General features: G+C 35.6%; 7 protein-coding genes, 1 long non-coding RNA gene and 2 pseudogenes across 9 annotated transcripts; 2 read left to right on the forward strand and 8 right to left on the reverse strand.

The window, feature by feature from the left end:
- Window positions 1-6,215: 6,215 nt before the first annotated feature.
- LOC110668779 (uncharacterized) lies at window positions 6,216-8,926 on the reverse strand. The gene is made up of 2 exons (XM_021830151.2): window positions 8,601-8,926; window positions 6,216-7,527 (listed from the first exon to the last, which is right to left on the reverse strand). The coding sequence occupies exon 2, from the start codon at window positions 7,398-7,400 to the stop codon at window positions 6,900-6,902; it is 501 nt and encodes a 166-aa protein (XP_021685843.2). The 5' UTR covers window positions 7,401-7,527; window positions 8,601-8,926; the 3' UTR covers window positions 6,216-6,899.
- Window positions 8,927-10,046: 1,120 nt separating this feature from the next.
- Window positions 10,047-25,895, forward strand: LOC110668797 (microtubule-associated protein TORTIFOLIA1). Of its 2 annotated transcripts, none has more exons than XM_021830165.2 (7): window positions 10,047-11,150; window positions 20,589-20,783; window positions 21,541-21,646; window positions 21,719-22,347; window positions 22,426-23,304; window positions 24,091-24,284; window positions 24,846-25,895. In XM_021830165.2, the coding sequence occupies exons 1-7, from the start codon at window positions 10,389-10,391 to the stop codon at window positions 24,973-24,975; spliced, it is 2,895 nt and encodes a 964-aa protein (XP_021685857.1). In that variant the 5' UTR covers window positions 10,047-10,388; the 3' UTR covers window positions 24,976-25,895. The 2 variants fall into 2 exon arrangements, with proteins under 2 accessions (XP_021685857.1, XP_021685858.1); XM_021830166.2 differs by lacking the exon at window positions 24,846-25,895 and adding an exon at window positions 24,578-24,824.
- Window positions 25,896-40,225: 14,330 nt separating this feature from the next.
- Window positions 40,226-41,648, forward strand: LOC131173777 (uncharacterized). Its single transcript, XR_009144099.1, has 3 exons — window positions 40,226-40,315; window positions 40,757-40,815; window positions 41,383-41,648. It is a non-coding gene; the product is annotated as an uncharacterized LOC131173777 (long non-coding RNA).
- A 235-nt stretch (window positions 41,649-41,883) lies between these two features.
- On the reverse strand, window positions 41,884-44,532 carry LOC110668788 (probable serine/threonine-protein kinase PBL23; annotated as a pseudogene).
- A 735-nt stretch (window positions 44,533-45,267) lies between these two features.
- On the reverse strand, window positions 45,268-47,076 carry LOC110668798 (uncharacterized). Its single transcript, XM_021830167.2, has one exon. The coding sequence runs from the start codon at window positions 47,074-47,076 to the stop codon at window positions 45,268-45,270; it is 1,809 nt and encodes a 602-aa protein (XP_021685859.2).
- Window positions 47,077-51,669: 4,593 nt separating this feature from the next.
- LOC110668781 (MDIS1-interacting receptor like kinase 2-like) lies at window positions 51,670-52,775 on the reverse strand. The gene is made up of 2 exons (XM_058136664.1): window positions 52,444-52,775; window positions 51,670-52,178 (listed from the first exon to the last, which is right to left on the reverse strand). The coding sequence occupies exons 1-2, from the start codon at window positions 52,613-52,615 to the stop codon at window positions 51,805-51,807; spliced, it is 546 nt and encodes a 181-aa protein (XP_057992647.1). The 5' UTR covers window positions 52,616-52,775; the 3' UTR covers window positions 51,670-51,804.
- A 12,578-nt stretch (window positions 52,776-65,353) lies between these two features.
- On the reverse strand, window positions 65,354-66,404 carry LOC131174103 (transcription factor BEE 1-like). The gene is made up of 3 exons (XM_058137167.1): window positions 66,004-66,404; window positions 65,775-65,919; window positions 65,354-65,515 (listed from the first exon to the last, which is right to left on the reverse strand). Exons 1-3 carry the CDS (start codon window positions 66,402-66,404, stop codon window positions 65,354-65,356), a joined length of 708 nt encoding a protein of 235 aa, XP_057993150.1.
- Window positions 66,405-68,374: 1,970 nt separating this feature from the next.
- On the reverse strand, window positions 68,375-71,599 carry LOC110668780 (MDIS1-interacting receptor like kinase 2-like). The gene is made up of 2 exons (XM_058136641.1): window positions 69,049-71,599; window positions 68,375-68,854 (listed from the first exon to the last, which is right to left on the reverse strand). Exons 1-2 carry the CDS (start codon window positions 71,597-71,599, stop codon window positions 68,481-68,483), a joined length of 2,925 nt encoding a protein of 974 aa, XP_057992624.1. The 3' UTR covers window positions 68,375-68,480.
- Window positions 71,600-85,196: 13,597 nt separating this feature from the next.
- LOC131174104 (MDIS1-interacting receptor like kinase 2-like) lies at window positions 85,197-88,269 on the reverse strand (annotated as a pseudogene).
- A 3,756-nt stretch (window positions 88,270-92,025) lies between these two features.
- LOC110668784 (MDIS1-interacting receptor like kinase 2) lies at window positions 92,026-95,800 on the reverse strand. Its single transcript, XM_058136642.1, has 2 exons — window positions 92,752-95,800; window positions 92,026-92,611 (listed from the first exon to the last, which is right to left on the reverse strand). Exons 1-2 carry the CDS (start codon window positions 95,732-95,734, stop codon window positions 92,307-92,309), a joined length of 3,288 nt encoding a protein of 1,095 aa, XP_057992625.1. The 5' UTR covers window positions 95,735-95,800; the 3' UTR covers window positions 92,026-92,306.
- Between the last annotated feature and the right edge of the window lie 6,166 nt (window positions 95,801-101,966).

Raw genomic sequence — 101,966 nt, forward strand, 5'->3', positions numbered from 1 at the left:
TGATCAATTAGATAGGGGTAAGTATTATTTGGTTCAGACTGAAATAACTAATTGATCGAACATAATTAATTTGAAAATTCGGTTTAGTTTTTGTAAAAATTTAGTTCGATTCAGTTTTTATTTTTGAATTTTTTTGTTTATACGGTTTGATTTTAGAGATAACATAATATTTTTTATTTTTTCCTCCCTCTTGTGAAAATCGAACCACCTAATTAATTAGATCATAAATCAAGTAACTATGATAAAGTTGATCATAATTAATTATATCAATTAATCAAGTAATTATTAACAATTAGATTAATTAATCAAGTAACTATTAGTCAAATAAATTATAAATCAAGCAACTATTATTAAGTACATCATAATTAATCAATTAGATAAAGGCAGCATTATTCAGTTCAGACTGAAATAATCAGCCGGACCGATTTAATTCATAAATTCAATTTAATTTTGCAGAAATTTGGTTCTATTCAATTTTTATTTTTTTATTTTTCAAATTATTTACTTTGATTTTGGAGACAATATAATATTTTCTTCTTTTTTTTCCTCTCTTCTGAAAATCGAATAATCTCCCATTATTGTAAAACTTGAAGGCTGTATGTGTAACACCCCATTTGCATAGCCTGGTATATTTCACTATTCCGGTGACCGGTATCGGTCCGGACAATTAAGGGGATTAGAACCATACTTAAAATAACTTGAGAAGCCATAAACACAAATAATTAGTAATATTTAATTAGTTAACTATAAATAAGAAAAACAGAACATAAGAGGTTAAACGAGCCGAGAGTCACAGCGATGAGTGACCTCCTCGGGAACGACTGCGAAGTCATTTTAAACTCAAATTTCGAACCGTAAAAAGTGACGCTGCGGTCCTTAAGACCCTTATGAACACAGTGGAAAAGAGAAAATCACGAAAAAGAACTGTTAAGCCAGTCAAATAATTAGGTCAGAGAGTCGGAAGAAATATGAAATTATTTGCAAACCGGGATGAACCGGCGAGGGGCAATTTGGTCAATTGACCCCGAGAGCTGACTCCTGACCTAACTGTCAAATAAAAATGGAGAAAAGAAAATTTCAGAATCGAGAATTAAATTAAAGAACTAATAGAAAAAAAAAAGAAAAGGGAGGAAAATCAAAAAGCAAAAAGGTGATGACATCATGCATGACATCATGCATGATGCCATAAAAGGAATTAATTAAATATTTATTAAATTAAGTTTTTGTGGTCTTCCATAAGGATAAAAACAAAGAAAAGAAAAGAAAAAAAAATTAAAACCATCTCATTTCTTCTTCTTGGACGTCTCATACCTCTCCCTCCCTCACCACCATGTGCAACCACCATTGATGAGTGCATCAAGCTTCCATAACTTGATTTTAGCCTTTCAAAATAAACCCTAAACCCTAAAAAGCTTCCAATCTACACTAAAAAAGAAGATTGAGGGAGAAGAAGTGTAATAGCTCGGCCCACTAGTGATATTGTCCGTCCGCTAAAAAAAAACCTGTGGCCCACCCACACCCATGAGTGATATGTGAGCCGAAGAAGCCCTCACGGTTTTAAAAAAAAGTCATAATAGGGTTAGGAACCTCCATCTTATGAACCCAGCATCTCTCCCGTGTTTTGTCGATATGGGATTTGCCTAGGGTGTTACAAGAAGAAAGAAGAAAGTGAAAGGATTGGTGGATTGTAAATAAAAAAAAAAATAAGGTTAGTGTTCTTCCTCATTTTCTCTTTGAGTCTATGTTTAAATAGTTAAGTTATACTTGAACAGATGCTTGAATGAAGAGAAATCAATTATTGAAGGACCAAACTGAATTTTGGCCTGTTGAAGGGAGTATGAATTGCATGAATTTAATGGGTTTGAATGAGTTTAGAAACCTTCCTTAGTTGAATGATTAGCATTAAAACCATTAAGTGTGATTAATTACAATAATTAAGTGAATTAGGGTTTGGAGGCCTAGGGTTTGAGGCAAATTTTGGAGAAATGCATAAATGATATCTTTGACCAATTGTGGACTGAAAAATAGTCAATAATGACCAAAGGAAATGTGTGGAAATTATGAGAATGAAAACCAAATTCGTAGGTCCAATGGTCATGCTGCTGGCAGCATGACCAAACCCACTTTGAAGGACCAAAACTCAAATTTTACAAGTCCAATTGATATGCCACCAATTGGAGATGAAAATAGACATAAAAGAGCACAATTTTCATTAAGGAACCATGCCCAAAAACTGACCAAAACTGGATGAACAAATTGACCAAAGTGAAATGAGAGCAGGCTGCCACTAACTCGAGTTATGACCAAATGAACAGTAACTGTTCATTTGGTCATAACTCGAGTTAGGAAGTTCAAATTGACCTGAAATTTTACCAGCAATTAGATGAGACATAGATCTAAAACTTTCATGAAGACCACCAACCCAAATTATGCCATTAACCCATTCAAATCATTGAACAAAGTTAAGTTAATGAACCTGCGATTCTGCAGAATTGCCATTGAGCAGTAAAGTTCCAATGGCTATAACTCTCTCTAGAAAACTCGGATTTAGGTGATTCTTGAACCGATGGAAACATAAGACGTAGTAGAACATTTCATATGAAGAAAGTTAGACCAAATTATGGACTTAACTTGATCAAATCACTGAACAAAATTGGATCAAAATCTGCCAAAACTCAAAATCTCAGCATGAACAGTGCACGTGAACAGTAATCTTATTTTGGCTATAACTTGAGCTACAAAACTCCAATTGGGGTGATCCAAAAATGAGAATACACTTAAGACAATAAGGAACATTTTCTATGAAGGAAGTTTTGCCAAATTCCAACAATAGACTGACCAATGAAATAGTGCAACTTAGAACTCCAAAATCGAAAATTGGCAATTTTGCCTAAACGACCTAAACTTTGAGTAAACGACCAAAACCAACAAGTTTAGTGATCAAAATGTGGTATGTGGATGAAGTTAGAGTTCCCATACCTATTAAGCCTTAGAAAGTCAACTATTTGACTTGAATAGTGCAGTGAATAGTAACCCGAAACACAAAATTTCAAGAACGTCGAAATTAACACGTTAGAGCTAGATATAAGTGAAGTTAAATTTATTTTTGGATCTATGTTAAATTATGGTTCTGAAACACTATAAAATTTTGTGTTTCAGTGGAAAAGAATACCGGGACAGAACCCGAGGAGTCGAGTCAAGGCAAATAGGCGACTCATTTGAGGTTTGTGCACAACGTGTAATTTTTGTAAATTATTTGCTGCATATTGTTTTGAATGATTTGAAAAAGTGAATTGAGACATTATTTATGATGCTTTGATCGAAATTGTTGAAAGTTAGTTGTGTATATTTGAAATGACAATGTTTAGCAAAGTGTTAAGATAAGTTTTGAAACCACAGTGTCATGCCCATATATTTGAACACCTCACTAGCACGACTAGTGGGGGTAATTAGTTTCGAATTTTGATTCCTTCTCTGGAGAAGTGTTGAGGTGTGCCAGTAGAAGAGGATGTGAATGGATATCCATATATTTGAGCTAGCTAGCCTTGTGATGTGATTTCTCTTTAGCCTCTGGCTATCGAGATTCTATTTATTTCGAATGGCATGATCTATCTGTGGGTTTTATGAAATGTGTTTTGATACTTTGAAATGAACTTGGTTTGCATTAAAATTTCATAATTCATGTTTTTGTGTTTAATGCGTATGTTTAGTCAAATTTTTGAATAAATGTGATTTATATTTTGAATAAAGATTATTTTAGTATGTTGTGCACCACTGAGTCCTAGTACTCAGCGATAGCTTCTATTGCTGTCGCAGATACAGAGACTAGAAGAGCAGCAGACTGAGCTGCTGAGGTGTGAGGAGCATCAGCTTAAAATTTTCGGGTATAATTTATACCCCAATTGTAAATATTTCTTTTGATGTATATATTGCACATAAATGTATGGACATGTAAAAATGGGTCTTGAGCAGCTTGTACAAAAATTTGTATGAAATTTGTAATAAAGTTTAGTTGTATTTCTTTTGATGTAAATTTTGTAAGAATGTATATAAATTGTATTATCACTAATGAAATGTATTGCTAGTATGTTGAGAAATTTATTGAGTTTGATTGTGAAATTTGAAGTAGTGGTTGAAAAAATTTTTAGAAGTGCTTTTTACAGGTATTTGAAGAACGGTTTTCTCAAAATACAGAGGAAACTCTGTCAAAATTTTTATAGAATTTGCGGAAAACTAAAATGGACCAAAATATTAACTAGTTTTAATTTCAACTAAATGTTTTAAGTACTTACTAGAAAATGCTCACCACTTGTCAAAAATAAGAAAATTATTTTAAAATCCCTTGTCGGGTACTTAATGAGTTATCGGTAGGTGAAGTTCGGTAGTTCATTAGGTATTCTACGGGATCATGTTATGCCTTACAGAAGAGTAAGGTGTGACAGTATGAGATAGAAAATATAAATTTAGTTCGGAAAAAAATCGAAAATGGATACATGAAGAAGATACTTCATATGAGTATGAAGTCTTTTATTTGAGAATAAGTTATGGAATTAGAAGTTGAAATATGCCATTATTGGTTAGAGTAATGATGGACTCTAATAGATTAAAAGAATGGTGGGTTCTGATAGATTAAATAAAGAGTGGGATGGTCTCTTATTGGTTGAATAATTGGTGGAACATAATAGGTTAGAGAGTTTGTGATATTTAATTAGATGACCAATAATAGAAAAGAGATAAATCGAAAATTTTGAAATTCAAACAATAAAGGACTAAATAGACATCACACATCAGAAAACTGTTATGAATTTATTGAATTACCTCTCATTTGTACATATTTGTAAGGGTGAGTAGATTTTGATTCAAACTGAAAAATCAAACTGAACTGAATTAATTCGGTTCAATTGGTTCGGTTTTAAAATTCAATTGATTCGGTTCGATTTTATATTATAAAAATTTCGGTTATTTCGGTTCGGTTTAGTTTTGAAGAGAAAAAATTAGTTAAATCGAACCGAATCGAATAGTAATTTTATATATTCAAATCAAATCAAGCCGAATCGATTTTTGAATTAATTTATTTTTATGAGGAATTTATGAAATATATTTAATTATATATATATATGAACCTAATAACCATTAATCAATGAAATTAAATAATATATATATATATATTATATATATATATATTATTTAATTTCATTGATTAATGGTTATTAGGTTCAAATCAAAGTCAAAATTAAATCAAATAACTTGAAAATTAATTATAAATTAAAAAATCAATTAAAAATCAAAACCAATCGATTTGAACCAAAACGAATCAAAACAGAGTGATTATATTCGATTCTATTTTTTTATCCATTTTGGTTCAGTTCGATTTCTAAAATATATAATTTAATTTTTATAATTTAATTCGATTCAGTTTGATTTGAATTGAATGCTCACCCTTACATATTTGTACATAAATTTTTGTACATTTAGTTAAGTTCAAGAAGTAAATGTTAACTTCAATAGAACAATTACGGGCTGCGTTCTTCAATAATGACATGCAAATTGATTGGTTGTCTAAAACATTGTTTGACTAATGCATTGATGTGATGGAGAACTATAATATTTTTTTTTAAAATTTTCTTCATTTCTTTTAATGGAAGAAATTGAGTGAGTGCAGTGCACTTTTAACTCCTAAATCTAGCAAATCTTTGTGGGTACAACAATGGGTTTTAATGGGTCCTGCACAATTCAACTTCTTGTAGCAAAAACTCATCAAAACAGTCACCTTTAACACAGTTTTGATGGCTTACCCAATTGCGGTGGCTTCTTTACTTCCATTTACTCATTTCTTGCCAAGCTAGTGAACACAACTAATTGCTAAACAATGTCAAATCATATCTTTCCTGTGAACCTTTCACAATGACAGAAAAATAGCAAGGGAAAGATGAAGAATATGAATCAACTGTTCCCATGCCTGAAAAGCACTCAAAGTTGATGCACCAAACTACCATTCCCTTGCTATTCAAGACATGAAGGGAATAACAGCTTACCAACAATAGACAAGACAGAAGTTGTCCCTCTTTTTGAGCCTCACATCATCATTTGACGCTAACTGGGAAGAGGTGGAATGTTATGGTCAAAACCCTTAATGACTGTATTACGCAGATATTTCACATAATTCACCTTCTAAGGCCAATCATAATCATGATCCAAATATGCACCGATTAACATGTGAATCAGAACCATCATGTTAAAAGAGGAAACAGTATAGTGGTTAGCAAATTAAATGGATAGACAGCAAGCACATGAATACAATGAACATGTCACTATCTAATCTTTTAAATAGGGGAAATCTAATGCTCTTCACTTCAGATAGAGAACATGAGGTAAAGAATTCATATCAAAACACTGGGTGGAGGCTATAGGGCCAATCACCATATGCCCCAGAGAAGCATTTCCCCCTCCCAGATCAAGATTCAAGATCCCAACCCATTTCTCTTCGTCTGCAAGCCTACTTCACCTGAACAAACAAAACAAGCATAAATCTAGCACCATAACCACAAAAGTCCTGAAGACATGGCAGCACAGAATCCTGTAGACATAGGCACTCGAGGAACCATTGGGTCCCTCGTAATGCAAGAAATCAGGTATTTCAGCCAACTAGAATTAGCCTGTCCAGAAAGCTCACAGAAGCCCAAGTCCCATACTACTTCTGGAATAGCCTCAACTAGTAGTATTCAATCCAAATCCACCCTTGGATCTGTGATAACAACCCCAAAAAAGAAAAAGAAAGGAAGCAGCAGGCTTCTACCAAGCATGTGTTCTATGGTGGAAGTTTCAAACAACAACCGGCCAATCGGGACTTCAGGGTTCAGTTACAGGAACCTGAAATCTGATGTCAAGAACTTGCAAGTTTAGACAATGCTCTCAGATAGCTTTGAGAAACCAAGCTTCTTGAGTTTGCTGGTTACCGGGCTAATCCATGCCTTATCTGGCTGACCACATTTTATGTCCACAACTTCAACAATGTTAGTCCCTTTCTTTTTGGTTTTCTCCCTACTAGTAGTTCTCTCCAGTGTTACATTCTCAGAACGGAGCATTGGCATTCGATGGGCACTTTTAGTGTAGCTTTTCATCTTCCGAGCTGTTTCAGGGCTTCTACATTTAGTACTGCTGCTACTACCACTGCTGCTTGCTTCATCCAATGATTTTCTTGCTCGTAGTCTTCTAGGAGTAGTTGCACTACAGGGAACTGAGATAGGAACAGTCTTAGGCTTATCTTGATGAGATACTGATGCCTGTGATGCAGATTTAATGGATTCCAGTTCCCTTGTCATCAGTGCACTGATTGTTCCAGTGGTCCCCACCTTGATGGAACCTCCACTGCCCTTGATAGCTTCTAGGTTCTGAACCATGTCAACTATCTATACAGTTTCAACCAAAAGTCTGAAGTATTCTTTTAACAGAGTAGCTCTTAATCTTCAAAGCTTGTAAAAAAGTATTGTGACCAAATGAGTTCTTAAGCCTGTTATGCACTAGCACCTGCATCCAGGAATATACGGCATCTTTAAACCAAAATATAAATCATATTCTTCACATCAGAGCTTATCATTGAACAAATATTAAAAAAATGAAATAAAAAAACTCACATTTGAGAGCATGAGCATGCTCAAATGAACACAAGAAACAAAATTTTCAAGAAAGTAAATGATAGATTTTACATGAGAATGCATAATACTGGTCAGTTCAACATAATACGGTCCCAAGGCCGGAAATTAGTCATGATTGCCTCAATGAATAGCCCAGAACTCAGAAAAAGGAATAAAACAAAGTGTTCTTCATCACAATAAATGGTTAAACAAGGAATTAGCCACAGGAGGTAACAAATCCAGAGTGGAAAAATATCTTTCCATAACAGTTATTGATAATAACAAGAGTGAAGGATGTTCACAAGGAAAAGGTTCAATGTCAGATCCAGATAATACAAGAGGTCCAATGTAGCAATTAGTTCCTTGCACTCTCATCTAGTATTAGTCGACTCAGAGTCAGAAGTGTATACAGATTCCAGAAACTTGAACTGGAGATTATCAGTTCATCAAAATATCCATTTTAAAGCAACAATAATCCACAAAGTATACCCAAAACCAGGTCAACAGCTTTGTTCCAAAAACAAAAGAACAGAAATTCAACAATGGATCTTGAGACCGCAGGCATATGAATAGCAGAATCAAAATGTTGCATGAAATCCCTTCATTTAAAAAGAAGGAATATTATCGACACTTAAAACACAAGGGAAATCACTTAAAATCAGAGCCTTCAATCCAAGGCGTCAAGTTGACTGGAATCCAGCGAAAATAACAAGAATTCAGAAACCAAATCACTAAAATAACATCAAGAAATTTGTAATAGACATCTAAAGCAAGGTATTAAGGCACCGAAAACATCATATAAACACACCTAGCAACCAATAATCACTGTATCTAAAATAGGACCGTAAATTTCGTGTTCTTTTAACATCAAGAATCCAGGAACTGCCTTGAATAACACAAAAGAACCCACAACTAATCTACAAAGAACCAAATGCAGATAATAGGAATAGAGATTCAAAAACATACCCACAAGCATGACATCAAATTCTATGGTTTTTGAAGATGACAAGAACGAATCTGAGGCAAACAGGAAAATGAAACAAAACCCAAAAACACTTTTTGGAATCTTTCGCAGTTACTAAAAGATCCTTAAAAAGAATTTTGAGGATTAACCAGCACGTGTAGTAATCGATACTGTCACCTCATAAAGAGCAATCTAATCAAATTTGTAATGAAAATCTCACTCTTCGCAAAGTGTTCTGTCTTTATTTAGCAATGTTGGAGAGAGGGATCGAGTGGTACCAATAATGGAGCAAGCAGCGAATGTGTTTCTCCATGGATTATTAGTTAACTTCCGTATACAAGATTTTAGCGTACTGTATTTTACATTTACAGTGAGTTTCTTCAAAATAAATCTCATATATGCATAAATAAAGAAGAATTACGTTTACCATAAGTAATAATTTTCTGTGATTTTTTGGTTAAAAAATTCAAAAGTAACAGCCTTTTCCAATTTGACAAAAAGAAAAAAAAAAGCCTTTTCCTAGATTTTGCCAGTGTTTCACTTTTTTAATTTTAATTTATTATTTAAAAAAATTTAAATTTAAATTTTATTTTTATAAAAATTTCTTTGACATGTTATAACATATTTTCATATTAAAAAAAATAAAATTTCTTTTTACTTTATTTACTAAAAAAAATTCTTTTAATTACTATTCGAATTTATTATAAATATATTAATATTATCATAATGACCTAATTTTTAAAAAGAAAAAAAAATTATTTTTATTAAAAAAGTATTAAAATTAAATTTATAAATATTATATTATAATTTAGAAAATTTTTTATTCTGCTGTTAGAATGATTTACTCCGTGAAATGAAGAAAATTATTTTTTATTAAAAAATATTAAAATTGTATTAATTTAGAAGAATTTTTTAATTTAAAAATTTATTATTGCATGTTGAAGTAATTTTTTATAGATAAAATTAAAATTTATGAATTTTTTTATTAACAAAATAAAGTAAAAAAAAATATGGATTAAAAATGGGAACAAACTATATAAAAATTATGTAGTACTTGGTTCTTGTGTATTTACGTTCACAGTGAATTCTTTAAAAGGTCAATCTCATAATTATATATAAAAAAATTATATTTATTATATTTAAATACGCGGTTTTTTTAACCAACCTCTTCATCAATTTTTTACTCTGCCTGATTTTAATTGGATTTCATAAGATATTCAAAATATGCAAGCTGAAATTTGATTTAATTGAATTATTATTACAATTTTTAATAAATCTTTTATTTATTTGATTTTTATTAAAATTCAAAGTCAAATAATTTTAAATTAAAATTTATCGATAAATTTAAATATTTTTAATAATTATTTTGATATTATATGATACGAAAAATATATAAAAAATGTAAATATTTAATTGTAAACATGCTTCAGTTTCATTTGATTTTCAAATAAAACAACCTTTTCGTGGTTTCCCTCACTCTCGCTTGTGCTCTCAGATCTCACCTTACAGAGTCTTACACCATAACCATTCACATCCAAAGCACAATCAATTAGCTTTTCTTTGGCTTAGCTCTCACTTCTTTTTCACCTCCCTCTCTCTCTCTCTCTCTCTCTCTCTCTCTCAATTGTAAAAATTCTTCCTCTCTGAAGCTGCATTTCAGTCTCTTTCTTTTCTCAAGTTCCATCCTGTAATTTAACATACTAATATCTTTCATGTCCTTGAAATCCCACTAAAATTTCCCTCTCTGTGCAAAAAATCCATATCTCTCTCTCCCTCCATAACCATTAACAATGAGTACACAAGCACCCAAATCGGCAAAAACCACAAAACCCCCTAACCAAAACCAGCCCACCTCAAGATCGCCCTCTCTCTCCACTCACTTAGCCATGGTAGAACTCAAGCAACGAATCCTTATCTCTCTCTCTAAGCTGGCCGACCGCGACACCCATCAGATCGCCCTCGAAGACCTTCATTCTATTACCCAATCTATCTCACCTGAAGCGCTCCCTTTGCTCCTCAACTCCCTCTATGACTCCCTTTCTGACTCATCCAACGCCAAACCATCCGTCAAGAAAGAATCTCTGCATTTGCTCTCTCTGACTTGCCAATCTCATCGGGATTTGACGTTGCCCCACTTGACGAAAATCATTGCCTACGTTGTTAAGAGACTGAAGGATCCTGATTCAAGTGTTAAGGATGCGTGTAGAGATGCTATTGGGGTTTTGTCACGGTTGTATTTAAAGAGTGGTAGTGGTGGAGAGGGAAGTGGAGATGGTAATGGAATGGGATCCATGATGGGATTGTTTGTTAGGCCGCTGTTTGAGGCCATGGGAGAGCAGAACAAAGGTGTTCAATCAGGTGCTGCAATGTGTATGGCGAAAATGGTGGAGTGCGCCGCTATAGACGCGAATGATGCTGGCGGAAATGCTGTTGATGGAAATGTCCCGACTGCGGCGTTCCAGAAGTTGTGTCCAAGGATTTGTAAATTGTTGAATGGCCAAAATTTCCTGGCGAAAGCTGCTTTATTAGGGGTTGTGACGAGTTTGGCTCAGGTTTGAATAACGTAGTTGTCAGGTTTAATTTATTTGTCAATGTGCATAAACTATATTCTTGAAATAATGCCGTTGATGCGAATTGTTTTGTCTCTGACTAATGATAAGTTGAGGCTCTAATGCTGTTGCATTTGGTGAATTGATTTATTTATTGGTTGCTTAGAATTGCTAGAGAAAGAGATGGGAATTTGGATTGTTAGCATATATTTTGATGATGCATAACTGAATTTTAAGATTTATGTGGTGAAGTGATGAATTTTAGGTGATGAGTCATATGAGTTTGTGGCAGGATTAGTAATGTGGTTCTTTCTTGATTGGTTTAGTGTGTGGCTTGTATTGGTTTTGCCTCTGTGGCTTATATTGGTTTTTTAATCTGCATGATATTATATAAGGGGACATAATTGATATTTGACTTGGATAAATGAAAAGAAAAGAGATATGAATTTGAGATTTTGAATGTTTTGTTCTGTTTGATGAAGCAATTTTCGCAATCTGTGCTGAGTTAGATTTATGCTAACTATAGTTGATATCCATGGTTTATTTGGTTGATGAAGTTTAGGAACAGAAAATAACATTATTGCATTGTGGTTGAAATATGGTGGCGTTGATCTCCTTGAAGCTCTTGTTGATTATTGATAAAATGAAGGACATAGAGAGATGATTTGGAATATTTCACAGTTGTTTCATATTTCTCTCGAGAAAATGATCCTCTAAGATGATCCATTTCTCTTAGATCTCATTTTCTTCTCTTCTGTAAAACTCTCTTTCCCATTTCTTGCAATCTTGATCTCTCCGATTACCATTTGCTTCTAAAAGTCCACCTCTGTGCCTCTATATACAATACAACATGAGCACACAACACAAGCACCTAGATCTCCAAAACCCACAGAATTTGCAAACTAATCTTCAATCATGTCTTCATCTATATCCTCTTCCCTTTCCACTCACTTTCCTAATGTTGCACTCAAGCAACAAATTATGCCTCTCTCTATAGTTTCTCATATGAACCCACCAAAAAGTTGTTAGGTAGAAACCCTAACAACAGTTATTTCAGAGTTGAAATTAAAAGAACAGAAAATTAGAAGAAAAGAGAGAGAGAGAGAGAATTGTAATGAAGAAGATAATATTTCATTGAGAATTTGAATGAATCTTTACAATATCTCACAGCCCTGTTTATTGCCACTTTCCCTCCAAAAACAACTGCCTAACCCTTGCTACAATTTCACCAACAACCTCTAATAGAAAGGTACAACAATTTCAACTACCATCACAACTAATTAATCAATTCACTTATTCTTATACTTCTTTCTTCTGTACGTGACAATACCCCCATATCGAGAACATTCTTGTCCCCAAGAATGTATGAAAGTGGGAAATTGGGCTTGGATGAATGACTGATCCTCCCAAGTAGCATCCTCTAATGGAAGATTAAACCATTTGACCAGTCCTTGAATTACAGCTTGACCATTCCTTGTAATGGTTCTGGTTTGCAAAATCTTCTCAGGGGCCACTATTATTTCATTCTCCAACATTTCAAGTAACTGTAATTATGGCACGACATTGTCTCCAAGTTTTCTCTTGAGAAGCGAGACATGGAAGACAGGGTGAATAGCAGCATTAGGAGGAAGCTGTAACTTGTATGCCACGTTGCCAATCTTCTGTAGAATTTGAAATGGTCCATAATACCTAGCAGCTAGCTTTAAATTCCTTCTTAAGGCAACAGATGTTTGTCTATAAGGTTGAAGCTTTAGATATACCACATCCCCTACCTCAAATTCTTTCTCAACTCTACCCTTATCAGCTTGGTGTTTCATCCTGTTCCTAGCTTGCTCCAAATTATTCTTGAGAGCATCATTCAACTGCTGCCTCTCCTGAAAAAATTGGTCAACAGCCTGAACTGGTGATGCAAAAGAAGGAATAACAGGTAATGATGGAGGGTAATAGCCATATAAGGCTTCAAATGGAGTTATTTTTATAGCAGAATGGTATGAGGAATTGTACCACCACTCTGCAATTGGCAACCACTGAAACCAGGCTTTGGGATGCTGATGAGTCATGCATCTCAAGTAGGTTTCCAAACACTGATTCAAACGTTCTGTTTGGCCATCACTTTGAGGGTGGTAAGCATTACTATAAGAAAGAGTAGTGCCCAGCTGCTTGAAAAATTCTTTCCAAAACACACTTGTAAATGCTTTATCTCGATCTGAAACAATTGTGACAGGGGCACCATGAAGCTTATAAATGTGTTCTATAAAGACCTTTGCTACAGAAGATGCAGTAAAGGGATGAGCCAATCCAATGAAATGACCATATTTTGTATACCTATCAACCACCACTAGGACAGTATCCTTACCTCCAGACTTAGGAAGCTGCTCAATAAAATCCATAGTGATGTGCTGCCATGCCTGAGAAGGTATTGGTAAAGGCTGCAATAACCCAGGGGTAGCGGAAGTCATTCCCTTGCATTTAGCACATTTTGCACATTGTTGCACCCATTGCAAGACTTCAGTATACATGCTAGGCTAATAAAAATATCTCTGCAGCCTACTATAAGAATTGTGAATGCCGGAGTGCCCTCCCATAGCACTGTCATGATACAATGCTATTAATTGCTTCCTCAAATTACCATGACAACCCACATACAATCTATTGTTGTAATACAGCAGCCCTTGCTTCAAATGAAACTTGAAATGAGCCTTACTATCCAAAGAAAGTTGAGTAATTAAATTCGCAGCCTTAAAATCATTAACATAGCTATTAAGGACATTAGCCATCCAAGTAGGAATGATTTCAGAATGAGCAGCAGATAATTGATTCACAGCAGAATGTGGCCTTCTAGATAAAGCATCAGACACTCTATTCTCCACCCCTCTTTTATACAAAATTTTATAATCTAAACCCAAGAGTTTAGAAATACCTTTCTGTTGTAGGTTAGTGTGAAGTCTTTGCTCTAAAAGGTGCTTGATACTTTCATGATCAGTTTTGATGAAGAAAGGACCTTGCTCAAGTTAATGCCTACATTTAGTGACAGTAAAAGTGAATGCCAGCAATTCTTTGTCGTATACGGAAAGGCTTTGATTCCTAACACAAAAGCCTTAGAAATATAGGCAATAGGGTGTCCATTTTGCTGTAATACAGCTCCCATACCATAGCTGCTAGCATCAATTTCAATGATAAATTGCTGAGTAAAATTTGGTAATGCCAGAATAGGAGCAGAAGACATAGCTACTTTTAATGAGTCAAATGCTTGTCTAGTAACTTCAGTCCATTGAAAGTTGTCCCTCTTTAATAAATCTGTAAGAGGCTTACTAATCACCCCATAATTTCTACCAAACTTCTTGTAATACCCTGTCAATCCCAAGAAACTCCTCAATTCCTTGACAGAAGTTGGATAAGGCTAAGCTACCATAGCCTCAATTTTGTCTGGATCTGTAGATACTCCTTTTTCTAAAATAATATGCCCTAAATAATCAACAGAATTCTGACCAAAAGAGCACTTAGACATTTTAGCAAAAAGCTGCTGCTCCTCCAACACCTTAAAAACAGATTCCAAAAGCTGTAAATGGGATTCTAAATCAGGGCTGTAAATGAGTATGTCATAAAAAAAAAACAAGAACAAACTTCCTTAAAAATGGTTGGAAAATTTGGTTCGTGAGGGCTTGAAAGGTGGCAGGGCCATTAGTCAATCTAAAAGGCATGACTGTGAATTCAAAATGTCCATGATGGGTTTTAAATGCAGTTTTGGGAATATCAGGAGGATCCATTGGAATTTGGTGATATCCAGCTTTTAAATCCATCTTAGAAAACATTTTTGCTCTATGTAATTCATCCAATAGATCATCTATGATAGGAATAGGAAATTTATTCTTAATGGTGTGGTCATTCAACTTTCTGTAATCAACGCAAAATCTCCAAGTGCCATCCTTCTTCTTAACCAATAAAACAAGGGAAGAAAATGGACTAGTGCTAGGCTGAATAACTTTGGAATTCAACATTTCAGTCACCAACTTTTCAATCTCATTTTTCTGATAACGGGGATATCTATAAGGTCTCACATTTATAGGTTTAGTATCAGGTTGTAATGGAATATTGTGGTTATGACTTCTAAAAGGGGGTAAGGAAGTAAGTTCAGCAAAAACTTGAGGGTATTTATGAATAACTTTCTGAATATCAGGGTGAATATTACCTCATTAGTGCAAGCGAGTAGTAGCGACAACAAAATGAATTCCAATAGCTGCTCTATCAAATTAACACGAATAATGGAGACTGAAATCATTTCCCTTCCTATGCAACAAGCTCTGCAGGAATTACATTCTTGAAGGCTACCAGGTTCCATCCCCTCTTTAATCCCTTGCAAAGTAACTAAAGTATCCCCCTTTTGAAATGAGATTTGCAATCCCTTGAAATCAAATAAAATTGGACTCGCACTTGTCATCCAATCTACTCCCAATATAACATCAAATCCACCCAACTCCAAAAGTCTCATAGGAAAAGAGAAACATTGGTTCTGAGTGTGCCATTGAAATGAAGGACACATTGTAGAACTTAGTAATTTCCTTCCATCAGCTACAATAACCATTGACATAGGTGCTTGCACCACTAGAAGTTTTAAATTTTTGGCCACTTTTACATCCAAGAAACTGTTAGTGCTCCCACTATCCACCAATATAACTAATTGTCTATCCTTATGTCTCCCCATCACCTTAATTGTGTCTACACCTTGACTGCCTTCCATAGCATGGACTGATAGAGTCATTTCTAATTGTCCTTCCCCAATTTCCTCACCTTCTACCACTTCTTGATACTCTTCCTCCAATTTTTCCACTCCTTGTTCCTCCAACTGAATGGCCATAGCAGTCTTAGATTTACACTGATTACCAGGGAAGAACTTTTCCCCACATCTATAACAGGGTTTGGACTGTCTACTTGCTGCTGGAGTTGGAAGCAAACCTGGTTTAGACGAAGGTTGAGGTAGTGAATTACTACTGGTAGCAGAAGAGGACTTAGCAGTGGTTGTAGAAGGTTTTTGGTTGTGGTTGTTATCATTTGGAGGTTTTGGTGGATAAGAAAGTGGTTGAGAAATTTTGTAGGATTGGTTTGAAGAAGAAGATGCAAAATTAGGCTTATAAGCACTATTGTAACTAGATCTTGGTGGAGAAAAGGCTTTACTATTACATAGCATCCACTGCTCTTGTAGTCTAGCTACTTCAAAAGCATGAGCTAGGGTTGTAGGCCTAACCATTCTCACCATTGGCCTAATTTCATCCTTTAATCCTCCAATGAATCCAAACAAAAAATAATCTTCCCCTAAATCAGGCATAAACCTCTCCATTCTCACCCTAAGATCCTCAAACCTATCTTGATATCCCCCAACACTACCCTCTTGCCTTAGTCTCATAAACTCCTCAACTACATCCCCAAAACCCTGTTCTCCAAATCTATTGCATACTGCTATCTCAAATTCTTTCCAAGATCCACTAATTTTAGACTTATTCCAATTTTGAAACCAAGAGTCAGCTCTTCCTACCATATACAAGCTTGCTATTCCCACCATCTTATCTTTAGGAACCCTAAAAACTTCAAAGTACTTGAAACACTTTCTAACCCAAGCCCTTGGCTCACTCCCATCAAAAGTTACTAATTCAATCTTAGGCAAAATCTTTTTCTGACCCCACTGATTCCATAACAAAATTAGAACTACCCTGATCTCTAGAATGAAAATTCAGAGTTTCCTTTGGAGTTGTTAAAGAATTCTTACCTGTCACTCCATTAAAATTCCTTTTATCAGAGTTGATGATTTCCTTCCCTTTTTCCCCAAAAAACCCTAGCATTAGGGTTTCCAATCTTCCCACAGCACTCTTAATTGCAATTTTATTCTCGGCAGCGTCTTTCTTGATTCCTTCTTGTAACTTCTTGAAGTCCTGCTTCAGAATTTCCATTTCCTTACTGGTCTCCCGAGATTCCCCTTGCAACAGATCCAACCTTTCTTCCATTTGTGCCATCTTAACAGCATCTTGATCCACCACTACTGATTTAGTCGTGGTTTGCGATTCCAAAGAACCAAATTGCAGATGAACCTACCCAATTTTCAAGCTATGATACCAAATGTTAGGTAGAAACCCTAACAACAGTTATTTCAAAGTTGAAATTAAAAGAACAGAAAATTAGAAGAAAAGAGAGAGAGAGAGAGAGAGAGAGAGAGAGAGAGTGAGAGTGTGTCAAGAATTGTAAGGAAGAAGATAATATTTCATTGAGGATTTGAATGAATCTTTACAATATCTCATAGCCCTATTTATTGCTACTTTCCTTCCAAAAACAACTGCCTAACCCTTGCTACAATTTCTCCAACAACCTCTAATAGAAAGCTCCAACAATTTCAACTATCATCACAACTAATTAATCAATTCACTTATTCTTATACTTCCTTCTTCTGTACGTGACAAAAGCCACTGTTAAAAAGGATTCTATCCATTTACGGTCTCTTTGCTGTCAAATTCATCCTAAAATTACCACATTTGTCCAAAATCATTGCCCAAATTATTAAAGTGTTGAAAGATTTTGATCCAAGACCAAGTATTCGGAACGCATGTTGTGATGTGGTTGGCATTTTGTTTAGGTTATATTTAAAGGAAGTAGGAGTATAGTTATTAAAGGCACAAGGCGTAGGCGGTCCCTGAATGAGATGAGGCACACAAAAAAAAAAAAAAGATATTGCTTTATTTAACCAAACTTATCGAAATTACTATTCTACAAAGCATTAATAAGCATGGAAATATCTTTAAAATATTTTTGCAATCCAAAAAACTAAGCTATTATAGATACTAATGTCTATAATAAAACTAAACAATCTAAGTAAGTGTTTATGATTTATTTACTTAGATTGTTAAAGTTGCAAAAAAAAAAAAAAATGGAGAGTAAAATCTAAGTTATTAATTAAATCTTATTTCAGCCACTAATGAGATTGGTTTTGTTTTGGGTTTGGTTAATATGCTTTTGTCCATGATTGATATGCATAATGTGGGCTGCGACCAATGGACTTAATGCCAAAGAAGCAACAAATAGCAGACAAGAAAGCATGAAGGTGGAGAAAGATTATTCATAGGTCCACTTGAGACACATTTAAAAAAAAAAAAAGCCAGGATGCAGCACCCCAAGTGGATGGTGTAGAGAGAGAGAGAGAGAGAGAGAGAGAGAGAGAGAGAGAGAGAGAGAGAGGGAGAGGGAAATTTTTTATTTGAGAAAAATCTAAGTGGGTGGATGGAGAAAGAGAGAGAGAAGGAAAGAAAAGAAAGAGAGAGTATCTAGTTCTAAAAAAAAGGGACATACTTGGAACATTGCTTTGGCATGCCTTGGTGCAAAAAAGGGGACATACTTGGAACATTACTTTGATATGCCTTGGTGCGCCCAAGGTAATTAAAAGCATAAGGCATACTCAAAGCAATACATCACCCCATCGCTTAATTGGAGGCACAAAATTATTAAAAAATTTACCAATAATATAATATGCAAAGAAAATAAATCCTATCTATAAAATTTAAACCCTTAAGAGATCATCAAACATCTGAAAGTTTTAGCATTCAAATTCATGTCATAACCTAGAGATTTCAATCAAAGTTCTTAAAACTTTCATCGTCTCCAAAATAAAATCCATTTCCATAAAATCTTCATCTAAATTAGTTTCAACATCTTCCAATGTTGGCCTTGAAGTTGAGGCTCTTTACACTTTAGGCATAAAAAGTCATCGCTTCACTAAATGTGCTCCGCTTAGCATATGTAAAGGTGCTTTCCTATTTGTTGTTGCGCTTCAATCCTTTTGACTATACTCGGTGTGCTTGGGCTGTGGTGCATGCCTTAGAGATGTCGCCCTGCCTTTTGCATTCAGAGGCGCGGTGCCTCAAGCACATCTCAGGAGCACCTTTAATAACACTGAGTAGGAGGGGAGCATAGAGTATTGTTGTCCGCTAGGCCATTGTTTGAGGCCATGCGGAAGCAGAACAAAGGGGTGCAACTAGGTGCAACTATGTGTAACGGTCAGGCTCTAACTACTAGAGGAATTGTCCGCTTTGGCCATAAGCCTCACGGTTTTGTCTCATAGGTGAAATGGAGAACTTCCTAGGAGGTCACCCATCTTAGGATTTCTCTCAAGCGAGCATGCTTAACGCTGGAATTCTTCTAACTCTCCAGGCCATTTCACCAAAAGGCCCCCTCTAGTGATTAGTTTCCTCATTTTATATATCATTACTTTCTGTTCCCATTCCGATATGGGACGTGTTTCCTATCTTTCAGGGAGCTTTTCGCCGCGTCCAACGGAATAAGGCCTTGTGGCCCACCAGCTCCCGCAACAAGAGTCCTCACTTGTCGCACCGTACTGAGGGAGCTTTCGGCTCTGATACCAATTGTAACGGTCAGGCTCCAACAACTAGAGGAATTGTCCGCTTTGGCCGTAAGCCTCACGGTTTTGTCCCATAGGTGGAGTGGAGAACTTCTCAGGAGGTCACCAATCCTAGGATTTCTCTCAAGCGAGCACGATTAACCCTGGAGTTCTCTCCAGGGTTAAGCGTGCTCGCTTGAGAGAAATCTTAGGATGGGTTATCTCTAGGGTTAAGCGTGCTCGCTTGAGAGAAATCCTAGGATGGGTGACCTCCTGGGAAGTTCTCCACTCCACCTATGGGACAAAACCGTGAGACTTACGGCCAAAGCGGACAATTCCTCTAGTGGTTGGAGCCTGACTGTTACACTATGTGTGCTGCAAAGATGGTAAAAGTGTGTGCTATCTCCAGGGTTAAGCGTGCTCGCTTGAGAGAAATCCTAGGATAGGTGACTTCTTGAAAAGTTCTCCTCTCCACCAATGGGACAAAACCGTGAGGCTTACGGCCAAAGCGGACAATTCCTCTAGTGGTTGGAGCCTGACCGTTACACTATGTGTGCGGCAAAGATGGTAAAAGTGTGTGCTATGGCTGAAAACCTGCCTGTGGGGGCATTTCAGCGGTTTTTTCCTTGAGTTTGTAAATTGTTGAACAGGCGGAATGTCCATGCCAAAGCTGCAACGTTGGATGTTGTGGCAAGTTTGTTGCTGGTTTGGGCCATATATTTCTGTTATATTTGTTTTGGAACTATGATTGCATATGAGTAGTAATGATTTTATGTTTATTTGCTATTGAATGGCACAAAATAGGTTGGATTCTTGGCAAGTTAGCATAAGTTCCAAAGAGTTGCTTTGATAAAGCTTGCTTCCTTTTATTTGTGATTAATTGGATATTCATTCTCTTAGACGGTTACTAATTACTCAGTTACTTTTTTTAGTGTGTTTAACCAATTGGCTGTTGACGTACTCAAGTTGTGAGCATATGAACTGATGACTGATAATATATTTGTATAAATCTTTGCCATAACAGAAACAAAATTCTGGAATTCTAAGGAAATATGAAATTGTTTTAGGTGGGAGCAATTGCACAGCAAGGGTTGGAACCATTGCTGGAAAGTATTCATGACTGCCTTGGGAGTACAGACTGGGCAACACGTAAGGCTGCAGCTGATGCTCTAAGTGCGTTAGCATTGCATTCAAGCAGCTTAATTGCGGATGGAGCTGTTAATTCCACAATGACAGTGCTTGAGGCTTCCCATTTTGACAAGGTAGCTTTTTTCATTTTTCCTCTACTTGCATAATATTTTGGTGGTTCTATTGACATCATATAGTCTGTATAGTTATTGCATTTCAATAGCCCAATCGCCAAAGTTTTCACGTTGAATGTCACTGCATTTACCCATGAGCCTTTTCTGTAACTTCTCTCAGGTTTTGTGTGAGTTGTTCAATTTCTATTGAAGGCTAAGATGCTGAATGCTGTATTGCAGATTCCAATGCTTAATATTTTTAGCAGTCCCCAACAAGCAAAAATTACACCTTGTTCCACGGAATATCTGATACAGTGGGTTAAATTGCACTCTATTAGAAAACCAAGCAAAACCTGTCACATGTAGGTCGCACAAACTATTCAGTTTCATCTTTTTCAATTAAATGGAATGTTAGTGTGACTGTTAAATGTTAGCTTAAATTCACAACCCAAAAATCCAAATGAAAAATGTCATGAATTATCTTGAATATCATTATTGATATATTGAAGAGTGCACTTTAAACTGGGTGACTTCTCTAAACTGTTCTGTGTGCCATCAATGACACCTACATTTTATTCTTGTGATTCTAATAAGGTGTTTGCATGTAAATGTTGTGTGGTTCTGAAGAACTAATCAAGTCCATTGTTCAAGGACAGGAACTCGTGCTCTGGTTGAAATATATTGCTTTAGAAGATCAGTGTATATCGCTTTATATAGCCTTTTTTTGCCTTCGGGACCATCATCATAGCAAAATGATCATTATTTATTAGTTGAACAGATAAAGCCTGTCAGAGATAGTGTGACAGAGGCATTGCAGTTATGGAAGAAGATTGCAGGAAAAGCAGAAGATGGTGTTTTGGATGATCAAAAGGCTTCGTCTCGTGGTGAGCATTTCAGTAAGACTATATTGTCTAACACTTGTTTTTTTGACCATTTTCTTTCTGATCAATGTTCAGATGGTCAACATCCTGAACAAGCAGAGTTGTTAAATAAGGATTTAAATCCCAGAGACCAGAAAACAGAATCATTGGCGAGGGATTCATCCAGTGGTTCTTCCCTGACTATGGATTCTGTTTCTAAAGGTGGAAGCATTCCTGACAAAGTGGTTGTAATACTGAAGAGGAAAGCACCTGCTTTGACAGACAAAAACTTAAACCCAGAATTCTTCCAGAAACTTGAAAGAAGGGAGTCTGGTGATCTGCCTGTAGAAGTTGTTGTTCCTCGTAGATGTATCAATTCCTCAAAATTGAACAATGAGGAAGAACCAGAGCCAAATGATTCTGAATCAAGGGGAAGGTCTAGCCGCATTGGAAATAGTCAATCAGATGACATCCATGGATCTTTCAATAATAAGTACCAAAACCTTGAGAGAGAAATTGCTGGGAAAGATTCAAGAACTAGAGCATTTGATAATGACAGGCTTGATGTAAATCATGGGGAATCATCTGGTAGTCGTGCCGGTTTCTCTAAATCTGATGGCCAATCTGAAGGAACCTTCATGAATAGCAAAGGAAATTGGTTGGCTATCCAGAGGCAGCTATTGCAGTTGGAGAGACAACAAGCTCATCTCATGAATATGGTGCAGGTATGTATGAACCTTCACATTAAGGAAATTGATCTCATGCATGCTTTTGTTTTTACTGATAAATGCTGCATATCATAGGATTTTATGGGTGGGTCTCACGATAGCATGGTAACTTTGGAATATAGAGTTAAGGGTCTTGAGAGAATAGTTGAAGACATGGCACGTGATTTGTCAATATCATCAGGCCGAAGGGGTAATAATTTTCCTATGGGTTTTGAGGGATCTTCTAATAGACCTTTAGGAAAGTACAGTGGCTTCTCTGACTACTCCAGTGGCAAGTATAATGGACGTGTTCGTTTTGGGGAAAGATTTACCCAATCTGATGTTACTGCTTCAGGCATGAGAGGAAGGGGCCCTCATTCGAGATCTGATGTGTCTGATGATTGGAATATTCCAACTTATGGTGCTTCCAGAAATGGGCACATTAACTCGAGGAGAGCTCCTGGTAGCGGTTCTCTGGATGTTAGATCACCTAAATCAGAACCTGAAAGTGATCAGGTTGGCAGCCGGAGAGCCTGGGATAAAGGTGCTGGGCCTGTTAGGCTTGGTGAGGGGCCTTCTGCTCGGAGCGTCTGGCAAGCCTCTAAGGATGAAGCTACCTTAGAAGCCATTCGGGTTGCTGGGGAGGACAATGGATTATCTCGGACTGCAAGAGTAGCCATCCCTGAAATGACAGCAGAAGCCTTGGAAGATGATTGTGGTGGCATGCAAGAGCGAGATCCTATTTGGACTTCTTGGAGTAATGCAATGGATGCCTTTAAAATGGGTGATATGGATACAGCTTATGCTGAAGTTGTATCTACAGGAGATGATTTCCTGCTTGTGAAGCTTATGGACAGATCAGGTCCTGTGATTGACCAACTTTCAAATGAGACAGCACGTGAGGTCTTGCATGCTATTACACAGTTTCTACTGGAGCACAACTTGTTTGACATCTGTTTGTCTTGGATTCAGCAGGTATTCCTCAAGTGAACACAAGATGCAAATGATTTGTTAAAAGGTTTTTTCTTATCATGCACATATCCTTGGCTTGTGAAGCAATCACTCACTCCCTAGAATAGCTAATGTACAACCTCTTTGTAGTGAATTAAATGAGAGAGAGACTGTTGTCATTCTTTAAGCCAGAGCATAGCTTTGGATTGGGAAGGGTAGGGACTGGGCAGAGTAATCTGTACTTCCTCAGGCCCTGTGGCTAGGAATTATATGCCCGAGTACAGAATGCCCTTGGCATGATATCGTAAATGCATGTGGGATCTGCTGTGATGTTATGGAAAAATAGGCAGAACTCTATGGTTAGAGCTGCTGTGGCAGCATGGTGGAGATGATATGTATATATATTATAAAATATTTTACAATGATATATTATCTATGCGTTGTTTTACTTAAAAAGTAGTAGAGATCAGTCTCAGCCTTTTAGGTGGTAATAAATTGATTTTGATGGAGGTGGGATTCTGGACTTGTTGGAGGTGGCGAATGGTTAAATTTTAGTTGAGGTAGATCTACTGATCTAGGGCCTTAATTTTCAATATAAGCTGAAGAGGAATAGAGCTTATGTTACTATAAGTGTTTGCTTTCTGGAATGTGATGGTTTGGTCCTTAGTTCTTCCAGTTACCTTTTGTGGTTCATTATTGAATTACATTCCATAGATTATCACATCCTCAGTTTTGTCTGTGCAAGGAGCTATGCATCTAATATTGATGAGAGTTGTAATATATTTCATTTGATTGCTTCATGTTCTTCAGTTGGTAGAAATAGTGTTGGAAAATGGACCTGATACCCTGGGCATTCCCAAGGAATTGAAGAAGGAGCTTCTACTGAATTTACATGAAGCTTCTACAGAAATTGATCCACCAGAAGATTGGGAAGGGGTAACACCTGATCAACTCTTGATGCAGTTGGCATCAGCCTGGCGAATTGAACTGCAACAGTTTGACAGGTAGTCACTCAACTGCCTGTCTTGGTTATTATAAATTTTGTACAAACCTTTTTGACTGGGTGATTAGTAAAATATACGTATCAATTTTACAATTAAAATGTAAATGAACTTACAAAAGCTTTCAAACAAATTTGCAGTCTGGAATTGTGCATTGATACTAGTATTTAGTGAAGATGGGATTTAAATTTTCTGCTAGAAACAGGTCTACTCCTTTTGGAGATGGTGATGCAAGCTGTTTGGTTATTCTTTATTTAGCGCCTTCAATTTCATTTGCACCTGTTATGATCTACCAGGTAAAATAATGCACAACATTCTGAGTGAAAGAACAGCTAATACAATTGGAAAGAAAGCAGTAACCTGTGCTCTCTTCTTCTCACAAATTGTGAATCCCACACAGATGGGTAGGCATACACTAGTGGCCAAAAGCTAAATGAATTTATAGACAAATTCTGAGTCTCATGTGCGTCGTTCATCGAAACTCGTTACAATTGTGCATGGACCTAAGCTATCAACAGAAATTTACTGGAAATGAATGTAATCTTTAATCGTCATCTTCCTCAGAATGTCCCTGTTACGACTCACAAGATGCCGCTATTCACAAGATGCATCTTGCATCCCTAATGTTGGCCAAAACTGTGCTGCTGCACCAACCACCTTGAGAATTGCACTCTTCTGTAATATTAGGAAATGATTCGAGTGGCAAAATCCTCTCAAGAATGGCATTGTAACCTTTGTATGGAAATGGAGACACTATAGAAGTACTCCATTCTCAAGGTTATGAGAAACATCACTACAGGATTTCAATAAAAATTGAGCCCCAATTGCAGCTACGAAATCACGATCTTACTTGGCAGCAGAGTACAAGTTTTGAGCACACTTTGCATCAACAGATAGGTCAACTTTACGAATGTTCTTTCCATCAAAGTGTTTGGACGTGCACTCAACTAGTAACTACAATGGCCTTGGCAGGCTCAGCAGACTCTATTGGTCCTTCCAAGAATACTTCATCATAAATCTGCTTTTCAAATGAAGTTAATTTCCAGAGAAATTGTTGAAAGCTACTAAGATAACTTTTACGTAACATTCAATTCATTATTGGTTGAAAATGCATGTAATTATGTACAGGTCTACAAAGTCATGTGGGAGCAGTATCTATAGTCTGTTTAATTATAATATACGAAGGAACATGTACATTTAGTCCACAAAGTTAGGATCTTCTGACGGTGGACTATTTGAGATGAAAGGCAAGTGGGTCTGTGAAAGCAGCAGGAGCACAGCAGAGCCCTGTGGCTGTGGCCATTAGAAAAAAGAAAGCATAATGGAGGAGAAACAAGCTAAAACCCCTTTATGGTTTTCTCTGAAAATTGAATCTCACACTGCAGACGATCTTTTTTTTTCCGCTGAAATAAGGAGAGGGTGGGTAACTCCAACTTGTCACTTGTGTACCTGTCCGTTGTCCAAGGACATATGTTGGCAAAATTATAATCTGCATCAGTGGTGTGTACGACTCTTGATTATGGTGGTTTCATCTAAGTCCCACTATAATCAATACTCATAGTAAGTTTGTTGAATATGTTGTATATGCAATGAATAAAATTAAATAATTTTGAATTTGATTTCAAATATAATTTAGTTAAAATTTATTAACGTAAATATTGCCTTGACTGACTTTTTTTATCAAGAAAAGGAGAACTAATCTAACCAAGCATGTTTATAAGAAAAAGAAGCATGTATGTTTAACTTGGTCTTGTTCAGTGTCAATGGCTTATTTGTTGAAGAATGAGTCATTGGCTTGAACAAAATATTTTTTCAAAGAAATTATACGAAAATTGTGATTGGAATCTCTCTCCATCAAACTGCTAGGATACATAGTCATTTGCAACAGAGGTACAAGCTAGACACTCGCGTCATCAATGGCAGTTCTTACCAAACCTGTAACACCCCTGATTTTTTATATATTATTATTGGGCTTCGTGTAGGTATTCTCATTTCGCGGAAATTCGACAGTTGACCGGGTCTGCGAAATTCGCCGCATGCACTGCATCGAAAAGTCTCCGAATTGGGCGAGATTTTGCCTACCCCCATTGTCGACGCCCCGAAAGGCCCTCAAGTCGGAATCGGCAAAGGTAAACCCGAACCTTGTTTTTTCATAATTTTCTAGTGCTTAAATAGGATTAAAAATCCGTAAAATATTCGTGGTAGCTTAGAAAATTACGATTCTTTTTGCAATAGCTTAGTAATATTGCTAAGGACCGCGGGGCAAAGTTTTAGAATTTTTAGAGTTGATTTGGGCAGTTTTTGCAAAAATGGTCAATTATAGGGACTAAATTGAAATTTTACATATTGTGATGAATGATTGGTTTGGTGGGCCCAGGAGGGGCTGTGTGATATGACTAAGTTGTGGATATATGGATTGTGAGTATAGAAGTGTGTTTTGAACCCTTTTTCAGGTTGGTTAGGTCCTAGGTATAGGGGACTCACGGATTTTCTACACGACTTAGGACGATTTGGGTCTTTTCTTGATTTGTATTGAGTCATTTGTATTAAATGATTGTAATATGATTGTCGTGTGAGCCGATGCCTTCTTCCTCCGCCCACCACCACGTGATTTGTCGTCTCGTCTGTGAGTAAAATATTAAATTTAATTATAATTTCGATATTATTATATGTTCAAAGATGCCCATGCATCACTTATATGCATATATTTATGTAGTTAAACTCTAGGCACGATTTATGTTGCATTCATAACTGTTAAAGTGCCATGAATGGTGTTGCGGTAATTTGGAGCAGTGTGCGTGCGTTGGCGTGCGTGTGATAGGGTGTGGACTATGGATAGGACGGGTAGACACGGCTTGAGTTCTTCGGGACCCGGTCCTTCGGGTAGACACGGCTTGAGTTCTTCTGGGACCCCGATTTGGTATTTAAGTGGAAGTCCGAAATGAGTTCTTCACGGCACAGATTGGATTTAAGAGAGTCAGATAGGGATCGGCTCCCATATACTATGAATGATGTTACAGGTGTGTGAGTGCTCCAAATTACCTTTTGATGCTATGATGTGAATATGATGTTGATGTTGCATTTCACGCTACAGGGTGCATTAGTTACAGATAGTTATAGAGATTATGGTTAAAATTGATATTTTACTCTCTGAGTCGAACGCTCACTCCTGTTCAAAAATTTTTACAGGCCACAGGAGGATATTTTTTTGAGGTTAACCTGCTTTCTCCCTCGCAGGTCGATTACTACTGTTTGTATAAACTTGTTAAATCTTAGAATTTCCGCATGTGTTAGAAATGTTTATTTGATTTGGGTCTGTAAACTAAATTATTATTTTTGGACCTAGACACTTAAATGTGCTATGCATGTTTGATGGATTGGATGAGGGAGCTGAGCTCCCATTTATTTTATGTTGATGAGTATGTGGAGGGTGAGCTGAGCTCCCCAATTGACTATATATTGTGTTTACAGGTCGGGTGAGTCGAAAACTCCCCGTTGGAAAGTCCATTTTATGGCCGGACTCTGTCCGTTTGGTTTCTTGAATTTGGGCCCAATGGGCCTTAGAATTGGGTAAATGAACAGTTAAGGCTTACTACGCCCTGGGGCTTTAGGTGGCCTGTGTCCTAGTGCCGGTCCCGCCCATAGGTTGGGTCGTGACAAATGTGGTATCGAGCTTAGGCTCCAGATTCTTAGGGAATGTTTATCTAAGTGTTGGGAAGAGTCTACTAGGAGTCACATGCGGAGTATAAGATTCTGTTTCGTCTTTTCCTGTAATTCTTTGTTTCTAGATTCTACGTTATACCTTGGGAAATATAAGATTACCTCAGTTAGTGTCTTGATTTTCGTGGAGTACACAGAAATGTGAAATAGAGTTAGTAGACATGTGAGGTCTATCATGAGGATACGTACTCCAGGAAATGATATGTTTCATTTATATGGGTTTAAATGGTGTGCCCATTTCGTGCAAGGCACGAGTACATAAAAGTGAGTCTTAAAAGTACGCTGTTGCCTAGATAAGGATGAGGATACCATCACCGCGCAACATCGTAGATGACCCAAATGTAATAAGTTTGTGATAATAGAAGATTCGGAGAGATAAGAAATTAGGAGACCTAGTCTGTCAGACGTATCGTAGTAACTATACAATGTTCTCGATGTCCGCTCCGTAAGTCGCAGACATTCTGATCGACATGAGATTATTGTGTAGAGTGCGTGCATCCCGTGGTGCTCCATAATGAGGGTGTTTGAGATGGCTTCGCTTTGGTAGCTTATGCCGTAACGCAGTTCTATATTTGCAGAGGAGTTGGGAACTCTGGTTAAGAGTCTAGAGTTAGAATATTGAAAGGTCATTGGGTGATAACTAGAGTCGGTGACTCGATTACTGAAAGATGAGCTAGAGTTACATCAAGAGTTGCCGTGGACTGCAGGTTTTGACTAGTTGCAAAGTAAATGTGACACTTATAGAGTGAGAATAGTATACCTTGTGTGTATCAGTATGGAATAAAGTACAACTCTACTACTTAGAGAAGGTCGAAACTATGAATTGATGATTTATAGAGCTATGATATGATAAAAGAGTCATTAACTTGACATGGTTCTGGCAAGGTGGTAGATGTAGTACATTTGTTGCAGCAAGTTAGGATATAGTCCTATCTTTCGTAATGGATCAAGGTTATTACTGATAATGATGACTTATGGAATAGTGTCCCAGATGGGACTGTAGAGTGTGGTAGAGAGTAGTTGGCTCGGGTATCCTGGAGAGGATACAAGTTCCATTATAGGAATCATATATAATCAGATCACGATGGATGTAAATCCTTTGAATTGGATGACGGGTTTGGGTGCCCGAAATCTTAAGTTTTGGAATTGAGTAAACATGGAAAATAATAATAATAATAATAGTGTTAAGAGTAATAAATTAGCGAAGATAAATCACAGAAGGCCAATGGATAAAGAAAGTGCAGAATGAAAGTTTGGGCAATTGATTGCAGATGCAATATAATCTAAGTGCCAGTGGGAGTACTAGCTAGAGTGGTCAAAGGACCAAATCTGAGTAGCACAGACATATGATAACGCGATAGAGACTCTGAAAGATATAGTTAGCAAGTACAGCTGTTATGTTAGGAAGAAGAATGGAACCAGGGATAGAATAGTCAAGTTCTATTTTGGGTAAGACAAAGGAAATAAATGAAAGGACAACCTAAAGAGCGCATAATAAAAGGAACAAAGTTAAGATATAGGATAGGCTAAGTGTTATTCTTGGCAAGGAGAATGACAATGATGGAAAACCCAAAATGGGACCACATTAGTGAGAACAGTGATGGAGGTATGGAATATAATAATAATGAGTAAATGTTAGAAGGTGTGCGATGGTATTGCGGACTACCTAAATAGGTAGAGAAAGAGAAGTTAGTAAGCAGTAAGTTGAATAAAAGTCAGTCTAAGGGATCAAATAGGTATGATGAGAGGAAAAGAATGATAGATAATGACACATAGGTTTTAGGTTAGACTTTTGAGATAGTGAGAAGGTATTTAGAGGTTCGTTATGAATGTCAGGCAAACATTTTTAGTGTGATCAACAGAATCACTTTGTAGTGAAGCAATAAAGACAGAACAATAGTAGGGGTAGAACGAAAAGTGACAAGTCTGGATGGTTATAAATCACTAGAAAGTTCAAGGATCAAATTAATGACCCTAGATAAGGGTGGAATTAGTGTTGGAAGAATTTATTAGTGAGAGAAATCTTTCAGGAATCAACAAAAGTTAAGGGCACAATAAAAACGATGATAGATATGAATCATAGGTCGAGTATAAGTAAAGTTAATAAATTATAAAATATCATGTCAAGAAGGAAAATGGTACGGTAAAGGGTTCGTGCAGATGATGTCTTATAGGTAGAGCACAATTGTGCTAAAAGATGATGAAATTTGAAGAGAAAGACCAAGAAAAATAGGTTAAACGTTATTATATGGACAATTGGCATAGTTGAATATAAGAAGATATTTTTCTTTCTTTTCAAGTTTAGCTTGTGCTTTTGATTCTAGAAGGTTATATAAGGAATAGAAACTGAGTCAAGGAGACCTAGTTATTGAGAGTTTGGTAGGCACAAATTCATACATAATTTCCTGATATGAGAATGACAGTAAGTGCATACCTAGTATTAAGTATGAAAGGACGAACAGAGTAATGACAGGAGTTAAATTGAGTTAGCTACTAAGGCTTGCATTGTTTTAAACTATGAGCTGGAGGAAATACTAATTGTGGATGAGTTTCAATAGATGAAATTATTGCTAATGGGTAATTTGAGGTTGAAGTTTGGAAAGTTGTGGGCAGTATATGTGATTATATTAAGGAGAATAAACACGTGAAGTATCTTATTTAGAATTAAGGCATGACACACATTTCCCACAGCCGTGTTAGTTCAGATGGAACTTATAGTTTCTGGAGCTCCTATCCATCCAGGATGAGCAATTTCCTACTAAGGCTGGTAGGGAATGATAATGTTCTGATAGTTAAGTTGAGATAGGGGTTACAAAAACGAATTTTCTATGTTTAATTATAAGTGTTACAAAAGGTGAAGAATGTGCTGGCAGGAGTAAGCCGTAAGGTTAGAATTTTCGAAGTAATGGAACTAGTAATCAAGATAAGACTAAGAAATAAAAAGAAAGTTAAAGTTGATGATGGGATAGACGTCTTTGAAGGAAAAGGTGAAAGGATGAGATAGGACTAAAATTAAGGAATAAGTACAGCAGGTTGAAAAGATACCAACAATACCAAAAATAGGAAAAGGGAAGTGGATAAGATGCAAAGGACAGGAAGAGAGCTCGATAGAGTCAGTTATAATGACGAGGATAAGGAGTGTCTAACCACCGCCTGTGTTAACACTACCTATGAGCGGTGAAGGATACACCGTGTACTGTGACGCCTCCAGAGTTGGCCTAGGGTGTGTTTTGATGCGGAATGGAAAAGTAGTGGCTTATGCTTCAAGGCAGCTGAAGAGGCATGAGCAGAACTATCCCACCCATGATTTGGAAATGGCGGTTGTAGTCTTTGCACTAAAAATCTGGAGACACTACCTGTATAGTGAAGTGTGCGAGATATACACCGACCATAAGAGTTTGAAGTACATCTTCCAACAGAGGGATTTAAACTTGAGACAGAGGAGATGGATGGAGCTTCTGGAAGACTATGATTGCACCATCCAGTACCACCCTGGGAAGGCCAATGTAGTAGCAGATGCTTTAAGCAGAAAATCTTCTGGCAGTTTGGCGCACATTTCAGCAGAGAAGAGACCGTTGATTCAGGAAGTACATGAGTTGATGGATCAAGGTTTAATCCTAGATCTTTCAGATGAGGGGGTCTTGTTGGCTCATTTTTCAGTGAGGCCAGACTTGAGGGACAGAGTTAGAGTTTTCCAGCACAGAGACCAACAATTGATGAAAATTATAGAAAGAGTACAGCAAGGTGAAGGTGGTGAGTTTGGATTTGCCAATGATGGCGCCCTAGTGCAAGGTTCTAGGATATGTGTGCCCGATGTGGACAACCTCAGGAATGAAATCATGCGAGGCACACTATACATCATACAAGATTCACCTGAGTTCCACCAAGATGTACCATGATGTGAAAGATAGCTATTGGTGGAATGGCATGAAGAGAGACATAGCCGACTTTGTGTCCAAGTGCTTGACTTGTCAGAAGGTGAAGTTTGAACACCAGAGACCGTCAAGGAAGCTGCAAGAGCTCCCTATCCCAGAATGGAAGTGGGAAATGAGTACTATGGATTTTGTGGTAGGTTGCCTCGTACCACGCGAGGATATGATTCGATATGGGTAATTGTAGACCGCTTGACCAAATCACCACTTCTTACTGTAAAGACTACATACTGCGTGGCACAAGACGCCCGGCTCTACATTAGAGAAATAGTCAGATTGCATGGAGTTTCGGCTTACATCAAATCTGACAGAGGGACCCATTTCACTTATCGGTTTTTGAGAAAGTTAAAGGAGGCACTTGGCACACGCTTGAACTTCATGACGGCTTTCCACCCTCGCAGACGGACGGTCCGATAGGACAATCCAAACATCGGAAGACATGCTTTGCATGAGTGTTTTGGATTTTGGAGGTCAATGGGATGAGCCTAGCTTTAGTGGAGTTTGCCTACAACAACGATTATCACTCCAAAGATAGGGTTGGCACCCTATGAGGCACTATATGGAAGAAAGTGTAGGTCTCCTCTGTGTTGGACAGAAATGGGGGAAGCAAGGGTGCATGATGTAGACCTAGTGCAGTACACTTCAGAGGTAGTTCCTTTAATCAGGGAACGACTAATGACAGCTTTCAGTAGACAGAAAAGTTATGCAGACCCCAGACGGAGGGATGTGGAGTTTGCAGTGGGCGACTATGTATTCCTGAAGGTATCTCCAATGAAGGGAGTCATGAGATTCGGAAAGAAGGGCAAGTTGGCACCTCAGTATATCGGACATTTTGAGGTTACGGATAGAGTTGGAGCAGTTGCCTACTGGTTGGGGCTACCACCCAACCTCTCTCACGTTCATCCCGTGTTTCACATCTCCATGCTCAGGAAATACATTCCCGATCCTTATCATGTACTGCAGCCGGATGTGATAGAGCTAAAAGAAAATTTGACATTTGAGGAGCAGCCTGTAGCCATAGTGGACTACCAAGTGAGACAGCTAAGATCAAAACAGATCCCTATGGTTAAGGTTTTGTGGAGGAGTCAGTCAGTGGAAGAGTGCACCTGGGAGTTAGAACGGGACATGCGTAGCAAGTACCCTTATTTGTTCAATGTATAATCATGTGCTTTATTCTGTCTTGTGTAAAATTCGAGGACGAATTTTCTGTAAGGGGGGAAGAATGTAACACCCCTGATTTTTTATATATTATTATTGGGCTTCGTGTAGGTATTCTCATTTCGCGGAAATTCGACGATTGACCAAGTTCATAAATTCGCCGCATGCACTTCTGGAAAAGTCTCCGAATTGGGCCGAGATTTTGCCTACCCCCCCCATTGTCAGACGTCCCGAGCGCGTCCCCGAAGTCGGAATCGGCAAAGGTAAACCCGAACCTTGTTTTTTCATAATTTTCTAGTGCTTAAATAGGATTAAAAATCCGTAAAATATTCGTGGTAGCTTAGAAAATTACGATTCTTTTTGCAATAGCTTAGTAATATTGCTAAGGACCGCGGGGCAAAGTTTTAGAATTTTTAGAGTTGATTTGGGCAGTTTTTGCAAAAATGGTCAATTATAGGGACTAAATTGAAATTTTACATATTGTGATGAATGATTGGTTTGGTGGGCGGGAGGGGCTGTGTGATATTACAGAGTTGTGGATATATGGAATGTTAGTATAGAAGAGTGTATTGAACCCTTTTCAAAGTTGGTTAGGTCCTAGGTATAGGGGACTCACTGGATTTTCGGCACGACTTAGGACGTATTTGGGTCTTTTCTTGATTTGTATTGAGTCATTTGTATTAAATGATTGTAATATGATTGTCAGGTGAGCCGGGACAGCCTTCTTCCTCCGCCCAGCCACCACAGTGATTTGTCGTCAAGTCTGTGAGTAAAATATTAATTTTAATTATAATTTCGATATTATTATATGTTCAGCATGCCCATGCATCACTTATATGCATATATTTATGTAGTTAAACTCTAGGCACGATTTATGTTGCATTCATAACTGTTAAAGTGCCATGAATGGTGTTGCGGTAATTTGGAGCAGTGTGCGTGCGTTGGCGTGCGTGTGATGTGGTGTGGACTATGGATAGGACGGGTAGACACGGCTTGAGTTCTTCGCTGGGACCCGGTCCTTCGGGGTAGACACGGCTTGAGTTCTTCGCTGGGACCCCGATTTGGTATTTAAGTGGAAGTCCGAGCTGAGTTCTTCGCTGGCACCAGATTGGATTTAAGAGAGCTGTATAGGGGATCAGCTCCCATATACTATGAATGATGTTACAGGGTGTGTGAGTGCTCCAAATTACCTTTTTGATGCTATGATGTGAATATGATGTTGATGTTGCATTTCACGCTACAGGGTGCATTAGTTACAGATAGTTATAGAGATTATGGTTAAAATTGATATTTTACTCTCTGAGTCGAACGCTCACTCCTGTTCAAAAATTTTTACAGGCCACAGGAGGATATTTTTTTGAGGTTAACCTGCTTTCTCCCTCGCAGGTCGATTACTACTGTTTGTATAAACTTGTTAAATCTTAGAATTTCCGCATGTGTTAGAAATGTTTATTTGATTTGGGTCTGTAAACTAAATTATTATTTTTGGACCTGTAAACTTAAATGTGCTATGCATGTTTGATGGATTGGATGAGGGAGCTGAGCTCCCATTTATTTTATGTTGATGAGTATGTGGAGGGTGAGCTGAGCTCCCCAATTGACTATATATTGTGTTTACAGGTCGGGTGAGTCGAAAACTCCCCGTTGGAAAGTCCATTTTATGGCCGGACTCTGTCCGTTTGTTTTCTTGAATTTGGGCCCAATGGGCCTTAGAATTGGGTAAATGAACAGTTAAGGCTTACTACGGGCCTCGGGGGCTTTAGGCTGGCCCAGGTCCTAGTGCCGGTCCGGCCCATAGGTTGGGTCGTGACAAATGTGGTATCAGAGCTTAGGCTCCAGATTCTTAGGGAATGTTTATCTAAGTGTTGGGAAGAGTCTACTAGGAGTCACATGCGGAGTATAGGATTCTGTTTCGTCTTTTCCTGTAATTCTTTGTTTCTAGATTCTACGTTATACCTTGGGAAATATAAGATTACCTCAGTTAGTGTCTTGATTTTCGTGGAGTACACAGAAATGTGAAATAGAGTTAGTAGACATGTGAGGTCTATCATGAGGATACGTACTCCAGGAAATGATATGTTTCTGTCTATATGGGTTTAAATGGTGTGCCCATTTCGTGCAAGGCACGAGTACATAAAAGTGAGTCTTAAAAGTACAGTTGCCCTAGATAAGGATGAGGATACCACTACTGGCAGTCATCAGTAGATGACCCAGTCAGAATAAGTTTGTGATAATAGAAGATTCAGGAGAGATAAGAAATTAGGAGACCTAGTGCGTCGGACGTATCGTAGTAACTATACAATGTTCTCGATGTCCGCTCTGTAAGCTGATTACGATCGACATGAGATTATTGTGTAGAGCTGCGTGCATCCCGTGGTGCTCCATAATGAGGGTGTTTGAGATGGCTTGCTTTGGTACGATTATGCGAGCGAGTTCTATATTTGCAGAGGAGTTGGGAACTCCTGGTTAAGAGTCTAGAGTTAGAATATTGAAAGGTCACAGTTGGGTGATAACTAGAGTCAGTGACTCAGTTACCCCAGCATGAGCTAGAGTTACATCAAGAGTTGCCGTCAGACCAGAGGTTTCGGACTAGTTGCAAAGTAAATGTGACACTTATAGAGTGAGAATAGTATACCTTGTGTGTATTAGTATGGAATAAAGTACAACTCTACTACTTAGAGAAGGTCGAAACTATGAATTGATGATTTATAGAGCTATGATATGATAAAAGAGTCATTAACTTGACATGGTTCTGGCAAGGTGGTAGATGTAGTACATTTGTTGCAGCAAGTTAGGATATAGTCCTATCTTTTCAGAATGGATCGAAGGTTATTACTGATAATGATGACTTATGGAATAGTGTCCCAGATGGGACTGTAGAGTGTGGTAGAGAGTAGTTGGCTCGGGTATCCTGGAGAGGATACAATTTACATTATAGTAATCATATATAATCAGATCACGATGGATGTAAATCCTTTGAATTGGATGACGGGTTTGGGTGCCCGAAATCTTAAGTTTTGGAATTGAGTAAACATGGAAAATAATAATAATAATAATAGTGTTAAGAGTAATAAATTAGCGAAGATAAATCACAGAAGGCCAATGGATAAAGAAAGTGCAATGAAAGTTTGGGCAATTGATTGCGGATGCAATATAATCTAAGTGCCGTGGGAGTACTAGCTAGAGTGGTCAAAGGACCAAATCTGAGAGTAGCAGGACCTATGATAACGCGATAGAGACTCGAAAGATATAGTTAGCAAGTACAAATTGTTATGTTAGGAAGAAGAATGGAACCAGGATAGAATAGTCAAGTTCTATTTTGGGTAAGACAAAGGAAATAAATGAAAGGACAACCTAAAGAGCGCATAATAAAAGGAACAAAGTTAAGATATAGGATAGGCTAAGTGTTATTCTTGGCAAGGAGAATGACAAGGATGGAAAACCCAAAATGGGACCACATTAGTGAGAAAAGTGATGGAGGTATGGAATATAATAATAATGAGTAAATGTTAGAAGGTGTGCGATGGTATTGCGGACTACCTAAATAGGTAGAGAAAGAGAAGTTAGTAAGCAGTAAGTTGAATAAAAGTTAGTCTAAGGGATCAAATAGGTATGATGAGAGGAAAAGAATGATAGATAATGACACATAGGTTTTAGGTTAGACTTTTGAGATAGTGAGAAGGTATTTAGAGGTTCGTTATGAATGTCAGGCAAACATTTTTAGTGTGATCAACAGAATCACTTTGTAGTGAAGCAATAAAGACAGAACAATAGTAGGGGTAGAACGAAAAGTGACAAGTCTGGATGGTTATAAATCACTAGAAAGTTCAAGGATCAAATTAATGACCCTAGATAAGGGTGGAATTAGTGTTGGAAGAATTTATTAGTGAGAGAAATCTTTCAGTATTCAACAATATTTAAGGGCAAAATATAAAAGATGATAGATATGAATCATAGGTCGAGTATAAGTAAAGTTAATAAATTATAAAATATCATGTCAAGAAGGAAAATGGTACGGTAAAGGGTTCGTGCAGATGATGTCTTATAGGTAGAGCACAATTGTGCTAAAAGATGATGAAATTTGAAGAGAAAGACCAAGAAAAATAGGTTAAACGTTATTATATGGACAATTGGCATAGTTGAATATAAGAAGATATTTTTCTTTCTTTTCAAGTTTAGCTTGTGCTTTTGGTTCTAGAAGGTTATATAAGGAATAGAAACTGAGTCAAGGAGACCTAGTTATTGAGAGTTTGGTAGGCACAAATTCATACATAATTTCCTGATATGAGAATGACAGTAAGTGCATACCTAGTATTAAGTATGAAAGGACGAACAGAGTAATGACAGGAGTTAAATTGAGTTAGCTACTAAGGCTTGCATTGTTTTAAACTATGAGCTGGAGGAAATACTAATTGTGGATGAGTTTCAATAGATGAAATTATTGCTAATGGGTAATTTGAGGTTGAAGTTTGGAAAGTTGTGGGCAGTATATGTGATTATATTAAGGAGAATAAACACGTGAAGTATCTTATTTAGAATTAAGGCATGACACACATTTCCCACAGTGTTAGTTCGAGATGGAACTTATAGTTTCTGGAGCTCCGATCCATCCAGGATGAGCAATTTCCTACTAAGGCTGGTAGGGAATGATAATGTTCTGATAGTTAAGTTGAGATAGGGGTTACAAAAACGAATTTTCTATGTTTAATTATAAGTGTTACAAAAGGTGAAGAATGTGCTGGCAGGAATAAGCCGTAAGGTTAGAATTTTCGAAGTAATGGAACTAGTAATCAAGATAAGACTAAGAAATAAAAAGAAAGTTAAAGTTGATGATGGGATAGACGTCTTTGAAGGAAAAGGTGAAAGGATGAGATAGGACTAAAATTAAGGAATAAGTACAGCAGGTTGAAAAGATACCAACAATACCAAAAATAGGAAAAGGGAAGTGGATAAGATGCAAAGGACAGGAAGAGAGCTCGATAGAGTCAGTTATAATGACGAGGATAAGGAGTGTCTAACCACTGCCCCTGTGTTAACACTACCTATGAGCGGTGAAGGATACACCTGTACTGTGACGCCTCCAGTTGGCCTAGGGTGTGTTTTGATGCGGAATGGAAAAGTAGTGGCTTATGCTTCAAGGCAGCTGAAGAGGCATGAGCAGAACTATCCCACCCATGATTTGGAAATGGCGGTTGTAGTCTTTGCACTAAAAATCTGGAGACACTACCTGTATAGTGAAGTGTGCGAGATATACACCGACCATAAGAGTTTGAAGTACATCTTCCAACAGAGGGATTTAAACTTGAGACAGAGGAGATGGATGGAGCTTCTGGAAGACTATGATTGCACCATCCAGTACCACCCTGGGAAGGCCAATGTAGTAGCAGATGCTTTAAGCAGAAAATCTTCTGGCAGTTTGGCGCACATTTCAGCAGAGAAGAGACCGTTGATTCAGGAAGTACATGAGTTGATGGATCAAGGTTTAATCCTAGATCTTTCAGATGAGGGGGTATTGTTGGCTCATTTTTCAGTGAGGCCAGACTTGCGGGACAGAGTTAGAGTTTCCCAGCCACGAGACCAACAATTGATGAAAATTATAGAAAGAGTACAAAGAAGGTGAAGGTGGTGAGTTTGGATTTGCCAATGATGTCGCCCTAGTTCATGGTTCTAGGTTATGTGTGCCCGATGTGGACAACCTCAGGAATGAAATCATGCGATGCACACTATACACTGTACAGTATCCACCCTGGTTCCACCAAGATGTACCATTATGTGAAAGATAGCTATTGGTGGAATGGCATGAAGAGAGACATAGCCGACTTTGTGTCCAAGTGCTTGACTTGTCAGAAGGTGAAGTTTGAACACTGTGAGACCGTCAAGGAAGCTGCAAGAGCTCCCTATCCCGAGAATGGAAGTGGGAAATGAGTACTATGGATTTTGTGATTTGGGTTGCCTCGTACCACGCGAGGATATGATTCGATATGGGTAATTGTAGACCGCTTGACCAAATCACCACTTCTTACCGTAAAGACTACATACTCGTGGGCACAAGACGCCGCTCTACATTCGAGAAATAGTCGATTGCATGGAGTTTTGGCTTCCATAATATTCGACAGAGGCCCGATTCACTTCTCGGTTTTGGAGAAAGTTACAGGAGGCACTTGGCACACGCTTGAACTTCAAGACGGCTTTCCACCCTCGCATGCAGACAAATTGAAGGACAATCCAAACAACTGGAAGACATGCTTTGCATGAGTGTTTTGGATTTTGGAGGTCAATGGGATGAGCTAGCTTTAGTGGAGTTTGCCTACAACAACGATTATCACTCCAAAGATAGGGTTGGCACCCTATGAGGCACTATATGGAAGAAAGTGTAGGTCTCCTCTGTGTTGGACAGAAATGGGGGAAGCAAGGGTGCATGATGTAGACCTAGTGCAGTACACTTCAGAGGTAGTTCCTTTAATCAGGGAACGACTGATGACAGCTTTCAGTAGACAGAAAAGTTATGCAGACCCCAGACGGAGGGATGTGGAGTTTGCAGTGGGCGACTATGTATTCCTGAAGGTATCTCCAATGAAGGGAGTCATGAGATTCGGAAAGAAGGGCAAGTTGGCACCTCAGTATATCGGACATTTTGAGGTTACGGATAGAGTTGGAGCAGTTGCCTACCGGTTGGAGCTACCACCCAACCTCTCTCACGTTCATCCCGTGTTTCACATCTCCATGCTCAGGAAATACATTCCCGATCCTTCTTATGTACTGCAGCCGGATGTGATAGAGCTAAAAGAGAATTTGACATTTGAGGAGCAGCCTGTAGCCATAGTGGACTACCAAGTGAGACAGCTGAGATCAAAACAGATCCCTATGGTTAAGGTTTTGTGGAGGAGTCAGTCAGTGGAAGAGTGCACCTGGGAGTCAGAACGGGACATGCGTAGCAAGTACCCTTATTTGTTCAATGTATAATCATGTGCTTTATTCTGTCTTGTGTAAAATTCGAGGACGAATTTTCTGTAAGGGGGGAAGAATGTAACACCCCTGATTTTTTATATATTATTATTGGGCTTCGTGTAGGTATTCTCATTTCGCGGAAATTCGACAGTTGACCGGGTCTGCGAAATTGGCGAATGCATCTGCACTGGAAAAGTCTCCGAATTGGGCCGAGATTTTGCCTACCCCCCATTGTCAGACGTCCCGAGCGCGTCCCCGAAGTCGGAATCGGCAAAGGTAAACCCGAACCTTGTTTTTTCATAATTTTCTAGTGCTTAAATAGGATTAAAAATCCGTAAAATATTCGTGGTAGCTTAGAAAATTACGATTCTTTTTGCAATAGCTTAGTAATATTGCTAAGGACCGCGGGGCAAAGTTTTAGAATTTTTAGAGTTGATTTGGGCAGTTTTTGCAAAAATGGTCAATTATAGGGACTAAATTGAAATTTTACATATTGTGATGAATGATTGGTTTGGTGGGCCCAGGAGGGGCTGTGTGATATGACTGAGTTGTGGATATATGGATTGTGAGTATAGAAGTGTGTTTTGAACCCTTTTTCAGTTGGTTAGGTCCTAGGTATAGGGGACTCACGGATTTTCGCACGACTTAGGACGATTTGGGTCTTTTCTTGATTTGTATTGAGTCATTTGTATTAAATGATTGTAATATGATTGTCAGGTGAGCCGGGACAGCCTTCTTCCTCCGCCCAGCCACCACAGTGATTTGTCGTCAAGTCTGTGAGTAAAATATTAATTTTAATTATAATTTCGATATTATTATATGTTCAGCATGCCCATGCATCACTTATATGCATATATTTATGTAGTTAAACTCTAGGCACGATTTATGTTGCATTCATAATCATGTTAAAGTGCCATGAATGGTGTTGGTAATTTGGAGGCGGTGTGCGTGCGTTGGCGTGCGTGTGATGTGGTGTGGACTATGGATAGGACGGTAGACACGCTTGAGTTCTTATTTGGGACCCGGTCCTTCGGGTAGACACGGCTTGAGTTCTTCGCTGGGACCCCGATTTGGTATTTAAGTGGAAGTCCGAGCTGAGTTCTTCGCTGGCACCAGATTGGATTTAAGAGAGCTGTATAGGGGATCAGCTCCCATATACTATGAATGATGTTACAGGTGTGTGAGTGCTCCAAATTACCTTTTGATGCAATGATGTGAATAAGAAGTTTATGTTGCATTTAACGCAACATGGTGAAATAGATACAGATATTTATAGATATTATGGTTAAAATTGATTTATTACTCTGAGTCGAACGCTCACTCCTGTTCAAAAATTTTTACAGGCCACAGGAGGATATTTTTTTGAGGTTAACCTGCTTTCTCCCTCGCAGGTCGATTACTACTGTTTGTATAAACTTGTTAAATCTTAGAATTTCCGCATGTGTTAGAAATGTTTATTTGATTTGGGTCTGTAAACTAAATTATTATTTTTGGACCTGTAAACTTAAATGTGCTATGCATGTTTGATGGATTGGATGAGGGAGCTGAGCTCCCATTTATTTTATGTTGATGAGTATGTGGAGGGTGAGCTGAGCTCCCCAATTGACTATATATTGTGTTTACAGGTCGGGTGAGTCGAAAACTCCCCGTTGGAAAGTCCATTTTATGGCCGGACTCTGTCCGTTTGTTTTCTTGAATTTGGGCCCAATGGGCCTTAGAATTGGGTAAATGAACAGTTAAGGCTTACTACGGGCCTCGGGGGCTTTAGGCTGGCCCAGGTCCTAGTGCCGGTCCGGCCCATAGGTTGGGTCGTGACAAAACCAAAGCCAAAAACAAAAAGAAGGTAGGGTAAAAATGACATCTGGGTATTGAAAAAATGGTTGTCTCTACAATGTAATGGGAAAAAAAAAAAAAAATTAGAAGCAAGCTGCATTAAAACTTGTTCCATTTCCTATCACTATCAATCTTTTGGTCTATTCTGTTCAGTATGATCTGCTTCTGTATCACTATCAAGAGAAGCTACGTTAACATGGTCATTGGTGTCCTCACCTTCCTCTCCCTTCTTTACTGCTAAGTATTCCAGGGCTGTTACAACATCGCTTATTAATGGCCGAGTGGTAGCTTCCTCTTGGAGACACATAGCTGCAACTGCAAGTGCTTGATGGAGACCCTTTATGGGATAATTCCCTTCTAACGATGGGTCTGCCATTAATGTAACTTTCTTCTGTCTTTAAACAGTGGTGTTGCCTGCCTAAGAGAAATGCATTGCAATCAAGATAAGGCCTGCAATTTTATAGCACAATCCATGTTTGGAGAATCACAACATTCTGTACATTACATACCCAAAAAACTAGATTCTGCTCTTCCGTTGGTCTCGAATTGTCGATAACTCTTCTTCCTGGGATGATCTCCAGAAACACAACTCCAAAGTTGTACACATCAGATTTTGTAGTTAATTGGCCTGTCAATGCATACTCAGGTGATTCCCATCACTCTGGTGGAAACATGAGTCTTGTCTCCAGTTGGACCAAGCTTAGCGAGACTGAAATCTGAGAGCTTTGGATTGACATTCTCATCTAATAATATGTTTGATGGTTTAAAGTCGCGGTATATCAATGGAGGTTTCGCTGTTTCACGCAAGTATTCAAGTCCTTTTGCTGCTCCTGAAGCAATTTTCATCCTTGTTTTCCAATCCAAAGGCTTTTAGCCTGGTGCTAAATCTGGAAAGAGAAGTCCAGCATATTACGGAAAATGTTTGAAGAAACAGATTCTGAAAAGTTAAATTTGCTAAAGCTTGCTCTTCACCCATTTTATGATCTAAGCTATAATTTGATATGCATTGCAGTCTATGTTAACCAGTCAAAAAGCAAGAAATCAAAATGAAGTTACTCTGCACATACCAAGAGGGTGATCCTCAAGGGAGCCATTGGGCATGTAATCATAAACAAAAATCCTTTGATCACCATCAGCACAATATCCAACTAGATTCACAAGGTTAGGGTGGTGAAGAAGACTCAACATCAAAACCTCTACTAGGAATTCTCTGTTTCCTTCAAATCCATTTCGGTCGAATTGCTTCACAGCAACAACCTAAGCAAATGAAAACAGCACAACAATCATTGGTTCAACTTACATACTTTCTTTATTAGTAGAAAGAAAAAAATGAAAGAAAAAAGAAGTATACTGCAGTAGTACTTGGCTTTTTTTCTCAAGCTGCCCTTTGTACACACTCCCAAAACCACCTTCTCCTAGCAGATTGTCAGGATTGAAGTTTTTAGTCGCTGCAGATAACTCAAGGAATGTGGAAACGTCAGCAGATATATTTCCCTTTCCAATTCTCTTGATTTCTTCAGTTATATACCTTCTTCTGCTGGCATCTGCAGAGTGAACTACCATCAATTAGATTTGGCTCCTTAAATGCGGTAAACAGTAGTTTGGTCCACTAATTACTTTTAAATGGGGCCAGGCAATCGCAACTTGGAAAGTTACAAATGCTGTTTTGGTTAGCTGTTGGCTGTTTCTTTATACAGATTATCAGCACAGGAAACAGTTTAAAATGACAATGAACTGTATCTGCAAATTTTAAAATTTTTGCTAATATCTTAACAAATAGCAAAACATGTTGATGGATGATTATTTGGCATGATGACAATGTGGCAAAAGTATTGACATGAGGGTTGAACATTAAAAACTAGTCTAGTTATTTTCAAATAAAAGAAGAGCATTATTTACTATTACCTTATATTTGAAGCACAGGTGCGTAAAAAATAATATAAAAAAGGGAAACAAATAAACCCTTAAATCTCCATTTGGAATGGTAGAAATTGACAAAGAAGGTAAAGGTTTGGAAATTGGCGGCGATAATTAATGTTGAAAAAACAAGAAGTAAGGCCAACGTGAAATTGGAAGGAAAGAAAAGAAAAAGAAAAAGGAATTTGTAAGTTCTTGAAAGTTTTCATAAAATTTAAGAATATACAATTAGAGCTTAAAAATATACCGCTTTTGAGTGAGATGCTTGCAAAAGAGGCTAAAGTTTTCGTGTCTTGATATTCCTTGATGCTTTTTTTTCAATGCTTTTCTGCTGAGTTTTTGTTCTGATATGCAACATGGAAAGCAGTTCATCTTGCCTTCCCTCTAATTCAACAACCGTCAAAATCTTGAATCTGATAAAATATATATCACTGAGACATAGATATATACATGTTGGCCTGTTTGAGACTTGGAAAGATTCAGTCTCAAAAAGAAGCAAAGGCATTCAATTCAAGAACTGGGTTGACAATCGGGAGATGATCTGCTTAGCCTGCTGAAAACCTTAGCCCTGGAAGAGATTCTTGTTATTCTGGAGGCACAAGAAAGTTCTTCTATGTCATTGCTTTGCATCATTTCTCAAAACCCATTGAGCTACGAAAGGGACACAAGACTTGGTCAAATTTGCTAATTTCAGTAATTGACAGGTACTTGCCATCTTTATTTTAACAAACCTTGTCATTACATAATTTCTTTAAGGCAAAATGGGCTATGGCTCTCTTTGATATTTATCTCTATATGACTATACGTATGATATTTTTATTTAAACATGTCTGCAAGATTAAAAATTTGTGACTTTTACGTCCAGCCACGGTGTCTTAACCACCGTTATACCAAAATTGTCAAGGAAAAAGTGATCGACTGACAATCTTTATGAATTTGGATTCTCTAGCAAAGAGTCACCAGCTCGGGATGATATTCTTATGAATAAGTTCATTATTTGTAGAGTTTGAGATTAACTCTCGTAGTTTATTATTATTTTATGTCCTCTCCATTAATGGAATTACAACTTGAAACTATCCTGATATGCTTGGCAACCTACCAAAATGCTTTCGATTCTAGACCATCTAAAGATGACAACCTACGCAAAGCAAATGGAGCAAACGCAATAGCTGTGCAGCAAAAAGCATATCAATCTGTCTATCAAACCTAGGCTGAAAAGAAAATTAAACTTAATTAAGAAAAAGCAATCGCATATACTGTATTAGTGCATTTTAATTTCTTTCTTTTGTGCTTTCCATATTGCTGTAACTCCGCGGGATTCTGTTCTTTCCTGTACCAGATACTATGCTAATGTACTCAAATCAGCCGTTACATTTACAGAGTTTAACGTTTCTTAATACACCATGCACTGAACCAAATAAACTAAAGCAAGTAAATACTTTGAACTGCTACGCCCTAAACAGTCGGTAGGAGCCCTTTTATGAACAATTTTTCTCAAACCTGCTGCCAAATCTTGCAGCTTTTAGCTCAGCGATAGCTTTCTCAAGTATGGCAATCCGAGATTCAAGTGCCAATCCTGGTACCTCAAACGCACTGTTTTCTCCTCCAACTCTACTCTTGCTAGGAGTATGGCAACGTGGAATCCCAGCTTGATTTTCCAAAGCTCTTACTGGTCTGCCTATTTCAGTATTGAGATTCATAATGCATTCTACTGGTTTCTGTAGTGACTTCACCTCAGACAGAGCTCCATTATTTGCTTTTGCATTGGAAGGACTAGGAAAAATACCTACATTATTATCTCCCTTCTTTCCTATCCAAGCCTTTGGCAGTCCTTCTGATCTTTTCCTTGAGCTTCTTTTTCTTCGCACAGCGGCAATTATTGCATTCTTGAGCAGATCATGCGAATCCAACTCTGACTGTTTCCACCACCTCAAGTATTTTATAGTAACATCAGGCACAAAGAATGGAGATGGAACAAACAATTTGGTAACACTAAATGGCCTAATGTAATTGATCCAAGCAAGTTCTGGGATGCCGTTAGATTTAGCAATGTCACAAGGAATATCCTGATCGAATCCAAACTGCCTTGCCACTCGATGGGGAAGATATTGTTCAATACAACCTATACCAACCAGCTCAGACACTCTCAAGCATAGAGCAAATGACAACAAATCTTGATTTGATCCCAGTTCTCGCCATTCTTCTTTCTCTTTGTAAAATTCAAGACCATATCTTCCCGTGGCATAAGGCCGCCAGCAAAAAGTCTCTGTTGCTGAGTCCAACACGAACCTCACATTCTCAACTTTCCTGCTTTTGACTTTGTCCCATAGAGCTGATCTGGGTTCACCATTTCTGATGGAACTGGCCTGTGGCTGGAAGGCTGGAAATCTCTCCCATGCCCAAAGTTGAACCAAATGAAGTGGCGACCATAGAGCAACTGCTAATATATCAGCATAGTCTCTTCTCCTAAACTCAGTAACAGCAACGATTGTTGCTTTTAACAAACCCAAATCTCTATATATGCTAGCCAGAACTGCAGGAGCAAGCGCAACAACTTCCCCTTTCGCTAAATGGATTGCAATAGGAAATATACAATCTCTAAGTGTGTTCTCAGAATCATGGAAAACAAACATTTCCAACCACAATGAAAGAAATGCTTCGTGCTCTATTTCACTGCCACTAAACATAAACTCCTCCATCCATCCAATTTGGCAGACCCCACGAGTTAGTCCCCTTCCTACTTCACTTCTAGCTTCTTTCAGTTTATCTTCAATTTCTTTATCTTCCCTGATTTCACGAGAGCATGAAAAAAAAGGGGACCCTAAAACAGAGTACCCTCCCAAAATGACCACATCTTCTAGTGTCACAGTTGCTTCTGCCCATGGAAAGATAAATGTGTTGGTCTCAGGACACCATTTTTCGGCAAGGCCAATGATCCAGTCATAGTCTCTTTGAACCCTGTAAGTAGAACTCAAGATTGCTGAATGAATGCCTGCCCTTTTCCACACAGGCTCATACATACCTTCCATGTGACGAACCCATGATTTCCAATTCGCTGTTGGCTCTTGCCAACCATAGAACGTCGCATCGATAGGCCAATTTTCAGGATCAAAAGTGGGAGGCAAAGTAGAGGGGCAGAGTGAAGGGTTTTTGGGGACTAGCGCTTTAATAGAAGCCCGAGTAGGATTCAGAAAATGGGCTGTTCTTAGGGTTGGACTTGCATTTCTAGCAGATGATAGCATTACCTCCTCTCTCTTTTCAACAATAATTTCTGTCTGGTCCCGCATTGTGTCAGGTATCAATAGGGACTAAGTTTCTTCACGGTAATGGTATTACATATAGCATTTATTTTCCCATTGAAAACTCATATATTTTTGGATTTCTAAGGAAAATGATGTAACCCACCAAATCGGATATCCTAAGGTTTGGCAATCATTGGTTATCAAGCTATTTCACAAGGGATCGACCCTAAAAGTGGAAAGAAAGGTACCTGGTAGGGAATGGGAGTTTTTTTTAAACCAATTGCAGAAATTTTCTGTCTGTTTCGCGAGAAAATGAGGGAAATCAAAGATATAGCTTCTCTCCTTGTTTTGCTCTTGCTGGGTAATGAGTTATTGCAACAAAACCAACCCTACGAAAGATAAAACATGGAGAAATGAATAGTTAAACAAAGCCAAAAGGAACAGAGAGCTTTTCAGAAAGTGAAAATGGAAGCAAAAGACTGAGAAGAACGCATGTGGAGTTGCACAAACAAATCGATTGCTTGCTCTTTCTCTCTCTTGTGACGGTCAACAGGCTCAGAGGCTCAAAGTCGATCAGGGGCAATTATGTAACGAGCTCTTTTATCATTAAATAATGGCTAGATATGAAACCAGATATGGCATTGGCGGGTACCGACCCAATTCAGTCGAATTGAGTTTGTATGGTATGTAAATAAATTTGAATTAAGTTAATTTGATCAATAATATTCCTAATAGATTTGGATACGGTTCGCGTTTTATATACTTTATTTATATAACTACTTAAATATAAAATATATTTTTTAATAATTTTTATACATAAATATTTTAAATAAATAGAATTAACACATTTTATAGAATTATTAAAATTTTAAAATAAAAATTATTGATTAAAAATATTTTTTATATAAAATATTAATTAAAATATATAAAATTAAATAAATTCATGTATTATTTGAAAAATAATAATCCGATTTGAGAAAGATTCAGTAGTTAATAATAGATTTTAAACAGATTTAGAATGACTTTAAATAATATAAATATTAATTAAATTTAGACTTAAATAAAATAATTTTTACAGATATCATATTCATTACCTTATCTAATGATAGTCAAAGTGCTATAAATTATGCAAACTAAAATTTTACTTGCGCGTTGAGTGGATATTATTAATATTGGTATATTATTTAATTGAATAAAAATATGATTATATAGTTTTTTTTATATATTTATACTTAATTTATTTAAAATATTTTAAGAATAATTTGTAAAAAAATTGTGAAAATATGAACAATAAATATAAATTGAAAATGAACATAAAGAATAAATAATGAGACATCAATAAAATGTATATAAATAAATTTTTATAAGATTGAATATTACTTTAGTGGTACTTGTTCAGATTGTTTATTATCTTCTTCTGATTTTCCTACCTAGGGTAAACTAAAATTAATATTTCTCTTTAGTATTGATATAATCAATATATTCATTTTTTTTTGGACAAAAAAAAAATTCTTTTTTTATATAAAAATTAATTTATTTTAAGATATATACATGAAACATAATTTAGTTATTAATTTTAATTATATTTTATTTTTATTTAAATACTATAATAATAGTATAAATACTATAACTATATCATTTCTCATCTTAATTTTAAATACCATATCTCATCTTATATCTTATAATTTTTTTTTCTTACTACATTCAGGTGCTAATGAAATTATTTTAGTAAAATTTAGCTGTCTTAATTCCTAGGCGATTGCACTAAAAATCTTAGTTACTAAAATATTATTTGGTAAATTTAACAGAAAATCTTAATTGAAAATTATATATTCTATTTGTTTTAGGGATGGTTAGGGATGATTAATTTAATTTTTGATGTGTGATATTAATTTATATAGTTGTAACGATAATTTCTAGTTTTCTTAATATTAATTAAATTATAATTATTGTTATAAATTTTTTCATTATAAAAAATTAATTATATAATTTTATGATTATAGCTGAAAATAAAAAGGTTACTTTGATTTTTATAATTTATAACTATAACTTTTCGTTTTCTTAGTATTAATTAAATTATAATTGTTGTCATAATTTTTTTATTAAATACCTTATAGGTCTATTAATATTTATATGTCATTATATATCATTGATGTTGTAAAATTGTTAGAAGAATAGGGGTCAAATGGACAAATAGAAAAAAAAATCTAATAAAACCTCACTAATTATTTTTTGGTGAAATTCTTTTTGAGACCAATTTTATTATATTTATAGACATAGATATCAATTATATAGATTGCAAAATAAATAGGCCTAAAAAATCACAAATTTTTTTTTTTTTATGCATCAAAAACAAAATAACCCAAATAATGAGTTTAAATACTGAAGGCTTTTGCATTTAATAATTACTGCCGTTTTCACATGAGAAAAGGTTAAATAATAATAACAGAAAAAATTAAAATAAACCTTATCGCATTAATCTGTATAGAATATCCTCATTCCTGTATAGGTTTACTTAAAACTGATGCATGCATTTTAGATCATCATTTAGGAGTAATTTTTGCACATAATTTACCATTATTCATAGCTATTATTTTAGATATTAGTATATATTTAGTCAATTTTACAATTTTCACATTTCTTAGTTTAATTTTTGGAATTTATTTGCTTTGTAGGTTAAATCTGGAGAAATTTGATGAATTTTGATCAGAGTAGCCATTTGGAGGAGATTAAAGTCGAATTGCAAAAATTTTGAAGTTGAGTTAAAAATGGCGAGGCGACACAACTGTGGCAACCGAATTTGCTTATGTCGCAGGTTGTGTCGATCGTCGAATATTCACGCCGAGCGACACAACCGCGACACAACCGGCTTATGTCGTTTTCTTGGAAAATTTTTGACGTGGCATTTCCGTTACTCGACCTTTTACCTCACTTTCTCTGGATCCTTCCCTTTTACCCATTCTAGAAACGGTCCCTTGCCTATATAGTGCCCTTTATCACTTTCTTTCCATAGAGAGCAAGGGAGGCATTTTTAGAAAGATAGAAAGAGGGAAAAGGGGAGCATCTTCTGCATCTTCTTCCAGCAAGGATCACGTTTACGCACTTTTCTGAGAGATCCTGCAAATCGGTTTTTCTACCCTTTAAGCTTACATTTCCATTATTTCTTCATTTCTTCATTTGGGTTTATTTTTAAACAATGATTTGTGAGTAGTTGATTGAGATTCTAGAGATGGGTTTGTAAATATTGATTTGTTTTGTGGTTTTGAACTGATTTAGCCATTTAAATGAAGATTGTTATATTTTGATTTATTGCTTGTGTGCTTATTTCCATGCTTGATGAATGGGCCCTCATTGAGTTAAGTTTTAATCCTTAATAGATGGACTGAAAAGTGAATATTGGGGATAGATAATCTTGCAATAAACTTTATTTTCTTGGTGTTAGAAATAAGCTAAGAAGATTAAGGGGAACTTTCCAAAAATCAATTAGAGCATTAATTGGGTTTTTGTTAGATTTGAAATCTAGTGAAAGCAGGGTTTGATTTAATGAAAACCAATTTTGAGATGCTTGAAAAAGGTTTCAAAAATTTAAGAATTGATTTCCCTCAAAATTGCAATTCTCATGTGTTTGGCTAAATTAGGGAAAAATCACATGCAAACAATATTGAAAAAATCCAATCTCTAGAATCAATTTATTTTTCATTGAAATTAGATATAAATTCTCCAAACCTCATAAATAGCAATTTCAATTTAAATCCAATTTAAATTTAATTCCAATTTAAATCCAATATCTAGAATTACTTTATTTTTTTTTAGATTTAATTCTTCTTAATTTCATAAATAGAAATTTCAAATTAATTTTTGGTAATCTAGTTTAATTAATTTTAGTTAATTGATTGATCTAGTTTTAATTCCTCAAATACCAATTTTAATTCCAAATTTCATTTTACATCTTTAATTTTTGTCTTAATTTTAATTTTTAGATTTTATTTTTAATATCTTTTAATTTTTGTCATTCTAATTAGCTTATACTTTTATTTACAATTTAAGCACAATTCCCTGTGGGATCGATATCAATTTTTAAAACTATACTACTGTGACCCGTGCACTTGCGGACACACAGTATCAAAAACATGTTGCCAAATCTTGCTGCTTTTAGCTTAATAATTTTTGTTTCAAGACTTCTAATCCGAGCCTCTAGTACTGCCAATCTAGTATTTCTAGTGTATCACTACTATTCCTCTCTTTGCATCCTCATTAATGCAAAATGTTTTCTACTAATTTTGGCATTGAATCCATGTTTGTTGCAGTTTCGTCATCCATAAATGAAGCTGAAGAACTTTGAGATTGATTAAACAACTTATCACCAAATGATCTCTTGTCAAAACTCGCACGCTTGTTACATGTACTCATTTCTTCAACTTTAGTTTTTCTCCCACTAAGCAATTTTCCATGTTCGCCATGTTACATTTGGGATGAAATTCAGTTGGAACATCGAGTTTGACAGTTTGATTCGGGCTGATTCTAATTCGATTCACAATTCGAACTAGACCATGACTTGATTTTACAATCCAATCAATTATTTATATGTCTTCCTTTTGGTTTATTTTTTCGAAGTTATGTACATAATAAAGAGCGCATCAAAATTCAAGTCCGATTGCTTCTTGTGCAAGGCATATAACAGTTTTACTCCAACCAAACATATAATACAAGGCATGCAGCAGAGGAAAGACTGAATAAAGAAAAAAAAATTAGTACAATGATCTTTCTACAAGCTTAGGCATTGATACCATCATGGACCAAAATTTCTCCCAATTTTATTTCAGAGAATGCCTTTGTTAATGGATGCCACTGGGCCATCAGTTTTGAAGAAACTTGTCTCATGGTTGGCCGAGATTGAGGATTTGCACTCAGGCACGCAAGTGCTAGTTTAGCAACATGGATCACTCCTTCAGCATCTTTATTTTTAGGAGTTGGCAGGCATTGATCGATCACTTCTTTGAAAAGTGTTTGTCGTTCAATTGGTGGAGGTGACGATGAAAGAGATGAGGCAACATCTCCTGGATGTTTTCCCATTAGTATTTCGAGTGTGACCACACCAAAGCTATAGATGTCGCATTTTTCATTGACTGCCATTGTGTATGCTAACTCTACAAATATATATATATATATATATATATATATATATATATATATATATATATATATATATATATATATATATATATATATATAGAAATAGTGAATCGCTTTTTAGATGATCCAATCACAAATTGCAACATTTATTTATTTTTCCTTTTTTCTAGAACGCCTCTGAAGCAAAGGATTTTCCTCTGTTCCATGGCTAAATTATATGAAATGTAAGTAAAATAATTGATATAGTACAATAAAAGTAAAAGAAATTAAGATATGCACCTGGTGCTGTGTACCCGATTGTGCCTGCAAATGAGGTCCAATTTGAGGAGTCAAGCATCAACAGCCTAGCTGTGCCAAAATCCGAGACATGGGCCTCAAACTCTGAATCTAACAGAATGTTGTTACTGGAAATGTCTCGGTGGATCATTGGAGGAGAGCAGTCATGGTGCATGTACGACAAAGCATTTGCTATTCCTTTAACAATATTTAGCCTCTTACTCCAATCTAACTCCGCTGCTTCTTCTTCATTGCTTAAAATTTTTCTCAAACTTCCTCTTTCTATGAATTCGTAAATAAAAAATGAGTGTCTAACATGCGAACAAAACCCATATAACTTCGGGAATTTTACCGTATAAGGGCTACAATGGAGCCCAAATGATGAAAACATGGTGGATCGAAGGAAAATTACCGGAATGGAGTGAGAAGCCTAAAAACGCTATTTAAAATTGGGTTTAAAATGGGTGCAGATTCAGAACAGTGTCGAATGCTATTCAAAATGGCGTGTAGGAGCCAGATGCTATTCAAATTGGCATTTTTGTACCTACACACCATTGTCAATCGCGTCCAAGGTCTCAAAAAAATATTTATTTTATTTATTTTATTATTTAAAATAAATAAGCATTAATTGAGAAATGAATTAATATTTAACTCTACTTTAATATTACATTGCACTTTTTTAATATTTACATTATATTGATAATATAAAATTTATTAAAATTTTTGTATAGTAAATAGAATTTATTGTTTAAAATTATTAAAATTTAATTTATATGAGATAGAAAATATAGTGAAAAAAAAATTACCATCAATTAAAATAATTTACATTTTATTATAAATGTGGATAATTAATTTTATTGATTGCAAATATTAAATTGAAGTATGAAAAGAAATAAAATTATTAAATATTACATGTAACCATTTATAATAATATATAATTTAAATATTATAATTTGTTTTATCTTAGTACGAAATTCATTATTAAAAATTTTTACCATACAGGTGTACTTTACAACAACTTAAATTTATTTAATATTATTAACAAAATTAATGTGTAAAGTGTGATTTTGTTTATAGATAGAAAATAATAATAGATATAATATTTGAACCATGTGATTAGGAAATTTTTCTGTTTTATTTTTTAAGACATGTTAATTTTGTACAAAAAAAAGAAATAAAAAAAGAAGAAATAAATTTGTTTTTCTTGAAAATATTAAAATTTAAGTCATATGAGATAAAAAAAATAGTAAACAAAATTTATTATCCTCAATTAAATTAATTTCCATGTGATATTAATTTTTATTCTTATTATAATTACTTTTTTATTTTCAATTTAATTATGCAAAATATATTAAAAAATTGAGACTAACACATCGTAGCAATTGACCTAAAGCAAAATATAAATTACGACAAGTATTCATAATTAATATACAAATGAAAGCAAATATTTAAGTCAATCATGTGCCACAACCCGGTCTTCGTATATGTCGTCTCGGTCGAAGAACTCGATGTTGTCCCCCTCCTTGATGTTCTTCTAGATCACCTTGTGCATCTTGAGGTTGGCTAGGCTGCCCTTGTTGTCGTCCCGATGATTCCCCTCCCTGTAGTATAATGCACAACACTTTGTTCATGGTGTCCAAATAGACCCACACCAGATGGAATATAGCCCAAGGCACCAGACTGATATGGTGCGAAGTATTGATCTGAACTATATCCACCAAATTGACTAGAACTATAGTGTGATGGCCTAATGGTAGATGGTCTGCCAAAAGGAGCAAATAAGCCGCTGAATGGTGTTTGCGGCTGCTGACTCTCAGTATAGTCAAATGGCATCCAACCAGTGTAATGAGGGGGGAAAGATTCTGAATAAGGTTGGAATATTGTGGATGGTCCCGGATCAGATGGTGCAAGAGCTGAGGGAATAGGATCAGAAGGATCAGGAGCTGATGTCATGTAGTAAGGGTGAAATGCGACAGGTGGGGGCAAAACATCATCGGGCGGAGAGCCTCGACGCACTGGGTGTTGACGACGTCAAGCAGGACGTGATCGACGTCATCCTGCTGCTTGAGGTTGCTGCTGGTCCTCTTGTAATTCATCATTAAAGGTTGCTGCTTGAGGTGCGGACTGAGGAGGTGGCATTTGACAAAGCCGACTTTCTTCCTCTAAAGCAATCATCATTTTCCTTAATGTACGCTTAACTTCTGCCACATTTTGTGTTGATGGGTTTTGTAATTTTAGCAAACAATCTTCAATTGCATCCTCCTGTAAAAATATAAGGTCAATGCATTTCTTACATTTTGGGTTTAAAAAATATAAAATTATTAGTACTAAGTAATTAATAATGAAAAAATATGTGTTGTAAAGGATTACCACACAACCAATAGCAGCTCCACTTATTGAGATCCAACGTCTCGCAACTCGACGATACCACTCCATATACTCAGAATGATGGTGGGGTGGTTGTGCCATTTCTTGCCCTTGAATAATGTACTGTTCTTGCCTATTCCAACGATTAATGTATGCCGCATGGTGGTGCGCCCAGTTACTCTCACTAACTTGAAGAGTAATGTCATGCAACTCATCTATTTGCATGGGTGGTCGTAGAATAGGTTAGGCCAAACCAAATTGTAACACCCTAGGCAAATCCCACATCGACAAAACACGGGAGAGATGCTGGGTTCATAAGATGGAGGTTCCTAACCCCTATTGACGCGTTTTAAAACCGTGAGGGCTTCGACCCAGAGCGGACAATATCACTAGTGGGCCGGGCCATTACATTTAGTGGTATCAGAGCTAGACTCCCTCTAGTACGGTGTGTGGTGCGAGGACGCACCAGGCAGAAGTTGGTGGGCTTGTCACGACCCAGGGATGGAGTTGGGACGTGCTTGTTCAACCAGCTACGCACTGGGGTGGAAACTTCGTGTCCCACATCGGAAACGGGAAGAAAAGATTTGGGCCATATATGTGGGAGTCTTCCTCACCTGGTCAGCGCACTTTTGGGAATGAAACCTCCCAAAGGACAAATCCGTGAGGCCCATGGGCCAAAGCGGACAATACTGACTGGAGATGGATTGGGCTGTTACAATTTGGTATCAGAGCCGCTCCGCGTGCAACCTTGAACGATGGTGGGGCAAACCTCAGCGAGGACGCTGAGTCCCATAAGGGGGGTGGATTGTAACACCCTAGGCAAATCCCACATCGACAAAACACGGGAGAGATGCTGGGTTCATAAGATGGAGGTTCCTAACCCCTATTGACACGTTTTAAAACCGTGAGGGCTTCGACCCAGAGCGGACAATATCACTAGTGGGCCGGGCCGTTACAATTTGGTATCAGAGCTGGACTCCCTCTAGTACGGTGTGTGGTGCGAGGACGCACTAGGCGGAAGCTGGTGGGCTTGTCACGACCCAGGGATGGGGTTGGGACGTGCTTGTTCAACCAGCTACGCACTGGGGTGGAAACTTCGTGTCCCACATCGGAAACGGGAAGAAAAGATTTGGGCCATATATGTGGGAGTCTTCCTCACCTGGTCAGCGCACTTTTGGGAATGAAACCTCCCAAGGGACAAATCCGTGAGGCCCATGGGTCAAAGCGGACAATACTGACTGGAGATGGATTGGGCTGTTACACAAATTGCCTCATCACTCTGTCAGGTTGGTGCCATTCAACAATATGGAAGCAAATTAATGGCACCACTACCTTCCAAATGGGACGGCCTTGGATACATATGTCAGGCAGCTCATCCAATAATTCTTCAGTATATGGTTCCCATATAACCTGCAAGTGAATGTTAGTAAAACATCAAGTAATTATAAATGTAGGAAAAATATAACATATTATTTGAAGTAAGATTTATTGAATATTGGTTTACATCTTCAGGTCGCATCCGGTCAAGGTTGTACCGGATTTGCGGAAGTACATGAGTTGTTACTTCGGTGATCTGTCGAGCTCTACTCCTCCTGTTAGTTGATAAGAAAATTTAAAATGTAATGCAATAAAAATCAATTTAATCTTTTCTTAATATATATATATATATATTTTAGTGACATACCTTGCACCTAGGGGTGCATCATGAGGTATTGATGGATCTCTAATTGATGAAGAGATTATTTTAAATCTCTCCCAGGCCCATATCTGTAAAATAAATAGTGGTTCTGAAATCTCCTTTGTTTTAGTAACAGTAACACGACAAAGCTCACGATAAAGGAAGGCTAAGCAAGCTCCACCTCAATTGTACATCGCAGCTTCCCTCAAGTCTTCTAAAAGGGGTAAAAACATCAAGTTCACATGTGAGTTTGTCTTGTCAGGAAACATTGATCCGATGAGTCATAATATGAATGCTCTTGCATGCCATAACAATGTTAAGTCATCAGCATGATGTGGAATAGCTCCAAACTCATCATTTAGCCATGCTAATTTTAGTGTATGTCCTCGAATCATTTCTGAGGGTGGTCTAGCGCCCAACAACAAGTCACAAACTTCTGGCCAATCTGCCCGTGACATTCCAGTAACAGCTGAACCATGTACTGGTAAACTAGAAATAATGCTGACATCCTGAAGACTGATTGTGTACTCACCAATTGGCATCATAAATGTATGGGTTTCCGGTCGCCATTGCTCTACAAAGGCAGTAATGAGATGCCAGCCAAGTGAAAAAAATTCTAATATAGCAATACTAATAAATCCCGAATCGGCAAGATGAGGAACAATTTGGTCATCAATGTCAGAATGAAATATGTTCCCCTGCCTCCTGCACGGAAGCACTTCATGATCAATCGTACCATTCCAAATCCCTTCAGAACAGTATTGGGCCTGGAGTCGAAGAACCTCTGTATCAATTGGACCTGGGACAATGTAATCTCTTCTTTCTTGTTGTGTAGCCATACCTATTCATTGCGGCAAATATACATTTTCAATTTATTTTTTTCATATTTACAACAATGCATATATTTCCCTGGTACATTGATTATTATATAAATGGTATAAAAAACATGTAATAAAAGTATTAAATAATGTAAATAAATAGATCTCATTCATTGCATTAATTAATACGTCTGCATTACATTTTCAATACAAAGATATCAGTACAATATTATTTACTACATCAAGAAAATATATAAACATTAAAATACAATATTAGAACCAACTAGGTCAGCCTAACTATTTGATTTACCGGACATGATCTTACTAGCTCGTCATAAACGTCTTGATCTAACATGTAGTTGATTTTCGGTAAAATGGGCTTCACCAGAGTATATTTGTTACTGTCACGCATTTTTATACCAGTTGACCGACACATTGTCCTCGTAGCGACCCAATTAGCATATTCTTTGACAAATCCTTCTAGTAGCAGTAAATATGATGGGGTACAGTTAGCTTCTAATTTTCGCCATACACGATCAAGTATACCCTTATCGTATACACAACTAAAAGCTGACTTTAAAGCCAAGTATCTACGTTTATCTATTAATAGCTCTCATTCTCATATAATTTCTTGAATGAGCCCATTCAGCCTTATCATATGCTTAATAATGCATAGCAGGTAATCCCCCATACTTGATAGTCTTACTTCCATAGGGAGATTAATCAAATTCCTAATTAAAGCATGTACCCTTGTCCGTTGTTGTTGACTGACAATCCTTTTTGGAGTGTGCATTATACGAGCCATTATTTTATCTAACACATAAACAAAAACGAATGAGCACATAAATAAATTTGAAACAATGCAATACAAATATATCAGAATCAGTAAAATGAAAGCATTAATCCCTGCTATTACTATTTGAAAAGAGTAACATTACTATTACATTCAAATAAAATTACTTTCCTACACCCATTGAGAATAAAAAAAATACAATTGGATGATTTGTTCAATACATTACTGCAAGTGAAAAGAGTAACATAATTAAATAATGGTGTTTTTTCATTCCGGACAATTATTTTTTTTGTGTCCTTGTTCACGACAGAGCGAACAATGGATATTAGACGCTGAAAAAACTTTTCTATTCACATTTCAGTCCATTTCATTCTTCATTCTTGAAGATTTTGGTCTTCCTTTAAACCTTTTCCATGTCAGGTTAGGCAAAAGACTTGGATCATTGTCTATTGGCCAATCATCATGATGTTCAAGTGCATGAAACTGCCACTCATAGCACTTAAGTGTTTGCTCCAATGTATAATAATTTGAAACATATTACTCATAATTAATTGACATTGATTGACATGCTGCTATGACATGGGAACATGGAATGCGTGTCTCTTGAAACTTCCCAAAGTTGAACCAAATGAAGTGGCGACCATAGAGCAACTGCTAATATATCAGCATAGTCTCTTCTCCTAAACTCAGTAACAGCAACGATTGTTGCTTTTAACAAACCCAAATCTCTATATATGCTAGCCAGAACAGCGGGAGCAAGCGCAACAAGTTCCCCTTCCGCTAAATGGATTGTAATAGGAAATATACAATCTCTAAGTGTGTTCTCAGAATCATGGAAAACAAACATTTCCAACCACAATGAAAGAAATGCTTCGTGCTCTATTTCACTGCCACTAAACATAAACTCTTCCATCCATCCAATTTGGCAGACCCCACGAGTTAGTCCCCTTCCTACTTCACTTCTAGCTTCTTTCAGTATATCTTCAATTTCTTTATGTTCCCTGATTTCACGAGAGCATGAAAAAACAGGGGACGCTCCCAAAATGATCACATCTTCTAGTGTCACAGTTGCTTCTGCCCATGGAAAGTTAAATGTGTTGGTCTCAGGACATCATTTTTCGGCAAGGCCCATTATCAAGTCATAGTCTCTTTGAACTCTGTAAGTAGAACTCAAGATTGCTGAATAAGTGCCTGCCCTTTTCCACACAGGCTCATACATACCTTCCATGTGACGAACCCATGATTTCCAATTCGCTGTTGGGTCTTGCCAACCATAGAAAGTCGCATCGATAGGCCAATTTTCAGGATCAAAAGTGGGAGGCAAAGTAGAGGGCCAGAGTGAAAGGGTTTTTGGGGACTAGTGCTTTAGTAGAAGCACGAGTGGGATTCAGAAAATGGGCTGTTCTTAGGGTTGGACTTGCATTTCTAGCAGATGATAGCATTACCTCCTCTCTCTTTTCAACAATAATTTCTGTCTGCTCCCGCATTGTGTCGGGTATCAATAGGGACTAACTTTCTTCACGGTAATGGTATTACATATAGCATTTATTTTCCCAATGAAAACTCATACATTTTTGGAATTCTAAGGAAAATGATGTAACCCAACAAATTGGATATCCTAAGGTTTGGCAATCATTGGTTATCAAGCTATTTCACAAGGGATCAACTCTAAAAGTGGAAAGAAAGGTACCTGGTAGGGGATGGGGTTTTTTTTTTAACCAATTGCAGAAATTTTCTGTCTGTTTCGCGAGAAACTGAGGGAAATCAAAGATATAGCTTCTCTCCTTGTTTTGCCCTTGTTGGGTAATGAGTTATTGCGACAAATCCACCCCTACGAAGGATAAAACTTGGAGAAATGAATAGTTAAACAAAGCCAAAAGGAACAGAGAGCTTTGCACAAAGTGAAAATGGAAGCATAAGGCAGAGAAGTACACAGGTGGAGTTGGACAGACAAATCAATTTCTTGTTCTTTCTCTCTCTTCTGACAGTCAACAGGCTCAGAGGCTTAAAGTTGATCAGGGGCAATTATGTAACGAAGCCTCCCCCCTCCTTTTCCATTAAATAATGGCTACAGATGGAACCGAATACGGCATTGGCGGGTACCGACCCAATTCTATCGAAAATGAGTTGAAATTTGATAAATAATATTTCTAATGGAGTAGGATATCGGTTGGATTTTGTATCTTGGGTATATTATTTAAATTTATTTATATAAATAATTAATTAAATATAAAATATATTTTTATAATAATTTTTATATACAAATATTTTAAATAAATAGAATTAAAATATTTTATAAAATTATTAAAATTTTAAAATATAAATTACAAATTAAAAATATTTCTCTCTAGTTTTGATATATTCAACATATTCTTTTTTTTTATATATAAATTAATTTATTTTAAGATATATGCATGAAACATAATTTAGTAATTAATTTTAATTCTATTTTATTTTTATTTAAATACTATAATAATAGTATAAATACAACAACTATCTCATTTGTCATCTTAATTTTAAATATTATATCTCATCTTATATCTTATAATTCTTATAACATTCATGTGCTAATGAAATTATTTTAGTAAAACTTAGCTATCTTAATTATCGGGCAATTGTATCAAAAATTTTAATTACTAAAATATCATTTGGTAAATTTAACAGAAAATCTTGATTGAAAATTATATACTCTATTTGTATTAGGAATGATTAGGGATGATTAATTTTATTTTTGATATGTGATATTAATTTATATAGTTTATAACAATGATTTCTAGTTTTTTTAATATTAATTAAATTATAATTATTGTCATAAAATTTTTCATGAAAAAAAATTAATCATATGATTTTATAATTATAGTGAAAAATAAAAAGGTTACTTTGGTTTGTATAATTTATAACTATAGCTTTTAGTTTTTTTAATATTCTCAACTCAACTCAACTAAGCCTTTATCTCAAAAAAAATTTGGGGTCGACTATATGGATTCACTTTCTCCACTCTAAACGATTTTGGGTTAAAACCTCAGAAATGTGTAATGCTTCTAGGTCATGTTGTACTAGGACGCCCCAACGTTTATATCATTTGAATCCATATCATAAGGTGTGACGAAATTTTTACGCTGGTTGTCAGCTACCGCAACCCTCCTCCTTTATCCGGGCTTGAGACCGGCTAAGCGCAAACTACTTAGGCGAAGTTTTTAGTTTCCTTAATATTAATTAAATTAAATTAAATTAAATTATTGTCATAATTTTTTTATTAAATGCCTTATAGATCTATTAATATTTTCATGTCGTCCATTGACATTGTAAAATTGTTGGGGAATAGGGGTAAAATAGACAAATAGAAAAAAAAAAAAAACTAATAAAGCCTCGTGTATAATGTTTTGATGAAGTTCTCTTTGAGACCGGTTTTATCATATTTATAGAGATAGATGTTGATTATATAGATTGCAAAATAAATAGGCCTAAAAAATCACAAATTTTTTTTTTTTATACATCACAAACAAAATAACCCTAATATTGAGTTTAAATACTGAAGGCTTCTGCATTTAATAGTTACTGCTATTTTCACATGAAAAAAGGTTTAACATAATAACAGAAAAAAAATTAAAATAAACCTTATCGCATTAATCTGTATAGAATACCCTTATTCATGTATAGGTTTACTTAAAACCCTGTTGCCAAATCTTGCTACTTTTAGCTTAATAATTTTTGTTTCAAGACTTCTAATCCGAGCCTCTAGTACTGCCAATCTAGCATTTCAAGTGTATCACTACTATTTTTTTTTTCCTTTCCCAGTGAGGCTTGCCTTCTTATTATAAACCAGACCATCTTCTCTCTTATTTGTTTCTATGTGAACTCCCCCTTGCAGCCTCATTAGCAAAATGTTTTCTACTAATTTTGGCATTGAATCCATGTTTCTTGCAGTTTCGTCATCCATAAATGAAGCTAAAGAACTTTGAGATTGGCTAAACAATACATTCATTTTCATGGAAAAATTTCCTGTGCTAAGGAATAGTGGAAATTGAGTGGCAATTTTGTTATTTCCTCTAACTTTTTGCCTTTTTTTTCCTCACCCCCTCCATTAAACGACGCCATTTTCTTTAGAGTAATGCCTTCCTTCCTCCTTCCCTCCCCTGCACACCGTATGCCTTCCCCATTTCCTGCAGGGAAAACGACACCGTTTCACTTAGGTGTGCCGTTTCCCTCTTCATTCTACCTTATTGCCTCATTTCTTCTTTCTTTTGTTTTGGCTTTTTTTGTTGGGGCAAAGCATCTTCTTCTCTACACTTTTGCTTCTTTAAGTGCATTTGCTTGCTTCTTGATTTGATGGGTAATAGTTTATTTCCTATTCTTCTTCATTTCATTAAGTTTACTATTTATTTGTTTTGGTTACCGATTCTCCCATGCCTAATAGTGAAATCACTGTTATTCTTTTACGCGTTGTCTTGGTAATCATTTTATCTTGCACATTTTTGTACTATGTTTTTATGTTTATATAATTGATTTGTACTATTTGTTTTGTATTTCTAAATTTTATCTTGCTATTCACGTGGGTTTAGTTCTTCTTTTCTTAGTGTTTTTGTTTTATGTTCCTGTCATTGGGTTTTTCTTTTTTTCTTCAATTCTCAGCATGTTTCATTTTTTGGTTATAGTTGTTAATTTTACCTTTTGTTGATTCCTTTTTAATGATTTTTACTTGCTTATTTGATTTTGCTAAAGCTATGAAGCCAATGTTGTTCTGTCATTCTACCTATTTGATATTGGAATGCAAAACTTAAATATGAAGGACTTTGCAATGTCGTATATTTAACTTTCTTTTCCTCCTTTTTGTTTTTTGATGGACATACACGGGAAGCATTTTGATGGTTGTTAGTCCATTCACCAAGCTTCCTCATCTTTATAATGTGCATATGATGGAGCAGTATAAGGAAGCACCACTTGGTGAGCTTAAGTCCTGTTTTTGCTGTTGCAAATGCATCATATAGGTATCTCACATTAAAGTTGTTTCTATGAAAAATGAATGTTGATGCGTGATATATAGAGCTTACCATATAAAGTCAATTAGGTTCTATTTGTTTTTAAATCTATAGCTATGATGAAAGAAAATAGAAGCATATCTATACTGCTATAATATGTAAGCCACATCAATTTCCATGGGGAAATTGGCCCTTCAAGGGTAATTTTGTGAATATGGGGTGTTTGGAGGGTGTTGCTAGATCATAAAGGAAAGGTTGGAGTGAAAAAAAAAAAAGTGGAAATGAATATTAGTTTTGGTAAGTTTGAAATGTGTTTCTCTAATTTATAATGCTCATCTAGGATATGTATTATTATTTTTGCTAATCCTCATATCTTATTTGAGTTTTCATGGTCTAGCCACCTTTTATAGGAGGTTTATTAAGCAATTTGGTAGCATTGCTGCACCTGTTACTAAATGTTTGAAGAAGGGGAATTTTAAATGGGGTGAGGAGTAAGAAAAGAGTTTTGCCTTGATTAAAGAGAAGCTATGTACAGCACCTGTGCTAGCTTTTCCTAATTTGAAAAATTATTTGAAGTTGAATGTAATGCTAGTGGTGTGGGAATTGGTGCTGTGATTTCCCAAGAAAAAAGACCAATTGCCAAGCAAATTAAGAATGATATGCATGCTAGAAGGTTAGCTTTTGTGGATAAGTTCCCATACAAGTTGATTCACAAACCAGGGCAACAAAATGTGGTAGCCGATACTTTAAGTCAAAAGGTATCCTTGATTAAAACCCTTAGTGTAGACATTGAAGGATTTGAACATTTGAAAGATTTATATGTGGATGATGAAGATTTTAAAAAAGTATGGGGGAAATGTATTCTAAATCAGTCCCATGATGATTATTTTGTGCATCATGGCTATCTCATGAAAGGTGGACAACTTTGTCTTCCTCGTACATCTATTCGTGAGAAGGTCATTAGGGATTTGCATGGAGGTGGCTTAGCAGGACATCTTGGAAGGGATAAGACCATTGAAGCTGTGAAAAGTAGATACTATTGGCCTAAATTGAGGAGGGATTTGACTCACATTGTTTCTAGATGTCATGTGTGTCAAACATGCAAAGGACAAACACAAAATACAGGCCTTTACATGCCTTTGCCCTTGCCAAATGCCATATGGGAGGACCTATCGATGGACTTCGTGTTGGGTTTACCATGAACTCAATGAGGTATGGATTGGGTTTTTGTTATTGTTAACAGGTTCTCTAAAATGACACATTTCTTACCTTGCAAGAAGACAGCAGATGCAACTTTTACGGCCAAACTATTCTTTAGGGAGGTTGCACTCTTACATGAAGTGCTAAAGACTATCACATCTAATCGTGACACCAAGTTCTTGAGTCACCTTTGGATCACTTTGTGGAGATTATTTGATTCTTTATTAAAGTTTAGTAGCATGGCGCATCCCCAAACTGATGGTCAAACGGAAGTGGTGAATAGAACATTGGGAAATTTGATAAGGAGCATTTGTAAGGATAGACCAAAGCAATGGGATTTTGCCATAACACAAGTTGAATTTGCTTACAACAATGCTATCCATAGTGCTATGGAAAGGACTCCATTCTCTATCGTGTACACTAAGGTTTCTAATCATACCTTAGACTTGGTAAAGCTTCCAAAGGTTCCAAGTTTGAGTGTAGCTGCTGGAAATCTTGTTGAACAAGTGCAATCGGTTCAAGAGGATGTGAAGAAAAGGCTTGAGAAAGCTAATGCAAAGTACAAAGAAGCTGCGGATAGACATAGAAGATTCAAAGTATTTGAGGTGAGAGATGAAGTCATGGTGTTTATGAGCAAAGCAAGGATTGCTGGGGGACACCATAAGCTTAAACAAAGGAAATATGGTCCATTTAATATCACTAACAAGATTAATGATAATGCAGATGCCGTTGATCTTCCGTATTGGATGGGAAACATTTCTAAGGCATTCAATGTGGCTAATTTCTACTCATACCTACCTAATTGTGCACTTGAGTATCTGGAAACTAGCTCGAGGATGAGTCTTTTTTCAAGTGGAGATGAATGATGCGGAACATTATAGTTATTTTATTTTATTTTATTTTAATAGGAATATTTATTAGTTATCCAATTTAATTAGGATTAGTTATTTTCCTATTCTATCTAGATTTCATATTGTATTTATGTTTATCTAAAAGATTTACTATTGTATTTATATTTATCTAAAACTCCTAGGTAATAGTTATCTTATTCTAATTAGTTTTGGACTATCAAACCCTATCAATAGCCCCCATTATATTCAGATTTTGTAACTTTGTTTATTTTTTCAATTTTCAATAAAGCTTCTTTGCTTACTTTTATCTCTTTCTTGTTGAGGTTTTGGATTAACCCTTTATTGTTCTTTGGAGATTTGTTCTTGTGACAATCTTTACGCCCTACATGCTACGCCAAATTGTGAGCTTTGTTGTTAAGCACACTCAACCTGTTTTACCTCTAGAATCAAGTTTTAGGTAATTCATTTCTTTCATGTGCAATATCATTTTCTTTTTGGAAATTAATCATGTTTTCTTTTTAGCTCTAAATTTCCTCACATGATGTTTATGAATAAATAACCATATTATGGAGTTTGAAGTCTACTTTGGTCTAATGATTAAAATAGAAAGTTCTGGTGAGAAACTGAAATGATTGTATGCAAATTTACCCTTTCTGCTAGACCATGACTATCAGTAGCTTGGCCTCTTTTTGCTCTAACATGAATAACTTCTTCTGCTTTATCCACCTCTTTCTCTTTGTTCTTCTCTTTTTTACCTCTGCCTAACTTCTGAAAAACGTCAAAGACTAAATACCTATTGGCTTGATTTTAAATAGAGATCAAAAATTAGAAACTGAAACTAAAAGAAAAGATCAAGAAAAGGGTTCGAGAAACTGACAGACACGCATTCTTTTTCTTTGTATTGGTAGTAGAGGCTGTGCGAGAAATGTTCTTGGAACCACTGGTTGATTGTGCCTCTGCTTTTCTCTTCTTGCAGCTGTCACGGAAAACATTTTGACTTGAGGTGGAAGTGGCAGCATGAACAATTGTTGCTGAATTCAAGATTTCAGAGTGATGGAAAGCACTTGGAAGACCATTGTGATCAAACCGTGCTAGAAATTCAATTGGTGGTTGGTGGTGGGCCAAGAAAGAGTCTACTGAGCAGTCAGTGGCACTGAAATTCTCTGAGGTACTTGGATTGAGCTTTGGAAGCTGCTTCAGCAATTGCATGTTCATATCCATCTGTATGAAAGGCTGAGAAGGTTTTAGCCTTCGTAAATGTGCTGTAAACTCGGCCATGAAGAATATTTTCAGGTAGAGTGCTTCTTAGAGAAGACCCTTAATGGAAGAGGCGGGAATTGACAGTACTATTCATAAGGTGCAAACAAAATGTGTATTATTAGAAGAGTTTAATTAGCACTATTAATTAACAAATAGTACCTTGAATATTTCATATATGAAAATGTGAGTGTCACTGTAATCGTTTTTTGCTTTAAATTCGAGTAAAAATTTGAAGGCATGAAAGCTCCAAGCGGAAATTTCATTTTCCGAAACTGAATTTGTTTGGTGGGTCCATCTAACTAAAGGATATATGCGCGTGTGTGTATATATATCCAGTAGTGTGAGGCCATTATAAGTTCTCAGATTAAGGCTTAAATATTGGAATAAATTATAAAGAACAAGTCTTTTTTAAATTTTGTAATAAAAAAAAAAGATAGTAAAGTGGAAGAAATTATGAAATTTATTTCTGTCCAGGTCATCTCTTCTTTTGGTGGCTGCTCATTTACGAAGGTTAAAAAGTTTCAGGAAATGTTCGATCAGAAGTGGATTAGGAGCAGAATCTTTATTAATTAGTTTTTCTGCGCATGATTTGTCACAATTGATCATCTCCTTTTTTCTCACATAATTGCCCTGTTTCTATGAACCATATTTCATTATTCGCCTAAGTACGAATGTATAATGCACCACTTGCAGAAAGAATCATATCAGGAACTAATATGTGTAGCTTGCTGAGATGGGGGAAATTTTTTCCATGAAAAGCATGACTAGAATTAAAATTCTTATAAATAATATGTTCGCAAAGTGCCAACGCCAGTAGTGTATTTTATAGAATGCTTATAATGATCCAGTTGCAAAAAGGGGTAGGTTCTTAATTATATTAGAAATATTTGTGTATGCACCATAGTTGAGGCCACTAACAACTGCTCTCCAGCTAACAAACATGGCAAGGGTGGCTTTGGTTCAGTTTATAAGGTGTTGTAACAACAGAATATTAATTGGCTTTACAGGGTTATATCTCTGTTTGTTGAAAGATGTATGTTTTTCTGATAATGATCTTGCTATTGCTGTCTAGATTTATATCTACCATACTTTATTTTTTATTTTATTTTATTTCTAAACCTGTTATCTCATTGCCTTAGTATCGTGACACAAATCTCCCCCTTCTAATTGGGTAAGCCGACCAGTAAGATGTGTTGGTGATGCTGGTGGCGCAGCTGACTGGTGCAATATTCCTTTCTCTATATGCAGACACCACCAGCACCTCAGCCTAATTTCATCTCACGGTCCATTTTCTTTTTAAATGAAAAAAATCCTGTTTGTCTCAAAAGCAACGAACGATTTCAATCTCATTCTGATTCAATTCATTTGCAGTTTGAGTTACAACAGATTTAACCAATTTTGATAAAAAAATCAATATGGTTTTGATTTTACCCATTTTAAAATATAACATAGTCAAAACATAATAAAATCTCCAAACTTCCAAATAAAACTGACACATCTACTATTTTTTCTAATCAAAGACACACGCCTATTATTGAAATCATCTTAATTAATATCTTACTAAGTAAACCACTTTACATGCTTTATTAAAAATTTATATATATATATATATATATATATATAAAAGCAAAGTGCGGGTTTATACCTAGTTTATCACTATTATCAAATGATCTCGTGTCAAAACTGTCACGCTTGCTACATGTTCTCATTTCCTCAACTTTTGGTTTTCTCTCACTAAAGAATTTTCCATGTTCGCCATGTTACATTTGGGATGACATTCAGTTGGAACATCATGTTTGACCCTGGCAATCCCAATTCAATTTACAATTCGAACCAAACAATGGCCAGGCTTATTTTTTCAGTCCAATCAATTATTGATATGTCTTTCTCTTGGTTTATCTTTCCAAAGTTATGTCTAAAATAAAGAGTCCCCCACCCAAGGGGAAGAAAATCAAAATTCAAGTCCGATTGCTTCTTGTGCAAGGCATATAACAGTTTTACTCCAACCAAACATATAATACAAGGCATGCAGCAGAGGGAAAGACTGAATAATGAAAAAAAAAAAAAAAATAGTACAAAGATCTTTCTACAAGCTTAGGCATTGATACCATTGTGGACCAACATTTCTCCCAATTTTATTTCAGAGAATGCCTTTGCTAATGGATGCCACTGGGCCATCAGTTTTGAAGAAACTTGTCTCATGGTTGGCCGAGATTGAGGATTTGCACTCAGGCACGCAAGTGCTAGTCTAGCAACATGGATCACTCCTTCAGCATCTTTATTTTTAGGCGTTGGCAGGCATTGATCGATCACATCTTTGAAAAGTGTTTGTTGTTCAATTGGTGGAGGTGAAGATGAAAGAGATGAGGCAACATTTCCTGGATGTTTTCCCATTAGTATTTCGAGTGTGACCACACCAAAGCTATAGATGTCGCATTTTTCATTGACTGCCATTGTGTATGCTAACTCTACAAAAAAAATATAGAAATAGCGAATCGCTTCTTAGATGATCCAATCACCAATTGCAACATTTATTATTATTATTATTTTTAAAGCCCTTCTGAAGCAAAGGATTTTCCTCTATTCCAAGGCTAAATTATATGTAATGTAAGTAATCTAACTGATGTAGTGCAACAAAAGTAAATGAAATTAAGATATGCACCTGGTGCTGTGTACCCGACTGTGCCCGCAAATGAGGTCCAATTTGAGGAGTCAGGCATCAGCAACCTAGCTATGCCAAAATCAGAGACATGGGCCTCAAACTCTGAATCCAACAAAATATTGTTACTGGAAATGTCTCGGTGGATAATTGGCGGAGAGCAGTCATGGTGCATGTAAGACAAAGCATTTGCTATTCCTTTAACAATATTTAGCCTCTTACTCCAATCTAACTCCACTGCTTCTTCGTTGCTTAAAATTTTTCTCAAACTTCCTCTTTCTATGAATTCGTATATCAAAAATGAGTGTCTGACATGCGAACAAAACCCATATAACTTCACAATGTTCCGATGACGTATGTTTGCCAACACAGAAATCTCACTAGTAAATGCTTTCAAATCAGCCACCTCACCATTTGGTGATTGATGAATTTTCTTCACAGCAACCACTTGACCCTTTGGCAGCTCAGCTTTGTAGACAATTCCATAACCTCCTACCCCAATGCAATACTTGGAATTGTCCTCTGTAGCCTCAATAATGTTTTCATATTGCATATTTCTATCAATATGGCTCCATATTGCATACACATCTTCGCAATGTTTCCCCTCAGTTGACTTGGCTTTTCCGTTTCTGTGATGGATGAAGAAGAAACATCCAACCAAGATAAACAATAGAAGCAGACTACCCACGAGAGGAAAAACAATTAGATGATTGACAGCCTTTTTGCCCTTTTTTCCTATGGTTTTGTTCACTGCGAGAGAACCACAAGGCTTTAGTCTGGTGTTATTACCGCACAGGTCTTTGTTGTTTCTCAACGCTTCAAATGAAGCCTCCCGAAAGGCTTTAATGTTTGGAATTTCACCCTGCAGCTCATTGTAGGATATATCCACATTCGTCAAGCTTGTTAAATAATCGAAAGATGGAATGGAACCTGTCAACAAGTTGTGAGAAAGGTTCAACGTCTCTAGTCTTTGCAAACCTCCAAGTTGTTGTGGTATCTCATTTATGAGCAAATTTTGACTGAGATCAAGGCTTTGTAGAGAGTGCAAATAGCTTATTTCTGAAGGAATGCTCTCTGTAAGCTTGTTCTTGCTGAGGTTCAAGAACAACAGTTTTGAGCACTTCCCAATCTCCTTTGAAATTGTTCCGCTTAGATTGTTTGCTGCCATGTTAAGGTCTTCAAGAGCAGATAACATTCCTATTTCTGCAGGAATTGTGCCTGAAAGCTTGTTATCATGAAGATAAAGTTTAAACAAATTTAACTCCCCCAATTCCTTTGGAATCACCCCTACAAGGTGATTTGATGAGAGATCAAGTAATTGCAATTGAGGTGCCTTTCTGATGTCAGCTGGTATTGTGCCAGAGATCTCGTTGTTTGAGATTTTTAATGCCGACAAATTCCGGAATTCTTCCCATTTCCATGGAAGCTCGCCATATAATTGGTTATCGCTTAAATCCAAATATACCAGGTTAGGATATACACCAAAACCAAAATCTTCAGATACATTTCCTGTGAGTTGGTTTCTATCGAGGCGAACTGACAACAAGCTGCTACAATTTCTCAGGCTTCTCGGGATAGGACCCGTGAAATTGTTATGATGTGCACTGAAATACTGAAGTTGTCCACCAAGGCATATACCTTCAGGTAAACGGCCCGTGAAATTATTTCTTGAAAACTGAAATGCGCAAAGCTTTCCAAGCATCCCTAATTCCTTGGGGATGGAACCAGAGAGTTCATTGTAGTAAAAGTAAAGATATACCAAGTTGCTTAAGTTTCCCATGGATGCAGGAAGTTCACCACTAAGTTTGTTGATCGACAAATCTAGCGTGCGAAGAGATCTCATCCTTCCAACATCTGGTGGTATGGAGCCAGAAAGATCGTTATCATGGAGGTAAAGTTCAGTTAAGTTGCTAAAATTTCCCATTATTGAAGCAGGGATTGAGCCTGTAAGATAATTATCTTGTAAAGAGAGCACCGAAAGTGAAGTAAGCGCCCCAATTTCTCGAGGGATGGTGCCATTGATATGGTTCGCAAATAGGGAAAAGAAGCTAAGACTAGCCAGTGAGCTTATTTCAGATGGAATTTTTCCAGAGATATTATTGAAAGACAAGTCAAGGATGGTGAGCTTTGAAAGATTACTAATATGTGCAGGAATGACACCATAAAGTGAGTTGTTGCGGAGATTGAGCTCGATGAGATTGGGAAAGGACCAGAAGCTGAGACTCTGAAGCGTTCCTTTCAAACCGGAATCTGTAACGCTTATATTGACAACACTACCTGCCTTATTGCAAAAGATACCAGACCAATTGCAATGTCTGCTTCCATTCCAAGAGGACAGAATAGATTGGCTGTAGTAATCAAGAGTGGCTTTCCATCTCAGAAGAGCATCGGTCTCCTTAGCCCCTTGTTCTACTTCATTTTTAGCAGCAGCAAAAGAAGTTGCATGGAAAGCAAAAACATGGACATGAAAAGAAAGGAGAAAGAAAGGAATAAGGATGAACAAGAGAAGTAATGAGGGAAATATGGAGAGTGGTTTCAGTGAGGAGGAAGACATGACTTTAGATGGGAAAAGGATATGGGTTTCAAGTTTTGACACGCATATCTTTAGATGTATGGTGAGTTATTTAATGAAGAAAAGTGATTGAATGGTTGCTAATACACTAAAATAGATTACTAATTGATTTAGTAATTGATTCAGTAAGTTATAATGAGATTAGTTGTAAATAACAATCGACAACCAAATCAATTAGTAAATTAATTAAATTTAAAAACTAAAACCTTGGTAAAAAAAACTATCGATTGTTCAGAGCAATCGAAATCAGTTACTAGTAATCGAAATCGATTGTTAATGGTAATCGATTTAGAGCAACCGAAATATGAATGTTGTAAAAAAATTGGTGTCTCTAATTTTATAATTTTACAACCATTTTGTAAATCGGTTGCTATTTGCAACTAATTTAACAATTGAAAGTCATTTGTTAATTTTAAAAAATTATTAAAAAATTATAAAAAAAATTAAAATTTCCAAATAATAAATAAAAAATTCAAATAAATAAATTTTTCAAAAAATTACTAAAATAATAAATTATTAATGAAAATATAGTACTAAAAAATTAATATAAAAATTACTAATAATAACTATTATAAAAAATATTAACAAAAAATTAAATATAAAAAGATATTTATAAGACAAATTACTAAAACAATTACCATATATATATATATTATAATAAAAAAATTACTAAAATTAATACAATAAATACTTTACTAACAAAAAATATATTTGTACAAAAATTTTCATTTTATGTCGAAAAAATAAATTAAATAAAAAGATGAGAAATAAAAAGATGATGTAAAAGAAAATAAACGAGAAAGAAAAAGATAATGAAAAATAAAACGTATGAGAAAGAAAAAGATAAAGAAGAAAATAGATGAAAAAGAAAAAGATGATGAAAAAAATAGGTAGTAAAAGATGATGAATAAAATAGACGAGAATGAAAAAGATGATGGAAAAAATGAAAGAAAAGACAAGAAAGAGAGAGAAAAAAGAGAGTTGTAGTTTATATAAGCGAATTAGCAATCAATTTTAGCAACTGATTATCAATTGCTAATTTTTTTAAAAAAATCAGATAAGAATTTTTTGATAGAAAATTTTGCAATCTATTCGCAATCGATTGTTAATATCGATTCTCAAATCAGTTGTTGTTAGCATCTGATTCATAAATCTGTTATAAATCAAAATAAAAAAAAATAGGCAAGAAAAGAAAAATCGATTGTAAAAATCAGTTACTGTGAGTAACTGATTTGCAAATCGTTGTAAATAAAAAAAAAAGAAAATAAAAAATTGTGTGAAAATTATTGGAGGGAAAATTTAGAAACCGATTTGTAATTAGTTGTAAAAATCAGTTACTATTAACAATTGACGAGAAATCGATTACAAATAACAACCGATTGAAAATTAATTGCTAACTTTAGAGCCAATCAGAATAATTTTTTAATTTAACAATTAATTTCTTAGCAGCAATAGATTTTAACAACCGATTTTAAAATGGGCTTCTAATTATATATTTAATGTTTTTCTAATATCGATTAACAATTGATTTAATAATCAATTATCAAACGGTTATTAATAGTAACTAATTTTAGCAATTAATTATAAATTGGTTCTAAATAATCGATTTTTGATTCAGTTGCTAAATTTTTAAAAATTAACTATTTTATTAAAAAAAATTAAAATCACAAATTAGTCATAAAATTGATTGCTTAATAGCAACTTATTTCAATTGATTATAAAAATTATTGCAAAATTGATTTTTTTTTTTGAATGAACTTAAATTTTTATCCTCTCATATTGTAAGACAAAGAATCCATCACTAAATAATAAATTCAATGAAAATTCATGACTTCACTTTGAATGCATGGTACCCTAATATTATTGTAAACTTAGAAATTCCTTGGAAATTTAAGTATGGGAGATATCAGCAAAATGTACTTAATTAATGCTGCTTACATTTATTCAAAATCTTCAGCGATATACTGTGAAATTAGAAATTCTAAGATAATTCAAGAATAATAGAATATTAATGAAATTTATTATGATTTTAATTAAAATAATAATTAATGATTAATTGAATGTATACCCTCTAATATAGGTAAGGGAAAAATTACTCTAAAACATGAGATGCCATTGTCATAAAATATCAATAAAATGCAATTAAATGCGCCTAATAAATGCTGCTAACATTTATTCAAAGTCTCCAACGACTGAATGAAGTGTTGTGTGGCTAGTTTTTATTTGCATATCTTTGTCTACAACAGCCAGTGGCGTTGCGTGGGTTAAGGGTTATGGAACAAAACTGAAAGGTCAATTAATCTTACTGTTTAGATGAGACGTAATGCTTTTTGACATTTGAGAAGGTTTGTTTCGTTCGTCATGCACACGCTGTCGTATTTGCTTTCCAGTCCTTTCCCTGCATTGACGGGACGTACAAAAGTCGTTTGTAGGGTTGGTACTTCTATTGAAATTCTTAGACAACTATAACATGGATGAATGGCCTATGTTCTTTCCCTGAAATGAAAAATTCTTCTAAAATTTAAAATTTTAATTATACAATTTTCATAATATAATCCTACTCACTACATTGTATTTATTGTTATTAGATTTCAGTTTTTAATATACTCAATTTCTACCATTTTAGTTGGTTGCAAAATTATATTTTTTTTTTGTTACGATCCAACCTATGAGCCGGACCGGCACTAAGACCTGGGCCAGCTTAAAGCTCCTGAGGCCCATAGTAAGTCTAACTATTCCTCAACCCAACTCTAAGGCCTATTTGGGCCCAATTTCAAAAATTCAACTGGACAGAGTCTAGCCATAAAATGGACCTTTCAACGGGGAGTTTTTGACTCACCCGACCTGTAAACACAGTATATAATCAATTGGAGAGCTCAGCTCACCCTCCACGTACTCAAATGTCATAAAAATAAATGGGAGCTCAGCTCCCTCATCCAATCCAACATGATAATTATGTTACAGACCCAAATCAAATAAATGTTTCTAACACATGCGAAAATTCTAGGAGTTAATAGAATTATACAAATATTAATAAACGACCTGCGAAGAAGAAAAGCAGGTTAACCACAACAAATATCCTCCTGTAGCCTGGAAAAATAATAAACATGAGTGAGCATTCAACTCAGAGAGTAAAATATCAATTTTAACCATAATTTCTATAACTATCTAAAGCTAATGCACCCTGTAGAGTGAAATGCAATATCGGTAATATTTTCACATCATAACAGCAAAAAGGTAATTTGGAGCACTCACACACCCGATAATGTCAAACAATACATATATGGGAGCTGATTCCCTATACAGCTCTCTTAATCCAAACTGTGCCAGCGAAGAACTAAAGCTCGGACTTCCACTTAATAAACCAAATCGGGGTCCCAGCGAAGAACTCAAGCCGTGTCTACCCTGAAGGACCGGGTCCCAGCAAAGATCTCAAGCCGTGTCTACCCATCCTGTCCATAGCCAACACCACACCACACGCACGCCAACTCACGCACACTGCTCCGAATTACCACAACAATATCCATGACACTTTAACAATTATGAATGCAACATAAAACGTGCCTAGTGTTTAACTACATAAATACATACATATAAGTGATGCATGGGCATACTTGAACATATAATAATATCTAAATTACAATTAAAATTAATATTTTACTCACAGACTCAACTGAAGTCACTGTGGTGGCTGGGCGGAGGAGGAAGGATGTCCCGACTCACCTGACAATTTTGTTACAATCATTTAATAAATTTGACTCAATAAAAACTAAGAAAAAGACCAAATACGTCCTAAGTCGTGCCGAAAATCTGGCAGAGTCTCCCCTATACCTAGGACCTACCCAACCTGCAAAAAGGCTTAAAACACACTTTTATATCTACAAACCATATATCCACAACTCAATCACATCACACAGCCCCTCCTGGACCCATCCAAACAGTCATCAATCACAATATATAAAATTACAATTTAGTCTTTATAATTGACCCTTTTTGCAAAAATTACCCAAATAAGCTCTAAAAATTCTAAAACTTTGCCCCATGGTCCTTAGCAACATTACTAAGCTAATGCAAAAAGAATCATAATTTTCTGAGCTGCCACGAATATTTTATGGATTTCTAATCCCATTCAAGCACTAGAAAATTATGAAAAAGCAAGGTTCGGGTTTACATATGCCAATTCCGATCTCGGAAACGCGCTCGAGGCGTCTGAAACAATGGGGTAGCCAAAATCTCGATCCAATTCCAAGACCTTTTTGGTAGTCGGTCTGTCTGGCCGGAAATTCACAGACCCGGACAACCATTGAATTTCCGCGAATTGAAGGTACCTACACGAAGCCCACAATACGCGGGTTAGTATATAATTTTTTTACGAAATTTTCTAAGCTCATTTAATGCTCGAAAAAACACTACGAAGTTTCGTGGGACCCACCGAAAAACGATGTCGAAAAATTTCGAAAATTATATTGTCGCGAAGCTCTCAACGAGTGGAGTGCTCTGGTACTCTCGATTTTCTCGTGGGGTTCACGGTTTGCGAGAAATCTTGCCCAAAAGTCGAAATGGGCTAAAACTTTTCGGACAAAAATTGGACAAACCGTGATGTGGCCCAACCGCAAATGCACGGGTCGTACAAGTAATATAGAAAAGATATCGTTCCCACGAGGAGTTGTGTTAATGATTGAATTTTTTATATAAAAGTTGACTAAATTGAAGTATTTTTGAAATTAAAGTAATGAATCGATGGGTATTGAGAATGTGAAATCTATATGTGCAAAATTAATATTCTATTCAACGATGTATTAATTAAACTAAAATTGCATCAAATTGAAATAAGCAAGTTAAAATTTGACAAGATTAAAAATGGCAAGTAATTAAATTTGATTAGAAATTAACAATGATAAAAAGGTGATTCCGGAGTTCGGGATTTCATATTCGAGCTATTTTGGGATTTTAAATTGGTTATCCAATCTTATGAAACTTATGGTTTTAAGGAGATTAATTCTTAAGTCCTTTGAATACCCTTTCGAGTGAGACAAAGAGTGCCTTAATCAAACTAATCCTACTTTCGTGGAGTTAGAATTAATTAAGACTCATTAAGTTCTTTAATTAATCTATGAATCCTCTTAATCCTTAGTCTATTTCTAGATCTAAGTTAATTAAGTTCAATTCCTTGATTATCTATCACAAGGCCTTCTCCTTTCGGTGCTTCAACCATGGATTAAGAACATCACTTAATGGGATCCTACACTAAGCATGTCATTACGCACATAAGAAATGAATAAAACTCATTAAGACCACAAAATATGGATTACCCAATCAAAATCCACAAAATATCTCAAATATTACAACCCTTACTCCAGAATCAAAAGTAAACTACTCACTATCCATAATGCTTACAAGATATATTGAGTTTAAATGGAAATAAAGCTTTAATCTAAGCTAAGGAATAAGAAATTAAACACTAGAAATGTAGAAAAATATAAGGGAAGAAAGAAATCTGCAAATCTTGGTTGAAAATGGTGTAGAAGGTGAAAGTGACTCTTCAAATTCTGCCTCTCCTCTTCCTTTCCTTTTCTGCTCCTTTCTTTTCTCCTCCCTCCTTCTAAAATGGGAAATAGGACTATTTATAGCATTTTCTGACATGGAGCCCTAAAATGGTGTGTTTGAGGAGGGATTTTCTGAGGGAATCTTCTGCCAGCTCATTAATGAACTCTTTATGGGACTGCATAAGTGGACTGCATAAGTCATGCAGTCCCTTATGCGCTGGTTTCTGGTTCACTTATGCGAAACTGCATGACTTGGTGCATAGGTTATGCACAGTTCCGTGAAAGTGCATAAGGGAGGCGTGAATGTGCATAAGCTATGCAGTCTCCTTATGCACATTTCGGCAGGTATTGGAACAGTGATTTTTCTCCTTATGCAGATCGCATAGCTTATGCGGCAAGTTATGCACAATTTGGTCAATGCATATTTCAGCTTGAAAACTTGTTTTTGACGTCTTTGGCTGTAAAAGTCACTCCTCAATGGCAAAATTTCTTTTCAGTCCTTCACAAACACCATTTTTTCTACAAAACAAAGTAAAAGTTACAAATTAATCCAAAATTGACAATTATGAAAAACTAACTAAATAACTAATGAAATTAGCTAAAAATAACTAATAATAAAATAAAATGGCTATGAAATTAGACCTAAATGACTATGCAAAATGTATGCATCAAACCGCTCGATAGATTTTGGTGTTCTTGGCGTCTATGGAAAGCTCTCGAGGTGTAGATGGTGTTTGATATAAGACCCAGCCCAATTGGTGGCTGGATCGGCCGGATTTCGGCCGGGAAGGTGAGGCATTGCGCGCGCACAGGGGAGGAGTTCGCGCGCGTTTTCCAGCCGCCAGAGACATCGGCCGGCCGTGGGGAGGCACTGGGGCGGTGCACCGGCAAGGTGGGGAGGGCTGGGTGGCAGCTGCGCGTCCTGGGGAGGAGGGAGGAGAGAGAAAACAGGAGAGAGGTCGGGACGCGCAGGGAAAGGAAGAAGAAGAAAAGAAAGGCCGGTCCGATTCGATCGGTCCGATTCGGTCAGATTCGATTCGATCGGTCCGATTTAGAATATAAAATTTTGAATTTTTACTTTGCCTTGGGACCGAAAACGAGACCCAAAAATTCTGAAAAAATTCTAGAAAACTCAGAAAAATTTATAGACTCCAAATATATTTTTAGTTTTGCCACGTGATCTTTAAATTAATTTTTAAAAGTCATCAAAGTTTTATATTTTCGAAAAATCGAACCCAATTTCTAAAACCTGAAAAATCTCAAATAATTTCCCAAAATTTAATTAAAATAAAATATCAATATTTACCCACAAAATAATAAATTTAAAAATTATGGGTGTTACATTCTTCCCCCCTTACAGAAAATTCGTTCTCGAATTTTTACACAAGGCAGAATAAAGTACAGAATTATACATTGAATAGATAAAGGTACTTGCTACGCATGTCCCGCTCTGACTCCCAGGTGCACTCTTCTACTGACTGACTCCTCCACAAAACCTTAACCATAGGGATCTGCTTTGATCTTAGCTGCCTCACTTGGTAGTCCACTATGGCTACAGGTTGCTCCTCAAACGTCAGGTATTCTTTCAGCTCTATTACATTCGGCTGTAGCACATGAGAAGGATCAGGTATGTATTTCCTGAGCTTGGAGATGTGAAATACAGGATGGACATGAGAAAGGTTGGGTGGTAACTCCAACCGGTAGGCAACTGGTCCAACTCTATCAGTAACCTCAAAAGGTCCAATATACCGAGGTGCCAACTTGCCCTTCTTTCTAAATCTCATGACTCCCTTCATCAGAGAAACCTTCAGGAATACGTAGTCGCCTACTGCAAACTCTACATCCCTCCGTCTGGGATCTGCATAACTCTTCTGCCTGCTGAAAGCTATTTTCAATCGTTCCCTGATTAAAGGAACTATCTCTGAAGTGTATTGCACTAGGTCTACATCATGTACCTTTGCTTCTCCCATCTCCGTCCAAGACAGAGGAGACCTACACTTTCTGCCATATAGTGCCTCATAGGGTGCCATCCCTATGCTGGAGTGATAACTGTTGTTGTAAGCAAACTCCACCAAAGGTAGATGATCATCCCATTGACCTCCAAAATCCAAAACACAAATGCGGAGCATGTCTTCCAGTGTTTGGATTGTCCTTTCGAACTGTCCGTCTGTCTGAGGGTGGAAAGCGGTACTAAAGTTCAACTGCGTGCCAAGTGCCTCCTGCAACTTTCTCCAAAACCGAGAAGTGAACTGGGGCCCTCTGTCAAATATTATAGAAGTCGGAACTCGATGAAATCTAGCGATTTCTCAAATATAGAGCCAGGCATACTATGCCATAGAATATGTAGTCTTCACAGGCAAAAAATGAGCTAATTTAGTCAGACAGTCTACAATCACCCATATCGAATCATATCCCCGCGTAGTATGAGGCAACCCAGTCACAAAATCCATAGTAATCATTTCCCACTTCTATTATGGGATAGGGAGCTCTTGCAGCTTCCCTGATGGCCTCTGGTGTTCAAACTTCAACTTCTGACAAGTCAAGCACTTGGACACGAAGTCTGCTATGTCTCTTCTCATGCCATTCCACCAATAACTATCTTTCACATCATGGTACATCTTAGTGGAGCCTGGGAGGATATTGTACAGTGTATAGTGTGCCTCTTGCATAATTTCATTTCTGACATTGTCCATATCGGGCACACATATCCTGGAACCTTGCATAAGGGCGCCATCATTGGCAAATCCAAACTCACCACCTTCACCTTGCTGTACTCTTTCTATGATCTTCATCAATTGCTGGTCTCTGTGCTGGGAAACTCTAACTCTGTCTCGCAGGTCTGGTCTCACTGAAAAATGAGCCAACAATACCCCTTCATCTGAAAGATCTAAGATTAGACCTTGATCCATTAACTCATGTACTTCTTGAATCAACGGTTTCTTCTCCGCTGATATGTGCACCAAGCTACCAGAAGATTTCCTACTCAAAGCATCTGCTACTACATTGGCCTTCCCAGGGTGGTACTGGATGGTACAATCATAGTCCTTCAGAAGCTCCATCCATCTCCTCTGTCTCAAGTTTAAATCCCTCTGTTGGAAGATGTACTTCAAACTCTTATGGTCGGTGTATATCTCACACACTTCACCATATAGGTAGTGTCTCTAGATCTTTAGTACAAAGACTACAACTGCCATTTCCAAATCATAGGTGGGGTAGTTCTGCTCATGCCTCTTCAGCTGCCTTCAAGCATAAGCCACTACTTTTCCATTCTGCATCAAAACACACCCTAAGCCAACACTGGAGGCGTCACAATACATGGTATATCCTTCACCACTCATCGGTAGTGTCAACACAGGGGCGATGGTTAAACACTCCTTAAGCTTCTGGAAACTCTCCTCACAATCATCTGTCCAAATGAATGGAACATTCTTCCGAGTTAACTTAGTTAGGGGAGCTGCTATCCTGGAAAAATTCTACACAAAACGCCTATAGTAGCCAGCTAGGCCCAGAAAACTTCACACCTCTGTGACAGTTGTAGGCCTAAGCCAATTAGTTACAGCCTCAATTTTCTTGGGATCCACTTGAATGGCTTCACTAGAAACCACGTGTCCCAAGAATGAGATGCTTTCTAGCCAAAATTCACATTTTGAAAATTTGGCATATAGTTGGTGCTCCCTCAAAGTCTGCAACACCATCCTCAAGTGCCACACGTGTTCTTCCTCAGTCCGAGAGTATACCAAAATGTCATCTATAAATACGATGACAAAACGGTCCAGGAATGGCCTGAACACCCTGTTCATCAAGTCCATGAAGGCTGCTGGTGCATTAGTGAGTCCAAAAGACAACACCAAGAACTCATAATGACCATATCTTGTCCTAAATGCTGTTTTGGACACATCCTCATTCCTGATTCTCAACTGATGGTAGCCTGATCGCAGGTCTATCTTGGAAAAGAATCTAGCTCCTTGGAGCTGATCAAACAGATCATCGATCCGAGGAAGTGGATACTTATTCTTCACAGTCACCTTATTCAGCTATCTATAATCAATACACAACCTCAAGGACCCATCTTTCTTTCTCACAAATAGAACAGGAGCACCCCAGGGTGAAGTGCTTGGACGTATGAAACCCTTATCCAAAAGCTCCTGTAGTTGCTCCTTTAACTCTTTCAATTCAGCTGGTGCCATCCTGTAAGGCGGCATTGATATGGGGTTTATACCGGGTACAACATCATTGCAGAACCCTATTTCCCTTCCTAGTGGCAACCCTGGAAGCTCCTCAGGGAAGACATCCATGAATTCTCTGACAACAGGAACATTTTCCATGTTTACACCTTCTACAGATGTATCTCTCACCAATGCCAAATACCCTTGACATCCATGCCTCAATATTTTTCTAGCACTAATTACTGACAACAAATTATATGGAGCCATACTCCTGTCACCATCAAAGCTAAACTCTTCCACACCAGGTATGTGAAAATACACATTTTTGTTCTTGCAGTCTAAAGTGGCATAATGAGTTGCCAACCAATCCATTCCCAAGATTACATCGAAATCCATTACTGGTAGAGGAACCAAGTCTGCTGGGAGGATCTTTCCATCCACTACTACTGGGCTACCCGAAAAAATTATATCTACATCTATATTATCACTAAGCGGGGTAGCTACAGACAAAGGGCATTCTAAAGTTGTAGGGTTTCTATCCAATCTCATGGCAAACATTGGGGAGACAAATGAGTGCGTAGCACCCGGATCTATTAAAACACGAGCCTCATAGGAACAGACTAAAAGAATACCTGCCACAACTGCATTGGAAACCTGAGCATCCTAGTGGGTTAGGGTGAAAACCCGAGCTTGACCCCTACCCTGGGTGGCAGAACCCTGATACTGACTTCTACCTCTTGATCTGCTTCCAAATCTACGTCCTCCTTATCCTCGGTCCTGTTGACCACTGAACTGACTGCCTGCCATGCTAGAAGCACCAGGATACAACTGACGAGGAACATTTACAACAGAACCCTGTGACCCCATCTGTGGCTCACTGAACACAAGGCATTCCCTAGCAAAGTGACCTAGTTGGCCACACCTGAAACATACTCCTGAACCCATCAGACAAGGTCCTGAATTTCCTCTTCCACACTGTGCGCAAGGCGCAAGGGAGGATCCTGAACTAGACCCAGAACTGCTGTATCCCAAACTGTGACCACTGTTGGATCTGTACCCTGGTCTGAATCCTCGAGATTTGTGTCTAAAACCACTCCTCTTGTTCCTATTTCTTCCTCTGTAATTACTCTGGCCTCCGCTATCCAGAGCACCCATGTGGGGAACACCTGAAGAACCCTCTGCTCTATTTTTCTTTACTCTTCCACTGTCATCTCCGGTGTAGCTAGTCTCAATCTGTCCATCAAAAGACTGATCAGACATCATGGCCAAGTTTGCATACCTCCTGTCAAGCCCCTTTAGGAACCTTTTCACCTTCATACTTTCTGTAGCCACTGCTGTAGGGGCATATTTGCTCAATTCCAGAAATTCTGTAGCATACTCATTTATAGACCTGCCATTCTGCCTTAAGGCCTCAAAAGCCCACTGCTTTTGATCTCTGAAACTTTCTGGTACAAATCTGTTGATAAACAGTTCCACAAATTGTGTCCATGACAAACCTTCCATCCGAGGTAATATGTAGTTATTCATCCATTGTCTAGGCATAGGCCCCATAACATGCTGCACACACTCAATAAGTCTTACAACGGTCAACTACAATTCCACTTCTCATGCTGTAGGAATCCAAAATCGATAGGCGATAGGCATCATCTGACACATCATAAGTACCAGGCACCAACTTCTTGAAATTGATTATCTGTTTGTAAGGTTCCCCTCTTAGTGCGGTGGACTGCTGCTGCTGTGGAGGGTGGACCATATACTGTGCCATCATATTGATGGTTCTCTGCAAACCAGCTAGAGTAGCTGCCATTGGGTCCATGGGACCCGAGGCCACAAAAGACTATTCCTGAATTGGTGGTGGTTGTTCCTCTACTTGAGCAGCTCTAGGCCTCCTACCCTGCCTCCTCGGGGTAGGCGCCTCATCCTGTGCCGACACCTCTTCAGGCACATCTGGTTCTGGTGCAGTGGCAGCTCTCTTTCTTCTATGCATTTTCCTGAAATTCAGCAGCATTAGCCCACAAAATTTTAAAACTGCATATTACACAGCTCTGTAGACTCATATTTACACACAATATATGAAGCAGAAACTAGAAGCAAAAATGATAATGCAAGATGAATGTGGACCCTATTTTCCCCATGTGACTCCTATTAGACTCTTCCCAACACTTTAGAAAATTTTCCCCTATGAATTTGGAGCCTAAGCTCTGATACCACATTTGTCATGACCCAACCTATGGGCCAGACCGGCACTAGGACCTGGGCCAACCTAAAGCCCCCGAGGCCCGTAGTAAGCCTAACTATTCCTCAACCCAACTTTAAGGGCCATTTGGGCCCAATTTCAAGAGTATGCTACAGAATTTTGCAAGATTTTTTTTTTCTTAATGATAATTATGCAATTTTACTTATTTTTATAAATTTTTCTTATCCTTAAAAATAAGATGAATTTAGTAGTAACTAGTGTAAACGATAGTTTTACCTTAATAAAATTGATAATATCGTAAATGATAATTAGAGATATTTGAACTTAGACCAATTCACTTTCCTTACTTATTACTAATTACCCTCGACTTTTACGTGTTTTTATATCTTTGACTTAAAAAAAATCTAATAAATGAATGTAAGAACTTAAAATTGTAAATGATAATAAATTTATTAATAAATGACAATAAATTTCAGAGATTACACAATAATTTATATTAAAATGGAAAGTATCGAGTTGTATTTCTAAAAATTGTTGATTTTTTTAGTAGTTTTTTGAAAAGCAATTTTATTAGTCGTCATAATTTTTCTATCAAATAACTTATTTTTTTTTCTTTTTAATTTGGCTCTAGCTATAATTATACATCGGTGTCATAGTGAAGTTTTATGAATAAATAAATAAATAAACTAAAATTTACTTACTACAAAATTTAATATCTTGCAGGAAAACTTTTAAGTTAGACTCTGAAAAAAATGCTCTTCCTACAATCTATGAAAAAACATTGTGCAGAAATGCAGGTTTAGATATTGATTATAAATATAATTTTAATAATTATATAAAATAAGTGCAATCCTAAATTAAAATACACATATAATGCAATTAATAAATAATTAACTAAATATTTGCACGAAAAAAACTTGAAGCTGTATACGCACCAAACACAACAAATTCATATATAGGTATGAGAGTTGATCTACAATAACAGTTCTCTTAATCAAAATCCTGTTGGTAAGGTCAACTTTAAATTAGGCTTTTAGTCCCTTAACGTTTCTATGTTGTTCAATTAGTTCCTTCTCAATTACATCCAATTATGCTTTAATTACTTTAAATCAAGTAATAATAATAATAATAATTAAATCAACAATTAAAACAAAATATAAACATCTAATAAAATAATCTTTATTTAATATACCTAACTCAAATAATTGAACTGAGATTTACTTTAATATAATTAAGAATGATATTTTTAATTAAAGCCTTTAAATTATAATAATATTAATAAAATAATAGTGAAATTATATTAGAAATTATATATATATATATATATATATATATATATATATATATATATATATATTTTTTTTTTTTTTTTGAAAAATCAGGTTGTCACTTTTGGTTTCTCTTGATGAAAAATTAAAAGTTACGTAAAGTATAAGGCAAGACTCAGCCCAAGACCAGGGAAATTAAAATTCAAGTCTAACTTCTTCTGCAATAGCAAAGGTTACTAGGACTATAATTGTGATTATGATTTAAAATTTACAACTACCCACGTCAAGATCAGGTCTATTAAAAAGATGAAATTGACATTTCATTTTTGCTCCAACCAAATATATAATACAAGATTTGCAGAGGAAAAAAAAAAGACAAAGATCTTAATTTCCCATAATTGCTTAGGCATTGAACCCATCGTGGACCAAAATTTGTCCCAATTTTATTTGAGAGAATACCTTTGTTAATGGACATCAACTTTGAAGAAACTTGTTTCATGGTTGGTCGAGATTGAGGATTTGTACTCAGGCATGCAAGTGCTAGTTTTGCAACATGGATCACTCCTTCAGCATCTTTATTTTTAGGAGTTGGCAGGCATTGATCAATCACATCTTTCATAAGTGTTTGTTGGTCAATTGGTGGAGTTGAAGATGAAAGAGATGAGACAACATCTCCTGGATGTTTTCCCATTAGTATTTCGAGTGTGACCACACCAAAGCTATAGATGTCGCATTTTTCATTGACTGCCATTGTGTATGCCAACTCTTTAAAAAAAAAAAAATTGTACGGAGTCAATCGATTTTTAGATGATCCAAAAAAGAAAAACATACCAAGAAAGAATAACTAATAACCTAATAGACATAGTAATAATAATAATAGTAAATAAAATTAAGATATACACCTGGTGCTGTGTACCCGACCGTGCCCGCAAATGATGTCCAATTTGAGGAGTCAGGCATCAATAGCCTAGCTATGCCAAAATCAGAGACATGGGCCTCAAACTCTGAATCCAACAGAATATTGTTACTGGAAATGTCTCGATGGATAATTGGAGGAGAGCAGTCATGGTGCATGTACGACAAAGCATTTGCTATTCCTTCAACAATGTTTAGTCTCTTACTCCAATCCAACTCCACTCTTTCTTCTTCGTTGCTTAAAATTTTTCTCAAACTTCCCCTTTCTATGAATTCGTATATCAAAAATGAGTGTCTGACATGCGAACAAAACCCATATAACTTCACAATGTTCCGATGACGTATGTTTGTCAACACAGAAATCTCACTAGTAATTGCTTTCAGATCAGCCACCTCACCATTTGGTGATTGATGAATTTTCTTCACAGCAACCACTTGACCATTTGGCAGCTCAGCTTTGTAGACAATTCCATAACCTCCTACCCCAATGCAATACTTGGAATTGAACTCCTCTGTAGCCTCAATAATGTTTTCATATTGCATATTTCTATCAATATGGCTCCATATTGCATACATATCTTCGCAATGTTTCACCTCAGTTGACTTGGCTTTTCCGTTTCTGTGATGGATGAAGAAGAAACATCCAACCAAGATAAACGATAGAAGCAGACTACCCACGAGAGGAAAAACAATTAGATGATTGACAGCCTTTTTGCCCTTTTTTCCTGTGGTTTTGTTCACTGCGAGAGAACCGCAAGGCTTTAGTCTGGTGTTATTACCGCACAGGTCTTTGTTGTTTCTCAACGCTTCAAATGAAGCCTCCCGAAAGGCTTTAACGTTTGGAATTTCACCCTGCAGGTCATTGTAGGATATATCCACATTCGTCAAGCTTATTAAATAATCAAAGGAAGTTGGAATGGGACCTGTCAACAAGTTGTGAGAAAGGTTCAACATCTCTAGTCTTTGCAAACCTCCAAGTTGCTGTGGTATCTCATTTATGAACAAATTGTGACTGAGATCAAGGCTTTCCAGAAAGCGCAAATTGCTTATCTCTGAAGGAATGCTCTCTGTAAACTTGTTCTTGCTAAGGTTCAAGAACAAAAGTTTTGAGCACTTCCCGATCTCCTTTGAAATTGCACCGCTTAGATTGTTTGCTGCCATGTTAAGGTTTGCAAGATCAGATAACATTCCTATTTCCGCAGGAATTCTGCCTGAAAGCTTGTTATCATGAAGATAAAGTTCAAGCAAATTTAACTTCCCCAAATCCTTTGGAATCACTCCTACAAGGTGATTTGATGAGATATCAAGTAATTGCAATTGAGGTGCCTTACTGAGGTCAGCTGGTATTGTGCCAGAAATCTCATTGTTTGAGATTTTTAATGCCAACAAATTCCGGAATTCTTCCCATTTCCATGGAAGCTCGCCATATAATTGGTTATCGCTTAAATCCAAATAGACCAGGTTAGGATATACACCAAAACCAAAATCTTCAGATACATTTCCTGCGAGTTGGTTTCTCTCAAGGCGAAGTCTCAACAAGCTGCTACAATTTCTCAGGCTTCTCGGGATAGGACCCGTGAAATTGTTACGATGTGCACTGAAATACTGAAGTTGTCCACCAAGGCATATACCTTCAGGTAAACGGCCCGTGAAATTATTTCTTGAAAACTGAAATGCGCGAAGCTTTCCAAGCATCCCTAATTCCTTGGGGATGGAACCAGAGAGTTCATTGTTGTAAAAGTAAAGATATACCAAGTTGCTTAAGTTTCCCATGGATGCAGGAAGTTCACCACTAAGTTTGTTGATCGACAAATCTAGCGTGCGAAGAGATCTCATCCTTCCAACATCTGGTGGTATGGAGCCAGAAAGATCGTTATCACGGAGGTAAAGTTCAGTTAAGTTGCTAAAATTTCCCATTATTGAAGCAGGGATTGAGCCTGTAAGATAATTATCTTGTAAAGAGAGCACCGAAAGTGAAGTAAGCGCCCCAATTTCTCGAGGGATGGTGCCATTGATATTGTTCGCAAATAGGGAAAAGAAGCTAAGACTAGTCAGGGAGCTTATTCCAGATGGAATTTTTCCAGAGATATTATTGAAAGACAAGTCAAGGATGGTGAGCTTTGAAAGATTACTAATATGTGCAGGAATGACACCATAAAGTGAGTTGTTGCGGAGATTGAGCTCGATGAGATTGGGAAAGGACAAGAAGCTGAGGCTCTGAAGCGTACCTTTCAAAACGGAATCTGTAACGCTTATATTGACAACGCTTCCGGCCTTATTGCAAATGATACCAGACCAATTGCAATGTCTGCCTCCAGTCCAAGAGGACAGAATAGATTGGCTGTGATTATCAAGAGTGGCTTTCCATCTTAGAAGAGCATCCGTCTCCTTAGCCCCTTGTGTTACTTCATTTTTAGCAGCAGCAAAAGAAGTTGCATGAAAAGCAAAAACATGGACATGAAAATAATGGATAAACAAAGGAATAAGGCTGAACAAGAGTACTGGGGAGAATACGGAGAGTGGTTTCTGTGATCGGGAAGACATGACTGCAGAAATGGGTTTCAAGTTTTGACACGCTTATGTTTAGATGCTTGGTGAGGTATTTATAGAAGAAGAAAAGTGATTGCTGTAAATATTGTTCAATGAACTTAAATTTTTATCCTCTTATATTGTGAGACAAACAATCCATCTCTAAATAATAAATTCAATGACAATTCACTACGCTAATTAATATAAACTTAAAAATTCCTAGATAATTAAGAAGGTGAGACATAATAAAATGTACTTAATTAATGTCGCTTGCATTTATTCAAAGGTTTCGGCTATATTTTATCAATTTAGAAATTTTTAGATAATTTAAGAATATTAAAATATTAAAATAATAATTAATTATTAGTTGAAAGCAGGTAAAAAAGTAATGCCATAGTCATAAAATATCAATAAAATGCAATTAAATGCACCTTATTAATGCTGCGAACATTTATTCAAAGTCTACATCGACTGAAGGAAGAGTAGTGTGGCTAATTTTTATTCGCATATCTTTGTCTACAACAGTCAGTTGCGTTGCGCGGGTTAAGGGTTGTGGAATAACTCTGAAAGGTCGACAATTAATCGTTAATGTTTAAATGAGATGTGATTGTGATGCTTGGATATGAACATGTAGACCTTTTTTCCGTATGCCTTTCGACTTTGAGAAGTATTGTTTTGTTTGCCATAACACACGCTGCCGTATTTACTTTCTAGTCCTTTCCGTGTTTTGACGGGATGTCCAAAAGCCGTTTGTAGCGTAAGTACACTTTAATTAAAATTCTTTGACTACCAATAGCATGGATGAAGGCCCTATGTTCTTTCCCTAAAATCAAAAATTCTTTTAAAATTTTAAATTTTAATTATACAATATTCATAATATAATCTCACTTATTTACATTGTATTTATTATTATTATTAGCTATATGAATTCTTAATATACTCAATTTCTACCATTTTAATTGGTTGTAAAATTATATATATTTTTTAACTTCTGTAAGTATTATTAGATACTATAATCAATAATCTATATAAAAATATTTTTTTATTAATAATTAATAGTTTGAAACCTTAATAATTCTATAAATTAATTATTTAAATTTTATTTTTTATTACATAAGTACATGAGAGAGTTAAACCTGAGTCTTTCATATGTAACTTATATACAACTATCATTGGATTATGTTACTACTATTAAAATATTTAAATTTTAATTTTTTGAAGATAATATATATATAATTATTTATTTATATAAATAAGTTCAACAACCAAATATAAATATTCTATTCAAAACCTTAACCGATTATAAACTCTATTACAAATTCGATTATTCATACTGTTAGAACTCCTCCATAAAGATTTAATTAAATTAAATTCTCGAGTACACTTGAGCTATATTGCCATTCCTAGATACCAATATAAGTTCAAGACAAGTTTGACCCACCAATTTATATATATACAAGCGCAAAATTAGATAAGTATAATAATATATTATTATTAATAATCTTGACCTATCATCACTAATCACGCGTGTTTTATCTGTGGTAAAAACAAAAATAATAATCTTTTTAATTGTAATTTTGTAAGCAACTATATGGTAGCCTTAATTATTTTTCTAACTAATATTTATTAGGTTATTCATAAATCTTGATATAGAATACATAATTAATATTAATATTTATTTTTAAATATTAAAATTCTCCCTCTCTCTATATATATAAACTTTAAAAATTTTACACACAGTTTGACATATGAAATTGCATATTTTAAATATTTATTGATGAATTATTTTTCTAAAATAAGATTTGATCTTTGAAAAAAAAAATTAAAATATGAACCATAATGTGATTTTATTGTTAGACTTTTCATCAAAGTTGAAATTTAATTCCACAAATAAACCCTATTATTGTATATTTAATATAACATAAGCATTATTGCTTAACTTTACATTATGATTTTAGTTTTAATAATTGTAAATTTAAGATTATTAATTAGATAATAATTGCTCTGGCCGTGGTAGTTAATTGTTTGATTCACAAATCAACATAGTTTTTGTCAACTGAATAGTTTAGGAATTTGTCCTTGTTTAGTATTTTTTTTTTACATAGCTCTTGGTTTCACTTGATAAAAATTCCAAGTTATGTGCGCAGAATAAAGCGTGCCCAGCCCAAGACTAAGGAAATCAAAATTATAGTCTGATTGATTCCTGCGCAATAGCAAAGGTTATTTTTTATTTTGATTAAAAAGATCAAGTTTATATTACATTTTTGCTCCAACCAAACATACAATAGGCTAGTAGAAGCAAGATTCAATGTTATGGTTTTTCTATTAATTTCATTATAATAAAATTTTAATTAATTAATCATAATTATATAATTATTATATTAAAAATTATAATAAGATTTTAGGTATAAATAGAATTATTATAAAAATAATATTAAAATTTTAATTTATATTTATTATTATAATATTAAAAATTAAAATTATTTATAAATTTATTGATGAGAATATAATTGCTAAAGTTATTAGCCACGAAATAAGGAAAACAATATTTACTGCCGTTGATGGATCATCCATCACTAAAATATATTAGCAACTAAAGTTATTAGTGACGTACTAGCATATATTAGTAACATTGATTGTCATTAAACATCTTTATTAGTGACGAACTGTCGCTAAAGATATTTTTAATAATATTTTATAAATAGCATAAATAATTGTGTATCCCAATATTCTCCTCCCCACTTTTATATAGGCTAATATGGTATTATTTTCCAAAGTTTAATTTATTTTTTTTATAAAAAATATTAATTACAATATTTTTTATTATATATTTTCAAATATATTTCAATTAAATATAAATATTAATATAAATCCGCGCAAAATAACGACTAACTTGTTTCTTCTAGAGGGAAAAGGACTAATAACTTTTTTTTAATTTGGCTTTGACTATAATTATACACTAGTGTTATAATAGAGTTCTATGAATAAATAAATGAATAAGTTAAAATTTACTTACAACAAAGTTTAATATCTTGCAGGAAAAATTACAAGTTAGACTCTGAAAGAAATGTTCTTCTTTGCAATATGGAAAAAAAACATTGAACAGAAATAAATGTTTAAATATTGATTATAAATATCATTTTTATAATTATTTAAAACTAGCGCAATTTTAAAATAAAATACATATATAATGCAATTAATAAATAAGTGATCCAATTTTTACAAGAGAAAAATTTGGAGCTACATACGCACCTAAGACAACAAATCCATATATAGATATGGGAGTTGATTTACAATAATAGTTCTCTTAATCAAAATTCTACCGGATAAGGTCAACTTTTAATTAGGCTTTTAGTCCCTTAACTTTTCTGTGTTGTTCAATTAGGTCCTTCTCAATTAAATCCAATTTTGCTTTAAGTACTTTAAATCAAGTAATAATAATAATAATAATAATAATAATAATAATAATAATAATAATAATAATAATAATAATAATAATAAAATCAACAATTAAAACAAAATATAAACATCTAATAAAACAATCTTTATTTAATACACCTAACTCAATAAAATAATTGAACCAAGATTTACTTTAATATAATTAAGAATGATATTTTTTAATTAAAGCCTTTAAATTATAATAATATTAATAAAATAATAGTGAATTTATATTAGAAATTTTATTTTATTTTAAAAAAAAATTCATGTTGTTACTCTTGGTTTCTCTTGATGAAAAATTCGAAGTTACATAAAGAATAAGGCAAGACTCAGCCCAAGACTAAGGAAATTAAAATTAAAGTCTAACTTCTGCAATAGCAAAGGTTACTAGAACTATAATTGTGATTATGATTTAAAATTTACAACTGCCCAAGTCAAGATCAGGTCTATTAAAAATATCAAATTGATTTTACATTTTTGCTCCAACCAAATATATAATACAAGGTTTGCAGAGAGAAAAAAAAAAAAAAGACAAAGATCTTAATTTCCCATAATTGCTTAGGCATTGAACCCATGGTGGAACAAAATTTGTCCCAATTTTATTTGAGAGAATACCTTTGTTAATGGATGTTACTGGGCCATCATCAACTTTGAAGAAACTTGTTTCATGGTTGGTCGAGATTGAGGATTTGTACTCAGGCATGCAAGTGCTAGTTTTGCAACATGGATCACTCCTTCAGCATCTTTATTTTTAGGAGTTGGCAGGCATTGATCAATCACATCTTTCATAAGTGTTTGTTGGTCAATTGGTGGAGTTGAAGATGAAAGAGATGAGACAACATCTCCTGGATGTTTTCCCATTAGTATTTCGAGTGTGACCACACCAAAGCTATAGATGTCGCATTTTTCATTGACTGCCATTGTGTATGCCAACTCTTAAAAAAAAAAAAAATTGTACGGAGTCAATCGATTTTTAGATGATCAAAAAAAGAAAAACATACCAAGAAAGAATAACTAATAACCTAATAGACATAGTAATAATAATAATAATAGTAAATAAAATTAAGATACACACCTGGTGCTGTGTACCCGACCGTGCCCGCAAATGATGTCCAATTTGAGGAGTCAGGCATCAATAGCCTAGCTATGCCAAAATCAGAGACATGGGCCTCAAACTCTGAATCCAACAGAATATTGTTACTGGAAATGTCTCGATGGATAATTGGAGAAGAGCAGTCATGGTGCATGTACGACAAAGCATTTGCTATTCCTTTAACAATATTTAGCCTCTTACTCCAATCCAACTCCACTCTTTCTTCTTCGTTGAAAAAAATTTTTCTCAAACTTCCCCTTTCTATGAATTCGTATATCAAAAATGAGTGTCTGACATGCGAACAAAACCCATATAACTTCACAATGTTCCGATGACGTATGTTTGTCAACACAGAAATCTCACTAGTAAATGCTTTCAGATCAGCCACCTCACCATTTGGTGATTGATTAATTTTCTTCACAGCAACCACTTGACCATTTGGCAGCTCAGCTTTGTAGACAATTCCATAACCTCCTACCCCAATGCAATACTTGGAATTGAACACCTCTGTAGCCTCAATAATGTTTTCATATTGCATATTTCTATCAATATGGCTCCATATTGCGTACATATCTTCGCGATGTTTCCCCCCAGTTGACTTGGCTTTTCTGTTTCTGTGGTGGATGAAGAAGAAACATCCAACCAAGATAAACAATAGAAGCAGACTACCGATGAAAGGAAAAACAATTAGATGATTGACAGCCTTTTTGCCCTTTTTTCCTGTGGTTTTGCTCGTTGCGAGAGAACCACAAGGCTTTAGTCTTGTGTTATTACCGCACAGGTCTTTGTTGTTTCTCAACGCTTCAAATGAAGCCTCCCGAAAGGCTTTAATGTTTGGAATTTCACCCTGCAGCTCATTGTAGGATATATCCACATTCGTCAAGCTTGTTAAATAATCGAAAGATGGAATGGAACCTGTCAACAAGTTGTGAGAAAGGTTCAACGTCTCTAGTCTTTGCATACCTCCGAGTTGTTGTGGTATCTCATTTATGAACAAATTGTGACTGAGATCAAGGCTTTGTAGAGAGCGCAAATTGCTTATCTCTGAAGGAATGCTCTCTGTAAACTTGTTATTGCTAAGGTTCAAGAACAACAGTTTGGAGCACTTCCCAATCTCCTTTGAAATTGCTCCGCTTAGATTGTTTGCTGCCATGTTAAGTACCTGAAGAGCAGATAACATTCCTATTTCTGCAGGAATTTTGCCTGAAAACTTGTTATCATGGAGATCAAGTTGAAACAACTTTAACTTCCCCAATTCCTTCGGAATCACCCCTACAAGGTGATTTGATGAAAGGTCAAGTGAATGCAATTGAGGTGCCTTACTGAGGTCAGCTGGTATTGTGCCAGAAATCTCATTGTTTGAGATTTTTAATGTCGACAAATTCTGGAATTCTTCCCATTTCCATGAAAGCTCACCATATAATTGGTTATGGCTTAAATCCAAATAGTTCAGGTGAGGATATACACCAAAACCAAAATCTTCAGATACATTTCCTGTGAGTTGGTTTCTCTCAAGGCGAAGTCTCAACAAGCTACTACAATTTCTCAGGGTTCTTGGGATAGGACCCGTGAAATTGTTTCCATCTGCAGCGACATACTGAAGTTGTCCACCAAGGCATATACCTTCAGGTAAACGGCCCATCAATCTGTTGCCATATATTTGAAAAGATTGTAAGAGAGTAAGGTTGCCCATCTCTAAAGGGAGAGTTCCAGAAAGTTCATTATTATAGAGCGCAAGATCAGATAAGTTTCTTAAGCTTCCAATTGAAGCCGGGATTGGACCACTAATTTTGTTGTCGGCAAGATTTAGAGTTACTAGCTTTGTCAAGTTTCCAACAGAAACTGGGATTACACCGACAAAATTGTTATCATTCAAAAGAAGACTAGATAAGTTGGTCAGGTTTGCTATGGAGGCAGGGATTGGACCACTAATTTTGTTGTCGGCAAGATTTAGAGTTACTAGCTTTGTCAAGTTTCCAACAGAAACTGGGATTACACCGACAAAATTGTTATCATTCAAAAGAAGACTAGATAAGTTGGTCAGGTTTGCTATGGAGGCAGGGATTGTACCAACCATATGGTTGTTTAAAAGCTGAAGCATTTGAAGACTTCCAAGCATTCCTAATTCCATGGGGATTGAACCAGAAAGTTCATTATCGTAAAGGTAAAGATATTCCAAGTTGCTTAAGTTTCCCATGGATGCAGGGATTGTACCACTAAGATTGTTGCTCGACATATCTAGCAAACGAAGAGATCTCATCATTCCAACATCCGGTGGTATGGAGCCAGAAAGATCGTTATCATTGATGTAAAGATCAGTTAAGTTGCCCAAATTTCCCATTGAAGCAGGGATTGTGCCCGTAAGATAATTAGCGTGAAACCAGACCCCATAAAGTGAAGTAAGGACCCCAATTTCTGGAGGGATGGTTCCATTTATATGGTTCACAGCAAGGGAAAAGTATCTAAGACTTGCCAGTGAGCTTATTTCAGATGGAATTTTTCCAGAAATATTATTGAAAGACAAGTCAAGGATGGTGAGCTTGGTAAGATTACTAATATGTGAAGGAATGACACCATAAAGTGAGTTGTTGCGGAGATTGAGCTTGATGAGATTGGGAAAAGACAAGAAGCTGAGACTCTGAAGCGTTCCGTTCAAACCGGAATCTGTAACGCTTATATTGACAACACTTCCTGCCTCATTGCAAAATATACCAGACCAATTGCAATGTCTGCTTCCATTCCAAGAGGACAGAATAGATTGGCTGTGGTCATCAAGAGTGGCTTTCCATCTTAGAAGAGCATCCGTCTCCTTAGCCCCTTGTGTTACTTCATTTTTAGCAGCAGCAAAAGAAGTTGCATGGAAAGCAAAAACATGGACATGAAAATAAAGGAGAAACAAAGGAATAAGGCTGAACAAGAGTACTGGGGAGAATACGGAGAGTGGTTTCTGTGATCGGGAAGACATGACTGCAGAAATGGGTTTCAAGTTTTGACACGCTTATGTTTAGATGCATGGTGAGGTATTTATAGAAGAAGAAAAGTGATAGCTGTAAATATTGTTCAATGAACTTAAATTTTTATCCTCTTATATTGTGAGACAAACAATTCATCTCTAAATAATAAATTCAATGACAATTCACTACGCTAATTAATATAAACTTAAAAATTCTTAGGTAATTAAGAAGGTGAGACATAATAAATGTACTTAATTAATATCGCTTGCATTTATTCAAAGACTTCAGCTATATTCTATCAATTTAAAAATTCTTAGATAATTTAATAATATTAAAATATTAAAATTTATTATAATTTTAATTAAAATAATAATTAATTATTAATTGAAAGCAGGTAAAAAATTAATGCCATAGTCATAAAATATCAATAAAATGCAATTAAATGCACCTTATTAATGCTGCTAACATTTATTCAAAGTCTACATCGACTGAAGGAAAAGTAGTGTGGCTAGTTTCTATTCGCATATCTTTGTCTACAACAGTCAGTTGCGTTGCGTGGGGTAAGGGCTGTGGAATAATTCTGAAAGGTCGACAATTAATCGCTAATGTTTAACTGAGATGTGATGTGATGTGATGCTTGGATATGAACATGTAGACCTTTTTTCCGTATGCCTTTCTAGACCTTTTTTCCGTATGCCTTTCTATGTTTGAAAAGAATTGTTTTGTTTGCCATGCACACGCTGCCGTATTTACTTTCTAGTCCTTTCCGTGTTTTGACGGGATGTACACTTTAATTAAAATTCTTTGACTACCATAGCATGGATGAACGGCCTATGTTCTTTCCCTAAAATAAAAAATTCTTTTAAAATTTTAAATTTTAATTATACAATATTCATAATATAATCTCACTTATTTACATTGTATTTATTATTATTATTAGCTATATGAATGCTTAATATACTCAATTTCTACCATTTTAATTGGTTATAAAATTATATATATTTTTTAACTTCTGTAAGTATTATTAGATACTATAATCAGTAATCTATATAAAAATATTGTTAGACTTTTCATCAAAGTTGAAATTTAATTCTACAAATAAACCCTATTATTCTATATTTAATATAACATAAGCATATTATTGCTTAACTTTACATTATGATTTTAATTTTAATAATTGTAAATTTAAGATTATTAATTAGATAATAATTGCTCTGGCCGTGGTAGTTAATTGTTTGATTCACAAATCAACATAGTTTTTGTCAAGTGAATAGTTTAGGAATTTGTCCTTGTTTAGTATTTTTTCACATAGCCCTTGGTTTCACTTTATAAAAATTCAAAGTCATGTGCGCAGAATAAAGTCTTGTGCAATAGCAAAGGTTATTTTTTATTTTGATTAAAAATTCACAACCACCCATTCCAGGTCTATTAAAAAGATCAAGTTTATATTACATTTTTGCTCCAACCAAACATACAATAGGTTAGTAGAAGCAAGATTCAATGTTATGGTTTTTCTATTAATTTCATTATAATAAAATTTTAATTAATTAATTATAATTATATAATTATTATATTAAAAATTATAATAAGATTTTTGGTATAAGTAGAATTATTATTAAAATAATATTAAAGTTTTAATTTATATTTAATATAATAATATTAAAAATTAAAATTATTTATAAATTTATTGATGAGAATATAATTGCTAAAGTTATTAGCCACGAAATAAGGTAAACAATATTTACTGCGGTTGACGGATCATCCATCACTAAAATATATTAGCAACTAAAGTTATTAGTGACGTACTAGCATATATTAGTAACATTGATTGTCATTAAACATCTTTATTAGTGACGAACTGTCGCTAAAGATATTTTTAATAATATTTTATAAATAGCATAAATAATTGTGTATCCCAATATTCTCCTCCCCACTTTTATATATTATATAGATTAGATAATATTATATGAAAAATATAGGCTAATATGGTATTATTTTTCAAAGTTTAATTTATTTTTTTTATAAAAAATATTAATTACAATATTTTTTATTATATATTTTCAAATATATTTCAATTAAATATAAATATTAATATAAATCCGCGCAAAATAACGACTAACTTGTTTCTTCTAGAGGGAAAAGGACTAATAACTTTAAAATTTCCTACACGTTCCAAAATTGAATTTGAAATTGAGGTTTATCATTTTTTAATAATGGACCAAAAAACTCTTATAGGCCCTTTCCCTTCTTGTTGTTACCACCGTCTGGCTTTGCCTTCATAAGCCTTCAATGTGTGCAGTCATTGGCAGTATATAGAAAAAAAATTTTCAGAGTCACTACATAAGAATCGATTGACTTTCTATTAGTTAAATACATTATTTATTAAAAAAAAAAAAGAGTTCAATATATAAATTAATGAGATATTAATTAAATAAATATATAAATATATATAAATAATTTAAGAAAAAAAGATAATTAACCTCTCTTTTAGTGTGGTAAATCTGTCACTGAGTGCAACGTGCTGATATGAAAAAAAAAGTGGGGCATTTACATAGTATGGCATGGTTAAAAAAAAAGGAATTATTGGTTGTATGAGAGTTTACATTCCCTTTCTCATAAAATTTGTGGGACTAGAAAATTTTTTTTCATAGAATGTACAACTGCTTTAAATTTTCTGCAATTAACTTTTTTAAACTGATTTTTTTAATGCATTTAAAATAGTGCTTTCTTCTGAAAAAAAAAATATATAGTTTCTATCTTGAAAACTCAACCACAAGAGACTAAAATTGTTATTTGGCAAATCAATATAAAGAAGAGATCTCAACATCCCAATTTCTTGAGGAATTGAGCCATTAATAAGGTTTACATTCATAGAAAGAATTCCATTACTTGTTAATGAGCTTATTTCATATGGAATATTTCCAGATATATGCTTGAAAGCCAAATCAAGGAAAGTAAGCTTGGAAAGATAAGCAATATGTGAAGGAATAGTTCCATATAATGAGTTATTACCGAGGTGGAGCCTTCACGAGATTGGGAATGGTCAAAAAGTTGAGACTCTGCTTCCATATCCCTTACTACTATTGTATGATCAGCACACCAGGAAAAGAAATTTCAAGGAAGCAAAAGCAAGGACTTGACAAGAAAGTAGGACTCCGTAGATAGCCGCTCTTCTTATTCATTGTAAAATCCGGGGAAAAGCCAATCATGCAGAAGTTTCGGATATGGGCACCAAATATAACTCTTTAGAAGCAACTGAAGCCAACCCTACATTGTCAACTTTTGGAAATTTCACTTTGCTCCGTTGAGCTAATCTTGGATCACCTTGCTTGATCATGTTGGGATTTGGCTGCAATGCTTGGAATCTCCCCTCCGATGCATGGAAATGGAAACCCATTTCCCCCACAGCAAGACACAACAAGAAGGCGTTCGGGCTCATTTCCTCAAATTTTGAAAGTCAGAAAGAAAATCTCTAATGTCGAAAACGCATTTCTGTAAAAAAATAATACATGTTAAAATTTAAAAAGCAGAGTCTTAAAACTAGTCGCATCAGACCTCTAGAATAAGAAGAAGAAGAGGAGGAAGACAACGACTTACCTGGATGCGACGGGGTTGGATCATCGAACGGCAGCGAAAGTGCGCAGGTGACTAGATCCCTCATCCCTTTAAGCTTCCCATGCTCTCGTACTACACGTGGTTTTCAATATAGATCGAATTGGTATTCACTGGGACACATCACACATCCAATCGACCCTGTTTATCTTCAGTTATATATTTAATATTTTTGAGATATTATTAAATAATGATGTGGGCCTTTGCCTCAATGATATTATAATTATTTTTAAAATTATAAAATCACTAATTTAAGTCTCCATCTATCTCCACAAAGTTGCACCAACTCAAATGGCGAGGGGGGGTTATAGTATTAGTTCATTGCTTACATCCTCACCATAACTAAATTTGGCAGCGTTAATTATTGCATTCAATAATTGACTCGAATCCCTAAAAATACTTTCTAGAACTGTTGGATTGAACGCTATGTGGAAAACCTCTTTTCCACTTGTCTGAGCAGAATTTTGCAAAAACAATTCTTGACAACCATAGTAAATGAAATGCTTCGTTCTCTATTTCACTGCCACATTGAATTAAATCCTTCATCCATTTATACTAACAGACCTTGTTAGATTTAGTCCTCCTGACCACTCTTCTAGCATTCATCAATTTCTTCTCAATACTCTTCCATTCTATGCTCTGAACAGAGAATGAAACAGGGGATCCCAGGACAGGGTAACCCCCAAAACCATAACATCCTCTAACGTAATAGTAGCTTCTGCTCAGGGAAAATAAACTTCTTGTTGTTAGAACTCAGAATTGCTTCACAGATACCCACCTTTTCTCATGCGGAATGGTGTGTTGAATGCATGTGAACCCATTTGTTTCATTAGTTGTGATGGTTTCTCTGCGCTCCGAAAGTAACCTTCAATGGACGCTTTCTAGGCTCGCAGGTTGATGCTCGTGGTAAAGACGAAGAAAGTCAATGGAAACTATGATAGGTTTAAGGAAGTGGGCTGTTCTCAGAATTGGCTTACAATCACCAATTGGTGAATCCCAAAGTTTTCATTTTCAAAAGGACTCCACACAATCAGACTTGCCATTGGAGACAGCCTTTATCTCGCATAATGTTTTCGGTGGAGAATTGCACGACATTCTGTTGAAGCAATTTTTTGAGAGAAAAAAAAAACGTATATCAATAACTTAAGAAAAGGGTATATTATGAAGACGAAACTTCACTTGAAAGCATGATGATTCTTTTAATATATATAATTTTTTTAATTTATCTTTTAAATATTTATTTTTTATTTTTAATTATTTCATAGTCCAATCAATTATTTATATGTTTCTCTCTTAGTTATAAAAATCTGTTTTTGCAAGATTTTTTTTTCTTAATGATAATTATGCAATTTTACTTATTTTTATAAATTTTTCTTATCCTTAAAAATAAGATGAATCTAGTAGTAACTAGTGTAAACGATAGTTTTACCTTAATAAAATTGATAATATCGTAAATGATAATTAGAGATATTTGAACTTAGACCAATTCACTTTTCTTACCTATTATTAATTACCCTCGACTTTTACGTGTTTTTATATCTTTGACTTAAAAAAAATCTAATAAATGAATGTAAGAACTTAAAATTGTAACTGATAATAAATTTATTAATAAATGATAATAAATTTCAAAGATTACACAATAAATTATATTAAAATGGAAAGTATCGAAATGTATTTCTAAAAATTGTTGATTTTTTTAGTAGTTTTTTGAAAAGTAATTTTATTAGCCATCATAATTTTTCTACCAAATAACTTATTATTTTTTTTTTTAATTTGGCTCTAGCTATAATTATACATCAGTGTCACAGTGAAGTTTTATGAATAAATAAATAAATAAATAAATAAACTAAAATTTACTTACTACAAAATTTAAAATCTTGCAGGAAAACTTATAAGTTAGACTCTGAAAAAAATGTTCTTCCTACAATCTATGAAAAAACATTGAGCAGAAATGCAGGTTTAAATATTGATTATAAATATAATTTTAATAATTATATAAAATAAGTGCAATCCTAAATTAAAATACACACATAATGCAATTAATAAATAATTAACTAAATATTTGCACGAAAAAAACTTGAAGCTGTATACGCACCAAACACAACAAATTCATATATAGGTATGAGAGTTGATCTACAATAACAATTCTCTTAATCAAAATCCCGTTGGTAAGGTCAACTTTAAATTAGGCTTTTAGTCCCTTAACGTTTCTATGTTGTTCAATTAGTTCCTTCTCAATTACATCCAATTATGCTTTAATTACTTTAAATCAAGTAAAAATAATAATAATAATTAAATCAACAATTAAAACAAAATATAAACATCTAATAAAATAATCTTTATTTAATATACCTAACTCAAATAATTAACTGAGATTTACTTTAATATAATTAAGAATGATATTTTTAATTAAAGCCTTTAAATTATAATAATATTAATAAAATAATAGTGAATTATATTAGAAATTATATATATATATATATATATATATATATATATATTTTTTTTTTTTTTGAAAAATCAGGTTGTCACTTTTGATTTCTCTTGATGAAAAATTCAAAGTTACGTAAAGTATAAGGCAAGACTTGATGCATACATTTTGCATAATCATTTAGGTTTAATTTCATAGCC

This window comes from Hevea brasiliensis, chromosome 15, assembly GCF_030052815.1.
Source record: "Hevea brasiliensis isolate MT/VB/25A 57/8 chromosome 15, ASM3005281v1, whole genome shotgun sequence".
NCBI classification, from domain to species: domain Eukaryota; kingdom Viridiplantae; phylum Streptophyta; class Magnoliopsida; order Malpighiales; family Euphorbiaceae; genus Hevea; species Hevea brasiliensis.

What these genes read in the sequence shown, in the direction of transcription:
- LOC110668779 (XM_021830151.2), bottom strand. Translation starts at nt 7,400, where the DNA reads ATGGTTCAGAACCTAGAAGCTATCAAGGGCAGTGGAGGTTCCATCAAG.
- LOC110668797 (XM_021830165.2), top strand. Translation starts at nt 10,389, where the DNA reads ATGAGTACACAAGCACCCAAATCGGCAAAAACCACAAAACCCCCTAAC. An exon ending in TCAAAAGGCTTCGTCTCGTG is followed by an intron (nt 21,647 to 21,718) that starts GTGAGCATTTCA and finishes ATCAATGTTCAG; the next exon opens with ATGGTCAACATCCTGAACAA. An exon ending in ATCTCATGAATATGGTGCAG is followed by an intron (nt 22,348 to 22,425) that starts GTATGTATGAAC and finishes TGCATATCATAG; the next exon opens with GATTTTATGGGTGGGTCTCA.
- LOC110668798 (XM_021830167.2), bottom strand. Translation starts at nt 47,076, where the DNA reads ATGCGGGACCAGACAGAAATTATTGTTGAAAAGAGAGAGGAGGTAATG.
- LOC110668781 (XM_058136664.1), bottom strand. Translation starts at nt 52,615, where the DNA reads ATGCACCATGACTGCTCTCCTCCAATGATCCACCGAGACATTTCCAGT. An exon ending in AATCGGGTACACAGCACCAG is followed by an intron (nt 52,179 to 52,443) that starts GTGCATATCTTA and finishes ATATATTTGTAG; the next exon opens with AGTTAGCATACACAATGGCA.
- LOC131174103 (XM_058137167.1), bottom strand. Translation starts at nt 66,404, where the DNA reads ATGGCCGAGTTTACAGCACATTTACGAAGGCTAAAACCTTCTCAGCCT. An exon ending in AAGAAAAAGAATGCGTGTCT is followed by an intron (nt 65,920 to 66,003) that starts GTCAGTTTCTCG and finishes TCAAGCCAATAG; the next exon opens with GTATTTAGTCTTTGACGTTT. An exon ending in GTCATGGTCTAGCAGAAAGG is followed by an intron (nt 65,516 to 65,774) that starts GTAAATTTGCAT and finishes AATTTGGCGTAG; the next exon opens with CATGTAGGGCGTAAAGATTG.
- LOC110668780 (XM_058136641.1), bottom strand. Translation starts at nt 71,599, where the DNA reads ATGTCTTCCTCCTCACTGAAACCACTCTCCATATTTCCCTCATTACTT. An exon ending in AGTCGGGTACACAGCACCAG is followed by an intron (nt 68,855 to 69,048) that starts GTGCATATCTTA and finishes TTTTTTTTGTAG; the next exon opens with AGTTAGCATACACAATGGCA.
- LOC110668784 (XM_058136642.1), bottom strand. Translation starts at nt 95,734, where the DNA reads ATGTCTTCCCGATCACAGAAACCACTCTCCGTATTCTCCCCAGTACTC. An exon ending in GGTCGGGTACACAGCACCAG is followed by an intron (nt 92,612 to 92,751) that starts GTGTGTATCTTA and finishes TTTTTTTTTAAG; the next exon opens with AGTTGGCATACACAATGGCA.